The sequence below is a fragment of the Glycine soja genome, chromosome 10 (assembly GCF_004193775.1).
Source record: "Glycine soja cultivar W05 chromosome 10, ASM419377v2, whole genome shotgun sequence".
Taxonomy (NCBI): domain Eukaryota; kingdom Viridiplantae; phylum Streptophyta; class Magnoliopsida; order Fabales; family Fabaceae; genus Glycine; species Glycine soja.
In genome coordinates, this window is record NC_041011.1 from 4,766,074 (window position 1) to 4,910,252 (window position 144,179).

General features: G+C 33.2%; 9 protein-coding genes and 1 long non-coding RNA gene across 60 annotated transcripts in view; 3 read left to right on the forward strand and 7 right to left on the reverse strand.

Moving 5' to 3' along the window:
• The window catches only part of LOC114372324 (dystrophia myotonica WD repeat-containing protein-like), a 6,457-nt gene extending 2,711 nt beyond the window's left edge, over positions 1-3,746 (forward strand). The window contains exons 5-12 of the mRNA XM_028329822.1: positions 76-163; positions 254-337; positions 1,272-1,368; positions 1,469-1,556; positions 1,765-1,870; positions 2,127-2,219; positions 2,810-3,173; positions 3,317-3,746. Coding sequence (XP_028185623.1) covers positions 76-163; positions 254-337; positions 1,272-1,368; positions 1,469-1,556; positions 1,765-1,870; positions 2,127-2,219; positions 2,810-3,173; positions 3,317-3,420 — 1,024 coding nt within the window. The 3' untranslated portion in view covers positions 3,421-3,746. The remainder of the gene's footprint in view (positions 1-75; positions 164-253; positions 338-1,271; positions 1,369-1,468; positions 1,557-1,764; positions 1,871-2,126; positions 2,220-2,809; positions 3,174-3,316) is intronic.
• A 7,038-nt stretch (positions 3,747-10,784) lies between these two features.
• Positions 10,785-18,652, reverse strand: LOC114369638 (probable E3 ubiquitin-protein ligase MARCH10). Of its 6 annotated transcripts, XM_028326869.1 has the most exons (10): positions 18,526-18,652; positions 18,256-18,422; positions 16,894-17,101; positions 15,061-15,173; positions 13,995-14,160; positions 12,824-13,136; positions 12,382-12,442; positions 12,224-12,314; positions 12,049-12,128; positions 10,785-11,529 (listed from the first exon to the last, which is right to left on the reverse strand). In XM_028326869.1, exons 2-10 carry the CDS (start codon positions 18,343-18,345, stop codon positions 11,287-11,289), a joined length of 1,365 nt encoding a protein of 454 aa, XP_028182670.1. In that variant the 5' UTR covers positions 18,346-18,422; positions 18,526-18,652; the 3' UTR covers positions 10,785-11,286. The 6 variants fall into 6 exon arrangements, 5 of the variants coding, with proteins under 5 accessions (XP_028182670.1, XP_028182671.1, XP_028182669.1 ...); XM_028326870.1 differs by lacking the exon at positions 18,526-18,652 and having other exon boundaries at positions 15,061-15,101; positions 18,256-18,519; XM_028326868.1 differs by lacking the exon at positions 18,526-18,652 and having other exon boundaries at positions 18,256-18,519.
• Positions 18,653-22,443: 3,791 nt separating this feature from the next.
• On the reverse strand, positions 22,444-23,004 carry LOC114370287. Its single transcript, XM_028327590.1, has one exon. The coding sequence runs from the start codon at positions 23,002-23,004 to the stop codon at positions 22,444-22,446; it is 561 nt and encodes a 186-aa protein (XP_028183391.1).
• Positions 23,005-28,186: 5,182 nt separating this feature from the next.
• Positions 28,187-30,436, forward strand: LOC114372447. Its single transcript, XM_028330005.1, has one exon. The coding sequence runs from the start codon at positions 28,786-28,788 to the stop codon at positions 30,217-30,219; it is 1,434 nt and encodes a 477-aa protein (XP_028185806.1). The 5' UTR covers positions 28,187-28,785; the 3' UTR covers positions 30,220-30,436.
• Positions 30,437-31,757: 1,321 nt separating this feature from the next.
• Positions 31,758-36,215, reverse strand: LOC114371954 (probable E3 ubiquitin-protein ligase LOG2). Its single transcript, XM_028329294.1, has 3 exons — positions 35,439-36,215; positions 32,563-33,064; positions 31,758-32,139 (listed from the first exon to the last, which is right to left on the reverse strand). The coding sequence occupies exons 1-3, from the start codon at positions 35,867-35,869 to the stop codon at positions 32,023-32,025; spliced, it is 1,050 nt and encodes a 349-aa protein (XP_028185095.1). The 5' UTR covers positions 35,870-36,215; the 3' UTR covers positions 31,758-32,022.
• Positions 36,216-41,753: 5,538 nt separating this feature from the next.
• Positions 41,754-82,849, reverse strand: LOC114372076. 44 transcript variants are annotated; one of them, XR_003658140.1, is made up of 6 exons: positions 80,916-82,849; positions 70,617-80,273; positions 52,479-52,859; positions 47,765-52,393; positions 47,576-47,635; positions 41,754-42,199 (listed from the first exon to the last, which is right to left on the reverse strand). It is a non-coding gene; the product is annotated as an uncharacterized LOC114372076 (long non-coding RNA). The 44 variants fall into 44 exon arrangements; XR_003658149.1 differs by lacking the exon at positions 41,754-42,199 and having other exon boundaries at positions 45,257-52,393; positions 80,916-81,192; positions 81,500-81,579; positions 82,417-82,849; XR_003658123.1 differs by lacking the exon at positions 41,754-42,199 and having other exon boundaries at positions 45,257-52,393; positions 80,916-81,579; positions 81,688-81,747; positions 82,417-82,849.
• A 12,621-nt stretch (positions 82,850-95,470) lies between these two features.
• LOC114369990 (putative serine/threonine-protein kinase) lies at positions 95,471-97,993 on the forward strand. Its single transcript, XM_028327272.1, has 6 exons — positions 95,471-95,795; positions 95,884-96,011; positions 96,167-96,383; positions 96,498-96,735; positions 96,836-96,983; positions 97,211-97,993. The coding sequence occupies exons 1-6, from the start codon at positions 95,735-95,737 to the stop codon at positions 97,553-97,555; spliced, it is 1,137 nt and encodes a 378-aa protein (XP_028183073.1). The 5' UTR covers positions 95,471-95,734; the 3' UTR covers positions 97,556-97,993.
• A 22,435-nt stretch (positions 97,994-120,428) lies between these two features.
• Positions 120,429-123,422, reverse strand: LOC114372442 (serine/threonine-protein kinase-like protein CCR1). The gene has a single exon (XM_028329996.1). The coding sequence runs from the start codon at positions 123,189-123,191 to the stop codon at positions 120,888-120,890; it is 2,304 nt and encodes a 767-aa protein (XP_028185797.1). The 5' UTR covers positions 123,192-123,422; the 3' UTR covers positions 120,429-120,887.
• A 9,187-nt stretch (positions 123,423-132,609) lies between these two features.
• On the reverse strand, positions 132,610-134,943 carry LOC114369279 (V-type proton ATPase subunit G1-like). Of its 2 annotated transcripts, none has more exons than XM_028326474.1 (4): positions 134,784-134,943; positions 133,624-133,712; positions 133,103-133,203; positions 132,610-132,989 (listed from the first exon to the last, which is right to left on the reverse strand). In XM_028326474.1, exons 2-4 carry the CDS (start codon positions 133,709-133,711, stop codon positions 132,846-132,848), a joined length of 333 nt encoding a protein of 110 aa, XP_028182275.1. In that variant the 5' UTR covers position 133,712; positions 134,784-134,943; the 3' UTR covers positions 132,610-132,845. The 2 variants fall into 2 exon arrangements, with proteins under 2 accessions (XP_028182275.1, XP_028182276.1); XM_028326475.1 differs by lacking the exon at positions 134,784-134,943 and adding an exon at positions 134,084-134,324.
• Positions 134,944-140,913: 5,970 nt separating this feature from the next.
• LOC114370023 (putative nuclease HARBI1) overlaps positions 140,914-144,179 on the reverse strand; it is a 6,159-nt gene continuing 2,893 nt past the window's right edge. Inside the window, exons 2-4 of one of the 2 annotated variants that reach the window (XM_028327313.1) lie at positions 142,872-143,230; positions 142,084-142,777; positions 140,914-141,165 (exon numbers count right to left, since the gene is read on the reverse strand). In XM_028327313.1, the coding sequence (XP_028183114.1) occupies positions 141,089-141,165; positions 142,084-142,777; positions 142,872-143,222 (1,122 nt within the window). In that variant the 5' untranslated portion in view covers positions 143,223-143,230 and the 3' untranslated portion in view covers positions 140,914-141,088. Of the gene's footprint in view, positions 141,166-142,083; positions 142,778-142,871; positions 143,231-143,478; positions 143,958-144,055 lie in introns of those variants that run through there. The other variant, XM_028327314.1, reaches the window with a different exon arrangement.

Below are 144,179 nucleotides of genomic sequence, written 5' to 3' on the forward strand. Positions count from 1 at the left end.
TTTATGCATTCCATTATTGTGTCAAGGACACTGCATGGAAACTAGCTCTGATTCATGCTTTTTTGCTTTTAGCAGTCGTTGTACTTGTATTGCTTGGGTGCCTGGAGGTGATGCTGCCTTTGTTGTAGCTCATGCTGATGGGAATTTGTATGTATATGAAAAGGCAAGACTCAATAATCAAGAGATGTGCTTATTTGGTTCAATTACTACTATGGTGACTTGAGCATATATTATATTTCCTTTCCACTTTCAGAACAAAGATAGTGCTGGTGATTCTTCATTTGCGGTTGTCAAAGATCAAACACAATTTTCTGTTTCCCATGCACGTAACAGTAAGGTATCGAGTTTGGCATTTGGTTTCTTAACAAAATATGAATATTTGTGTTATAAATTTCCACTTTTGAATATTTTTCAAAATTAATGACAATTTGCTTTGTTTGGTTCATGTGTATTTGTTTGTTTGCTTGTGTGTATCAATGTTAAAAACTAGGATTAAATGCAATTCTGGGGCCCCTATTTTTTAAAATCGGTAATTTTGGTCCCTCTATTTTAAAATAGAGACATTTTCCCATATTTTTCAAAATCCTGAATTTTGGCTCCCCTATTTTAAAATAGAGACATTTAGTTCCCCGGTTTTGTAAAATATGTGATTTTGGTCATTCCATCCAACTGAAAGTCTTGCTTGTTTATGACATGGATTAAACAAATAATCTCATGCCAATTGCTAAAATTGGGTCACATCAGGTTAATCTCTTACCAGTCAATGCTTCGAATTTGATGGAAGTATCAAAATTGCGGATTTTACAAAACGGGAGGACTAAATGTTTCTATTTTACAATAGGAGGACTAAAATTGCGGATTTTGAAAAATATGGGGACTAAATGTCTCTATTTTAAAATAGGGGACCAAAATTACGGATTTTAAAAAATAGAGGGACTAAAATTGGATTTAAGCCTAAAAACTATGTACTTTACCATTTACAGTGTTCTTTAATATATGTGGTGTCGCAGCTCAAACTATGAAAGGAGTTGACAATATGCAACTATTTTACATTTATTAGTATTATTTTTTAGCCTTGTGAAATTATGAATACTTAGTTCTCCTAGAATGTTGTAAATTGCAATTTGATTGCTTAACATTTGATTAGCCATGCGCTTATTTAATACATTTATGGCTTAATTTGTATAGGATGGTCCCAGGTTTTTCTGTTTTGGAGAATTTCTTGTGTTCTCTCTTCATCTTTGTTCCCCTTTTAATATTGGCTTTTGCAGAGTAATCCAATAGCCAGATGGCATATATGCCAGGGTTCAATCAACAGTATTTCTTTCTCAACCGATGGGACTTACATAGCAACTGTTGGACGGGATGGTATATTTTTTTTATCCAACTGCATCACATTGTTGTAGTTCTTTTTTTATTTAATTTTCGTTACAAAATTATCTTCATGAATTTATTTTACTTCATTCAGGTTATTTACGAGTGTTTGATTACTTAAAAGAACAACTTATATGTGGTGGGAAAAGTTATTATGGTGCTTTGTTATGTTGTGCTTGGAGGTGAGGCATATTTGGTTTTAAGTCAACCAATTAATGGATTGCCATCTTTCGATTAATCTCCTATTTCCTCAGTTCATTCCTTTCACTAGACTCTAGAGCTTCTAAAATAATAGTGCTTGACTTACTCTATTGTTACTATGGTTCTTTGTCTTTTCTTTAATTCATACTTAAAAAATTCAATGCCATAATGAAAAGTCTGCTGTACCAGCATGGATGGAAAATATATTTTGACGGGAGGAGAGGATGATTTAGTTCAAGTTTGGAGTATGGAAGATCGCAAGGTTGTGGCATGGGGTGAGGGACACAACTCATGGGTAAGTTGCATGGTAATCTTGACTAGACAAAAATTTTAATTTTTTATACCATAAGTAATAAATTAGTATGAGGTGAGATTTGGCACAACAGTAAGGTTTTGGTGTCTTGTGATTTGGTGGCCATGGATTCTAGACTTGTAGTCATAGAAGCCTCTTCTGAACTTGTGTTCATAAAGGTTGTCTACAACCAACCTTCCCCATACCATGCACTAGACTGTTGTTAATACTTAATTTTGATGCTTTGATGTTTGATCAGGTCAGCGGAGTGGCTTTTGATTCATATTGGTCATCACCTAATTCAAATGATGATGAAGAGACCATTAGATATCGATTTGGTTCTGTTGGTCAGGTACCCAGACAAACAGATGTTTTCATTATACATTTTTCTGTTTCCTATTGTAGCTTTGGCTCTACTTCCTGTATGCCTACTTAAATTAAAGCTAACTTGAATTTTCCTTACCAAAAAAAAAGAAAGAAAAAAGCTATCTTGAAAGGCAAAAAACAATTAATGAGGAAGGCCTTATATACATAGTTTATGTAGATATATCTTTTCTAGTGTAGTGATTTGAGTACTGGGATTTAGCAGATTTCATGTTTCTTCATACGATGCTCTGACATGTGAAGAGAGTGTAAAGACATTAAATGTGGAAACCTTTCAAAATTTGTGACACTCTATTTTAGGTCTCTATATCTCTCTTTACATAACATGCTTGTCGTGTGAAAATTTCACAAGAGGATCCATTATGTATATATGTAAAGTATGTCATGTTCGGTGTATGATGTTAGACTTTTAAAAAAAATGGCCTTTGATCCTTATGATCATTAGCTGAGGATCAGAGTATATTCATTCCTGAAATTTCCCAACCTTTTGTTTATGTGCGTTGCATTTTTTAAATTGTTACATATAATACAAATGCACTAAAGATATTTGGTGGTTAGGACACACAATTGCTTCTATGGGACCTGGAAATGGATGAGATTGTGGTACCCTTGCGACGTCCTTCTGGTGGATCCCCAACTTACAGTGCTGGAAGCCAGTCATCCCAATGGGACAGTGTTGTCCCGTTGGGTACCTTGCAACCTGCTCCTAGCATGCTGGATGTTCCGAAAATCTCTCCACTCGTTACCCACCGTGTTCATACCGAACCACTCTCAGGCTTGATATTTACCCAGGAATCTGTACTTACTGCTTGTCGGGAGGGGCACATAAAAATCTGGATTAGACCTGCAGCTGCTGAGAGCCAATCAAGCAACTCTGAAACTCTGTTATCCACCGGCCTTAAGGAGAAGCCTTTAATTTTGAGTAAGATTGGCAATTCTAGCCACAGACAATGACTAAAATCTTGCTAATACTTGAAATATATGACAGGGTTTTCACTTTGAAAACCCTTTTAATAATTTCTTCAATGTCCTTCTTAGTCTCCCTCTATTCCTTCCTTTTCACAGGACTAAAAGCCATGCGATTTACTTCTCATTGGTGCCTTGAGTGGCCTCTGGTTTTTAATCGAGCCCAACGGCACCGTGTGATCAATGTAGTTGATCTCACCTAGTGGGTTAAAAGCTATTATTATTGTTCTTAATATGGTTTATCTTTTTATCCGGTTGATTACCTGATTAATTTTTTTTATTCTAGTAAAGGTAAACCAAACTGGTTCTATTCTATATACTGGGATGAGCGAGTACTTTTTCGGGCCTCCAACTGTAAGTAAAAAACGGCTGTCATTACTCATTAGTATATGCCTCATAACAGGAATAATTGTGTGCACATCGATACATAGTTGGGGTGGGGAGGGAGCGATTTGTGTAATGGGAACATTCTTAAAAATGTCTCGGAGAATTCAAGGGTGGATGTTACTGGAAACGATGTTTGGTTTCACATCATGTCTCCCCTGAATCCTGATAACGTTATTTTACGTGTATCCATCCAAATATCAACTGGCAATTGATAACGATAAGGCTAAGCACCCAACATTTTAATTTGAGGCACTTGTGAAGCCCCCCTGGCTTATTAATTAATCCTTTTATTTTTCTTGCCTTAAATTGTAAGGATAATATTGATTGACATTATGGGTTAATACAATTTAAAGTAGTTTAAACAAATAGTTATTTTTTAAAGAAAAAACAGTTTAAAGAAACTAAAAAACAGAAAAATTACTTATTTTATTTTAAAAAAAAGAGAGTATTTCTTGGCCAAAAGTCGAGAACTAAATACTAATGTCTCAAAGTATTAAGATTTATTTAAGGGATGGATTCATCTCGAAAATATATTTTTTTATATGCACATATTAAGAAGTGAATAATTGATCATATGCTTAAGAAATAAAATTATCTAACAATTATGTCACATTGTGTTGGTAAAAAAAAAAAGTACTTTTGATTATAAGATTCAAAATTAATGTTTTTGGAAGGGTTAAAATTAAAATTCATTAAATTTGCATAAACTGTAACATATGTGAAACTTAATTTTTTCATACAAATAGATCCTTTTTTTAAAGCTATACAAATACAAATAGATCCTATGACTTTGTTTAGATACTTGATGCTAAAGCAAAAAATGTGGATCATATAATAGCCAACAACTTTAGACGTCCGTTAAGAAAAAAAAAATGACATACATAAGTTAGTTTACTTATTTAAATCATTTTTATCATAAGAGATATAAGATTGGTTGAATCCTTAAAAAGGAGAAAAAATAGAGAAGCATCATGGATTCGACTCTTTCTGTTAAACAAAAATTAAGAAACTAGATAAAAAAAAAACTTTACTTATTTTGCTTAATAGTTGGCTTTCAGACTTTGACAGTATTGGCATATTTAGTTGCACTTGCTGTGGCTGATTGACAAGATTTTTTTTCCATTTTCGAACCTGGAAGTTGAAGGTTGACATGCGCTGTGGCAACAAGTCACTCGGGAAACCGTGATGACATATTAGCTATGTTCAACTATATTGTAATTGTATTTACACTATAATTATTGCAAGTGAGTTCAACCCTATTGTAATTGTTTTCACACCCATGTTCAACTATACATTTTAATCACTCATAAAAAATCTATATTATTTTAATTATATTCACACTCCTTAAAATTATCACAAGTGGTTTTAACTATATTGTAATTATATTTACACCAGTGTTTAACTATGTCGTAATTTATTCACACTCCTTAAAATTACCGTAAGTGAACGTTTAGCAATGTTTTTTATCCAAAAATATTAGTTGTTAATTGTTAATTTTTTTATTAGCGACAAAAAATTGAACTCACGATCTTTTCATCGTTTTCTTCTCCTTTTATCATCAAACTCATCATCATGAACATTTACCAATGTAAAATTGTTTAATGCAAAAGTAGATAATTATTTTTGGATCAGCCAAAACGATATCATTAATAGGAAATGGTACAAGAAATACCACTCCAAATATACATGGAATAGAAATGCATGAATAAATTAAGATCATAGACCTGTATGGTTATTTAGATGATACTACGCAACCTAAATATACTATAACCAGAAAGTAAGAATTCCTTAATATTAATAACCCAAAGTAGATTGTAAACATGTACCCCATCTACATATACACTGCTGCAAGTATCAACATCATCAAGAATAACCGAAGACCTGGTTTTTATATTCCATAACCAGCCTAATCCAAGTCGTGCGTAAAACTAGATAAATTATTAAGCAATGAAATAATAGTGTAAGCTGAATGATTTTTTATTTCCCCCCTCCTTTTATCATGAAATCTATCATGGCTGATGTTGCCGAAACACGGCTTTCCCGTGGTTTTTAATAAAATTTTCTCTCTTAGGGTTCCCTAGCACCGTGTTTGCCACAAAAAAAAAAAAGTTGAATGATTTTGCAACGAAGCTTAAATGAATACGGTCATCATTGCCTTGGCAAAAACCATCTTAGGAAAACAAAATGATTTAGATCATAAAGCATCACTTTAAATTCTCATAAATCACTTGGCGCACCGATTAGACTTTGACGATTTCCTCCTTATCTGAATACATTTTTTTACAAGTAAAAAAATTCATTCACAATTGCGTAGCGAATTTAGGTCCCTGCAAAGAGACATTATATCATTCGTCACATAATATGATATCAAATAACGAATAGACATTATATTAAATTATATGTCAAACCAACGAATCCAACTCATCATTATGTATATTATATGTGAAACCAACAAAACCTAGTTCATCGAATAGACATTATGTTATATTAATATGTAAATTCAGCGAAACCCAGCTCAACGAATAGAAAAATTATTTCATATTATATGTGAAACTAGGGCAATACCAACCCGTCAAATGGACATTATATTATATGAACCCATCGACTCCCTTTCAAAAAAATGTAGACATTATATTATATGTACAAATAGCACATCTCAACTAACTACCTACTCTTTTTTTTTTTTCTTTTTCTTTTTACAAACAGATTACCTACTCACTCCTGGACCTGGCAAATATTTTCTTGTGAACAATTTAGCCAACGATAGTAAAAACTAACTGCGTTAGTTTGTAGAGTTTCAAATTTTGAAAAATATTTTGGAATTAATACTATTATAATTTAGTTTACAACACATTAAATTTATTTGTTTGTGAAGAAAATTTGAATTTGATTCATTCATACTAAATACACTCTTAAGAAAGTACACAAGAAGTTAAGTGTGACTAAATTCCATATTGAGAGGATAAATTAGTCTTATAATTAACCCAAATAATCAAAGCTTGTGAAGATAACTCAAATACAATCGAAAAAGGTCCTAATTATATAGTGATTGAAAAAATCCTATATAGTTCTTCGACTCTTGGTTGACTTAGACTTTGTATAAATACCATAATGATATACCGAAATGATTCACAGAAATCAAAACCATACTATTCCAACGAGTTCTCATTGCATTTCTTTCCCCAAAAATCATGGCTGAGTCACTTCTTTTCAGCTTTGCAGAATCATATTAATAGGGAAGCTCGCTTCTCCTGCTGTTGAAGAAGCTTCTCTAGCGTGGGGTGTGTATGATGATCTACAACAGATGAAAGATACTATGGCACTGATCGAAGCTGTGCTATTAGATGCTGAGCAAAAAAGATCGCAGAACAATGCGTTGAAGGAATGGCTGAGATATACAAAGCATGTGTTCAGCGATGCCGAAGACATAGTCGACGATTTTGAGTGTGAAGCATTGCAGAAGCGCGTTGTCGACACTCACGGTAGCATTTCAGAGAAGGTGCCGTTTCTTGACTAATAACACTATCATTTATCGCCTTAGAATGACGCATGAGATAAAAGACATCAACATGAGGTTGAGGAAGGTTGCATATGATAGATTCGCATTTGTTGGCCTTGAAATCATTGGTGGGGATACACGTGTGGTGCATGTGATCAGGGAAACGACTCATTCCCATGTTATTGAGACAAGATGATAAAGAGAAAATAATAGAGTTTTTGCTACAAGATGATTGTGACAAAAGTCTCTCTGTTATTCCCATTGGGAAAGACCACACTTGCAAAGTTGGTGTTCAATGACACCAAAATTGTCAAATCTTTCCCATTGAAGACGTAGGTGTGTCTCTAATGATTTTGATCTTAAGAATGTGCTTATTAAAATCCTCATTTCTGCTTGCAGCTCGACCACAAATTTTTTTGGAATGGTTGAGACTGAGCAACTTCAAAATCGTTTGAGAAATATCTGTCCTCCCTATACAAGAATGATCCCATCTTGGAGTGCTATGCTTCTTTAGAATTTAGTATCAACCCTCAAATTCTATTCTTCCGTACTTTATTTATATCTGAAGTGATTTTTTTATTTATTAGAATGCAGATGCAAATAATGATTTTAATCACCTACGAGGCAAGTCATTTCCTTATTGGAAGTGATTTTAGTAATGCTCCTGTAGACGTTCGAGGTTTTCATAATGAATTTGGAACTAGCAGAATCCTACTGCTCCTCGAAGTTTTTACAATAATCAGACTATTTAAATACTTTTTGTCATTGTAATTTAATATTTTTTTATTTTTATTCTCGTAAAAAAATCATTTTAATCCTTATAACATATATGTTTTTATTTTTTGTTTTTAAAATATGATAAATAATATTTTAAACAGTAAAAAATTGTGTTTTAAACAGTAAAACAAATATTATTTAAAATATTTTAAGGACGAAAAAAAACATATTTGACAAAAACTAAAACTAACAAACAAAGAATTTTTATCAGAACCAAAAAAAAAAAAAAACTAAAACTGAGGGGGAACAAGTATTTAATCACAAGATTTTCAAATTTAAGATTTGTAGACAGTTTAACAACTTTAGACTATAAGGGAAATGGAGTAGTCTTTTTCCATGAACGTGAGTGACAGGAACCGGTAAAACATTTATCAATTCTTTTATGCTTAAATATATTTTAAGGTCTTTAAATGATCGAATTTTGTTATATATTTTTAATAAATTTTTACATTGTTTAGACACCTTTAACATATTTAAGTCATTCTTTTAATGTGAATTGATATATTTAAGTCATTCTTTTATTTTAGGTCCCTAATAATTTTATTTTCTAGTTCTAGTAGCATCTCCTAAAATCAAGGAGATCTTGCAATTCTAAAATACATTCTTATATTGTCTTTTCTACTACTTTCTTCTTTTACATTTTCTTTCTCCTAAAACAAAAACCAACAATTGGTATCTAGAACCTTTTTCTTATGGAATCTATAGAATGGAAGGTGGATATCAAGTTTCTCCCAATTTGCTCTTCGAGTCTTTGATGGTGAAGGTTATGACCTATGGCCAGTAAGAATGGAATCTTACATAGAAGGATTGGATTTATGGGAAGCTGTAGAAGAGGATTATAAATATTGTTCATTCCTTGCTTGAAAATCTCACCTTAGCCTAAATTAAAAATCATAAGGAAAGAAAAATGAAGAAGACATAGGTGATGTCATGTTTGTTTGCTAGTGTTTTGCAAGTGACTCTCACTAGAATCATGACTCTCAAGACATCCAAAGAAATTTGGGACTATTTGAAGGAAGGATATGAAGGAGACGAGAGGATTTGAGGCATGCAAGTGCTAAACTTGATGATGGAATTTGAGCAGCAAAAAATGATAGAGTTTGAGACAATTAAGGGTTACTCAAACAAATTGTTTGACATCGCTAACAAGGTTAGATTGTTGAACACTACATTTGCAAATTCCAGAATTGTTGAAAAAATTGTGTTTACAATGCCTAAGAGATATGAAACATCAATAATCATTTTGGAGAATACAAAGGATCTATCAAAGATCTCTTGGCGGAGGTGATACAGGCCTTGCAAGGCCAAGAACAAAGAAGATTGATGAGGGAGGAATCAACAGTCAAAGGAGCTTTAGTAGCCAAGTAGAAAAATGTGACCAAATACAAGAACTTTGATGGATCAAGATGAAGTTCAAAATCAACCAATGCAAAAAGAAATTAAAAGAAATCTTATTCGCCTTGCCAACATTGCGAAAAGAAAGGTCATCCTCCATTTAGATGCTGGAAAAAACCTGATGCTAAGTGCAATGAGTGCAATCAAATGGGATATGAAGCTATTATTTGTGGAAACAAGAATCAACCACATGGTGAAGTTACAAGGACTACTGATCAAGAGGAAGAGGAGTACTTGTTTTCTGCTATGTTTCTCTAGCATTGAATCAAGTTAGAATTGACTTATTGACAATGGTTGTACTAACCACATGACAAAAAATAAGGATCTATTCAAGGAACTAAGCAATTCATGCACATTGAAGGTTCGAGTTGAAGATGGCAAGTACATAACTGTGAATGGAAAATGAATTGTAGCAATATCAACCGATAGAGGTACAAAGTTAATTTCTAACGTGTTGTATGTTCTTGAAATTGATCAAAATTTGTTTAGTGTTGGACAACTAGTTAAAAAAGGTTATACTTCGAGAACAAAAGCTGTTTGATTAAAGACACTGGTGACAAAGATATTCTCAAAGTAAAAACGAAAGGAAATATATAACTTTGCTTTAAATCAATTGGAGGAGGAGAAAATTGCTATTCTAGTAAAAGAGAATAACACTAAATTATGGCACAAAAAACAAAAGGTTGATGAAGATCAAGCTAGTTCTAAAATTACAGCTCTCACATCTTGTAATGGTGTTGTTGACAGCAACAAAGGGACAAGAAAAATCTACTTTGGAGATAGCAGGAGCATACAAACAAGAAGATACAATTGAGAGAGAAAAATGCAAAAATTGAACACAACGAGAAATATTTAAAGTTTCCGACTAAAAACTTGAAAAGACTCAGTCACATGAGAAGGAAGCAATTTCAGCACTATAATTCAGCATGCTGATGCTACCAAAGTATTTTTAATTTGAATAAGTCAAATTTGTTATTTTATTGTTATGGACAAGTTAATTTATGGTTTTATTTTCTAGTTATCAATAACATCTCCTAAAATCAAGGAACATTATCTTTTATTTAATTATCTCAATATATTTAAATATGAGTTTCATTAAATAAAAATATAAGCTCCTTTAATTCTAAAATATACTCTTACCTTACGCTGTCTCTTCTACTACTTTCTCCTCCAACAAAAACCAATGGTAACTATTCCCACTTGATAAGCAATTCTTCTCAAAATCCAAATAGATCCTTTAGTGTCTAAGAGTTAGTTGAGTAGTCACAACTAAGGTAAAATTAATATGGGAGAGTGTCTTTTCATCCTGTCACTTTTACTAATAAAAATATCACAAACTACATTGTAACAGAAGAATAGCTTTGAATGCAGCAAAAGAAGTGAGTATCTTTTCCGTTTTATGAAAAATCTAAAATATATACTAAATAAGTAAATATATATGGAACGAAAAGGACAACTAACAGAATTGCATTACCAACAAAAGATTATCAATCACATGACTGGAATAAATTGGAATGTGAAGATTCATCACTTCAACCATTATTGTAGTATAAAAAAACCTTTCTTAAACTATACACCAAGCAACAGAGCCAAAGCAATTCTCTACAAGTATTGGTGTCTTTTTTTCTAATGAGAGTGAACAATGGATGCCATACATGATACATGTCTATTCCTTTATGTATCATGGCATCAAAAAGGAGAACAAGAGTCTAATGTGCCCAAACCTGTCTATACAATATTTACATTATGTACAGCCAGATAACTTTATGATGCCAGCATTCACTCAATAGCTTAAATATATTTTTATCCCTAAAAATACAACTTTTTTTGTTTCAAAATTAATCTCTATTTTATTTTCTTAAGAATCATATTTTTTTTTATACTTGATGTGAGGGACTTAAAGAAGTATGATTTTTTTTTATTAAATATAGGAACTAAAACTGATTAAAATTAAAAAAGAGGAAAAAAGTCATATTTTAGAGATCAAAACATATTTGAGTATCACATTCTGTCAACTCCTCTGTGCATGAGACTCTCCCAAATTACTTTCAGTTTGTTCAGAACCAATCTGAGCTTGATGAGGGATTGTAGATGATTGATCAGGTGGCGGTACTGCTTCTTGGGAACCTTGTTGTTGATTCGACTGAGCCAGTGATCTTCCCCTCCACTTCAAAATCTCCGTAAGAATAAAATTTCCACACATTACAACTGCCATCCCAGTACATGTAACAGCATCGATATTTGACCTATGAAACTTGCCATCCCAAATAAATGTATAAAAATACATGATTTAAGAAATATTTTGAATATGTAAATTTTGGCTAGTGCTCTATGATTAGAACTGAAGGCAAAGTGGCAAAGTGATCAGCATTTTGCTCACTGAGCATGGCTCTACACGCCTGTAACAAAATTTTGCTAACTACAATTCTTTTTTATAATCTGATTTTAGTTTGAATGCAAATAGGCCTGGATAATTTTCCCAGAGGCGTGGAGTTGAGAAAGGAATGGTGTGAAATAGGGTACTTAGCTGCATGTTATGACTTGCTTACATAAGAAAGCCTTGTGACATAAGTAATGTTGTACATTAACACTAAAAGACTAGTCTATTTGGGGAGATAATCTTCTTATGGTTTAAGAACTATATTGAGCTTTCTATTCTACTCAACATGGGACTCATAAAACTTGTCCTCGGAGTGATCAGTTTCTTATTTCCCAAAAATTAACAAAAAGCACAAAATGTCCTGTAACTATGGTTGCAAAAATAATTTCTTACCAGTGAGAAGAAAAGATGTTCAATGAGAAACACTAGACAAAACTGAACAGTTGCATAAATCCATACATGATTTCTCCTCACTAAGAAAATTTTGGAGGAATTAGTTATATATTGCAGAATAACAAAGGACGAATTCAAGTACACAGAGTTATCTAAAAGTAGAAAAAAGCCTTACCCATTACTGTAGCTGTAAAGCTTGCAAGAGAACCCAATACACATGAAAATGCGAGACAATGGACTATAGTACCAGATCCCATATTAGACACCTGTCCATCGATAACAACAGGAATTCACATGGGCTAAAGGAAATATTATCTAAGTAGTTAAACTTACATGAAACCAAAAGTAAGCCAGCATGTTGATAACAACAAGAATGGCAAAATCCGGCCAAAACCTGCAAAAAAATTGCAAATGTTCTGTTGTACCATGTTGGAAATAATACTGAAAGATATTCAGGTCAGAGAAAGGGCTAAAAAAAGTTAGGCTTCCTTAAAATCCCAAAAGGATTCTGATACCACTAAAATTGACATGAAGTTATACGTGTCACTTGCAAGTCAAGGCAAACTAGAGACCTTTTCTCAAATCAAATTGATGTATAGTCTATCAGTGTAACTAAAAATCACTGATTGAAGCTTGTCAATAAAACAAGGCCTACATTGCTGAGCCATCAAATCAATATTAAAAGTCTAGAAAGTTACATGCCCCCTCTCAACTCCCTCAAAAAAATAAAAACAATCCAAAAACATTCAAGCACAGCAATTTAGTTTGGCCTTACCTGTATCGAGAAGCATCAGCCCCTAGCATGTTATGTGCCAGACCATTTTGTGCCAGACCATTTTGTGCCAGACCATTTTGAACTCGTAAAAGAGTGACAGTTAGATTCTGAACTTCTTGCTTGCACACATCGCATGTTCTATTACCTTTAATGGTAAACCATTTGACTGCACATCCTCTGTGTGCCAATGAAAGGTCACCTTTGCAGCCACACTCCAATTTGAAAGTATTACCACCTTCTCCAAGTTCAACCATACAAATTCTACAGACAGCTTCTTCTTCAGGAATATCTTCACCAACATCCTCATTTTTAACTGAACCAAAATACTTAGATGCATAAATTAGTTATTGAAGTAACTTAATCTAGAGGTCCAAGCTAATAACCGATATCTTAAGATTTGTAAAATAGCAATACTATCAAAGCCACTAGTTAACCCTGAAAAATAAGTTTGCATAGCCAAAGAGAATATATTTCAACTCAAATATGAGATAGAACCCAATATATTTTACTTCTAGTCCTGTACACAGATTAAATATAATAATTGAAAAGGTTAACAGCTGAAGCCGGACATTGAATAGAAGGAGAAAGGAAAAGAATGATAATAAAAAAAAATTAATAAAGAAGGAAAGGATATGATAAATGAGCAGGAGAGAAATGAACATGGTGAAGATGAATCAGGCTTAGTTGGATTCACTGAAATTTTAGGCAAGTAAACACATAACAGTTGAGCCAGTAAAATAACTTCAGTTTAGGAATCTATTTTGTAGAATAATCAAACATAAAAAATTGTTATTAGTGTTATATTTTAATCAGTGATACAAGCATACTAAAATCCTTAAAGAGCAATGCTAGCAATAGACTCAATTATTGGGGGAATTTTCTGAGTCCCACTGAACACATAGGCCCACTCACTTTTTAGCACACGAAATTCACCCAATTATATAGTTTGTAAATGATGTGTTATTGTTAGCCTTTCTCCTCTTTGAATTAATTGGAATGAGCATTACAGTCATTTGAAGTTATCAGTTGATAGTCATAATGAATATAAACAACAAAATTAAGTCCATCTCCGCGTAGCATATAGTTTAGTTTAGTCAAGATAAATAAGACATTTTTGAAGATTCTGAGGTTAACGTATCTTCATAGAACAATTCTGAAAAAGAAATATTACCAGTATCATGAATTGGAGATGTCATAGGTGGTGTTGTGGCAATTTTCTCATCTAATCGTAGTGTGGTCGGAACTATACGAAACATGCCACGTACAGGCGAGTTACCTTCTTTGTTAAGCATAGGTGCTGAACGGGACCGACGAATTGGAAAATTCAGTTCTTTCTTCTGTAAAAATGAGGTATAAATTAGACATAATCATATAAATCAGTACCAAATTATCTTAGAGATAACAAATGTCTAATGATGATTTGGAGCATAATAATGTGAAAATTTTATTTTATAGCTTTAACATATCAAACTGAAATGTTGCAGACTTCAGAATAACTTGAAGAAAGGGATACGTAGTAATGATAAAGCAGAAACTGAAGAGATGCATCTTTTGAAGAAAGCCACTTAGTGCATTGGACTATATGAACTTGGTGTATGTAAAACCCATACTAATATTGAATGTGTTGATACCATGCTTACTCAATCATGGTTTCTTCACTAGATGACTAGAGGAAGAAAAACAAATCAGCTGAATCAACTCCACCACATGCAAAATGAAAATATCATTGAAAATGTTAATTAAAAGGGAAGCAGGTGTTACTGCTCATTGCTATGTGCGTGAAATCTGTGAAGTGTACAAGTAGGTTTTAATGAATACTAAAGAATAATTTTTTATGATGATGCCAAGATATAACTGACAGATTCAAACATAAGGGTCAATTGCATAAATCTGAAATACCATGTGAGGAAAATTTTAAAATTGATAATGTGAATTAAAACCATTACTGAAAGAACAATCTCTTGAATGATGCCATGCCACACTACATCTGTTTGGCGTTTTCAAGTTTAGTCTATTCAACAACCAAAAAGAGAACTGACAGTTTTAGAGAACAACACACCAATACAATCACATCAGAAAACCTGGTTTCATGAATATAAAGCATCACCAGAAACATTCCAAGGAAGAAACAGTTTTTTTCCACAATGATTTTAACCATTTCTATTGTCAAAAAATGTTAAATAACTAAATATAATAATTATAATTTAACATATTGCATTAGTTGTCAAGCTACTCACAGCTGTTTCTGCAAAAGCCAAGTTCCCTCCATGTACAGACCCTGGATTTGAATAAGCAATTGCGGTTACCGGTAAGGATGATGTTTTCTTCCCTCTGGGTGTGACAAGTAGCACTATGCAAAAAAATCCAAATATATAACACCAATCTTTATCCAATCCAATCTAATACACTTTAAATCCATTTAAATGGTGTAATTTTATATCCAAATCCAATTTTTCGGATTTTAAATACAATCCAATTAATTGGATATGGATTGGATATTTGCTTGGATTTTTAAATCCAGTATAATTTTTTGGACGATGACGGCTAGGTTTTTTTGGCAAACTTCGGCAGGAGTTATTTTTTAGTTGATGCCATCTACAGTTGTTTTGGCCAACTGATGATATTTTTAAGCTGTCATCAGTTGAGACTGTTTTTTGGTTAATGTTGGTAAGAGTTTTTTTTTACCAAAGTTGGTCAGGACAATTTTTTGATTGCTGTCATCTAAAGTTTTTTTGGCCGACATTAGTCGAGGTTATTTTTTTATTGATGTCACCTACGGTTTTTTTTCAATATCTATCGAAATTATTTTTTGGTCGACGTCAGGTAGGTTTTCCAGTCGATATTGACTAGGGATTTTTTGGTTAACGTCAGATAATTTTTTTGGCCAATGTCAGGTAGGATTTTTTGGTCGACGTCAATCGAAACTATTTTTTTGCTGATGTCGGTTGGGATTTTTTTGTCAACATCGGTCGAAAACATCATCAACCGGCATTGAACAAAAAAACTAACTAACATCGACCAAAATATTCCCCCATTTGACGTCGATAAAAAAAACCCTAGTTGATGTCAACAAAAAAATCCCTAGCCGACACCGATCAAAAGAAATAGTCATGGCTGATGTTAGCCAACAAACCCTAGCTGACACCAACAAAAAAAAATAGTTTCAACCAGAGTCAACAAAAAAACCTAGTCAATGTCAACCAAACAATAGTCTCAACTGATGTAGGCCAAAAAATATCAACGATCGACATCGGCAAAAAAAAACTTTTCGTTGTCGGTCGCAAAAATCCTAACCAACGTCAGCCGAAAAATAGTCATGGTTGACGCTGATCGAAAAACCCTTAGTCGATGTCGACAAAAAAATATCACTGACCGACATTAACTAAAAATCCTAGCCAACCTCTACAAAAAAAAAAAAAACTCTACCTAAGATTGACCAAAAACATCCTTGACCGATGTCGACCGAAAATATACTGACCTATATTAGTAAAAAAAAATAGTCCTGGTTGATATTGGTTTAAAAATACAGGCCAATATTAGTCGAAATTGCCCTGATTGAGGTAGGCTAAAAATACCCTAACCAAGATCGATTGAAAATATTTTTGACCAAAGTCTGTTGAAAATAACCCTTTAATGGACAAGTGCTACGTTTTCACTTTTTAGCGTTTAATTACTAAAATTTGTAAAAAAAAAATAAAAATCCTTATATCATTTAAGTGGATATAGATTGGATATGCCAAATTCATATCCACTTAAATGGATTGGATCTTGAATCCAAATTATTTTTTTAAAAATGTGAATATAAATATAAGATTCAATTTATTTAAGTAGATATGGATTGAATTCTTAAAAATCCAATCCATGTCCACCCCTGGTGACGAGATAATGTCCCTTAAGAAGGCTTTTCAAGATCCAATCCATTTAAGTAGATATGAATTTGGTTAGAATTGTTGATCCTTCAAGTGCTAGGAAGGTAGCCTTTTCAATCTCCAAACTTGTGTTGCGAAATTTCAAACTGAGTTTGGGAAGAAAGGTTTTAATTTTTTATCTACTTTTTGATGAGGAGGGACCTGGGTATTTTTTGCTTCTTGGGAAAACAGGACTTAGACCGGGAGGAAAAATCAGTCTTCTTGGAGGAGAAGTTAGAGGCATGTTTATCCTCGCATAATCTTTTCTTGCTTCCTCCTGAGATATTGCAGGAATATCCAAGATAAGGTTTTGCCTTGTCCCATGTTGTTCTCTTGGGAATTCCTCGGTTATTTCAGATGATGCTGGACCCTATGTATAAAGAAGCAGAAGAAAACTTTCTTAAGAGTAGAAAAGGAAAATATTTACTCATTGAGCTGCAAAGTAATAAATCCTATAGTTAATACACAAATATATCAGAAACGTGTAGATAGTTGGAGGGTACTAAAGTAAAGGTTGATTTTCAATTGAACTAATTTTCAAGGAATATCTAAATTGTTGATAGTTTTCCCCTTCATAGAAGAAAGTGCTTATAAATATGGTGCATTTGCCAGCATAGGGGAGACACAGAGTAGGATGGCATGAAAGTAATCTGAATTCTGATAATCTTTAATACTTGTGTAATCTCAAAAGAGGGCTGTGTATGTAAGGCAGAACCATACAATTCATCAAACAATTGGTATCATTAAAAATGTAGAAGCTTTCGCAAATGGAATGGGAACAAATCATAGTAGTCACATCTCACAAGCACTATACTATTTGAAAATCCTTAGAAGATATTCGGTACGCTCTGCTGATAAGCGTGATTGAAGATTTGATTCTTGACAACTACTATACCTTGGTGAGAACCACCAATTTTTCTAAACATGCTTTCAGAACAAATGAAACTCAATAATACATAAATTCGAAGAGAAAGGACTCATGGAATGATAATTCGAGGATCATACAACTTTTAGTGTCAAATATATTTCCCAAATTTGTAAGAAGTATCTAATTTTGATATGGAAAATACAATTTACACAATTGAGAGCTAGAAACATCTGAGCATGGTAAAACAAATTATGAACCAGGGCAACATAGCTTACACCATCTTCTTGTCTGCTTGTTCAAATTCAAAACTCAGAAATTTAAACCTCTACAATTTAAATTTCTGCTTGGGAAATTTGCAAAACCAAATTCCCAACCTTTACCAGAACCCAAATTCCTATCTCTTCTATAAATTCAATTCAAGTGACCAATATTTCATGTTTATGCATATAACACATACAAGATGAAAAGACCAATTAGTCATGCATGAACACCTGACACAGAAAGGTTATGACCAATGACAGATTAAAAAGAAAAAGGGAAAGAAAATAAAGGCAGAAACAGAACACCTACAACCACAGCCTTCAAGTCATGAAAACAAAAACACAGAAAACTGTTTGTACAAAGCAAGAGAAAAATAGAGACAGCAATTGAAAGACCTTTTGAATTGGGGTATCAGCCCTATTTTCAGTAGTGCCATGGCCTTGGTTAATGTTGTCCTTGGAAGATCCTGCAGCTTCAGTTGCCATGTTCAGTGGGGGACCCACCAAACCAAAGAGAAAAAACAACTGACGTTTGAGCTGAACAATGGAAACAAATGTTTATTCTGCAAGAAAGATAGATGAAACCTTCCTAGGATCATGCAAGATGGAAATTGCCTGAAAAGAAGCGCAGAGAGAATAATATAGTAAGAGGGAGAGGAGAAGCACCATGGAGACAAGTTGTGGTGTAAGCTTGAAGCAGACATGTTTCATATTTTTCCCAATTTAATACAAAATACATTTCATACATGTATTATCATACACAAATTATAATCTTCCTCGTTCATCATCTTTTCATCTTTTTTTATTTTTAAGGTAAATGACCATGTTGATTAATGAGTAAATTCTTAACAATTTAGTTCCTAAAAATTAAAAACTTGAATACTTAAATAATGTATAAAAAGTATGATAATTATATCTTATGATATGATTTAATGTCAAATTAATTGGTAAATTTTATGAAATAAATTGTTTCCTTCAATAATTCATTAAGCACTATTCGTTTATATACAAGATTACAAGCTAAAGATATATAAGCAAAAGATATGACTAAAGATAAATCTAATAGAATGACTAAAGATAAATTCAATAGATATAACAACTATAAAACTGAAGATAAGCCTAATAGTTAAAAATATAATTAAAGATAAATCTAATAAATATAACAACTATATAAAATCATAATATATTATCATATCTTCTAACACACCCCCGCAGTCGAAGCGGGAGGTCGATGGACACTGAGACTGTCTTGGAAATCCTCAAATAACACCAAATGAAGTCCTTTGGTAAATATGTCTGTAATCTGATAACGAGACGGGACATGTAAAACTCGAATTTGACCACGAGCAACCTTTTCACGAACAAAATGTATATCCATCTCAATGTGTTTAGTGTGTTGATGTTGAACCGGATTGCCCGCAAGATATATCACACTCACATTATCACAATAAACCAATGTAGCCTTCTGGATCGGACAATGAAGCTCCAAAAGCAGATTTCGCAACCAACATGACTCTGAAACTACATTGACAACCCCTTGGTATTCCGCCTCTGCACTAGATCTGGACGAAGTAGCCTGTCGTTTAGCTGACCAAGAGATCAAATTATCACCAAGAAATACACAATGCCCAGAAGTAGACCGTCTCGTATCCGGGCATCCACCCCAATCAGCATCCGTATAAGAAACAAGAGTGGATGTAGATGATGGATAAAGATGAAGACCATGGTCTATAGTACCCTAAATGTAGTGCAATATGCACTTGAGAGCGTGTATGTGCTCATCCTTTGGGTCATGCATGAATAAGCACACATGTTGCACTGCATATGTAATGTCAGGTCTGGTAAAAGTAAGGTATTGTAGAGTCCCGGCAAGGCTCCTGTATAGAGTCGGATCCTCAAATGGAGTGCTTGATGTATCACTAAGCTTTGGTTTAGTATCAACAGGGGTAGGTGATGACTTACAAGAAGATATGCCAGCACGATCAATAATCTCCATGGCATATTTCTTTTGAGATAAAAACAAACCACCTGCATGATGAGTTACAACAATGCCCAAAAAATAGCTCAACTATCCCAAGTCCTTCTTAGCAAATTCTGAGCTAAGAAGGGTAATAATGAACTTACGAAGCTCATCAGAGGAAGCAGTCAAAATAATGCCATCCACATATAACAAAATATAAACCATAGAAGTACCTTGTTGATAAATGAAAAGAGAATGATCCGAAGTGCTATGAGAGAACCCGAGTGTATGAACAAAATCAGCAAATCTCTTATACCAAGCCCACGATGCCTGTTTAAGCCCGTATAAAGACTTCTTTAACAGACAAACATGATTAGGTTTTCGCGGGTCCCTAAAACCCATAGGCTGATGCATGTAGACAGTCTCATTAAGTTCACCATGTAAGAAAACATTTTTGACATCAAGTTGATGAATGGGCCATGCCTTAGACAAAGCCAGACTCAGAACTGTGCGAATAGTTGCTGGTTTGACCATCGGACTAAATATGTCACTATAATCTACGTCAACCTGTTGAGTTTTGCCATCGCCTACAAGACGGGCTTTATGTCTCTCAAAAGAACCATCAGATTTTTCTTTATGGGCAAAAATCCATAATGACCGAATTACATTAACATCAGGTGGACGGGGCACCAACTCCCACGTCTTATTTTTAATAAGAGCATCAAATTCATCATCCATAGCCTTTTTCCAATTTGGGTCCTGAAGGGCCGACACGGGGTTACGTGGCAGATGGGATTTAGCAACAGTGGTATGAAGATTAAAGATCTTCTTTGGCTTAACTATCCCATGTTGGTTGTGTGTAACAGCCCGAGGAGGTGGGCTGGGACGTGAAGAAGGGGCTGGACTAGGAGGAAGGGAAGCAGTCGCTGGACAATTTGTACAATTAACAATATTCTTCTTTGGCTGAATGGTTGGGCTAGTTGCAATATTAGGGGAGTTGGGACCAAATGGAAATAGACCAGGAGTTTGAGCATTAGGAGTAGTGGATTAAGACACTAAATGGTGGACCACGTATGGGTTTGGGCCATCATCTAAGAAATCATAAGTATGGATATGAGGAGTATGTAATTTAGCAAATGGAAATTGTGTCTCATCGAAAATGACATGACGACTTATAATTATTTTCCCACAAGATAAGTCATAGCATTTATAACCACGGTGATTCGAAGGATATCCCAAAAAAAACACATGGAGTAGAGCAGGGTTGAAATTTATTTATGGTAGTGGAAGGAAATAGAGGATAACATAAACACCCAAAAACCCAAAGATGAGAATAGGTCGGATCCTTATGATAAAGAACCCTAAGAGGAGATTTATAGTTTAATAACTTATGAGGAAGAATATTGAAAAGGTAAGTTACCATTTGCAAGGCATGATGCCAAAAGGAAGGAGGTAATGACACGTGGGCAAGTGAAGTATGAACAATATTGTTAATTGTATGAATTGTCCTTTCGGCTTTCCCATTTTGAGGAGAAGTATGAGGACAAGACAATCGAAAAGAAATGCCATTCACTTTACAAAAATCCCAAAAAGGCTTATTATCAAACTCTTTACCATTATCACATTGTATATTCTTTACTTCTCGTTCGGATGAAAGTTCTAAAATTTATGAATGTGGAATAAGCATTTGATTTGTTTGACAAAGGAAAAGTCCACAAAAATTTAGAATAATCATCTAACAACAAGATATAATATCGGTGCCCTGAGGAACTCAAAACAGGTGATGTCCAAAGATCAATGTGAACAATATCAAATGGCATAAGAGTATGAGAATGTGATAAAACAAAAGGTAACTTAATATGTTTTCCAAGAGAACATGAATGACAAATACAAGAATCTCTAATTTGATTACATTCAATAAATTTATTCTTCCTAAGAGAATGCAAGATAGATACTCCCGGGTGTCCCAACCGCTCATGCCAAAGAGAAGGAGCTAAGGCAACAAAAGTAGAGGAAGAAGTGGCTGGAGTGGAGGACTCGGTGATAGGATAAAGCGCGCCCCGACTCTCACACCTTATTAGAGGCATCTCTGTCTGAAAATCCTTCATAGAAAACCCAAAGGGATCAAATTCAACAGTCACAAAGTTATCAATGGTAAATTTTCTAACCGACACTAAGTTTTTGATTAGTTTAGGAGCATGAAGGACATTTTTCAAGGCTAAAGGATGATGTGGGGAAGGCAAGTTAGTTTGACCATAACCACGAATAGGAATTGATTGACCATTACCAACAGTGATACCACGATGATTGCTCATATTAAAATAAGACGTGAGATTACCTGAGGTGGATGTCATATGAGAGGTGGCACCGGTGTCCATATACCAATTCGGATCCGGAGAAGTAATATCGAGGGTGTGCATTGCAGCCTCGATGTTTGTTGGAGTAGGAGTTGTGATTGTGTATGCCTGTTGAGGTCTAGACCCAAGAATACCAGGTTGTTGGTGCGGAGGTTGTTGATAATTGGGTCTTGCCCATGGAGCAGCTGAGTACGGACAAGAAGGAATGGCCCACTGCATCCATGGCCAAGGCCATTGCTGACTTGCAGGCCAGGGGTTGTTCTGGGGCTACTGTTGTCCACCCCCGCGATTGTTGCCACCGCCACCTATACCCCCGCCATCAAAGCCTCCCTTGCCAGCGCCTGAGTTATCACGACCACCAGTGTTGTTGCGATTCTTTCTAGAATTGCCACGGTTTGGATACCGTTTTCCACCATTATTTGTGCAGCGTGCTGATGAATGATCAGACATCTCTTGAGATTCATCCGAGTCACGAACCACCATGGCGGAGGAAGAGGTCTGAGCCGCCTTCTTGATGTCGGATTCTTCAAGAACAAGCATCAACCGTGCTTGATAAAATTGAGGCAAGGGATCACTTTGACGGATGAGTGTGGTCACTCCCTTGTAGGGTTCAGTGAGACTAGACACCAATTGCAGAACCAACCTACTGTTATCGATTGGAAAGCCGACGTTCTTGAGTTGATCCGACAATGACTTAAGATGTTGACAGTAAGCAGAGACACTTGAAAAGGCCTCCATGGTTGTGTGGGTGAAATCATACTCAAGTGTAACGACACAAGAGTGTTTGTTATCTTGGAATATATCATGTAACCTATTCCAAGCCTCCATTGCCGTGGTGCCGGTTCAAGAATAGTATGTAAAAGATCATGAGAAATGGTGGCATAAATCCATTGTAGAAAAGTGACGTCTAGTGTCAACCAGAGTTTTGTTTCCTCCTCCATTGGTGGTGCCTTCTGCTTGCCATCCTGCAGAGAAATTATATGATCAATTACCCTATGGGTTCGTGCGTGAATTTTAAAAAGTTCAGCCCATGTCGCGTATTGGACATTTTCCATCTCAAGAATGATTGGGACATGATTCTTGATGTTGGATATAGAGCAGAATGAAAGGTAGATTTTGAGTCAGGCATAGTGATGGAGAAGAAGGGGAGAAGAAGAAGAAAGGGGCTGAACGGCGCTAGGGCCTGTGTGCGGAAGGCTGAGGAAGGTTCAAAAATCTTTTCCTAAGCAATCTGATACCATGAAAGGAATTTTTTCCTTCAATGATTCATTAAACACCATTCGCTTATATACAAGATTACAAGCAAAAGATATATAGGATAAAGATATGACTAAAGATAAATCTAATAGAATGGTTAAAGATAAATCTAATAGATATAACAACTATATAAAATCAGAATATATTATCATATCTTCTAATATTTTATAATTTTTTATCATTAAATATCACATCTTAATTGTTATATTTTTTACACATTTATCATTTAGTTATTAAATTAAAAAAATTGTCTTTCAAACATTAAATTATTGATAATTTATATATTTGGAGACTAAAATAATTATTTATTTTTTATTTGTCTCTTTCTTTTTTGTCACGTTACTTATTACATTTATTATTTTTTTATTTTTATCTTTTTTTTTTCTTTTCATCCTATATAATGAATCTATCCTATATTAAGGTATACGTTTATCATCAGTCATTATCAAAAATATCTGTTGGCAGGCTAAAACATTATTCTCATTGTTTCCGATATTTGGAGTTCGAAGTCATGCAAGTAGGTAATAATATGATATTTTGTTAGAACAAATAGGTAATAGATTAATACTAATTAGAGTGTACTCGCTTATTATGTAATTATTAATTAACATTAAATATTTATTAAATTTAACAAACAAGCCTACCTCAACAAAAAAATTTCATTTGTTGGTCACTGTCTCTTTTATTTTGTCTTTATTTATATTTATCCAACTATGCTCCAATGATACGCTAACCTCCCAACCTTCTTTTAAAAAAATGGAGACTAATGACAATGGCATGATAAAGATTTTTTTATCATTCAGAAAAATGGCATGATATAGATTTGTATATATCTGAAGAGTTACTAAAACATTTTTTATTCTCTTTTTCAAGATATGTTTTATTATTATGGGAATTATGTGTAAGTTTTTTTAAATAACCTTCATCCATATTTTGTATAATAAACCTCGCATATAATTTATCCAATAATTTAAGAGTGGTGTTAAGAAAATTGATACTAATAATTGTGTGCCACGAAATTTAAATTATTAATTTCTATAGGCTGTATTTAGATTTTAAAAGTGAATTTTTGGTGTGTTTTTTTCCCTTACTTTAACAACCGTAGGAAATCAAATTCTAATAATAATAATTAATGTCCTTGAGAGGTTTTAAATTATCATATCTTCGACATTCTCGTTTTTAATAAGTGTGTTTCGAGTGCAAAGTGGAAAATCTAAAGTCAATGTGTTCATTGTGCTCTGTATTATCTGTGGACGAAGACAGACATTCATCTATCCTTTAAGATTTTTACATAAAAATTAGAAATGCTTTAATCTCATTTTTTTATGCTCTTATTTTTTTTTCTTTCATTTTTTTAAAATTATTCTTGTAACCTAAGTTACTTATCATTTTAATATATACATTTAAATTAATTAAACACGTTTTCTTATAATTTCAATTTTTTTTATAAAAAACTTACTTATATTTTCAATTTTTTTAGTTTTAATTATACTTGTAGAATACACGAAATATTTATTAAATACATATCGAAATTAATTTCATTTCTTATAACTTTAGTATTATACTATTTTTATTAAAAAAACACTTTTATTTCATTATCTGATAGGTATTATCTCGGCAATTCAATTTAGAACATGTAAAAGTTAGCATGTGTTTCATAAATAAACAAAATGTAAAAACTTATATATTTGCCCACAGATTTTGTCCCCCAGATTTTGCGTGAGTCTACATCAAATATGCCATGAATATACGCATTTAATAACTTTTTCACCCTTTTATGGTCAACCATAAAAGTTATTTTTTATAAAATTTAGGGATAAAATTAAACTTTGATGTTTATTTTATTTTTTGTGTGTAGGGATAAACTGAACTCTCATGTCATTTTTTTTTTAGAAAACTCTCGTGTCATTTTGTGAACATAAATATTGAGATTTTTTTCCCCCAAAAGAATCCTCTTAGTACATGAAAGGCTAACTTTCTAATACGGTTAGAAAATGTTTCTAACATATATTTTCTACCCACGTTATCTTTTTTTTTTTAATTGTAATTTTAGTTTCTTAGTTTCTCAAATTTATAATTTTAGTCACTTAAATTTTAATTATAACAATTGATCCCTCTAGTCTTATGAATCGATGATTTTGATTCTCTTAATAAATTATTAACAAATAATTCTAATTAATTAAATTATTAAGTTAATTATAAATTAATCAAAAATTAATAATTATTAAGAATTCAAATAAAAAAATTATTAATTCTAATTTTTCATAACACTCTATTTTTTTTTTCAACAAACACCTCTTTTATCTCTATTTAATTTTTGCATGCACTCTATCAACAATAACATCATATTAGGATTAATAGTCTTTTATTAAAAAAAATTTAATGATTAATAATATTTATTTAATTTTTAATATTTCTAATAATCACATTTATTAGTAAATAATCTATGATTAAAATCATAAAATTATAAAACTAAAAGAATTAAATGTTACAATTAAAAAAGGATGAAAATCATAAATTTAAAAAATTAAGATATCTAAATTACAATTAAAATTTTTTTTTGGACGTAACTCAATATCACTTCACATGTTTGATTAACTTCAATCTCCCGCTCAAATCAACACGAAGTAAACATTTATTAGAATCTATCATGTTTGGGCAAGTGGTAAAAGCTGAAGTAATGTGCCTGAAAGGCTGAAATCACAAATTTTAACCTAAGGGCGATTATTGTGCACAATAAAAAAATATTTATTATTATTTTCCTTTATAAAAATATACTTCATGTATTTTAAAATAATTTTCACTTAAGATGTTGCCAAAAAAAAAATGTCATTAAGTTTCCAAACCAAACCTCAGTGCTGGAAAGCTAAACATAACTAAACTCTATTACCAAAAGCCAAAAAAAAATGACTAATTACTTTTTCGCTCTATTGGTGTTTTCTCTTATTTTACTTGTTAAAAACATTAAGAGATGATGATTAAATTAAAAAGATCATCAATATTTTTAATTTTATATAAACAATTAATTTTTTAAAATAACAATTATTTTAAATACAAGTATATCTTTAAACAAAACGATTAAATAAATACTTTTTAACTAATGGTGACGAAACACTAATTAACAAGACCAAAATTTTATAGAAAAATAAATTAAGAATTCAAAAATAAATAAATAAAGTATTAAATCAGAATAAAAACTTTCAAGATTTTAATATATGAAATACTTGATAGTAAAAACTTTCAAGATTCTTTTATCATAATAAAACCAAAGCAGTTGAGGGCATTATGGGTTTGCTAATGGGTTCAATCATGCAATTAAGCAATAAACACCTCATTTATTAAATTAGTCCAATGGTCAATTTTTCATTATCAGCCGTTTGAGTTTGGAATAAAGATCCTTGAAGAGCATATTGCATCGGGTGTAGTGGTCCTTTATTTTCTCCCTTTCTTTAATCCTATAAACTACTCCAGTGTACAGGGTGTCCTTGCATTTCTCCCCAATAATATAGTTTGCCAAATTTCATATTACATTTACTGCATACGGTGTTAATCAATCATGAAGTAATTAGGTGCTGTATATATGACTGGTTTTTTGTTGTTTTTGGGCTATATATGACTGAATTACTTCCTCTAACTCGGTATTATATTTTAACGCATCGTATGATATTAAGTTGCATTAATAAAACCAGTTTAATAAGTAACAGTTTAAAGATCACGGTACACAAAAATAAAGGTTTAAAGATCAAAATTTCATCATAGAAATATATTTGGAATTTCTTATACAGATTCAACTATATATGTGTGTAAAGGCGATCGATTTAACATTGATACTGAATTTTATACTAGAAATTACATAGCATATATGTGCAATTAGCATCAATTAGTGTGTGCGCCCGCTGAGCCAAATAATCTGATACTAATAGGACCACAATAAATATAGAATCATTTGTGTTTGAAGAAACCAAACAATGTTGTGCTTTAAAACAGACTTAAAACATTTCCAATTGATCAGTCGATACTTAATTACGGTAATCTTCTTAAAGTTAGAATAATTCTATTTTCTTAAAAGTAAATCTCTTAAAGAATCTTTAAGCCGCATCTTTTAAAAAAAAAGTCATTATTAAAACAAAAATTGTTAATGTATCTTAAAGCAAAAGTTAAAGGATAAAAGAATCATTTATTATGATATAGAATAATTATTAAAATTTCAAAATAGTAAATGTTTATGTTTTTTATTTATCATCTTCCATGCCGCAACACAATAAAACTCTTAACAATATTTTTTTAGTGGACTTAAATTTGTTAAGATTTTGTAATTTTTTTTAATAGAGAAAATGTGACTAAAAAAAGATCTTTTATCAATTGATAAAAATTAATCATTAATAAAAGGAGTAAATACTTTAGGTAAAGTAGAAAAGAAAAAAAGACCCATCAAATATTTTTAGAGAAGTAAAATGAAATTTAAATATAATTAAATTTTAAATTAAAGATTAATCTCATAATCAATTTAAAGAATAAAAAATTTATACGAATATGAATATTTCATAATCTAAGTCTGGGAGTTAAAAAAAAATCTTAATTGCAATAATTATAAATAATTTGACAATTAAATCAATTTGGATACAAATCAAAAATATTTTAAAGAATTAGTTTACTTGAAAATATAAAACTTTTTGGGTAAAGAAGTCACAAAAAGTTGTGAAAATAGGGCCAAATAAGGGAGTTGTATATGTGTGATATGATGCCACGTAAACCTAGGATAGAAGGATTCCCCACATCACATTACACAAGATCCCACTGCGCTTCCCAAAGTGTGAGTGCCACTTTTGTGTCCTACCTTATATGTTCCCCACCCTAGGTCCCCTCTTCACCACACTTCACAACCCCACAAGGTTCCTTAAAATCCTTCTTCATATTCTTACCCCCCTCAAAATCCTTATTTCAATCATCTCCTTCAGATATAGCAATGACTTTTCAGAAGCAGCAAAAAGTTCCTTGATTCATTACCAGGTTCAAGCTCTCATTTTCCTGAGATGAACTTATCTCCTCTCACAAACGAAGGGATTCACTCCACCCAACATGAGTGGTGGGGGCTGCTACAAACCGACACCAAACAAGAAGGTTCCAACAACACTCTTGCCATGCCTCAAAACCTCAACCAATCAGAATCACCCTTTCTTCAAGGTTTACACTTTCTCTTCCCTTCTCTCACAACCTAGTTTCTCATCAAACACTCTTTCACTTTCTTAAACTCCATATCTCTAGCTCAGTTGGTTGAGATTGGTGAGTTATTAAAAAGAAAAAAACCCTCTCTTCTCACACTTAGTTCTTCCTTAAACAAGAACACTTTCCATGGATTCTAAGAGCTCCAAACTCCACGGGCTGAGCGGCTCCATAGCTCAACGCGTTTTCTTCCGCGCGTTATTCCTCGCCTCCGCTGTTTCCCTCGTTGCCCTGATTCGCTTCCTCCCCGCCGTCGATTTGGAATCTTTGACTCCCAAGACCAACGTTGACTGCGTCATCGACGACTCAGATTCGCTCTCCGAAAACACCACCTTAACCGCCGGCTCCTACTTGTTCCAGAGCCGCATCCTCAACACCTTCTGGGGCTCCTTCGACTCCATGAACTGCAAAAACGACACGAGTTTAGCTTCCACCATCATCACCATTCTAAAGGGTAAACGACTCTTGAACTTCGGAGCTAAAAGCCTCTGCGTTGGAGAAGGGTCTAATGTAATTGTCTCCGCAATGCAAAGGTTGGGATTCTCCAGTGTTATTGGTCTCCACAAGCACCCTTTTTTCTCCCTCAACAAAAAGAAAATCGCGTGCCGCTTTGAGTACGATGATTCCACATTCGACTTCGTGTTCTCCAAGGATGTTGTTGACAAGGTTTCTGTTCCTGCGTTGCTGGTTCTTGAGGTCGAGCGTATTCTCAAGCCTGGTGGAATCGGTGCCTTGCTTGTTGGCTCTTCTTCTTCTTCTTCTTCCTCAGTGTCTTCATTGTTGAGATCTTCCAACGTGGTGCATGTTGGTCATGTCAATGAGCTTAGCCTTGTGGTTTTCAAGAAAAGATCTATTTTTTATAACCATGTGCTTCCAGAAGATTGTGCAAGTGTTCAATTCACCAAGCCTTTGGTGAAACTAATGGAGCCTCTTGTGGAGGAAAGAGTAAGAAAAGATGTCAAGTATGAGAAAAAAAGTGTCTCCTATTTGCCTAAGTTTGTGGATGTTTCTAATAAGAAGAGGTTGGTGTATATTGATATTGGGGTGAAAGAGTTGGTGAATGCAAATGTTAACGTTAACGTTACTGATTGGTTCCCACCATCTTATCCCATTGATCAGAAGGCTTTCAGTGTTTATTTTGTTCATTACAACGCTTCTGTGTTGTTGTCCTATGTGAAACGGCCTCGTGTCACGTTTATTTATCATCCGGGTTTGGCTGGGAATATTGCACACAAGAGTGGTGTGGATGGAGAAATGGAACCTTTTTTGGGTGAGGAAGAGTTTGATTTCCTAGTGTGGTTCATGGAAACTGTGCAGCATGCTGATTTTGTGGTTCTGAAGATGAATGCTGGGGAAGCTGAAATAAAATTCCTATCGGATATATTTGAGAATGGAGCTATATGCTCTGTTGATGAGTTGTTTCTTAGTTGCTCGGAGAGTGGAAATGGTGAAAGCGAAACTATGAGCAGCAGGGAACGATGCATGGATATTTACAAAGGTCTCAGAAGCAATGGTGTGTATGTTCATCAATGGTGGAAAGCAAAATTGCATCAAGGGGCTTAAGTGTCATATGTACAGTGAGTGTTGCTTGAGAAATTATATCTGTTTTGTGTGTTTGATGTCTTGCTGTCTTGAATTACAGAACAACTATCTAGTGGTATTGTTTTTGTTGTCTATCAAGGAAAGAGGATGCTAATGCTAATGCTAATGCTAATGTTAATGTTAATGCTAAGGCTATGAACATCCGCATGCTTTATAAATTAATAAGCTCCCTTTGTCATTCTCCTCTGCAAATAAAATCAGTGTGCTCATTGGTTTTTCTTTTCTTTTTCTTTCTTTATAATGTTTTGGGGGTTTAATAATAAGTTAAAATTGTCTGGACCAAAAACTATAACCAAGAATTTGGAGATGAATGAACCAATTTTAATGATGGAACCTGAACCATTGTCATACTTGATCCATCAGACATTGTGAACATCCTGGGTATCGGTATTTAATGATGGAACTTGAACCAATTTTAATTTGTAATTCTTTTGTTTTATTTGGCTTTTAGTGTCTACCTTATCGGTATCGGTATTTAACAAAATAATGTTATATTATATCCTCTTCCAGATTCGCTTTAATATTTTATAAAGAAAAAATAGTGCATAAAAATAGATATATTTAATGTATTAAAAACATAAGAAATAGTATTATTTTCTATTTAACAAATAAGATCAGTAAGAAAAAGTTACAGCAAGATTTAAAATGATTAATCTAACATGTGATGTGCATATGCTTATGGTCTAGTCGTACATGGTGGAGTAATTTTTATTTGAGAACCGTGGATCCTCTGCGTGCTTTGAAGATCAATTATTGGACAGAGGGCAACGCATGCGAAGTAGTAATTTAAGAAATGCTTAACCAATTGTTAACGAAACATGTGCAGGCTTACCCTCATATATCCTTTAAAGAACTTAAAAAATTGGTGTGCAAACGTGTTATCCAACAATACTTTGCATAAAATGTATGTGAGGTGGGTGGTGGGTTTCTGAAGATAAAAGCTACTTACTATTCAATAATCATTTCCCTAACCAAGGGTATTGACATAAAATGGTTCATAAAACCTTTATCCGAAACTAAAAAAACCCCACCAGAAAGAAAGAAAGTGGTTGAGAAAGTTAAATAAAGTTTCCAATATTATGTCAACCTAAATGCATTCACGTAGTCACAAATCTGAACCGTTAAATGAAGATAGGATGGTTCATATTTTAGTTTTTATTTTAAGTTTGACCTATGAGTTAAAATATGATCCGTCTGATCATCATCAGACCGTCACCATTAGCTGACTGTGAAACTGTGAATGCATCAAAATTTTGCCTGCAGGGACCGAAACTGAAATGAACCACCACCCTTCAATTATTGGCCAAATGGTAAATTGCACAAATGCAGTATTCAAAATACAGCAACTCACTTGATAAGATTAAATTGACACTAATTGATAAATTTAGGAATTGTGAACTATAAGAAATTTTCTGCAACTGGCCTAAAGTTGGATTGAGTTACGTGCAATTTACTGATTTAGACCAAAAAAAAAGATGTCATCTGAAGAGAAGGTGACAAGTGAGAAACATATAAATATGATTCAGAAGGGAAAGCCACTTAAAAATTAGAAGTAAAACCAAACAAGCATGGCGGAGGCATTGGCTTATACAATAATACAAGTCAGGTGCAATGCCAGCCTGCTGTACATGTCAAACATAATGTCATACATAAATTCCAATTTCTATTTTTTGGGATTATTGGAAAAACCTGATAAAGTAAGTGAATAGTATTAGCTATAACAGTTGGATTGTACAGGAAGCTTGTGTCACTAACAATGTATCTTCACTCCTCAAGCTCGGGTCCAACTTTGATCTCCAAAAGCCTCTCGACTGGTTGTCTGCAGATTGGACATCTATTTGTCTGGAACCTCAAAACCTTCGCACAACCGCTACACATACACTACAAGAAGGAAACAAATCCAGCCAAAGTATATCAACAATTTAATGTTGAGAAAAAATAATAATCAGTTTGCTAAGACTAATTACGGATTAGTGACAGAGTAACTTGAGTGTTAAACATGTTTGGTATGTTTGGTATAAACTATTTTTGAGGAAATAATCACTTATTTTTTGGAAGCTCTTTCATGAAGTTGACTAAAATAAGTGATTGTTCCTCAACAAATTAAGTGGAAGCAAACACACATGAAATAAAAAATAAAAAATAAATAATGACAACAAATTCTGATTGTTGATGAAATTCTGATTTAACACTCTTTCTGGTAAACTAATACTCATAGTATTAATGACTACCATCAGAGCATCATTCAGTCAACCAATTAAAAGAAATTAATGTAAGAAAAAAAGGAAACCAGTAATTAAATACCATGTGGCGACATGGAAGGACAGTTGTGTCCCGAGGCTCTGACAAGCATATAACACACTCTTTTCCCGGGTCATTCCCATCCACATCACTCTCCACTGAATTTCCAATACCATATATCTCCTGAAGTTCATACCTCATTCCATTTACCCATAAGATCTGCTTAACAACCTTCACCTGGAACTCTCCTTTCTCCTTCTCAAACACTGCTTGAGTTATCTGAGAGTTTGAGCTACCGGATGCAGGAGTTTCATTTGATTTTGATTCATCATGGTCGCCGGAGGATGCGTCTGCTTTAATTGCAACAGGATAGACATCCATGTCCCCTGCTTTCAATAACTCAGACTCCTCAAATGTTGAAAAATCAATACCGGTTCCAGCTGGCTGTTTAAACTTCTGGCCAAGACCTTGCTGGAAATTTACAGTCACAGGTGGAAGAACATTTTCCTTCATTGGGGTTAGGGTGCAACCTTCCCCTTCTTTTGCAAAGAAAAGTATGGTGATGCTGTTATGGAGATAAAAGGAAACAAAAACCTTTAGATCAAACAATTTAAAGAACCATCTTACAAAATATTCATATTCATAGTTTTTAACATCCACACACACACACTATTGCCGATCAAAAAAAAAAAAAAATCCATACACACACAAATGGCAACTTAACCTTTAATATTGAATGCATAATTAAACATTTAAACTGGAAGTGCATTAAGTCAACTCAAGGTAGTTGAAGGTGAGAGGCATACTTTAGGTGCTAGTGGGTTTTAATGCCTTGAGACAAGAAACACCAAAAAGCACAAGTCTGACCAAAGAAAGGCATTGGCTTTTCATGTGAATACTAGAAAAAGAAAAAAGAAAAATATTTGACTATACTGAGTCAACCACATCTCGTGTATTGGCACCACTTACATAATGATCCTTAATATAGGAACTAGGAAAGTAACAAGTACTTATAATACTGAGTACTGTAGTTTATTTCCTTCAAATGTGCTAAAATTTGCATTTTGTCATTTTGTTATGCAGCTTTGGCAAAAATTGAAATTGGTCAAGTAAAACATGCATTGAACCAACCATTCAAACCCTTGGCATTGGCAGTGAAAAAGTAGGAATTGTATCCATGTATCTTGCTATAGAAATAATTTTCATTTCTTTTAATTGCTACTAACTTGACCATGATGTAGGCAGAAATAGCAACAAATTCCAGTTTCAACTATTCTATTTCCCAATATGGCATCTAAAAATAATATTAGGAGCATATAAGGTTGGTTATCTTTTAATCAGAGTAGATAATAATAATATAGATTAATTCTACTTAAAAGACGTTGACTTTCCTACATGAGAAGGTCAAGCACATAAGGAGAATAACTAGTGATGATGCAGAAAATGGCTTTGGATAATATATGTGAACATGTGAAGTTCTTCAAAGTTATATGTCATTTTGCTAGTAATTTAACCGCCCCCCACAAACACACAATAAAATAAATACATAAATAAAGGGACCACAAGGTCCAACAATTTAATTGAAATAGCAACCTCAGAGTGTCCTATCACTACACATATAACCAACAAAAAAACCCGAAACAGTCAAACTACTACAAAGTTATCACTTTCTCCTCTAATATGGCCTCCTTCCATTCTTAGCCAATCAATTACTGTAAATAAAACTACAGTTAAACTGACACAAATAAAAGTCACTCCAAGAATGGTGATTTGACAGTAATAACAGCTATTAGCACAAGTATATCAGGAAACTAAATGATCTATAAGCGATTGTTCAGGCACAAATAACCTCATCTTTCAAACCGACTAATGTGTACTGAGCTAACCAGTAACGACCTCATTTGCCATTAAAGTGCACTGATCAACTTCACTTTCAATCTCTAAAAGGTAACAAAACCCCATGCAAAATAGAATAAGCAATTTCTTCACCTCCCTAAAAAAGGAATATTCAATAAAAACAACACTCTTGAAAACCTCAATAGATATTCCCAACCAAATAGATGCAAACTTAGTGTGTGATCAGATCAAAATCTAGAACATGTCAAATGGGGAAAAAGTAGATAAATGTTTATAAGCAATCTTTAGCAGTAATTGACTTTGCTTCTCACTCAGGCTCTCCAGATTGTCAAATATTTTTGTATAATACTAATGGATAGGGCCTCATTGGTAAGTGCTACAAGATCTCACATTTGAACCCATTGTTGTGGACCCGAATCCATTAGTATGGGACATTTTCTTCTCTAAGTGAAATCCCCTAGTATATGAAAGAGTGAAAAAGTGTTTTCGTTGTGTGAAATAAGAAATTCAACCCTAGCAACACATAGATATGCCTATTCAGAAGTAAACAAAATGCACACAAAACAAAAACGATAGCTACTCTGGCACCAGTAAAGCCAAGGAGATATCTAAGCGATAAATGATCAACTCAAGGGGTCTAGGAGGGTGAGTGACCCTAACACTGTCTTCAATTCCCACATATAAAAAAGAAACTTATTTCACACATACACCTGCTTATACCTATACTTCTCATTTGCAAAATATTATTTACTTGCAGCTTTGCACACCCCTTTACTTATCAGAATCCAAATAAGCAAATTGAGCAAAGCAATTAAATCCTGCATGCACTCAAAAACAAGCTTAGTAACACTAACAGCACCCCATCAAGTAAAGCCAGCACAGGATCACAACAACAACATCTCCAAAACATTGCATCTGACAAATAATACCATTCACACCACAGAACACATTAATTTTTTTTTCTGACCATGAAATAGTTCCTGCCGAAAGCAGTAACTAATTAATTTTCGTCCAAGACCGCGAGTACACCTAAGGAAAACATAATTACCTTGTTACACCATCATTACAAAAAAGGAAAATACCTTCCCGAAACGGTGGCATCAAACGTAAACGACACGAGAAAACAGCCAGGATTCTCGTCATCAGGCTCAATCCTAAGCGTCTCCTTCTTGATGTTGACATCGTTCTTAATCGTAACCGCCTTCTGGTGCTCCACGTACGGCGCCGGTGCCGGCGGTGCCGCCGGCGGATACCTCACCCACATCGGGTCCACCGCCGGACGGTGGTGGTGGTCGTATGGCGCCGGCAACGGCGCCGGCATGGTGGTCGGCGGCGGGTAGTACCCGGGGTAGTTGTGATACGGCGTGGCGGCCGGAGGGTACACGAATCGGTTCGCCGTTACCTCCGGCGGCGACATCACCGGCGGAGGCGGCGGGTGAATCCGCCTCCCGCTGCCACCGCCTCCGCCGTGTCTCCAGCGGCTGTTGGAGCCGCTGCTTCCTATGTTACCCATGAAAAAAACCAAATTACCAAATTAACCCAGAAAAGGCTTTCTTCTATTTTTATCTGGGGTGTTGATCTTTTTCCGAAAAGATGAGAAAATTCGAAACTTGGAAGCTTTGGCTAGAAGAAAAGTGGGGTTGTTATTTTAGTTGCGGTGGTTCAAAGAGTGTTATGAGACAGTGACAGAGACAAACGGGAATGAAGGGGTAGATAATAGAATAGAGATTAGAGAATGCAATGAAAAAAATTAAAAATAAAATAGGAAATAGTATAAATATAATAATAGAGAATAGAAGGAGATTGAGAGAAAGAGAGAGTAATGGGATTGCGTAAAGCTCCACCCAGCAATTGGAACACTATTGATGAGAGATGGGATGTGAAGGTTCTGTTGCTAAAATGACCCACTTTATTTTTTTTTATGCTTTTGTTTGGTTTGTCATTTTTCCAATATAATAATATTAATGGAATATGGTGTAGGAGTTTTGAGGATTTTCTTCTAGATTTGGAAATTGATGATTATGTTGGCTTTAACAGAAATCATGTTCAAGATTCCAGAATGGCATTGCCATTTTCGACACGCTATTAATCTATTACTAGTAGTTTTAGGGCCTAACTAAATCATTGTATAGAATATGAAGGTTTTCTCAAATTTGAACTGAGTAGGTCCACAAAAAAATTCAAACAAGTTTATGTTTAGTTTTTCAAAAGAATATTGTTTATTTTCAAATTTTATTTGTGAAAATATGTTATATATAGTTCTTATTTCTAAATAAAGCATCAAAAGAAAATGATTTGTTTGTAAAAGACAAATACAATGTTGGATAATTTTTATAAGATATAATATGTTATTCGTCTTTTTAAAATATAGTTTTAATCTTTAAAAAAAGTGTTCTATTTTTGTCAATTTCATTTTAAAATACTCCATTTAAAGTCTTTAAAATAGTTCTAATTAACTTTTAATGAAAGTTATAAATAGTCAAAAGCTATATGTTGAGGATCGAAAGTAGAGTATCTTTAAATTAGAAGATTGAAAATAAGACAATTCTTTTTTAAAATATTAAAATTGAATTTGAAAAATTTTAGAAGACGAAAAACATATTTAATTTTCAATAAACAAGAAATTAAAAAGAGATTTAATTTTAGGGACTAAAAATGAATATTATTTTATTTACAATGACTAATTCTTTTATCTCATTGATAAATTGGATTGTTTTTTTATTATATTTATGGTATTTTATTTTTAAAAATACAAAAAGGAACTTTAATCTTTAGAATTGACAATTCTTGAATATTTTAATTTTTAGTATTAAAGATTTCTCGATGTTATCTCTATTGATTTTGATTTGATTTTTGTTTACTTTAATAGCATGAATTAGGTGTAGAATCATTTGACATTTTGAGGACTTCACGTGGAGATCAACTACGGCAAGGCAAACAAGTTCAATGGTGTAGAATCATTTGCTATCCTTCCGGGTCCAATCAACGAACCCAATGCTGACTTTGATACATTACGTAACGAAGAAAAAATAATAACAGAAGAGAATACATGTTTTATTTGGTGTCTGCTTTACCTATTTTGTCCCATGATATATATATATATATAAAGACAAAGAACTCAAGAGAATAACTGTGTCTTTATTTGAGATTTTCCTCGTTCAATAACACCCGGTTTGAAACAGAGTCAAGGTTTGTGATTACTTTGAGTACAGATTCCAAATCCGTTAGATGGAACACATTTTCCGGCACTACGTGTTTGTACTATGAGACAGTTAAGTGCGTCTGTTTTTTTTTTCCTAAGACATCCCATTCATAAAACAAAATAAAATTGACTAATTCAGAATTCGGAGATAAATTTGGAGGTAAGTTAAGCGTGTGTTTATTTAACTTTCAGACCAACGTGATATACGAGCAAGGTATAAGAAATAAGAAATTAAAATTATTTACAGTTGAGATTTAAATCTTGTATGAATCCCAAATACCACAGTAAAAAATTTATCTTTCACTCAATGGGCAATGGCCTTAGCAGAAAGTTAAAACCAATAATCTCTAAAATAAATATGCCGTAAGAAATCAAATGAAAACAATCCAAAATATTACATTAAGCTCGTTTATAATTCTTCTAAAAAACGGAAGTTTATAATTTAAGCTTTCTCTTGCTACTTTATATTATCGACTTTTATATATTAGCATGTATCCTAAAGATAGGCTGAAAATCTCATACTTCAGCACCAATTGGTATTGATAAGCTTCCAAGGGAGAAATTAAAAAAGGACAAAAAAATAGTTATGTAGAGCTATGAATACCTTGAAAATTGAACTTTGCTTAAATTAATTTGTCAAAATCAATCTTTTGAGAGAATTTTAAAAATTTTCAAATAATATTACTCAAAGTACGAATGAGTGTATTTGAATTGTTTTTGTTTTTGTTCAAAGCTATTTATTTTTAGATTTTATTAAAATATACTGACAATGTGAATATTTTTTATATGACATTCAATCATAAATTCTTATAGATAATGAAATTTTTATCTTTTACAATAATTATTTAAAAAAAATTATATTTAAATAGTTTTTAATAAATTAACATTATAAAAACATACTTTTATACTAATGATATATCAAAATTAAACTCATAAAAAAATCAAATATTAAAATGTGAAAAACCAAAACATGCACTTGAATTGTAAATGGGTAAGCGCAAATTAAACTTGTTTGATTAAAATATTGTGAATAAATTGATTATAATTTCGAATATAACACCAAACTCCCTTTATATTCACTTGATGATGTAGACAGCACTCTCTCCGCTTTTTCCTCCAAAACACATACATCGTGCACAAACGTCGTCACAAGTGAAAAATATTATTATAATTAAGGGCGTGGCGTAACATTCAAAATTTGAGATAATACTTTTATAAATTTACAAATCTCAATGAATGTCTTAGTAAATTATTCTAGCAACTTATAATAAATCATATACATACATATAAATTTGAGTTACATAAAAAGTTATACAGTAATTATTTTACCACCACACATAATGATAGTGCAGATTAAAAACAAAATATCGCTGTGTTTTACCAATTTGAATTATATTATACTTATTACTAGTTTGAATTATTGGTAAAAGATTATGTAAATCAGATTGTGGTGTCCTTTATTGTTCAATTTACATTACTTTTTGTTTGTTTATTATCAAAATGTGAGGAGGAGAAGGAATGGGGGCAGTGCCGTACACGTGTATTCCCACTACAAAGAAAAACATACATAGAGACAACTAACTTTGCTGCATAGCTAAGCACCAAATGTTAGAATAATTTTAGTGGTAGATTTTAAATTAGAATCTTAATTTTTGTTTGATGGATTCTATATTGTCACATATGATTGAAGATCTCTTGAGATTTTTTTTTTCATCTTTTGTAGTAGTAGATCTTATTTTAAAATTTTAGATTATTTTTTTAGATCCCACGTAAATCTTACTTTTAAATATTTTATTTAATTATTTATTAAATTTTACTTAATTTTAATGAAACATTAAAAAAAGAATTTATAAATATTAAGAAATAAGAAAATGAGTATCTATTTTTTTTTTCGACTGATATACTATGCATTTTTTTTACCATAACTATTGTATACAGAGTGACTACTTTCACCTTTCTTCTCTCCCAACATTCACTCTCAGCTTTAGTGTACCCTTCTTCTTCTTTCTCTTGCCTCTCCCCTTCCCTCTCCCCCTTCTTCCTTCTACCCCTCCCCCTCCCCCTCCCCATCCGTGACCCCCCTTTCTTACTCCCTCCCCTTCTGCGGCCTCCAAGTAAGTCCTTTTTTTTCTTTCTCTTCTGTTGGTTTTTTTTTTCGTTCTTCCATTTTTTTTTTCTTCTTCCTATGGATTGCAGTTGGTTAGTTTTTGTTTTTAAGTATTGCTTTTGTTTTTTTAAGCTTATGCAGAGATCTTCAAGGTTCTTGTACAATAACTCATTTTTCACCTTATAGATCTCTGCTACACCTTTATTGTAAGATCCACACAGGACCAGATCTTGAGTTCAAGATCCTTGCTCAAGATCTGACACTAAAATTGCTCTTGGGTTCTTGAAGATTGTCTTGTTCATATTATTTTATTTGATTAAAGGAAATGGTATAACGCATTTTCTAACATTTTTTATAAAGTATATATACTTTTTTATTAGTTAAAATTTATTTTAAATAATTAAATTTATGTGATTTTTATATTATATTTAAAGATTTTTTTTCTGATTTTATAATTTTTAATAAATTTTAATTAATTATAAAGAAAATATTTAAAGAGACTAATATTAATACTCATTTTTTTATTCATTTCCTTCAAAATATTGATTTTTGAAGTGATAGCAACACATTTATAATCAAGGAGGAAATCAAATTGATAGGGAACTTAATTATATAAAATACAATGTTTATCCACAAACAAAGCATATCATGAATTTGAATCCTGCATGCCCATATGAGTATCCTACACCCCTCATTTTAGTTTGAAAATATTAAACTATCCTTAACGAGTTAGTATCTCCTTCCTCAACCCTAACACCTCTCTTATTCAAAAACCATTCAATCTGCGACAGTAGCTCCTGCCATGGGTCCTCTCCCTCCCATGACAACTCATGTTCTTCCTATGACGACTTTGTTCACTCTTTGACAAATGCGAAGCATCATTACATTATCCAAATGACCTGCAACATACACAAGTGCCTAGATAGGCTTTGGGATGCTTTAGTTTTTAAAGAGAATGTAGCATTGCCATATGTCTCCTCCCCCTCCCCGCCCCCCCTCCCCCAAAATGGTTTTAAATTCTTAAGCTTGTATATATGATTTACTATTTATTTTCGATTGTAACATGTTCAGGTAGTTTGCGCAGGTTCAATTTTCCTGTATCTCCTTTAATTCTTTCATGAGACTTGTTCAAATTCAGAAAGGTAGTTTTTGTTTTGTAAAAAGCATAAAAAGTTTCTTAGATTCTATTCTAGCAAGTTGTGGCTAAGTTTCAATGAGTTGTGATCGAGTTCCTGGTCTTCATAGAATCTTTGATCTCCTACTCCAGTGTCGGGGGAGGTACTTACAAAAAGGACTCTAACGATCAAGTCAGTTGAGCCCAAGGTGTTCGTGTATTTGTGTATGGGGTGATAAAAAATGTATCTTGTTGTGTTTTCTTTGGGTCTATATGTACACGTTCAACCTTGAGAAGATTACATTGACTAATTGATTCTTTAGGCGTCGTGCGTGATCGTGGAGAACTAGTGGTCGTCACTAGTTGTTAACTCCTTGGCAAGTGTATCAATTTATCATAGTAATACTAAATAGTAAGATCGAGTATTGAGTTCACATGAATTTTGATTGTGCTCAAAGTTTGTATATACCGAATTCTAAGCAAAGGAATGACTAAAAACAAGTATATTCAAAGTAATAGTGCAAAAATGTAAAATTCAACAATAATAAAGGACGAGAAAAACAAACACTTAGGGTGTGAAAAATGGTACTTGGTGTAGATTTTTGTAGAATTGCTGGGTGCTTAACACACCAAAAGTACTTTTGATGTAATGTCAGATTTTTTAAGGCTATTATAACTATTACCTTCACCAACTAAACTATTCTAATCATGATCTTTGATGTGAAAGAGTTTAAATCACTTGATTTCACTCCTAATCCATTAGAAAACTAAATCAAGTAACTTGCTTTAAGAATAAAGATGTATAGATAAGGCTAAATAATACCATTCCATTCCTAAACATGGGTTACCTATAAGTTCCTTCCCTAGAGTAAAAACATTTTCAAATGATTAAAATCCTATAACATACATGTAAATGGGTGATCAAACTATAAACAAAGCAATAAATGTAGAAAGGACGCAATAATATTGAAATAACATTAAATTGATAGTAAAGATCATTACATCAAAGAGTTTTTGGTATTCAAGCCTCAACAATGGGTAAGTTAGCCTCTCATAGTCATTAGAAACTCAAAACAAGAGATGAAACAAAGGAAATGAAAGAAGAAGATCCCTCAAAGTGGATGTTTTGCTTCAGAATGTGTCTCCATTGTTGGCTCCCTTCAAAAAGCACAATGCCTCCTTTTTCCTTCAAAATGTGTTGCATTGTCATGCTTTTTGAAAAATCATTGTATGCTAAGCTTGCATGTGCGTCCTGAGCACACATGTATAGTATAGTTGATTGAAGTGACCATGCGCTAAGCCTCCAAACGTGCGCTTAGTGCCCATGTATGATATAGCCGACTGCCAGCTTGGTTTCTCGCACATTGTGCTGCTCCAATTCTTCAAACAACTTCTAGTCATTTGTTGATGTATCAAAACTCTACAAAATAGAACAAAACATTGTAAATTTACTAACTTTAGCATTCTTAAGATAAAAACTCAAAAGAATTTAAATTCTTATCTTTTTAAGTCAAAAGAAGCATTAAAAGAGAATAAATTAGATAATTGTTATGTAATTTAAGTGTACAAACTAAGTATGTATAACAATTATCACTAGTCGAGTAATTGTCGAGTTCATGGATTGTACGTACATCACCACTAGTCGAGTAACTGTCAAGTTCATGGGTTGTATGGTATGGATTTTACACAGCTTAACACAATTGAGTCTGCACGATCAAAACTATTCGAGCAACATACAAACTCGGTTTGACGAACATGTCAAAAACCTACATTGAAAGGTCTACCTAAATGAGTTATAATTCAAGTATCCAGTATTACGTTTCAAGGTGGCAATCATATAGTTGTTTGAAGAGTTATGAACATAGGAAATAGAAGAATTATGTAAATATAAACATTTTACACAAGTTTTTCCATTGAGAGAGAAAGGAAAAACATAGAGTATGATGTACTTTGCTGGTACACGATTTTGTCTCACTGTGTAGGTCAACTTGATGAACTTCCTCAGGTGCTATATAGAATCTTCATGGGTAGGGCCATTGAACGGGTTGTTCTCCAACATCTATATGAACCCATGTTTGAAGTCAAATGTGACTCCCTCAGGTAGATTAGGAAGTTGAATGGTATTGGCTTTCCCCAAAGTAGGAGTGAGGTAATCCATAAGGGTCTGAGTTGGATCAGTTGTCATTGCTTTTTCTTGATACAGAAACAGCGAGAAGAAAATTTGACATTACCAACTTATGTATAATTTTCATACGGAATAAAAATACAATTGCACAACAAATTTCAAAATAATTTTAAAAAATACATAAATGGTAGCTTGTTTGTTGTTTAATATTATTTAACATTTTAATACCAACCATATTCGTATGAAAATATTCACTTAAAGATCTCCGATGTAAATATAAGAAGCAATAAATACTGAGATGAGAATTACGTGGTTCGATCATATAGACCTACATCCACGGGCATAGTAACGAACACATTTCACCATGACAAAAATTTGAGTACATGACAATGTTGTTCCTTCAAGATCGACATTTGGACACAACCTGATGAATGATCTTTCAGTGTAAGCTGTTTTGGGAACTCATTTTGGCCTACTAAATTAAAAAAGGCAAGGCAATACATTGCACATGAATACATTTCACACCTAATAAATTAGTTAATCCGAACTTTGTCTTATCGACCCTTCTTACCTGTAAATTTAAATTGTATAATCTAATAAAATTAACTCTACTTACAACTCAAATTATAATATTATTCCTCAAATCATTAGTGAATAAGAGGTTTTTAATAAATAGGAAGTCTTTTTTAACGGTTTGTTAGTTTTATTAAATTATTTTCATGTACAAAATTACCAAGAAATTATCTTTACATTCAAGTATAAGTTTAAATTTAATAACAATACAAAATTTCAAGAAATGCTCAATTAGATTAAAGACCAATTCATTTTAACACATCACCAAAAAATTTCTAAAAAACCCACAAATAATATCTTACCAACATGACTTAAATTAGACATGACAACGAGGCGAGGACGGGTATTGCATCCCCAATCCCCAACCCCGACTCCCCAACACCCGTAGCCGTTCCCAATACCCGATAGATTAAAATTTGTTATCCCATCCTCGTACCCTCGAGTATCGGGTATCCTTGTCCCCGATTTAGACTTGTAAAAAAATTATATTGAAAATCTGATTTAAAAAAAATGATTATTACACATTTATTTTTTAACTATTTGTATTTACAGCGCATTTGTCTACAAAAATTATCAAGAAAAGAATCTTAAATTATGTAAAAATTATAAAAAAAAAATTAACAAGTAATTATTAAAATTTTAATAATTTCATCATCAGAACAGGTACGAGAATGGGTATGGGATAGGTAGTGACACCCCTATCCCCAATTAAAAAAGTTGGTTAATCCCTGAACCCGATCAACTTGGGTATTTCCTGTCAAGATCGGGACGAGTTTGGACGAATATCCACGAGTAAGGGTTCCATTGCCATGCCTAACTTAAATGAAGTTTCAGCATTATTGCCCATTACAAATTACATTATCAGCATTCTAATAAATGTATCCCAAAAATATAATTTCTACCATAATAATTACAAAAATCAACAACCCATCGACATGACTTGAATCTAAGTATTGGTAATTCAGCATTGTTATCAATAATTTTAACATAACATTCTGATGAAAGGTCTTAAACATTTCAATGTCAAACATTTTTAAGGAATATCCATTACTTTAGTCCAAGATCCTTCAAATAAAAGCTATATTCCTAGAAAATATATGACAAACTCATATAGATGTAAATTCACATTGGTTCAAACTTCTACATGTCTTTATCCACATAATGAGGAATTTTACTAAAAAGACACTATCATGAAATATCAATTATTTTAGTACAAGATCCTTCAAATAAAAGCTATATTCTTATAGAAAATATATGACAAACTCACATAGATGTCAATTCACATTTGGTTCAAACTTCTAGATGACTTTATCCACGTAATGAGGTCGGTGGAACAACACCTAGATCAACAATGTGAAACCTACTTCTAAATTTTCACTGTTCCTCAATGTACTGTTCTGTCACGACCCACCCTTGGACCATGATCGGCGCACATATTAAATAACATGTAAAAGAACATATAATATATCTAGACAAATACACACACACACACACACACACACACACACACGCGCGCGCGCGCGCACACACACACACACACACACACACATATATATATATATATATCATTCTAACAATTAAATAATATCAATGTCTCAAGAAGGAGAACACAACATAGCATGAGTCTTTACATCCAAAGAAATTTAAATAACCTTAAATAAATAAAATGCAACTTGCTTTTAGAAATCATTGTATACTCAAAAAAAAAAAAATTCAAAACTACTCATAAACTGATATTTAAGAATAATAACTTTATAATTAAACTTTCATACCATTATGTGCACATAGACCACATTATCTTTTCGTTATGGTGAACGGTAATTATATAACTACAACATTTAGCTCATAGCCTGCATTATCTCTACATTGCAGCGAACGAAAAATATAAATATACTATGAGTAATTGACTCAGGCTACATTATCTCTTCGTTGTTGCAAACGACAAATATAAATATATTATGAGTAATTGACTCATATGCTACATTATCTCTTCGTTGTAACAAACGATAAAATTAAATATACTATGAGAAATTGACTCATATGCTACATTATCTCTTCGTTGTAGCAAACAACAATTATAAATATACTATGAGAAATTGACTCAGTATCTCTTCGTTGTAGCAAACGGCAACTATGAAGCACCGACACTGACACGAACACCGGACACGGACACGTGAACACCCGTCAAACACATCAAACTCAACCCAGACACGGGCGTCGGTGTCGTGTCAAACACCAAACAAGGCAAGGGACTGGAGTGTCCGTGCTTCAAAGAATAACAATCACTCATGAACTCACAATAAATAGAATAAACAAATAATCCAACATTCATTCTTATATAATATATATATTTTGAAGTTTACTTGCTTCTCCTAAAAGAACTTTAAAAAAATGTCGTTAAGTAGATTAACTACTCACACAAAAGAACGCAATCAATGTCTTCCAATGCTGTTGGGAGGATCAACCACCGTATTTCCCACATGATCTTCTAAGCATTTAAAATAAGAGAACAAGAGATTAGGCAAAATCCCCAATACTTAGTTTCTAACCCTCTTCACACAACCCATAACTAAACAATGCTATAAATACTCATCTAACACAATGGGTTATAAATTTTTACCTTGAAGAGATCAAATAGAAAAAATTTTAAGGAAATGAGCAGCATTATTCTACATACCACCAAAGATCCCTAATACTTATAAATTTTTACATTGAAGAGATCCCTAAATTTTCCGTTCCCTTTTTTTTAAGTGAAACAGTGCGTTTCATGTTCTGAACTGACAAACGACATCCAATTTAAGGGGATATACTTAAAGATCATATAAAAGAACAACATAATTCTACATACCAAAAATTGACCTGACTGTTCAATATACTCTTTCCAATATACTAGTAGTCCATTGAGAAGACACAGTAACAAAGATCAATTCTTTAGAAACATGTGAACAGCGCCCAGTACTCATGACACAAGCACAAACACACAAACACAATATAAATTCATTGTTCATCTTCCTAGTAAAGCCACATAAAATTCTTGAATAAACCTCACACATACTTGAAATAACAAATATGATCAAACTAGTAACCAAGTCGCACTATTCTTGATACAAAAACAACGAGAAGAAAATTTGACATTACCAACTTACCAAATACCGTTGTTAGAAACAACCAATCCATAACCCTATAGAAGCAGATAACTTAGTCAAGAATGAAGTCAACCCCCCACAGCATCCACGGCCTCTACACATTCATTACTCGTAAAATCACTAGAAGTATATAACTTATCCACTTAGAAATCCAACAATTCAAAATCTAGTGAAAGATCAAACCAGTAACCTTAAAGTCGCCCTTATTCTTGATACAGAAATCCAACAATTCAAAATCTAGTGAAAGATCAAACCAGTAACCTTAAAGTCGTCCTATTCTTGATACAGAAACAGCGAGAGGAAAATTTGGCATTACCAACTTACCCAATACCGTTGTTAGAAACAACCAATCCAAAACCCCATAGATCCAGATAACTTAGTCAAGAATGAAAACAACCCCCCACAGCATCCACAGCCTCCACACATTCATTAGTCGTAAAAACACTGAGAAGTATAACTATCCACTTAGAAATCTCACAATTCAAAATCTAGTGAAAGATCACCGAAACATAAGAGGCCATGCTATAAAGAACCAGCTAACCCTCCCCCTCGTACATTTCCCAAAAGAAAAATCAAGTCTAACACTAACAGAACACTGCACTGTCAAAAACAAGTCCAAAACCAACAAAAAAGGATAGTCAGTCCACAATGAAAGGCATAATATTTTATTAATTCAATCCAGAAAATGAAAAATATAAACAAAGCCATACAAGACATTTAGGTTTATCTGCAGCCAGGTCTAGTTCACGTTTGCCAGAAAGGCATAATATTTTATTAATTCAATCTTCAATCAGCAACACCATGGAAATAAAACATCTGGAATCTAGAAAGGCATAACAATGATAGATGAACAGGGGTACAACAAGTAATAGATGAGGAACCCAGCAAACACACTAACAACAAGGTGCAAATAGGAAACAGAGCAAAGAGGGCAATTGCTAGGCCTGCGTACCTGCGAGACTATGTGTGAGGATGCTGAGTGGGCTTAAGGGATCATTTGCAGGGTTGTTGTCTTCGAGTAGGGGGCCACAATAACCAACAATTGGCATAGAATATTCCATTAGATATTTCCATTTTCTATTCTTATCTTTTCTAGTAACAGAATTGTAATAAACCTGCAGATCAATGAAAATACAATTACCTCTAGCTTCTCCTTCTTCTTCTTCATAGGAGGTTATGGTCCTCGAAACCAGAGTAGCTTGCCCCTAACATTTGGTGCTCTCGTCGCCATGCCTGATCCTCCCCCCAACCCCCTTGAAGTTGCCCTCCTCAAACTTACTAACCTCCATGCTTCCTTGGGTGAAACCGTTCAAAGCATGGCTCAGAAGTTTGATGCCCTCTTGCTGCGCTCTCCATCTTCCCCTTCGTCCTCATCCCCAAACCCGAGCACACCTTATTTTCCCTTTGTCCCTGCATCACAACACAAAATGAAACTCGACATTTCCAAGTTTGATGGCACTGACCCTTACGGGTGGGTGTTTAAAATCAATCAATATTTTCAATACCACGCGACTCCCGAGCACGATCGACTTACCATTGTTTCCTTCTATATGGATGGCCGTGCTCTTGCATGGTTCCAGTGGATGGCTAACAATGGCCAATTCACGTCGTGCCCTGCATTCGTCCAAGCCCTTCAGACTCGCTTTGCCCCTTCTCACTACGACGACCCCACAGGCTCCCTTTTCAAATTGCAGCAGACCGGCACGGTGGCCCAATATCTTTCGAACTTTGAGGATTTAGCTAACCGAATTGTTGGGCTTCCCCCTCAATTCCTCCTCAGCTGCTTCATATCAGGATTATCGCCCGATGTTCGCCGTGAAGTGCAGGCTCGCCTCTAAGAAGAGAAGCTTCTTGATGCGCGACCCTCCCTTCGCACTCGTGCTCCATCGGTTGTGCCTCTCTCGCTGCGTCCGACGGCCACCCCTGCCTTGCTTCCTCTTCCCACTTCACGCCCACCGCCACCACGTTTACCCGCCACATTGAAGAGACTCTCATCGGAGGAAATTAGCTCCCGCAGAGAACGGGGCCTCTGTTTTAATTGCGACGAGAAGTACCATAGAGGCCACCGTTGTACCTCTAGGGTTTTCTTCTTGGTCGCGGAGGAAGATGAAGTTGTTGACTCTCATATAGGGGAAATTGACCCGAGCCCCGACCCACCCGAGATCCACGACCCGGGCCCGACCCAAATTAGTTTTAATTCCCTTGCGGGCCAGCTCGCCCTGGAAACGCTGCGTTTGATTGGCACGGTTGCCGGCACCACCGTAGTCGTCCTGGTGGACGGTGGGAGCACCCACTATTTCATTCAGGAGTCCCTCGTCACTCAACTTGGCCTCCAAACTCAGCCCACAACCCCACTTCGTGTAATGATTGGTAACGACCAACATTTGGCTTGTGATCGTCTCTGCCCTGACCTCTCCCTCACCATGCAACAATTCCATTGTGTGGTGGACCTGTTTGTGCTTCCAATTGCAGGTGGGAATGTCGTTTTAGGTGTGCAATGGTTGAAGATGCTCGGCCCAGTCCTCACCGATTATAACACTATGAGCATGAAGTTCTTTTCAGGAGTCCACCTTGACGATGCTGACACCACATCAATTTCGCCGGTTATCTCGCAACTCCGACACTAGCTCCTTCTTCCATATTGCAGTCCTCGCTGAGACACCGTTACCTGACTCCAGTTCACCCCTGCACCCCGCAATTCAGGACTTGGTGGACCATTTTGCTATTCTGTTTCAACCCCCCACCGCGCTTCCACCGAAGAGAATCACTGACCATCACATTCACTTAATTCCACAAGCTACCCCAGTGAAGGTGCGTCCCTATCGGTACCCTCACTTTCAGAAACGTGAGATTGAGCTCCAGGTCGAGTCCATGCTTCAGAAGGGCCTCATCCGTCCCAGTACGAGCCCTTTCTCCTTCCCTGTGCTCCTCACGAAGAAGCAATCATGGTGGTTTTGCGTGGATTATCGCGCCCTGAACGTCGTGACTGTCCGTGACCGCTTTCCAATTCCCACCATCGACGAGCTCCTGGATGAACTGGGTAAGGCTTGTTGTTTTTCGAAATTAGACTTGTTGCAGGGCTATCATCAAATCAGGATGCATTCCTCCAATATTGCCAAGACAGCATTTCGCACTCACCATGGGCATTACGAATTCAAGGTAATGCCTTTTGGTTTATGCAATGCTCCCTCATCATTTCAGGCAACCATGAATATGATCTTCAGACCATTCCTTCGTCGATTCCTGATCGTCTTCTTCGACGATATACTTATATACAGCGCTACACTTAAGGAACATGTCACACATGTGCAACAAGCTTTTCAGGTCCTTTTGGATAATCATTTTGTCCTTAAATTATCTAAATGTTCATTCGCACAGCAACAGGTGGAATATCTCGGGCACATGGTCTCGGAGAGGGGAGTGGAACCAGTAGCAGCCAAGGTAGAAGCAGTCCGGCAATGGCCAGTTCCCCACTCCATTAAAGCTTTACGAAGCTTTCTGGGCCTTGCGGGCTTCTGTAGGAGATTTATTAAGGGGTATGCTTCGATAGCTGCCCCGTTGGTGGCAGCAACCACGGTGGAGCCTTTTCAGTGGACCGCGGCGGCTCAGCTCGCATTTGAACTTTTAAAGAAAGCCTTGTCTGCTCTGGTACTTGCCTTGCCGGATTTCCAATTGCCATTTATGGTCGAGACCGATGCTTCCGGGGTGGGCATGGGTGTCATCCTCTCCCAGCAGGGGCACCCAATTGCATACTTTAGCAAGCCAGTCCCACCTAAGCTCCAACACTCGTCCACTTATGTCCGAGAATTATTCGCTGTGACGGCAACAGTCAAGAAATGGAGGCAATACCTCCTCGGAAACCGTTTCATCATCCTTATTGATCATCGCAGCTTAGGAACTCCTTACGCAAGTTATTCAGACCCCAGAGCAACATATGTACCTTGCTCGGTTGATGGGGTACGATTACCAAATTCAATTTCGTTCCGGCGCTTCCAATCAAGCTGCAGACGCCCTATCTCGATTACTTGAACACTCCACCTCTCTGTTGCTTACTCTGTCGGTGCCCTGCTTAACGTTTATGGAGGAATTGCGAGCACAATTAGCTCAGAACCAGCTTTACCAAGATAGACTTCAGGCGATTAGATCCTTTCCAACCAAGTACCCCGAGCTCACTATAACCAATGGCTTGATACTTAAACGAGACCGTATTTGGTTACCATTGATCCCCACTCTTCTTCGAGAGTATCATGCCACGCTGACAGGCGGCCACTTGGGCATCGCGAAGACCATTGCTCGCGTAATGGATAACTTCAATTGGGAAGGGTTACGTGAAGATGTTTCCCAATTTGTTCAAAGTTGCGTGGATTGCCAATATGCTAAATAGAGACAAAGAGAGTGGCGGGCTTGCTGTGTCCTCTTCCGGTGCCACATCGGCCGTGGGAGGACCTCTCATTGGACTTCATTATGGGGCTACCTTCATTTCAGGGAAATACGGTTACTCTCGTTGTGGTTGACCGTTTCTCAAAGGGTATCCACCTAGGGATGCTGCCGACATCACACACGGCCCACGCGGTAGCCTGTTTGTTCATGAACATCGTCGAAAAAATCCACGGCCTTCCACGCAGTCTGGTTTCTGACCGAGACCCGCTCTTCATCAGCAGGTTTTGGCAAGAATTATTTCGCCTAAGTGGAACACAGCTTCGTCTCAGCTCTGTGTATCACCCACAGAGCGATGGACAAACTGAAGTTCTTAATCGAGTGATTGAGCAATATCTTCGCTCCTTCGTGCATCGCCGGTCGGGATCATGGGGCAAGCTATTACTGTGGGTGGAATGGTCCCACAATACAACGTGGAACGCGGCCACGGGGTCTACACCCTATGAAGTCACCTTTGGGAGGAAGCCTTTCAATTTTCCGGAGTATCTCACGGGTACTTCCAAGGTGGACGCAGTGGATGAAATGTTGACCAACCGCGAAGAAACCTTCTTGCTCATCCGCAAGAAGCTGCTAAAAGCTCAAGAGCTTATGAAGAAGTACGTTGATCACAAGCGCCGGGAGGTGGTCTATCAACCAGGGGAGTGGGTGATGATCAAATTGAGGCCACGAAGGCAAATTTCGGCTAAACCGCAATTGGGCTCTTCCGGGAAATTGTCGAAGCGCTATTATGGCCCATTTCAGGTGGTGAATCGCGTGGGGCCCGTAGCTTATCGTTTGAAACTCCCCGAAGGCACCAACATTCATCCAATATTCCATTGTTCCATTTTGAAGCCCTTTAAGGGATCACCGGAAGTAGCGAACTCAGCCCCATTACCTGATCAAGTTGTGAATAACCAACCTTTGATAACCCCCCTTTAGCAATTCGGGATTACCGCAAGGCGTCAGAGGGAGAAGAGACTTACTGGGAAGTTTTCGTGCAGTGGACAGGACTACCCCCGGAGGAGACTTCATGGGAACGCTAGACTCAATTAGCTGAGGAATATCACCTTGAGGACAAGGTGCATTTGCATGGGCCGTGGAATGATAGACGAACAGGGGTACAACAAGTAATAGATGAGGAACCCAGCAAACACACTAACAACAAGGTGCAATTAGGAAACGGAGCAAAGAGGGCAATTGCTAGGCCTGCGTACCTGCGAGACTATGTGTGAGGATGCTGAGTGGGCTTAAGGGATCATCTACAGGGTTGTTGTCTTCGAGTAGGGGGCAGCAATAACCAACAATTGGCATAGAATATTCCATTAGATATTTCCATTTTCTATTCTTGTCGTTTCTAGTAACAGAATTACAATTCTGTTAGAAGCATACTATAAATATCATATTGTAATAAACCTGCAGATCAATGAAAATACAATTACCTCTAGCTTCTCCTTCTTCTTCTTCATAGGAGGTTCTGGTCCTCGAAACCAGAGAAGTTTGCCCCTAACAACAATTTATTGATTCAATCTGCAATCAGCAACACCGCAGAAATAAAACTCATCGGGAATCTAGCATGCGGCAAATGAATAAATACAGTAGATGATTAAACCAAGTGGTTATAATAACCAGCAATAAGATAGCCACTGCTTCAAGCCTTCAACAGCCACTGTTGTGACCCAAACACAAAAAAAGGAGAAGTAATTTGAGATATGAAGCAAAAGACAAATTCCAAGAATTCTAAATCCAGGGTAGTGATCACCAAATCATGTAATAAGATAGCCACTGCTTTCACAACACCACATTTCCACTACTTGACTTCCCTGTGAGACCAAAAGCAGAAATCATAGAGTAAGTCAAGAAACACCCATAGTAGACCCAAGAAAATTGTGAAGACAAATTTGAGTTTGATCTGGGGTAGACATCACCAAATCATGCGGAGACTGGATGCTATGCAGAATGCAAAACAAAACTACTCTATAATGCAAGAAAAAAAGGTTTAAAACTCAATCCATATGCCTCAGGATCAAATTCAGAAACTAACATTACTGAAGATCCCATTGAAGAAAAATCAAATTCATCTAGACTTATTAGCCATTCTAATTTGCTGCATGGACGGCAAATTGATACACACCGAAATCTCATGAACATAATAAATCAGCACATGCTGCAAATGAATGAACTTGAGCAGAAAAAAGCCAATATCCACGGATCAACAGAAGATAACATTTAAATGATATTTACATAATTGAATAGAAATAGAAAATCATAAAATTAAGAAAAACAAGCTTGGAAATTGGAAAAGCAAAACCATACAAATACTGATCCTAAAATAAGAACAGCAAAAGCCAAAAATCATGAAATTCAAATCATCAACTCAAATAGAAATGAGACCTCCAAACATAGGAACTAAATAATGAAATGCTAAAAATTCATTATTGTTCTTCTCTATAAATGAGACATCAAGTGCCTGAATGCAATATAAAAAATAACTGGAAATGCTGAATTGAAGGTAAGTTGAATTTATATGTATATATATATATAGCAATTTTTTCAAAGTAGATTAAATTTTTTTTTAAAAAATTAAACAATAATTCAACAAAGAAGAAAGGTATCACGATATAAAACAAAACTTATATTAATATGACCCATTTAAAAGATAACCATTACAATACTCTTAGGAATACATGGCAACTAACTTTCTATATGCCTTTGGATTTCAACTTAACAAGAACATAAGCAAACAATCAGTATGAAGAATAAAGAAAATCCAAGGGAGAGAAAAATTGGGGACTCAATATTTGGTGACTTCAGTCCTGATAGAAAAACACAGAAAATCCAACGTTCCAGATGACATAAAAATCTAATCCACATAGCAATGACAAATCCAAACCCAGCACAATTGATTGTACACTTGTCAAAAGTTAACACTTTTCTTTAAGTCCAAAAATGAAAAGATAAACCGAAGACTTCACAGTGAGTAAGCCAATAATCTCCACCACAACTGCTACCACATCCTACCAACTTCCATTGTCGTTCTTCCCTGCAAGGCCCCAAGTGGAAGTCACGGAGAATAAAATCGAAAAACTAATGGCTTATAATGATAAACAAAGAACGACAGAAACGAAAAGAAAATCCTAGAATTCAAAACAGTGAGAGATATCACCAAATTACGCATGAGGCTCGATGAGTAGAAAAACACTACACAAGGCAATGCAGAAAACAGGCTAACAATTCAATTCAATGTATTGCGATCAAATCCAAAGAAAAAAATAATGCAGAAAAAGAAATCATCAAAGAAATCAATTCATCAAGAGCTGTTATCTGTTCTAAATTCTTCAATCGGCAACAAATATCTCATATCAAGACTCAGCATGCTGCATATGAATAAACACAAGTGAGAAAGTCAAAGAGTTCTCCAAACCCAAATATGAAACAAATAAATTCTCTGTAAATTCTCCAATGCCTTGAAAACTCTTACTATTATTTTTTTTTGGGTGAAATTGTTGAATACTAATTCCTGTTAGAATCACACACAACTACTCTGACACTACCAGGTTACCGTACAGCATCAAAACACAGAAGAAAATAAAGAATGTGAGGGTAGTAAAACCCCTTCTCACAGGAAGTCCATCAATAATCTCCAACCACTGCCTTCCACAGCCAGCAAACATCCATTTGCTTATCTTCCCTGTAACCCCCCCCCCCCCCCCACGGGGAAGTCACACAGAATATAAAAACGCTCATGATAAACATCAAAAGAAACGAAAAGAAAATATAAGAATTCAAAAACCAAGAGAGACACGCCAAACCATGCATGAGCCTCAATGCAACACAAAACCATTTCAAACATTACATTGCAGAAAGCAAAGGTATTCATTGCTTATGTTTCGCAATCATGTCCAGATGAAAAATAATACAGAGAAATTAATTTATCTATAGCTGTTGGCCATTCTAATTCGTTGTATCAAGAATCACAGAATACTCTTATGATTTAATCTTCAATCGAAAACAGAAATACCATACGAAGACAAACTCAAAACAAAGTCAGATGAGGAGCAGGCTTCCCTGAAAGTTGCTTTGGCTGACTTGCCCGTTCCGCTTCTCAAGCCGTTCAACACTTGGGATATATCTTTCGCATAAAAAATTATCTAGAAAACAGCGGAAGAGCCACAGAGTTCTCCAAACCCCCCAAATGCAACAAACAAATGCTCCACAAAAACTTCAGTGCCTCAAATACTATTATGTTCCTGTTAGAAAAATAAACAATAACTCTCCACCACTGCTTCCCCAGCCGACTAAACATCCATTGACTATCTTCCCTGTAAGGCCCAAGTGGAAGTCACAGAATAAAATTGAAAAAACTATAAACACTAAAAAAAATGAAGGATAGAAACAAAAAAGTTCAAGAATGAAAAAATCCAGACAACACCATATCATTTGCACGAGGCTCGATGAAATGCAGGACGTCACACAAAACAATTCCAAATACTACACTGCAAAGGAAATAGGATCGCAATTCAATCCATATATTCTGATGAGAACAAGTCCATAGAAATACAATAATACAAATGAAACTCATAAAATAAATTAGTATCCAGAGCTGTTAGCCATTCTACTTTACTGTATCAAGAATCGCACAATATCTTTCATTATTTAATCTTCAATCCAAAAGAGAAATCGCATGACTCCCTGCTGCAAACAAATAAGCGCAAGTAGTTCAACACCTAGATATATCTAATCTTCCATATAAAAGTTATCAAGAAAACTATGAAAGAAGAGTTGCGTAGTTCTTCAAACCCAAATGCAGATTCTTGAAACAAAAGTGAAAACCCATCCCTTATTGCTCCTGTTGAGAAGATAAATCATAAACAGCATTTCTTATCTTCCCTAGGGACTCAACAATCATGAAGCACTATTGTAAAATGCCCATAATTGAACACAGGTGGATCAACACAAAATCGCACTGAAATAAATAAAGTTCTCGGTAACCAATGAAAAGTTTATAAATCAAATACGAGATTCATAATCCAGAGTAGAGATCACCAAATCACGTAATAAGACAGCCACTGTTTCCACAACACACCACACATTCACCGATCTTCTGTGAGAGATCAAAGCAAAAATCATGGAGAAGTAAATCAAGGAAAGCTCATACTAGGCCAATGAAAAGTAGAAACTATCGGCAAAATCTGAGAAATCAGAATCCAGGGAGTAGAGATCACCAAATCATGTAATAAGAGACAGCCACTGTTTCCACAATACACCACACATTCACCGATCTTCTGTGAGAGATCAAAGCAAAAATCATGGAGAAGTAAATCAAGGAAAGCTCATACTAGGCCAATGAAAAGTAGAAACTATAGGCAAAATCTGAGAAATCAGAATCCAGGGAGTAGAGATCACCAAGGCTGTTGAGAAATCAGAATCCAGGGAGTAGAGATCACCAAGGCTGTTACCCAAAACTACTCAAAATACTACACAAAAGAGGTAGGTTAACGACTCAATCAATATACCCCATGATCAAATTCAGAACCTAACAACAGAGATCCCATCGAAGAAAAAATAAATTTACCAATACTTGTTATCCATTCTACTGTGTAAAGAATGAATGCAAAATTGATATACTCCAGCATACTGCAATATGAACGCCATTTCAACAGAAAAGATCTCCAGGTGAAGAATAATATTAATATGATTGAGGAGAAAGACAAATATCAGTTTCTTCAGATTATCAGTCATTATTCGAAAAGGAAACTTTAAGAAAAGCGCATAAATAAAATTGGGAAAAGAAAAGGTTTAATATTGGAAAAGCAAAATTAGGGGAATAAATCCTAGAACTAAAATAGCAAAACCAAGAACCATGGAATTGAAGAAGGCTTTACTTTAAACGTTTTCAAGGAAACATATGAAGCAATCTTTTCAGGATAGAATCAAATTTCAAAAAAGCAATAATTCTATGAAGAAGAATAAAATGCATATGTATGTGTACACACACACACACAAACTCTTGGAAATTACATGGCAAGTCCTGCAAGAGATGCCTTTGGATTTTGATACAAAATATAGAAAATAGGACAAGAGATGTTTTTATTTTAACCTTACTCCATTTCCAAAAAAGGAAATCTTCAGCAGTAACATGAAAGATCTGTTTTTGACTGTAAATCATAAAAGCACTTGAACATGGATTCAAAAAAAAATGTTAAATTAACAAAATTACAAGAGATCCACATCGAAGAAGAAAATAATCAGTACAAAGAAAGTGAAGTAAGGAAAATATTTGGGTCCAGATTAATAATACAGAAGTACCATTTGTGGGGGAGCCGGGGTCTCAAAAGGTGATTTTAGCCCTGATATAGAAAAAGAAAGGAAATTCAAAAATTCCGTATAAAAAATCTAAAGGGAAGTTAGGAAATGGAAGTGATACCAAAAACCCAGCAACATTTCATCGATTAATCTGTACAATTTAAATTGTCATCATAAAGGAGTCTAGTCTAAAAATGAAAAGATAAAACCAAGAATTCTAACTCCAGGTGATCACTTAAATTATGCAAGAACTTCAGTGTTTTGTGGGAAGAACCAACACAACATCGTTCCAAACACAAACTGCACAAAAACAAGTTCAAAATTCAATGTGTGCTGCAGTCGATGCAGAAAGAAATTAAATCAGTCCTCTGCTCTTTCTGATTATCATTTGGTAAAATCTAGATAGCTATTAAGATCCTGTCTTCAATTTTGCCACTCCTAAGAAAATAAAAAATTAATTCAGATAATCTCAACTAAGAAAAACTAGATAAAAGAAACTAATCATATAACCCTGAGCTCTTGCTGATATATTCTGGTAAAATCCTGAGCTCTTTTCAAAGATCCTATCATCAACTTAAACCTAAGAACACTGTGCACAAAAACAGAAGCTACCTAAACCTAGATCAACAACGCTTCATCTAAGAAGAAAGGAAACAAACTAATCTTAAAAAAAAATCATATAATATGGTAGCTTAAACAGTTCCAGACAACTCAGTGTCTAATCTAAGAGTTCAGAGAAATCAATAACTTCAGCAGCATCTCAAGACTTGTTATAGTTGTAACCCTGATACAACAGCTGCCAATCTCACCACATGTTGATTGGTCAATACAATAACAATAAAAATAAATTAATATTAATTTATGAATAAAACTTACAAAAATGAATCAAATTAGACAAAACTATTTACTTGTTTTTGAAGGATATTTAAATGTTCAAATAGACATATATAGCCAGAAACTCGTATTGTTAGAAGACTAAAAAGAAACCACCGAGTTATTTTATGCATTAGCATGATACTTCACAAATATGTTGCACAACATAATCCAAAATACTAAGCTGCACAATAACAAGATCAAAAGTTCAATACATTTGATGATTTTACATGATCAATCAGACAAACAAGACAAATTAAACCCATCTGCTAAAATGGACATCCTTTGATCCACCCATCTTCAATTTAGCTACGACTAATCACAATAAAAAATTCATTTCAAAGACCCTGTGCTGCAAAACACAAGTTGCCTAGATATTAACAATCCTCATCTAAAAAATAAAATAAAATAATCCAAAAAAAAAAAACCTCTTATCGGAATCAAAAGATAAGTTCCTGTAATAAGAAGTTACCTGGACCAAAAATCCCCCAAAACCATGCTTGTAAATACAAATCTCATTGGTAGAAAAACTTAGTAGAGTGAGTGTACAACATAACACCACACAAGACTAAATAATTTAGATGATCATATTAGCTAAATTTTATCATAATAACACTATTGAACCAGTATTTCCATGCTCCTGCAGATTTCAGCGGAAAAAATCACTCCTATAGAAAATGGGAGGTCTCGTGCCACTGTGACGAACAGGATATTCAATTAGAAGATGAGACTACTAAAGACATTATCAAGAAAACAGTAAAATGAGCAGAGTAGAGTTTCTCCAAACCAATCAAAGAGTAACCCACCCAATCACACAGTCCCAAATTCTTCCTGTGACATTGTAACAATCCCCAAATGCATAATACTTTGATTGTTCCTGTTACAAACCCACACAAAAACTCCCACACTAACAGGGGTTATTATACTTACACCGACAAACAACTACCATCAAATTCCAAAATAAACTGGATAGGCATAGCCAGTCCAAAACAAACAAACAATAAAATGATGAATGCAAGGGTAATAAAACCTAAGGCTTCACACAGAAATCTTCCGCCAGACAGCTTTTCCACAGCCTCCCATGCCAGTCACATCCGTTGCTTATCTTCCCTGTAAGACCCAAGCGCAAGTCACAGCAAATTAAACCTAGAAAACTAAGTGAAACATTGAAACAAAGAGACAAATCCAAGAATATTCAACTAGTAGACACCACCAAACCATTTTCGAGGCGGCTTCACACTACGCAGAACATTACACGAAACTATTCCGAACACTACGCTGCAGAAAACAGATTCACAATTCAATCCGTGTGTTTCGTGATCAAGTCCAGGGAAATTGAACAATAGAGGAAAATCAAAGAAGAAATTAGGTTTATCGAGAACAGTTAGCTGTTTAAATCCACCGTATCAGGCATAATATCTTTTTATATTTTAATCTTCAATCTGACACAGTAATCTTAACGTGCTGCAAACCGATGAAACACAAACAGTTCAACTCCATCAACTATTAGATAAATGATTATCCATGACAAAATGAAGAAAAATGCTCTATAATTCAAATAATTGATGTAAAAAGTCACTAGACTATCAATTTCTTAAGATCTTCAATTCCAATAAAAGGGTACCAATCGGAAAAACACAAACTCGATTAAGATTGGAACAAGCAAGAAGCATAACAATCCACTTAATGGAAAAAGAAAAATAGAACCGAGAGAAACAATTTCCAAAGATGAAAGAACACATTGACCCATAATTGCAGAGATAAATAAAGCTCTCAGTAACCATTGAAATCAAAAATCAAATCCAAGATTCAGAATCCGGAGTAGAGAACACCAAATCATCTAATAAGACAACCACTGCTTCCACAACCCACACCACACATTCACTGATCTTCCCAGAGAGATCAGAGCAAAAATCATGGAGAAGTAAATCAAGAAAAGCTCGTACCAGGCCAATGAAAAGTAGAAACGAACGGCAAAATCTGATAAATCAGAATACAGGGAGAAGGGATCACCAAATCAAGCATGAGGCTGGAAACGCAAAACTACTCTGTGTTCCCATTATTGGCAGCCATATTGTGTTGATTGAATGAATAGCAATAGAGTTGCAGAAAGAAAGAAGGAGAAGAAGGAAAACAGTGATCTGAATCTGAATCTTCCTTCTTGCAAAGAGGGGTTGTGTTGGTGAATAAATGAGAGGAGAAAAGGTGTGGCTTAAAAAAGGTTGTACTAGCCGTTGCGGAAATCACCAAACCCTATTTGCGTAAATTGTTCAAATAATTTGAACGTTGCAACAAAAGATCACAACGCAACCGCTAATAGCCACAAATACAAGACGCCCGGTCCCCCAAACGGGTTGTGTAACCCTACTTTGCTTTCCTTTCGGCCAGCATTCAATCTTTTTTATGACACAAATTTTGTATATATATTTTTTCAAGTGATTATAAATTTATTATATTGATTGATATGTGCCAAAAAAAATTATTATTAATCAAGGTGTGTCGGTTCGAAGGAAATGATTTTGAAAAATTCTAAATTTTAAAAATTTTAAATACTTTAATTCAAATTTTTTTATTTTCAAAATATTGTATTTGGATAAAAAATAAAAATTAACGGGATGGAAGGAAATGAATGAAAAGATAATAAAATATATGGTTGGTATGTTTCTAAAAAGAAGAATATTGGTGCGAAATAGAGAGTCGTTGGGGACCGAGACCCACACCCGATTGCTCCGCTAAGACGATGTTTCATGAATAAAGAGATCTTTGAGGAAAGAGTCATGAGTTTGAGAATAGAATTTCAAAAAACTTTCGGGTGAAATAGAGGATGAAGGTTATAAAGAAAATACATGAATATTTTGAAAAGATTTTCTATCAAGAAGAGAATTTCAATTTCTTACCCCTTAGAAGAAAATTAAAATTTCACATTTTTAGTTATTCTAGAAGGTTTTTGTTTCTATTATGAATGCTAATTAGTGTTCCAAGGATAGGTATTATGTATTAGTGCAAAAGGCTTAGGTATTATGTATTAGTACAAAAGACTTCTGGATTACTTGTTTTGGAAATATATTTAAAAAAACGACCCACGATACTCATTACAGAAAGTATACAGATTATTTTAAGGAATATGTTTAAATGTGAGGTTTTCCATATTACAAGATGCCATGATTCTTAGCCTCACGATCACAATTAAGATGTTGTTGCCTTATTCAATCTCATAGAGAGTTCAGATACGAAATAAAAATGGTTGGTTGGGAAGAAGACCATGGAAGGGACTACTGTGGCAGAGCAACAACCAAAGAGCGCGATGGCAACGATATTGACGTCAATGTGGTTTGGGATGGTTGACGTTGTCTTCCACATGTCGCCATTGGAGAACGACTACATTAACTTTGGTACATGTCATCGTTGGTTCAAAGAGCACGACTGTTACTAAAAAGGGAGGTGCAGGAAGTAAAAACCTTTCTTCTTTTAGCTTGTCAAGTCTGGCCTTAAATTTTCTGAGTCCAATTTGTTTTTTTATGTTTTGAGTCCAATTTACCGTATGTTTTTTATTTTCTTTTAAAAATAACCATAGCTAAACTAATTATTATTATTATTTTTAAATAATAATAGTTATAAAAATGAATAATTTATTTAAAGCATATATTGGTCATATTTGCGAAGACTAAAAACGGATTAAACCCTAGAAAAAATATATATCATACCATGAAGGAATAATTTTAAGATATTTGTTTACCTTATGATGGGAAAGACTTCCTCCAATTCCAACAATGCTTACCAAATGATGACTCTTTCACCCCAAGTAACAACAACAAGCTATATCATAAATCATGAATGAAATAAGAAAGCTCTTACACTACTAGTGTTAGGACTTGAATCTGCTTAAGCATTCCACTTTTGTGTCAAATATAAACAATTAAAACGCCTTAATTCAAAGATAAAGCTTACTTAAATACCTAAATTTTAACTGCAGAGTGTGCAGTATACAGTTGTTACAAATTTATTATCACAAATTTCTTACTTAATACTTAAGTTTGATTCTATTATGCAATAATGTAATTCTAATTTTGTCTGTGTTTTGCATTTCTCCTCGCAACCGACAATGTTAATTTCTAAACTTTATGAATTGTTTTGAATCGTTTTAAAAGTTATAAAAGCATTTCGTATTCATTAAGAAAGATTCACTTTTGTAAGTTTTTACTTTCTCTTGAAAATTACAGCAACTCGTTAGCCATTTATGTATAATTTTCATACTGAATAAAAATACAGTTGCACAATAAATTTTAAAATAATTTTAAAAAAATACATAAATGGTAGCTTGTTTGCTGTTTAATATTATTTAACATTTTAATATCAACCATATTCGTATGGAAATATTCACTCAAAGATCTCAGATGTAAATATAAGAAGCAATAAAAACAGAGACGAGAATTATGTAGTTCCATTATATAGACCTACATCCACGGGCATAGTAACGAACAAATTTCACCATGACAAAAATTTGAGTACATGACAATGTTGTTCCTTCGAGATCGACATTTGGACACAACCTGATGAATGATCTTTCAATGTAAGCTGTTTTCGGAACTTATGTTTGGCCTACTAAATCCAAAAAAGCACAACAATATATACATTGTACATGAATACATTTCACACCTAAAAAATTGGTTAATCCAAACTTTGTCTTAACGACCCTTTTACCTATAAATTTAAACTGTATAATCTAATAAAATTAACTCTACTTGCAACTCAAATTATAATATTATTCCTCAAATCATTAGTGAATAAAAGGTTTTTAATAAATAGGAAGTCTTTTTTAACGGTTTGTTAGTTTTATTAAATTATTTTCATGTACAAAATTACCTAGAAATTACCTTTACATTCAAGTATAAGTTTAAATTTAATAACAATACAAAATTACAAGAAATGCTCAATTAGATTAAAGAACAATTCATTTTAACACATCACCAAAAAATTTCTAAAAAACCCACAAATAATATCTTACCAACATGACTTAAATTAGACATGACAACGGGGTGAGGACGGGTATTGCATCCCCAGTCCCCGACCCCCCAACACCCGTAGCGGTTCCCGATACCCAATAGGTTAAAATTTGTTACCCCATCCTCATACCCTCGGGTATCAGGTATCCTTGTCCTCGGTTTAAAAAAAATTGATTGTTACACATTTATTTTTAACTATTTGTATTTGCAGCGCATTTGTCTACAAAAATTATCAATAAAATAATCTTAAACTATGTAATAATTATAAAAAAAATTAACAAGTAATTAATAAAATTTTAATAATTTCATCATCAGGACGGATACGAGAATGGGCATGAAACGGGTAGTGACATCCCTGTCCCTGATTAAAAAAGTTGGTTAATCCCTTAACCCGATCAACTCGAGTATTTCTCGTCAAAATCGGGACGAGTTTGGACGAATATCCACGGGTAAAGGTTTCATTGCCATGCCTTACTTAAATGAAGTTTCAGCATTATTGTCAATTACAAATTACATTATCAGCATTCTAATAAATGTATCCCAAAAATATAATTTTTACAATAATAATTACAAAAATTAATAACCCATCGACATGACTTGAATCTAAGTATCAGTAATTCAACATTGTTATCAATAATTTTAACATTATCAACATTATGATGAAATGTCGTAAACATTTCAATGTCAAACATTTTTAAGGAGTATCCATTACTTTAGTCCAAGATCCTTCAAATAAAAGCTATATTCCTAGAAAATATATGACAAACTCACATAGATGTAAATTCACATTAGTTCAAACTTCTACATGTCTTTATCCACATAATGAGGAATTTTACTAAAAAGACATTATCATAAAATATCAATTATTTTAGTACAAGATCCTTCAAATATATTCCTATAGAAAATATATGACAAACTCACATAGATGTCAATTCACATTTGGATCAAACTTCTACATGTCTTTATCCACATAATGAGAAATTTTACTAACAAGACACTATTAAGAAATATTCATTATTTTAGTACAAGGTCCTTCAAATAAAAGCTATATTCCTAGGAAATATATGAGACACTCACATAATCAATTCACATTTGGTTCAAACTTGCTTCTAAATTTTCACTGTTCCTCAATGTAAAAGAACATGTTAAATAACATGTAAAAGAACATATAATATATCTAGACAAATACATACACACACACACACACACACACACACATACATACGTACATCCACTTAGCGTTTATGAAGGTTTCTTCTTGTGGGTAGTCTATCTTGAAGCAATCTCCATGCAAAAGCTAGAATTTTATTTTGTACTTTTATCTTCCACAGTTCGTCAAAAGCTGCATCCGCTGTCCCTTCTGATATACCCTTCCTCATCACATAATAAGCACTTTTGATTGTGAAGTGGTCGCTAGGATCTGCCACCCATACCCACTCATCACGTCTTTGTGGCTGAATTAGCTTGCTTTCCACTTCATTAAGGAATGAGACAGCCTCGTCCATTTCATTATCAAATAGTGCTCTCCTCCAAGTAAATTCTCATTCCCCCCCTGAATCCTTGTGACTCCCCATCTGCTGGATATTTTGATTTTGCTGATTAGAAATAATGTACAGCCTAGGGTATTTTGCTAATAATGCTTTATCTCCTCCAACCCAGTTATCCTCCCAAAACTTAATTCTGTCACCACATCCAACCCTCCACTCTATGCTCTTCTGCAATGCCTCACCATGTCCTGAATGATGAAAGACCATCTTTAAATCCCTCCACCATATGGACTCGCTGTTGCTTCTGGGTGCCTCATTCAGACCCTTCCATCCGCCATATTGGAACTCCAATACCCTGGCCCACAGTTGCCCATGATGGTGAAATAAATCCCACTTCCATTTTGCGAGCAATGCAAGATTGAAAGTATTACATCTTTGATCCCCAACCCACCGCTTTCTTTTGGAAGGCAAATAGTGTCCCATTTGACCCAGGCTGTTTTGATCTGCAGCTCCTCCCTATAGAAATTTTCTCTGTAAACGTACCATCTTGTCCACCACCTTCTCTTAGGAACCCTGAAAAATGAAAAGAGATATATAGGAATGGATGTTAGTACTGACTGTATGAGTGTCGCTCTCCCCCCAAAAGAAAGGTGTCTTTGCTTCCATCTCGCTAATTTTCTCTCACACTTGTTGAGTACAGGATCCCATATTTGACACCTTCTTGGATTTGCTCCAATGGGTATGCCTAAGTAGATGAAAGGAATGGTCAACAAGCTACAATTGAGATACTTTGCTGCTTCACTTTTCCATTGTTCCGACATGCCAATTGCTCCAAAACTACTTTTTGTAAAGTTGATTTTGAGACCTGAGACAAGTTCAAAGGTCCTCAGTATTGCTTTGATTGCTTTTACATTCATCATGGATGCCTCCCCAATGAATATTGTATCATCCGCATACTGAAGGATGTTGATGTCCACTTTGTTTACTCCCACTTGGAATCCCCTACATAGGTTTTTCCCCATAGCCTCTCTTACTAGTCCATTTAGAGCTTCAGCCACAATATTATATAGGAAGGGCGCTAATGGGTCCTCCTGCCTTAGTCCTCTCTGTGGGATGAACTCATGCGAAGGGCATGAAATTCACCAATATTGAGATAGATGCGGATTTTATACATCCCTCAATCCATTGAATCCACTTGGTGCAAAAACCCATCCTTCTCAGTATGTAAAATAGGAAATCCCATGATACTGAGTCATATGTCTTCTCATAATCAACCTTAAATACAATGCAAGGCTTCTGACCTCTCTTAGCTTCTTCAACCACCTCATTGGCTATTATTGTGCTATGTAGCAAATGTCTTCCTTCTATGAAAGCAGATTGCCTTTCATCTATGATGAATGGCATGACCTTCTTCAATCTGTTGGCCAGTAGCTTGGCCACTATCTTGTAAATGCACCCTATCAATGATATAGGCCTGTAATCATTCAAAACTTGTGGCTCCGCCACCTTGGGAAGAAGGGCTATAAAAGATGCATTACCGCCCCTAGGGAATCTTCCATTGACATAAAATTCATCTAAAAATCGAAGGACATCCGATTTTATTAGATGCCAATTTGAAATTGAGACCGTCTGGACCTGGACTTTTCTCACTTCCGCATTCCCACACGGCACTTTTCACCTCATCTTCCTTGAACCGCTCCGTTAGTGTCATTTTGCTTATTGTCTATGGCCTGGAAAACTATACCATCCAACCATGGTCTGACTTGATCGTACTGCCTCTTTGACTTTGACCGGGTCTTCACTCCAAGATCCATCAATCATCACTCCTTTCAAACAGTTATTTCTATGGTTGGCATTCATCAGCAAATGGAAATACCTTGAATTGCAGTCTCCTTCTCTTATCCATCTAGATCTCGTCTTCTGCCTGAGTAGAGACTCATGTGATTGAGCCGCTATCCACAGATCTTCCTGAAGTTGTTTCCTTGTCAGCATTTCTTGAGGGGTTAAGTGTCTATCACTTGTGTCGGTCTCCAATTTGTTTAGCTCCTCCTCAATTTTCTTGAATTTCTTAAAGGTGTCACCGAACTGTTCTCTATTCCACTGCTTCAGCCTTTGTTTCAACCTTTTGATTTTTTCTTTAAGCACGTATCCTCCCCAACCACTTTTGTTGATTAGAACTCCACGACTCCTGAACAATTTTCTTGAATGAATTGTCCGAGAGCCAACAGTCCAGAATCCTAAACGGTTTAGGGCCCCAATCAACATAGTTGGATCTAAGCATAATTGGACAATGATCAGAGAAGTTTCTATCCAATGTATGTTGAGTGCTTCCTGGCCATTTTGCAAGCCATTCTGGAGAAACCAAGCATCTATCTAACTTACTCCTCGCTATACTGTTCGATCTGTACCATGACACTTCCTCGACCTCCATGTCTTCTATCCATCTGTTGAACTCATTGTTGTGGCTTTCCCCCATCCCTCTTTGGCAGACTCCCAATCATTCTGAAGATAATCTGATGCTATTGAAATCGCCCAAAATGCACCACAAACCCCCTTGGCTTTGGTTTTTCAGCTGTTTAACATTATCCCATAAAACTCTTTTGCTCAGGATGTCACATGGTGTGGATTTGTTGTGTCTCCTGATGCCACTTCCCTACCAGCATTATGAACCCAGGTCCGACAACCTTCGCTTCCAGCTTAAAAGTTCTTTCGCTCCAAATACATAAAAGTCCGCCTGCTGAATTTGAAGCAGGTTGTGCCTCCCAACTGACTTCAGAATCCCCCCACAAAGCTTGGCACACATAGCTTTGTCAATGACCTCCTTTTTTGTCTCCTATATACATATCATGTCAATATGTTGTGAGTTGACCAATCTTCTTATTTCTGGCCATTTCACCCCCCTCCCGAGCCCTCTGACATTGTATGTGATAATGTTCATTGTAAACCTTTCTTGCTTCCCAATCTCCGTGCCTCTTTTTTATCCCTCTCCTCCATTTCCATTAGTTTGTTCACAAAATTCTGTTGCGATGACCCGTCGGTGACTCCCAAAGCCTTTGCCACGGTCCATAAAGCTTCTGCTTCCTGCTTCTGATTATTGGCATTTTCTGTCTCCTCTTGGTCTTGCTGGGCTTGCCTAATATCTATTATTTGTCCTTGTGCAGATTCACATTTATCATGGAACTCATGTTGTTGGTTGGTTGGGCTTGGGTTGATAGACTTTGTATCCTTATTTATGATTGTATTTGAGTCATCTGTGCAGCCCAGCTGCAATTTCTGTTTGTGATACCTTTTTCGGGAGAAAACCTGGAGTTTACTTGCTTGTGGGTTGGAGAGCTGTTGTTTGATAGAATCAAGGGGGGTGTGGGCAGCAAAGCCCAAACCATTTTCCATTGTGCCTTCAAAGTCACGTGACTCCCTTGGATTTAAAATTTCTGTTCTGGTGACATCATCAGCCTTCTCCTTTTGTTTATTTCCTATTTCGCACCCTCTGTCCTCCCTTACGGACTGGATTATTTTCCCTATGCACTGCCTTTCACCAATTTTGTGAAAATTATCTTCACTTTCTGCCAGATCATCTCCTATGGCACGCTGGAGTCTCCGTAGTGCTCCCCTGTGAACAACTTCCTCTGACCTGTGAATGGGTAAAAGCCGTTGAACTTATTACCCACTGTGCAATGGTTTTCTCCTTCTGCTTACTGTTTGCCCTTTGTCCCGCGGGTAAAGCCGCGTTCTCGGGAAGCAGTGTTCCGGACGGTGGTGTTGTTGCTTCACACTCCAACGCGCCGTCTTTAGGAGAGGTTGCCGACATGCGCCCATCTTTTACCTTCGTGGTTGCCGAGATAGTTACCCCCGCCGGCGATGCCGCTTCGAATATTGCCTGCACACCACTATTTCCGAACGCCGCCGCATCAGATATTGCCTTCGCCTCGTTATTTCCAAGCGACGCCGTGAACCCTGAAACATCACTATATTCTGTTTCTATCTCCTCCGATGACCTGTCCTCGCTCCGGCGCCAGCAATGGCACCTTTCAGGATTGCTTCCACTATATGCACATTGTACACCTCCCCTTGGATGTGTACATTGACTATGTGCTGTATGTATGGCTTCCACGGTGTCTTTAGGAGGACCCGAGCTCTGTCCATCCTGCGAACCAGCTCTACGTCGTCATCAACGTCTACCATGTCCCCGACGACAGCGACTATCTTACTAATTTGTTTACTGTCCCAGGCCATTAAAGGTATCCCCCAACAACTGACCCACGTGAGTCTATACCTGATGCGGAGCTTCAGACTCCATTTTTCTAGGGAATGAAAAGGTGTAGTGTGTAGTCCCTCCTTCTTTTTCTTCCTCCTCCATCTGCTTTGCTTTTTCGTCGGTGAGGCCTAACAGTAACACCATGTCATCCCCCATATACTTAGGGGATATTTCATCATCAATATCCCAATACATATCATCTTCGACTCTGTCAAATATGGCCAGGTTTTTTAGTCTCCCTACCCAAGCCCCGTTGAATCACTTGTTCCTTATATCCGATAGTTCGAGATGCACCGATGACCATGACCATTCATACCTGCGTTTTTCACTACCTGCTTCTCTCATTGGACCTGCTCCTTTGTTTTTTCCCACCAAGACCTCCGCGTACGACCCTTGACTTGGCCTAGGGTCTAAATGCCTTTGCCTAGTTGCCTCCTCTCCCTTTGGTGCTGCATATTCCATTCTTTTTGCCTCTGGATTTGTCTTCTGAGAACTGTTTCTCCCAAATTTTGGGGTGTTGACATACATCTTGAGGCCACCGAAGACAATGTTATCTAGCTCCTGCCGTTCTTGTTCCTGTTCTTCGGTGGCCTAGGGTCTAAATGCCTTTGCCTAGTTGCCTCCTCTCCCTTTGGTGCTGCATATTCCATTCTTTTTGCCTCTGGATTTGTCTTCTGAGAACTGTTTCTCCCAAATTTTGGGGTGTTGACATACATCTTGAGGCCACCGAAGACAATGTTATCTAGCTCCTGCCGTTCTTGTTCCTGTTCTTCGGTGGCCTAGGGTCTAAATGCCTTTGCCTAGTTGCCTCCTCTCCCTTTGGTGCTGCATATTCCATTCTTTTTGCCTCTGGATTTGTCTTCTGAGAACTGTTTCTCCCAAATTTTGGGGTGTTGACATACATCTTGAGGCCACCGAAGACAATGTTATCTAGCTCCTGCCGTTCTTGTTCCTGTTCTTGGAGATGATGACCTCCCTTACATCACCGAACTTTTTGAAATGATGCCATAAGTCTTTCTCAGTCGCGTCCTCCGGGAAGCGAGTAAAGTAAAATGATGCGATGTCTTTCCGCCCTCTCCAAGTAGCTCGATTGTCGCTCGATTGTTGACCAATCCTATTTTCGGCATGAATCCGATAGGGATCCTCCCTCAAGCTCTTTCTGTCACTCACTATTTTCTCTCTCCTGGACCTCACTCTCTCCCACCCAATCTCTCTCTCTCTCTCTACTCATTCTCTCCTTATCAAATCCAGAAAATGAAAAATATAAACAAAGTCATACAAGACATTTAGGTTTATTTGCAGCCAGATCTAGTTCACGTTTGCCAAAAAGGCATAATATTTTATTAATTCAATCTTCAATCAGCAACACCATGGAAATAAAACATCTGGAATCCAGAAAGGCATAACAATTTATTGATTCAATCTGCAATCAGCAACACCGCAGAAATAAAACTCATCGGGAATCTAGCATGCGGCAAATGAATAAATACAAGTAGATGATTAAATCAAGTGGTTACCAGCAATAAGATAGCCACTGCTTCAAGCCTTCAACAGCCAACCCCCACCATGTGACCCAAACACAAAAAAAGGAGAAGTAATTTGAGATATGAAGCAAAAGACAAATTCCAAGAATTCTAAATCCAGGGTAGTGATCACCAAATCATGTAATAAGATAGCCACTGCTTTCACAACACCACATTACCACTACTTGACTTCCCTGTGAGACCAAAAGCAGAAACCATAGAGTAAGTCAAGAAACACCCATAGTAGACCCAAGAAAATTGTGAAGACAAATTTGAGTTTGATCTGGGGTAGACATCACCAAATCATGCGGAGACTGGATGCTATGCAGAATGCAAAACAAAACTACTCTATAATGCAAGAAAAAAAGGTTTAAAACTCAATCCATATGCCTCAGGATCAAATTCAGAAACTAACATTACTGAAGATCCCATTGAAGAAAAATCAAATTCATCTAGACTTATTAGCCATTCTAATTTGCTGCACGGATGGCAAATTGATACACACCGAAATCTCATGAACATAATAAATCAGCACATGCTTCAAATGAATGAACTTGAGCAGAAAAAAGCCAATATCCACGATCAACAGAAGATAACATTTAAATGATATTTACATAATTGAATAGAAATAGAAAATCATAAAATTAAGAAAAACAAGCTTGGAAATTGGAAAAGCAAAACCATACAAATACTGATGGATCCTAAAATAAGAACAGCAAAAGCCAAAAATCATGAAATTCAAATCATCAACTCAAATAGAAATGAGACCTCCAAACATAGGAACTAATTAATGAAATGCTAAAAATTCATTATTGTTCTTCTCTATAAATGAGACATCAAGTGCCTGAATGCAATATAAAAAATAACTGGAAATGCTGAATTGAAGGTAAGCTGAATTTATATGTATATATATATATATATATATATAGCAATTTTTTCAAAGTAGATTCAAAAATTTTTAAAAAAAAATTAAACAATAATTCAACAAAGAAGAAAGGTATCACGATATAAAACAAAACTTATATTAATATGACCCATTTAAAAGATAACCATTACAATACTCTTAGGAATACATGGCAACTAACTTTCTATATGCCTTTGGATTTCAACTTAACAAGAACATAAGCAAACAATCAGTATGAAGAATAAAGAAAATCCAAGGGAGAGAAAAATTGGGGACTCAATATTTGGTGACTTCAGTCCTGATAGAAAAACACAGAAAATCCAACGTTCCAAATGACATAAAAATCTAATCCACATAGCAATGACAAATGAAAGTGATACCAAACCCAGCACAATTGATTGTACACTTGTCAAAAGTTAACACTTTTCTTTAAGTCCAAAAATGAAAAGATAAACCAAAGACTTCACAGTGAGTAAGCCAAAAATCTCCACCACAACTGCTACCACATCCTACCAACTTCCATCGTCGTTCTTCCCTGCAAGGCCCCAAGTGGAGGTCACGGAGAATAAAATCGAAAAACTAATGGCTTATAATGATAAACAAAGAACGACAGAAACGAAAAGAAAATCCTAGAATTCAAAACAGTGAGAGATATCACCAAATTACGCATGAGGCTCGATGAGTAGAAAAACACTACACAAAGCAATGCAGAAAACAGGCTAACAATTCAATTCAATGTATTGCGATCAAATCCAAAGAAAAAAATAATGCAGAAAGAAGAAATCATCAAAGAAATCAATTCATCAAGAGCTGTTATCTGTTCTAAATTCTTCAATCGGCAACAAATATCTCATATCAAGACTCAGCATGCTGCATATGAATAAACAAAAGTGAGAAAGTCAAAGAGTTCTCCAAACCCAAATATGAAACAAACAAATTTCTCTGTAAATTCTCCAATGCCTTGAAAACTCTTACTATTATTTTTTTTTGGGTGAAATTGTTGAATACTAATTCCTGTTAGAATCACACACAACGACTCTGACACTACCAGGTTACCGTACAGCATCAAAACACAGAAGAAAATAAAGAATGTGAGGGTAGTAAAACCCTTTCTCACAGGAAGTCCATCAATAATCTCCAACCACTGCCTTCCACAGCCAGCAAACATCCATTTGCTTATCTTCCCTTTAACCCCCCCACGGGGAAGTCACACAGAATATAAAAAACGCTCATGATAAACATCAAAAGAAACGAAAAGAAAATATAAGAATTCAAAAACCAAGAGAGACACGCCAAACCATGCATGAGCCTCAATGCAACACAAAACCATTTCAAACATTACATTGCAGAAAGCAAAGGTATTCATTGCTTATGTTTCGCAATCATGTCCAGATGAAAAATAATACAGAGAAATTAATTTATCTATAGCTGTTGGCCATTCTAATTCGCTGTATCAAGAATCACAGAATACTCTTGTGATTTAATCTTCAATCGAAAACAGAAATACCATACGAAGACAAACTCAAAACAAAGTCAGATGAGGAGCAGGCTTCCCTGAAAGTTGCTTTGGCTGACTTGCCCGTTCCGCTTCTCAAGCCGTTCAACACTTGGGATATATCTTTCGCATAAAAAATTATCTAGAAAACAGCGGAAGAGCCACAGAGTTCTCCAAACCCCCCATATGCAACAAACAAATGCTCCACAAAAACTTCAGTGCCTCAAATACTATTATGTTCCTGTTAGAAAAATAAACAATAACTCTCCACCACTGCTTCCCCAGCCGACTAAACATCCATTGACTATTATGTTCCTGTTAGAAAAATAAACAATAACTCTCCACCACTGCTTCCCCAGCCGACTAAACATCCATTGACTATCTTCCCTGTAAGGCCCAAGTGGAAGTCACAGAATAAAATTGAAAAAACTATAAACACTAAAAAAAGTGAAGGATAGAAACAAAAAAGTTCAAGAATGAAAAAATCCAGACAACACCATATCATTTGCACGAGGCTCGATGAAATGCAGGACGCCACACAAAACAATTCCAAATACTACACCGCAAAGGAAATAGGATCGCAATTCAATCCATATATTCTGATGAGAACAAGTCCATAGAAATACAATAATACAAATGAAACTCATAAAATAAATTAGTATCCAGAGCTGTTAGCCATTCTACTTTACTGTATCAAGAATCGCACAATATCTTTCATTATTTAATCTTCAATCCAAAAGAGAAATCTCATGACTCCCTGCTGCAAACAAATAAGCGCAAGTAGTTCAACACCTAGATATATCTAATCTTCCATATAAAAGTTATCAAGAAAACTATGAAAGAAGAGTTGCGTAGTTCTTCAAACCCAAATGCAGATTCTCGAAACAAAAGTGAAAACCCATCCCTTATTGCTCCTGTTGAGAAGATAAATCATAAACAACATTTCTTATCTTCCCTAGGGACTCAACAATCATGAAGCACTATTGTAAAATGCCCATAATTGAACACAGGTGGATCAACACAAAATCGCACTGAAATAAATAAAGTTCTCGGTAACCAATGAAAAGTTTATAAATCAAATACGAGATTCATAATCCAGAGTAGAGATCACCAAATCACGTAATAAGACAGCCACTGTTTCCACAACACACCACACATTCACCGATCTTCTGTGAGAGATCAAAGCAAAAACCATGGAGATGTAAATCAAGGAAAGCTCATACTAGGCCAATGAAAAGTAGAAACTATAGGCAAAATCTGAGAAATCAGAATCCAGGGAGTAGAGATCACCAAATCATGTAATAAGACAGCCACTGTTTCCACAATACACCACACATTCACCGATCTTCTGTGAGAGATCAACGCAAAAATCATGGAGAAGTAAATCAAGGAAAGCTCATACTAGGCCAATTGAAAAGTAGAAACTATAGGCAAAATCTGAGAAATCAGAATCCAGGGAGTAGAGATCACCAAGGCTGTTGAGAAATCAGAATCCAGGGAGTAGAGATCACCAAGGTTGTTACCCAAAACTACTAAAAATACTACACAAGAGAGGTAGGTTAACGACTCAATCAATATACCCCATGATCAAATTCAGAACCTAACAACAGAGATCCCATCGAAGAAAAAGTAAATTTACCAATACTTGTTATCCATTCTACTGTGTAAAGAATGAATGCAAAATTGATATACTACAGCATACTGCAATATGAACACCATTTTCAACAGAAAAGATCTCCAGGTGAAGAATAATATTAATATGATTGAGGAGAAAGACAAATATCAGTTTCTTCAGATTATCAGTCATTATTCGAAAAGGAAACTTTAAGAAAAGCGCATGAATAAAATTGAGAAAAGAAAAGGTTTAATATTGGAAAAGCAAAATTAGGGGAATAAATCCTAGAACTAAAATAGCAAAACCAAGAACCATGGAATTGAAGAAGGCTTTACTTTAAACATTTTCAAGGAAACATATGAAGCAATCTTTTCAGGATAGAATCAAATTTCAAAAAAGCAATAATTCTATGAAGAAGAATAAAATGCATATGTATGTGTACACACACACACACACAAACTCTTAGAAATTACATGGCAAGTCCTGCAAGAGATGCCTTTGGATTTTGATACAAAATATAGAAAATAGGACAAGAGATGTTTTTATTTTAACCTTACTCCATTTCCAAAAAAGGAAATCTTCAGCAGTAACATGAAAGATCTGTTTTTGACTGTAAATCATAAAAGCACTTGAATATGGATTCAAAAAAAAATGTTAAATTAAGAAAATTACAAGAGATCCACATCGAAGAAGAAAATAATCAGTACAAAGAAAGTGAAGTAAGGAAAATATTTGGGTCCAGATTAATAATACAGAAGTACCATTTGTGGGGGAGCCGGGGTCTCAAAAGGTGATTTTAGCCCTGATATAGAAAAAGAAAGGAAATTCAAAAATTCCCTATAAAAAATCTAAAGGGAAGTTAGGAAATGGAAGTGATACCAAAAACCCAGCAACATTTCATCGATTAATCTGTACAATTTAAATTGTCATCATAAAGGAGTCTAGTCTAAAAATGAAAAGATAAAACCAAGAATTCTAACTCCAGGTGATCACTTAAATTAAGCAAGAACTTCAGTGTTTTGTGGGAAGAACCAACACAACATCGTTCCAAACACAAACTGCACAAAAACAAGTTCAAAATTCAATGTGTGCTGCAGTCGATGCAGAAAGAAATTAAATCAGTCCTCTGCTCTTTCTGATTATCATTTGGTAAAATCTAGATAGCTATTAAGATCCTGTCTTCAATTTTGCCACTCCTAAGAAAATAAAAAATTAATTCAGATAATCTCAACTAAGAAAAACTAGATAAAAGAAACTAATCATATAACCCTGAGCTCTTGCTTATATAAGATCCTGCAGATTTCAGCGGAAAAAATCACTCCTATAGAAAATGGGAGGTCTCGTGCCACTGTGACGAACAGGATATTCAATTAGAAGATGAGACTACTAAAGACATTATCAAGAAAACAGCAAAATGAGCAGTAGAGTTTCTCCAAACCAATCAAAGAGTCAACCACCCAATCACACAGTCCCAAATTCTTCCTGTGACATTGTAGCAATCCCCAAATGCATAATACTTTGATTGTTCCTGTTACAAACCCACACAAAAACTCCCACACTAACAGGGGTTATTATACTTACACCGACAAACAACTACATCAAATTCCAAAATAAACTGGATAGGCATGGCCAGTCCAAAACAAACAAACAATAAAATGATGAATGCCAGGGTAATAAAACCTAAGGCTTCACACAGAAATCTTCCGCCACACAGCTTTTCCACAGCCTCCCCCTGCCGGTCACATCCGTTGCTTATCTTCCCTGTAAGACCCAAGCCTCACAGGAAATTAAACCTAGCATACTAAGTGAAACATTGAAACAAAGAGACAAATCCACGAATATTCAACTAGTAGACACCACCAAACCACTGACGACGCTTCACACTACGCAGAACATTACACGAAACTATTCCGAACACTACACTGCAGTAAACAGGTTTACAATTCAATCCGTGTGTTTCGTGATCAAGTCCAGGGAAATTGAACAATAGAGGAAAATCAAAGAAGAAATTAGGTTTATCGAGAACGGTTATCCGTTTAAATCCAATGTATCAGGCATGATATCTTTTTTATATTTTAATCTTCAATGTGACACAGTAATCTTAAGGTGCTGCAAACCGATGAAACTAAAACAGTTCAAACTCCATCAACTATTAGATAGATGATTATCCATGACGAAATGAAGAATGATGCTCTATAATTCAAATAATTGACGTAAAAAGTCACTAGACTATCAATTTCTTAAGATCTTCAATTCCAATAAAAGTGTATCAATCGGAAAAACACAAACTCGATTAAGATGGGAACAAGCAAGAAGCATAACAATCCACTTAATGGAAAAAGAAAAATAGAACCGAGAGAAATAATTTCCAAAGATGAAAGAACACATTGACCCATAATTGCAGAGATAAATAAAGCTCTCAGTAACCATTGAAAAGCAAAAATCAAATCCAAGATTCAGAATCCGTAGAGATCACCAAATCAGGTAATAAGACAGCCACTGCTTCCACAACCCACACCACACATTCACTGATCTTCCCAGAGAGATCAAAGAAAAAATAATGGAGAAGTAAATCAAGAAAAGCTCATACCAAAATTACAAACGAAAGGCAGAATCTGAGAAATCAGAATCCAGGGAGTAGAGACCACCAAATCAAGCATGAGGCTGTAAACGCAAAACCATTCAAAACACTACACCAGGAAAAAAGAGGTTAACAACTCAATCCATATGCCCCCATGATCAAATTCAGACAGAACCTAGAAACAAAACAAAGGTATTCCATCGAAGAAAAATTACATTATCTATACTTGTTAGCAGTTCTAATCTTCTGTATGAAGAATGAATGCAAAATTGATACTCCAGCATACTGCAATATGAACATCACCATTATCAAGAAAACAGTAAAAGGAGCAGTAGAATTTCTCCAAACCAATCAAAGAGTCAACCATACCTTCGCATAGCGAAGAGCCTCTGAGCAATGGGGTACGAAGTTTTTTTAATCAAAGAGTCAACCACCCAATCACACTGTCCCAAATTCTTCCTGTGACATTGTAACAATCCCCAAATGCATAATACTTTGATTGTTCCTGTTACAAACCCACACAAGAACTCCCACACTAACAGAGGGGTTATTATACTTACACCGACAAACAACTAGATCAAATTCCAAAATAAACTGGATAGGCATAGCCAGTCCAAAACAAACAAACAATAAAATGATGAATGCAAGGGTAATAAAACCTAAGGCTTCACACAGAAATCTTCCGCCACACAGCTTTTCCACAGCCTCCCATGCCAGTCACATCCGTTGCTTATCTTCCCTGTAAGACCCAAGCGCAAGTCACAGCAAATTAAACCTAGAAAACTAAGTGAAACATTGAAACAAAGAGACAAATCCAAGAATATTCAACAAGTCGACACCACCAAACCATTGACGAGGCGGCTTCACACTACGCAGAACATTACACGAAACTATTCCAAACACTACACTGCAGAAAACAGGTTCACAATTCAATCCGTGTGTTTCGTGATCAATTCCAGGGAAATTGAACAATAGTGGAAAATCAAAGAAGAAATTAGGTTTATCGAGAACAGTTAGCATTTTAAATCCACCGTATCAGGCATGATATCTTTTTATATTTTAATCTTCAATCTGACACAGTAATCTTAACGTGCTGCAAACCGATGAAACACAAACAGTTCAACTCCATCAACTATTAGATAGATGATTATCCATGACAAAATGAAGAATGATGCTCTATAATTGAAATAATTGACGTAAAAAGTCACAAGACGTATCAATTTCTTAAGATCTTCAATTCCAATAAAAGTGCATCAATCGGAAAAACACAAACTCGATTAAGATGGGAACAAGCAAGAAGCATAACAATCCACTTAATAGAAAATGAAAAATAGAACCAAGAGAAATAATTTCCAAAGATGAAAGAACACATTGACCCATAATTGCAGAGATAAATACAGCTCTCAGTAACCATTGGAAAAGCAAAAATCAAATCCAAGATTCAGAATCCGGAGTAGAGATCACCAAATCATGTGATAAGACAGCCACTACAACCCACACCACACATTCACTGATCTTCCCAGAGAGAGATCTAAGAAAAAATAATGGAGAAGTAAATCTAGAAAAGCTCATACCAAAAGTAGAAACGAAAGGCAGAATCTGATAAATCAGAATCCAGGGAGTAGAGACCACCAAATCAAGAATGAGGCTGTAAACGCAAAACCATTCAAAACACTACACCAGGAAAAAAGAGGTTAACAACTCAATCCATATGCCCCCATGTTCAAATTCAGACAGAACCTAGAAAAAAAACAAAGGGATTCCATCGAAGAAAAATGATGAATGCAAGGGTCATAAAACCTAAGGCTTCACACAGAAATCTTCCGCCACACAGCTTTTCCACAGCCTCCCATGCCGGTCATATCCATTGCTTATCTTCCCTGTAAGACCCAAGCACAAGTCACAGAAAATTAAACCTAGAAAACTAATTGAAACATTGAAACAAAGAGACAAATCCAAGAATATTCAACTAGTAGACACCACCAAACCATTGACGAGGCAGTTTCACACTACGCAGAACATTACACGAAACTATTCAGAACACTACACTGCAGAAAACAGGTTCACAATTCAATCCGTGTGTTTCGTGATCAAGTCCAGGGAAATTGAACAATAGAAGAAAATCAAAGAAGAAATTTGGTTTATCGAGAACAGTTAGCCGTTTAAATCCACCGTATCAGGCATGATTTCTTTTTATATTTTAATCTTCAATCTTACACAGTAATCTTAACGTGCTGCAAACCAATGAAACACAAACAGTTCAACTTCATCAACTATTAGATAGATGATTATCCATGACGAAATGAAGAATGATGCTCTATAATTCAAATAATTGACGTAAAAAGTCACTAGACTTGTCAATTTCTTAAGATCTTCAATTCCAATAAAAGTGTATCAATCGGAAAAACACAAACTCGATTAAGATGGGAACAAGCAAGAAGCATAACAATCCACTTAATGGAAAAAGAAAAATAGAACCGAGAGAAATAATTTCCAAAGATGAAAGAACACATTGACCCATAATTGCAGAGATAAATAAAGCTCTCAGTAACCATTGGAAAAGCAAAAATCAAATCCAAGATTCAGAATCCGGAGTTGAGATCACCAAATCATGTAAATAAGACAGCCACTGCTTCCACAACCCACACCACACATTCACTGATCTTCCCAGAGAGAGATCTAAGAAAAAATAATGGAGAAGTAAATCTAGAAAAGCTCATACCAAAAGTAGAAACGAAAGGCAGAATCTGATAAATCAGAATCCAGGGAGTAGAGACCACCAAATCAAGCATGAGGCTGTAAACGCAAAACCATTCAAAACACTACACCAGGAAAAAAGAGGTTAACAACTCAATCCATATGCCCCCATGATCAAATTCAGACAGAACCTAGAAACAAAACAAAGGGATTCCATCGAAGAAAAATGATGAATGCAAGGGTCATAAAACCTAAGGCTTCACACAGAAATCTTCCGCCACACAGCTTTTCCACAGCCTCCCTGCCGGTCACATCCGTTGCTTATCTTCCCTGTAAGACCCAAGCGCAAGTCACAGCAAATTAAACCTAGAAAACTAAGTGAAACATTGAAACAAAGAGACAAATCCAAGAATGTTCAACTAGTAGACACCACCAAACCATTGACGAGGCGGCTTCACACTATGCAGAACATTACACGAAACTATTCCGAACACTACGCTGCAGAAAACAGGTTCACAATTCAATCCGTGTGTTTCGTGATCAAGTCCAGGGAAATTAAATAGAGGAAAATCAAAGAAGAAATTAGGTTAATCGAGAACAGTTAGCCGTTTAAATCCACCGTATCAGGCATGATATCTTTTTTATATTTTAATCTTCATTCTGACACAGTAATCTTAACATGCTGCAAACCGATGAAACACAAACAGTTCAACTCCATCAACTATTAGATAGATGATTATCCATGACAAAATGAAGAATGATGCTCTATAATTCAAATAATTGACTTAAAAAGTCACTAGACTATCAATTTCTTAAGATCTTCAATTCCAATAAAAGTGTATCAATCGGAAAAACACAAACTCGATTAAGATGGGAACAAGCAAGAAGCATTACAATCCACTTAATGGAAAAAGAAAAATAGAACCCAGAGAAATAATTTCCAAAGATGAAAGAACACATTGACCCATAATTGCAGAGATAAATAAAGCTCGCAGTAACCATTGAAAAGCAAAAATCAAATCCAAGATTCAGAATCCGGAGTAGAGATCACCAAATCATGTAATAAGACAGCCGTTCACTGATCTTCCCAGAGAAATCAAAGAAAAAATAATGGAGAAGTAAATCAAGAAAAGCTCATACCAAAAGTACAAACGAAAGGCAGAATCTGATAAATCAGAATCCAGGGAGTAGAGACCACCAAATCAAGCATGAGGCTGTAAACGCAAAACCATTCAAAACACTACACCAGGAAAAAAGAGGTTAACAACTCAATCCATATGCCCCCATGATCAAATTCAGACCGAACCTAGAAACAAAACAAAGGGATTCCATCGAAGAAAAATTACATTATCTATACTTTGTTAGCAGTTCTAATCTTCTGTATGAAGAATGAATGCAAAATTGATACTCCAGCATACTGCAATATGAACATCACCATTATCAAGAAAACAGTAAAAGGAGCAGTAGAATTTCTCCAAACCAATCAAAGAGTCAACCACCCAATCACACTGTCCCAAATTCTTCCTGTGACATTGTAACAATCCCCAAATGCATAATACTTTGATTGTTCCTGTTACAAACCCACACAAGAACTCCCACACTAACAGAGGGGTTATTATACTTACACCGACAAACAACTAGATCAAATTCCAAAATAAACTGGATAGGCATAGCCAGTCCAAAACAAACAAACAATAAAATGATGAATGCAAGGGTAATAAAACCTAAGGCTTCACACAGAAATCTTCCGCCACACAGCTTTTCCACAGCCTCCCATGCCAGTCACATCCGTTGCTTATCTTCCCTGTAAGACCCAAGCGCAAGTCACAGCAAATTAAACCTAGAAAACTAAGTGAAACATAGAAACAAAGAGACAAATCCAAGAATATTCAACTAGTAGACACCACCAAACCATTTTCGAGGCGGCTTCACACTATGCAGAACATTACACGAAACTATTCCGAACACTACGCTGCAGAAAACAGATTCACAATTCAATCCGTGTGTTTCGTGATCAAGTCCAGGGAAATTGAACAATAGAGGAAAATCAAAGAAGAAATTAGGTTTATCGAGAACAGTTAGCTGTTTAAATCCACCGTATCAGGCATAATATCTTTTTATATTTTAATCTTCAATCTGACACAGTAATCTTAACGTGCTGCAAACCGATGAAACACAAACAGTTCAACTCCATCAACTATTAGATAAATGATTATCCATGACAAAATGAAGAAAAATGCTCTATAATTCAAATAATTGATGTAAAAAGTCACTAGACTATCAATTTCTTAAGATCTTCAATTCCAATAAAAGGGTATCAATCGGAAAAACACAAACTCGATTAAGATTGGAACAAGCAAGAAGCATAACAATCCACTTAATGGAAAAAGAAAAATAGAACCGAGAGAAACAATTTCCAAAGATGAAAGAACACATTGACCCATAATTGCAGAGATAAATAAAGCTCTCAGTAACCATTGAAAAGCAAAAATCAAATCCAAGATTCAGAATCCGGAGTAGAGAACACCAAATCATCTAATAAGACAACCACTGCTTCCACAACCCACACCACACATTCACTGATCTTCCCAGAGAGATCAGAGCAAAAATCATGGAGAAGTAAATCAAGAAAAGCTCGTACCAGGCCAATGAAAAGTAGAAACGAACGGCAAAATCTGATAAATCAGAATACAGGGAGAAGGGATCACCAAATCAAGCATGAGGCTGGAAACGCAAAACTACTCTGTGTTCCCATTATTGGCAGCCATATTGTGTTGATTGAATGAATAGCAATAGAGTTGCAGAAAGAAAGAAGGAGAAGAAGGAAAACAGTGATCTGAATCTGAATCTTCCTTCTTGCAAAGAGGGGTTGTGTTGGTGAATAAATGAGAGGAGAAAAGGTGTGGCTTAAAAAAGGTTGTACTAGCCGTTGCGGAAATCACCAAACCCTATTTGCGTAAATTGTTCAAATAATTTGAACGTTGCAACAAAAGATCACAACGCAACCGCTAATAGCCAAGAATACAAGAGGCCCCGTCCCCCAAACGGGTTGTGTAACCCTACTTTGCTTTCCTTTCGGCCAGCTTTCAATCTTTTTTATGACACAAATTTTGTATATATATATTTTCAAGTGATTATAAATTTATTATATTGATTGATATGTGCAAAAAAAATTATTATTAATCAAGGTGTGTCGGTTCGAAGGAAATGATTTTGAAAAATTTTAAATTTTAAAAATTTTAAATACTTTAATTCAAATTTTTTTATTTTCAAAATATTGTATTTGGATAAAAAAATAAAAATTAACGAGATGGAAGGAAATGAATGAAAAGATAATAAAATATATGGTTGGTATGTTTCTAAAAAGAAGAATATTGATGCGAAATAGAGAGTCGTTGGGGACCGAGACCCACCCCCGATTGCTCCGCTAAGACGATGTTTCATGAATAAAGAGATCTTTGAGGAAAGAGTCATGAGTTTGAGAATAGAATTTCAAAAAACTTTCGGGTGGAATAGAGGATGAAGGTTATAAAGAAAATACATGAATATTTTGAAAAGATTTTTTATCAAGAAGAGAATTTTAATTTCTTACCCCTTAGAAGAAAATTAAAATTTCACATTTTTAGTTATTCTAGAAGGTTTTTGTTTCTATTATGAATGCTAATTAGTGTTCCAAGGATAGGTATTATGTATTAGTGCAAAAGACTTAGGTATTATGTATTAGTACAAAAGACTTCTGGATTACTTGTTTTGGAAATATATTTAAAAAAACGACCCATGATACTCATTACAGAAAGTATACAGATTATTTTAAGGAATATGTTTAAATGTGAGGTTTTCCATATTACAAGATGCCATGATTCTTAGCCTCACGATCACAATTAAGATGTTGTTGCCTTATTCAATCTCATAGAGAGTTCAGATACGAAATAAAAATGGTTGGTTGGGAAGAAGACCATGGAAGGGACTACTGTGGCAGAGCAACAACCAAAGAGCGTGATGGCAACGATATTGACGTCAATGTGGTTTGGGATGGTTGACGTTGTCTTCCACATGTCGCCATTGGAGAACGACCACATTAACTTTGGTACATGTCATCGTTGGTTCAAAGAGCACGATTGTTACTAAAAAGGGAGGTGCAAGAAGTAAAAACCTTTCTTCTTTTAGCTTGTCAAGTTTGGCCTTAAATTTTTTGAGTCCAATTGGTTTTTTTATGTTTTGAGTCCAATTTACCGTATGTTTTTTATTTTCTTTTAAAAATAACCATAGCTAAACTAATTATTATTATTATTTTTAAATAATAATAGTTATAAAAATGAATAATTTATTTAAAGCATATATTGGTCATATTTGCGAAGACTAAAAACGGATTAAACCCTAGAAAAAATATATATCATACCATGAAGGAATAATTTTAAGATATTTGTTTACCTTATGATGGGAAAGACTTCCTCCAATTCCAACAATGCTTACCAAATGATGACTCTTTCACCCCAAGTAACAACAACAAGCTATATCATAAATCATGAATGAAATAAGAAAGCTCTTACACTACTAGTGCTAGGACTTGAATCTGCTTAAGCATTCCACTTTTGTGTCAAATATAAACAATTAAAACGCCTTAATTCAAAGATAAAGCTTACTTAGATACCTAAATTTTAACTGCAGAGTGTGTAGTATACAGTTGTTACAAATTTATTATCACAAATTTCTTACTTAATACTTAAGTTTGATTCTATTATGCAATAATGTAATTCTAATTTTGTCTGTGTTTTGCATTTCTCCTCGCAACCGACAATGTTAATTTCTAAACTTTATGAATTGTTTTGAATCGTTTTAAAAGTTATAAAAGCATTTCCTATTCATCAAGAAAGATTCACTTTTGTAAGTTTTTACTTTCTCTTGAAAATTACAGCAACCCGTTAGCCATTTATGTATAATTTTCATACTGAATAAAAATACAATTGCACAATAAATTTTAAAATAATTTAAAAAAAATACATAAATGGTAGCTTGTTTGCTGTTTAATATTATTTAACATTTTAATATCAACCATATTCGTATGGAAATATTCACTCAAAGATCTCAGATGTAAATATAAGAAGCAATAAAAACAGAGACAAGAATTATGTGGTTCGATTATATAGACCTACATCCACGGGCATAGTAACGAACAAATTTCACCATGACAAAAATTTGAGTACATGACAATGTTGTTCCTTCGAGATCGACATTTGGACACAACCTGATGAATGATCTTTCAATGTAAGCTGTTTTCGGAACTTATGTTTGGCCTACTAAATCCAAAAAAGCACGGCAATATATACATTGTACATGAATACATTTCACACCTAAAAAATTGGTTAATCCGAACTTTGTCTTAACGACCCTCTTACCTATACATTTAAATTGTATAATCTAATAAAATTAACTATACTTGCGACTCAAATTATAATATTATTCCTCAAATCATTAGTGAATAAGAGGTTTTTAATAAATAGCAAGTCTTTTTTAACAGTTTGTTAGTTTTATTAAATTATTTTTATCTACAACATTTGTAACTCCCTATTCATTTTACATTTCAAACCTTAAATTGTACATATTTAATATTTTTAAAATTTACAATTATTCCAAATCCCAAAATATGCCTCTATGTATACATCAAAATTACTCTACCATAATACAACACTAAACAAAATTAAAATGTTATTAACGGACCATTAATCATTTTCTTCGAATTACAAACACTGGCCCAAATATAGCATACTACTTCAATATTGCTGAGATGGGTCTTCAACAGAAAATCATATACAACGGGCAAAAAAATCATAACTAGATGGATCTTCAACAAAAAATCTTCAACAAAGTCTCTGATGGGGTGTGAGCAAGCATCAAAAGCTCTCTGTTTTAGATGGACTAAGCTGGACATGGCTTCTCTGCTGTCCTTTTTCATGTTGTCCCATTAAAATAACAATGCATAAGAGTTGTGTTAATATTTAATGATGATATTTAATTTTAAAAATCATGAAAATTGTATAATTTTAAAAGACACAGGAAAGGACAATAGAGAAACCAAATTCGACTAAACTAGCTTTTTGCGCACATTCAAAGTCTATACAACATACATATCGCGATGGCTAACTAATGCATTGAGGCTACATTCAACAAACCTCTCCCTCCCATGACAACTCATGTTCTTCCCATGACGACTCTATTCACTCTTTGACAAATGCGAAATCTATCAGTAAGTGTACTGAGTCACAAGTAATATAAAAGGTAAGAACTTAATGTCAAATCATAGGTAGTTTGTTTCATTCGGAAAAGCATTCATTCAATATGTAGACATTTGTATAAAATCATGAAATAGAAATAAACACAAGATATAGTTGCAATTCTAAAGATACCTACAAAATTAATTATGTAAATGCGAGAGATAAACATATGATTAAAACGTTGGGTCATTCTACTGAGTAACTTGATGCAATTAAAGGTTTTTCTCTATTTAAGGTTGTTTCTGTGTTCTATGCTGAGGGCAAATACACCAAACACCGATTCCTCGCGTGAATGGACTAATTCTATTTAAACCTCGTTCTAGGATGTCTCATCGAACTTAGCCTAAACGAATTGCATTACAAATACAACATATTAAAAACTAAATCCTTGCACTTCGTGTCCAGACACAATTATCTAGCCCTGCTCTATCCCGTTCTAAGGATTCAAAACATTTTCCAATGCTAAAGATCCCTAACTTTACACACAAATGGGTGATTAGTCCACAAGCATGCAATAATGAAATGCAGATAGAAGCAATGAACACATCAAAACAACATTAAATAGATAGTAAAGAGTTTTTACATCAAGGCTCAGCAGAAATTCCCAACAAAAGCTTTAGCCTTTCATGGCAAGTTATCACTTTTCAGCTACAATAGGGATTTTTGGAAGCAAAATTCAGATTACACAGTGGTGAGGATGTCTCCTCCACCTCTAGGAACCTAGAAATCACTCTAAAACCTAGAATCCTCTTGAAAGTTGAGGTTTTTGGTGCTCCCCTTGCCCTACTGCGTCTCTCACGTATATCTCTATTCTTCCAAAAGCTAAAGAGTCCCTCTTTTTTTTTTACGCCAACTTCAGCTTTTAAGGACTTTCTGTCCTCAAAGGCTCACTTAGCGCCATTTTCGCGCTAAGCGCGAGTTAGTGATTTTTGGCTTAGCGAGTCAGGCGCGTTGGGCGCCAGAAGAGACAAATGACTCTCTGGGCAAGCTGATGGCGCGCTGAGTGCATGCATGCGTGGCAGATTCTCCTCACTCACTAAGCCAGCTGATGTCTCGCTTAGCGGATGTTGCTCGCTAAGTGCATATACCTCGCTTAGCGAGACACCAGCTATTGCAACCTTCTTATTCTTCATCTTTTCACATGAAACTGAAGTTGAAAACACATTAATTCACAATGAAGGGAATATCTACTGCATAAAAATTAAACTAAACATAAAAATATGTACAAAACTACAAAAAGAACTATAAATTAGGGGATGACATAAATTTCATAATGTTTTTCAATACAAAAGTTAGTCGTAAATGACGACTAACAGACTCCTCCTTGTCTCGCACCACCTTCTTCCCTCGGCATCGTTCATATTGTCATGGCTCTTGTTCTTTCGCCTTTTGGAATAGGTGTTCCATAACAGTAAAAAATTAGCTTTCGGAATAGATGTTCCATAAGAGAAAAATAAATCTTCCAAAATGTGTTCCATTATAGTAAAAATAGCTTCCAAAATAGGTGCTCCATATAATAGTAAAAAAATAGTTTTCTTCTTTTAGAATAGGTGTTACATAATAGTAAAAAATAGCTTCCAAAATAGGAGTTTCATAACATTAAAAAATAATTTCCGAAATAGGTGTTCCCTAATAGTAAAAAAATAACTCCTGGAATGCATATTCCATAACAGTAAGAAATAGCTTCTAGAATGTTTGTTCCATAACAGTAAAAAATAATGGTTAAAAATTAAAAAAAAACATTTTATGCATTTTAGAAAGCCTATTCTGAAACTCAATCTATATTCCAAAATGGTGATTCCTTAAGACTACTATATAGCTTCCAGAATCGTGTCTCTAAAATAATGGTTGAAAATAAAAAATAATATGATAGGAAGTGTAGAAGGATAATTTGATATTTTCAAAGAGAAATAGGAAGTGTAGAATACACACATGGGAGTGCAAATTCAAATCCCAGCATATCAATCACAATTAACATCATGCCTCGTTTTTTTGGGGTCAACGCACACCATGCCTGAATGAGCCCAATCCAAATCAAAATTTACCTTTAGGCTGAGGCCTCATTTTATTGAGCCTAAAATTTTGAAACCCATAAGGAGCCCAAACATAAGAGTTCAAAGACCATCGATAAACAGTAAAACTGGGCACCGCCCCAAAAATTCAATAACCTAAACATAGATAAACAAAATTACAAAATAGAAGCAAAAAAAAAAAAAAAAGAATAAATAATGACTCAGTTTAGTTTTTTTTTTTTTGAGAGAGAACTCAGTTAAGCTAAGGTTTACTAGTTTAGACTAACATTTGTCTTACACTAAATGGGTTTGGAATAATTTTTAGAAATAATAGTTTTAACAAAATTTTAATTATATAATTATTTAAAATAAAAAATCAATCTCAACATATACGTGTATGTAAACAATGATTTTTAATTAAAAATTATCATCTTCATATCCTTTTACTTTTGAAATTTGCTTAAGTACTTGAGGAAATAGCCATGGAATGGAAGGCCATCCTCAAGAATTTAACTTATATGGATAATTCACTTCAATTATTATTATTTTTGTTTGCTAATTATTGGATACTAAAAAGAAGATGAATCAACAAAACTAAAACTAAAAGTATGCATAACATTTTGTAAACCTCCAACTTTTCTAGTTCAGAACTCGTTTAGCTTAAAATGTTTTCTATTTTTATTTTCTAAAAATATTTTTCATTTGCATATTTTCAAAACTTAATAACATGCTTATTTTGTCGCTCAAATCACTATTTTCAAAAAATGAAAACAATGAAAATGCATTTAATTTATCTATTTTTAAAAAATAATTTATATGATTTTTTTTTTAAAAAAACTAATGCAAATATATCTACATTTCTATTAATGAATAAAATTTTGATACGTATTTTAAGTGTTAAATGTTTTACACTAACATCCGGTTAAAAATTTCTACACTGTCATTTTTCATGAAATTTTGAAGTCGTCATATCAATAGTTTATAACAGTCTTTAGCCATCAATAATGATTTACTGTGTATTTGGATTTCCGTTTAAAAAATTGAGTTTGGTTTAACTTAACTTTTTGTAAAAAAAAAAAAAAACTGTATAAACTTAACTTTAGTTAAAAATAAAAATATATTTGGATAACTATTTACAGATTATTTCCTAGAGATACTTGTATAGTTGTATCCCATCTTTAATGTGAGCATTGAGGAGGAATTCTTTACTCGGGCACAAATAAATGTGTCAATTAATTATTATTAATTGTCAAATTAAAATAACTAAATAAAAGTTATACAGGAAATAAAATGCAAATAATATCGATATGTTTATGAAACATTTTAAATAATATGAAAACAATAAAAATAAATAAGCTAATGGAAAATTAATTTATTTATTTAATTTAATTCAAATAAATTAGAGTTTTTAAATTAAATCATAATTTATTTCTAAATTTAGATTATATCACTTTTATCTAAAAATCGCTTTAAAATAAACTGCAATCCCACTTCTAGTGAGAACTGAGGAAAAAAAAAAAGTCGACCCCGACCACTGTAAGCCATCCTTGTGGACATCATGGGAAAAAAAAAAAACATTACCATATATGGTAAAAAAATAGAACACGCTCGGTCAGATTTCAGGTACATGATCAATTAAATTATGTTCAACTACTTGTTTAAATTATGCGAATATTCTGTACGAGGAAAACGATTTGACACATTATAATTAAAGATTCCATCATATATAAATCTTTTTAAAAAGACAAAAGAATAATATTAAAAGAAGAAAAAATTATGCCATAAAAAAATTATACAAAAATTATAATCTGCACCATGTATAATAAATTTATTAATTTTTAAAATAATTTGAACAGTAATTCATAATTATATAATAGTATAAAATTATTTTATACTTTTAATATATAGATATTAAACTCATATTAAAAAAAAATCCAGTTTTGAACCCAGGATGGGCCGAAAGCCGATAATAATAAATAAAAAAAAGCACAAGCACAGAAGGATATAACAAAAAACAAATACATCTTGTGCCCAATGAAGTCATTTTAAAAAATCATTTAATTAAATTCTAATGTGTGCCCAATAGACTTAACAATGTGGTAATACTTTCTTTTTACATAATGTTAACAACAAAAATCTATTACGCAGATGCAATTCCACCTCCTTCCATTGGAACCTCCTTCTACGCCATTGTAACTCTCGATTCCACTCATTCACTAACCAACCTCCCACCTCTACAACCATACATTCCTTTTATTCTTGGCCCACCCATATTGAAGACCAAAAGCTCACATCACTTCCATCTTCCAACACTCTAAATATTCCCTTTGAAACCACCCTTCACCACCCCCTACAAAGTCACACACATTGACCAAATCACTCCACCATTGGGAGCCATTCAAAGAATTATGACCCTACACAAACTTATCTAGACTTGTGATACCATATTTATCCAACAAAACCTCCCTTCAAAGTCTATCTTTCTCACTCACCAACCTCCACATCCATTTCCCCACCAAAGCCCTATTGAACACTTCTAGATTTTTAATTCCTAAGTCACCTCTCTCAATAGGAGAACACACCACATCCCACTTTATCCAAATACTTTTTTTCGCATCTCTCTTTGCTCCCCATAAAAACTCAGATTGTATCCTATTGAACACAACATACACTTTCATGGGAACTTGAAAAAGACAAGAAATAAAGAGGTAGAGAAGATAATACCGACTTAACGAGACAAATTCTCCCTCCAAAGGATAAATGCCTCTTCCACCAAGGTGCTAACTTCCTCTTCATCTTCTCAAAGATAGGTTGCCATGTTGTCATCTTCCTTGCATCTACACCCACTGACATTCCAAAGTAGGTAAAAGGCAAGTTCATGGTTATGCAATTCAATAGGCTAGCACAAGTTAGGACACCCATTTGATCCATATTAAGGCCCATCAAGCTACTCTTTGAGAAATTAACCTTCAAATCAAATACCAATTCAAAGCATCTAAGAATAGTTTTTAAGGAAATAAAGCACTTGACCTTATTTTTGAAGAAAAAAAATTGTATCATCTGTATATTGAAGGAGTGATATCTTGAAGTTGTCATTCCCCACACTAATACCTTCCACCAATTGCTTTTCTTACCAACCCACTTAACCCCTCCGCCACCACCATAAAAGAGAAAAGGTGTCAAGGGGTCCCCTTAACACACTAAATTCCTGTGTAGGACTCTCATTAACAAGAATGGACATAACTGAGAATTGTAGGTATCCCTATATCCATTGGATCCAAAGCAAAGTTTGCATAAATTCCCTTGTATCTTGAGATTCAATTAGGACAAATTTCTCTAGGTCTTGAGAAGCAATTAAGAAGGAAATGTAATTTATTCAACCTCTTTTCATACAATTTATTTATTTTCAATTCTCATATTTAAGGTTGAACTACATAAGATTAAATTGATAACACTTATTATGTTTGGAGTAATCTAAATAACATATATGCTAGAAAATCCCACCTTATCAAGTCATTAGAAGCCTTTTCAAAGTCGACTTTAAATATCAAACATGGTTTTTTGTTTGCTTTTACCTCATGAACCACCTCATTAGCTATCATCACACCATCCAAAAAATTCCCCCTCCTATAAAGGACGATTGTCTTATATCCACCACATTGCCCAAAACCTTGCTTATCCTCCTAGCCAAGATTTTTGCAATGATCTTGTAAAAGCAACCTATTAGTGATATAAGTCTATACTCCCCCAAACTAAGTGAGTTTTCTTTTTTAGGAATGATTATCAAGAAAGAAGCATTGGAGCCTTTAGGCAATCTTCCATGTGTATGAAATTCTTGAATAGCCCTATGGATATCATGCTTGATGACCTCCCATCACTTGTTGATGAACTTGAAGCTTAGTCCATCCAGAATGGGCCTCTTATTCCATCACATTCTCACACAACCTTTTTTTTTATCTCTTTCTCGATAAATATGTCCACAAGTAAGATTCTATCCTCCTCATTCCTAACTAAGAAATTTTGGAGTGAGATTCATGTTGTTGATAATTACTTTGAGGAGCTATGCAAACTAATGATGCAATTTGCTAATGTACTCATACTAAAAACTAAGTGTGTGTTCACTACAAGAAATTTTCCAAACACCTACCGACACTTTTAGGGGCGGTCATTAAAAATGTGGGTTATCATTCTATACCTACAAACATTTGATAAACTATGGGTATAGGTACTAGCATATTACTACAAATGTTTGATTTAATCACTATTTTTTTAGTGATGGATGTGAAATTATGGGTATAAATAGCATATAGCTACAAATGTTTGATTTCATCACTATTTGTTTTAGTGATGGGTGTGAAACTATAGGTATAAATAACATATAGCTAGAAACTAGGGAGATCATGAAGAGCTTGTTGAATCCTAGCCTTGGGTGTTATTTAGTGTGAAATCTCCTTTAAGATCATGTTGATTCTATAAGATGAAGTATTTGGATAATCCTGACGTCTTGCTTTTGCTTTTGCTTGTGATGTCATCCTAGTTAAGAGTGTTAACGTCAGATGTCCATGGTGTAGCTATTCATCAACTACATGTACTCCTAGGCTACCTTCACAAAAAAGTTTTAAATGATACCACATGCATATAAGATAAGAAATATTTGATACATTGGATTACGGGTGGGTAAGCGGGTCGGGTCCATGGATTGACCTGCGGGACCCACAGTCCGCGCGGGTAACAGTGTGGTATGTGAGATGATACCACGCATTGGAAATATTATTCTTGATCATGCTGGGAGATTAAGAACTAAAAAACTTGATCAAAGTGTGGTATGTGAGATGATACCTATGATGATTATTGAACATGATATTCCATTCTCTTTTGTTGAACATATGAGGTTTAAAGAGTTATTACAATATTTGCATCTTGATGTTAAGGTACCCTCTAGGCGTGTTGCCACCATGAATGTGAACAATTTGTATGATTTTTGAAAAGAAAAAAAGAAGATGAAGATGTGGAGATGGAAAAGGCTCAAGCTACTTCAAGTATGGAATCATTTGTTGTTGGAGATGTTTAAGTTTCATATTTTATATTTAATGTTTGGATTTTCTTTTGTTAAGACATTATTTATTTTGTTGATGTAATTGACTAATTGATGAGATTTTATTTACATTTGTGTTAAACTTAATTTGGTTGTGTAACATTTTTGTTGAAATTGTATTTTTTTAAAAACTATGTCCGTAGACCAGTCCATTTGGTCCATGGGAGGGCGAACCAATTTATTAGATCCGTTTAAGAGTGAGGGGGGGGGGGGTGGGCCCAGTCCACTGCCTATGTGGGCTAACACAGACAGGCCTTACGCGAGATGGATTGACTTGCTTTTCCACCCCTACATTGGATTACATGAATACCTCAATGCGTATGTGTTTGATTAATGTCAAATGTCATGTTTGTTACATGTCTCCAATTTCATACGACGAGCATGTAATGAGATGTATCTCACTCGTTTTGTTTTGTGTGTTTTTGTTATATGTGTTGGCGATAGGTGATGTCTAGTAGGACCAAGAGGATGCCGCTAGATAAAGCATAAGCCTGTATTTATGTATTTTTATTTTACATTTAATTTGGAATTGTAAAATTTAATGGGTTATGAAATGGAGATTGGATTAATGTTATTATTTCTTAAGTTGGTTTTATTTTTTTATACAACCTTATTGTATCACCTTCGGAGTGCTAAGATAGTTTTGAGTTAAATTAGTATTTGTGGTATTTAATCATGTGTGGTTTGAGGATGTGATATTCTATACTTATTAAAAGTTTTTTTTTTTAAATTTTTTTTGGTAATATAATCTTTTGTAATTTTATGCTATCGAGGTAAAGAGTGTCACAACCCTCTTAATATTTTTTTATTAAATTATTCTTTGAAAAATTAATTTTTATTACTATTGTTTTAAAATTTTATTATTAAATTATTTTAAAATATTAAACTACTAAATTCTTCCTTATAATATCACTTTAATATTTTTTTATCAACTAAAGTAATTATCGTGTCTTTTATAAGAATAATTTAAGAGAAAGAAAGGTTATACACTAACATGTTAGTATAAAATTTTTTTACATGTCATCCAATCATAACTTATTATTTATGGTCATTTTGTTGATTTATTAAATAATTATTTTAAAATAACTTAAATGGTAATTTGTGATTAAATGACCATGTAAAATAATTTTACACTCTCAGACATTAAACTCATAATTTAATCACTATATTTTTTTAAAAAAAATTGATGTAATTAACATATATTATTTGTTTTCTTTACATGACATATATTATTTGTTTTAATTTAAAGCTCTCAAATTAACAATTATTCCCTGTCCCCTTTTTAATTGTCAATTTTTTCAAATATTTTTATTTATCTTTCATTTGCAAAATTTAACATCGCATTTTTTTTATCAATTATACATTTTCTTGTCACCTAATATTTAATTAATTTACACATGCATTTATTGTGGAGGAAAGAAATAAAATAAGAATTTATACAACTATTTTATTGAAATAATATTATACTTTTTAGTTTTTACATGAAAACTTTAAAAGACATGAAAAGGAACGCAGGGAGTGTTTTTAAACTCTTACACGTTAAATTTTTATACTGATGTTTTTATGATTATTAGAAGATAAAAAATATTTATTCAAACTGAATAATCTTAATTAATTAACTTTAATTAAGATTGGATACTAACAAAATATCATACATGATATTAATACATTTTTAATTTCTTTATTGCAATATTTATTAGTTACACTTATTAATATATAATATAACCTAGATCTAGTTTTGGCTATTAGATACGTACGTACTTAAATGGATAAAAATTAGAAAGATTATTTTTATTAAAGAATGTTTAATATATATTAGCAAGTTTTGTATATTCTTATAAATGAGTTTTTTTTAATATATTTGATTTAAAAGATGAAAATAAAAAACTAATGAAATAATTATTTTAATAAAAAAATTATCTAAATCAAACCATTAAAAAATTAATTTAATTTAATTCAAATCAAATCAAACTGACTTTATCAATAAAATAAAATAAAACCAAATTTTATCGCAAATTTCTCTAAATTGTTTGAATTGAATTTAAGATAAGGCAAAAGTACTTTTAATTTAGAAGCAACTATTAATTTCTTCTTTATTTATTACACAAAAATTTGTTATTGTGTATTAAAATTCAGAAAAAAAATACTTTACATACTTTGATTCAAACATTAAAAATGTGGATAGAAATGGATTATTCATGCATGAAAGTGTGGATAGAAAAGCAAAGGTCACCTCATCAGCAAAGTTCCATTCTATTGTTCATACTTCATATTACAATCAATGATTTGTTCCGGTCACTTGTTAACGTCAGAAACCTCCAACTTGCAATGGGAATGAATGGGTCGTCACTCTAGACTTGTGAGAAAAAAAAAAAATTCCAAAATGGGAAAAGAAGAAAAAGAAAGTGTCAAAGGCATAATGAATTTCATTACCGTGTATTCTCTGTTCTCTGTTTACTGAAACATGGTCTTTCTCATTTTCTCCACACGCTCTCCCTGTCCAAAACCTTCATATATTACCCCGAAGCACCAACATCCAAGAGAGTGTTCAGTGTTGTTACGTTAAGCTTATCTCAAAACATGAAGATTCCTTGTTTCTCTTGTTTCTCGCCATCGACCACTGAAAAAAACAACAACAACGGTACACACACATTAATTATTATTGAACATTTTTTGTCTTTTGAATGTTTTTATTCATTATCTTTGGTCTCTCTTGGCTTGCACTGCAGATTACCCAGATGAAGAGATCAACGATGGGAGCTTTCGTTTATTCACTCACAAGCAATTGAAATTAGCCACGCGCAATTTTCATTCCTCGGAGAAGGTTGGAGAAGGTGGCTTTGGATCTGTCTTTAAGGTAATATATACATTCTCTATTCTCATTCTCTTAATGAGTTTATTGCTTGATTGGCATTGATATGCAATGCAATTTGATATATTGTAAGTTTGTAACCAAAATTAACTAAGAGGGTATGTTATGTGAGACTGATTTGGGATTTTGGCTTGTAAAAGGGGAAGCTTGTGGATGGATCTTTTGTGGCGGTGAAAGTGCTTTCGGTTGAGGTGGAATCCATGCGTGGAGAGAGGGAATTTGTGGCGGAATTGGCCACACTTGCAAACATCAAGCACCAAAATCTTGTAAGCCTAAAAGGGTGTTGTGTGGAAGGTGCTTATAGATATTTGGTCTATGATTATATGGAGAACAATAGCCTCTACAACACTTTCTTAGGTAATTAGTCTAAGGATAATTAGTTTCTGTGTTATGCTTTTGAATTTCCAATTAAGTGTTAGCAATTGAGGGCAGAAATTAATGATTTTTCTTGTTGTGGCTTTTGATTGATAGGTTCGGAAGAGAGAAGGATGAGATTCAATTGGGAAATAAGGAAGGACGTATCCATAGGTGTGGCTCGGGGGCTTGACTTTCTCCATGAGGAGCTTAAGCCTCATATCGTACATAGAGACATCAAAGCCAAAAACATACTTCTTGATAGAAATTTCATACCAAAGGTTTCAGATTTTGGTCTGGCAAAATTGCTGAGAGACGAAACATCTTACATCAGCACTCGGGTAGCAGGGACATTGTGAGTTAGAACATTAAAGATTTTTTAAATTACCTTGGCTAAAAAATTTGAATCCTTTTCATTCCATGACTAATGGGGTTTCTTGTTTTTTAACCAACAGGGGTTATCTAGCTCCAGAATATGCAAATTCCGGCCAGGTTTCGCGAAAATCAGATGTTTATAGCTTCGGAGTGTTGCTTTTACAAATTGTGAGTGGCCTAGCAGTGGTGGATGCCTATCAAGACATTGAACGTTTCATAGTGGAGAAGGTATGAAATTGAAGTCAAACATTATAATTAATGTAGCTATCTAGCTAGTAGATTCAGCCTCACTTGCTGGGGATACAATTAAAATCAATTAGAAAACGAGATAAAGGGTTTAACCCAAACGGGGAATAATTAAAATTGCTTTTTTGTCTGTTGTGATTTGGTCAAATTGAAGAAACGTGTGTTTGTGTGTTAGAAGTTTGAGCATGAACATGATTTTTCAATTTCAGGCGTGGGCAGCGTATCAATCTAATGATCTATTAAAATTGGTGGATCCCATGCTTAATATGAATTTTCCAGAGGAAGAGGCATTGAAATTCCTCAAGGTGGGGCTGCTTTGCGTGCAAGAAACTGCCAAGCTTAGGCCACGAATGTCAGAAGTTGTAGAGAAGTTGACCAAGGACATTGATATGAGAGATGTTCACATTTCGAAGCCAGGGTTCGTTGCTGATCTCAGGAACATCAGAATCAAACAACAAAACCTAAACTCGTCCGAGGAATCAAGTTCTGCTGGAGCAACCTTTACAAGCTCCATTTCGAGTTCGGCCAATCTTGCTCGTTATTTATTAGATTGAGCACGTTTTATCGGCATCATCCTCGATCCGTATCGTAATTGTTTTACAATTAGTTTATAACCGACCCGATAAAACAACATACACCAAGATTGAACATGTTTTTAGGATTAGGATCATGACAAAATTGGTCACCCTGTATAGCGGTGAGGAGGATTGATCAGTGTTTATAGTCATTTTTTGTTCTTTGGTTGCATAGGTTGATTTTTTAAGATTTTTTGTTCTTCCGGAGAAAGAAAAAAATATATTCTTTTTTGACTAGGCTGCGGAGTCACATTGGGCGTGCTTTGTGCACACTGCACAGGGTAAGTAAGTACAAAGTGTAGACCATGTCCTCATGTCAATAATTTTTTCATCAACTTTCCAAATCAATTGGATGATGTTAATTTGTTACGAAGAAAGAAAGAGATTGATCAGAGCAAATGCTAATATGTGGTACTGAACTCTTTCTTTGAAAATTGCCTCTTCTTTCCTAGTTGCTTCAGTCTCGATTTGTACTAAAATGCAGACTAATTTTCGCATGTTCAATTTTACTATTTTGGTTAATGGCCTGTTAGAAGATAATCAATATTAGACACAAATTGAGAATTGTAAAAAGAAAAAGGAAAAAAAAAGAGACACAAAATGAAAACATCTATGTCGTTGGCAACTAAGATAAGTGGCGGCGCCGCGGCGTTTTATTTCTTTATATACATGACAATATAGTGTTTTTCTTTAGGGAAAAAAATATTTTGACACCGAAAAGAGGGTGTGTTGTGTACACATTCTTTGTATAAGAGAAAGCTGAGAAGAAAAGACAAAATAAAATAAAATATAGATAAAGATGTATGCGTAATATGATGAAAAGTAAAAAGAGAAATAAAAAATAGTGTAAGAGGGGAATAAAAAATGAGTTTAGGGAGATTACTTACGCCTGTTTCCTAATATATACTAAATCCTACCTTTTCTTCCAAGATTTGATAAAATGACAGTTATTATTATTTGATTTAAAAAGTGTGCTAAATCATTTTAATTAAAAAAAAAAAGAGGTCATCATTTCATTTTTTTAAGGAGTGAATGAATTCATTTTATCGAGTAGCAGAATTGGCAAAGGTAATCGATTTAAGATAACTTTTTTTGTCGTTGTTGTGAATAAGTCATCAAAAATTTAAGATAACTACAATAAGCTAAAGTTGACTTTAAAATAGTCTAACACTAACAAAATAATTCCTTTCGTAAGGCAATCGGTTACATACCCAACAAAAAAGAAAAACATCACTATTGACAACTCCAACAGAATAAATTCCAAGTCAACCAGATAGCAATCGATGTATATATATCTAAGAGTAAAAGAGGTTTTTTTTTTGTTGAAAAGAGGTTAAATAAACGAGTAATGCTTTATTTTTTTACAACAAAATAAACCAACAATGCTATATTTATTTATGAACACATTATAAATCAGCATCAAGTAAAAGATAAATATATTTAATATTTTGAAAATATAAAAAATATTCTAAATTGTTCATGACTGATAAAGTAATAAAAATACTGTAGAAATAATTTAGAGCCATTCTAAATGATTTATGAATTTATTTTAAAAAAATTATAGTATAAATATTTTTATACAATTATTATTTAACTACAATAAAAATTTTAATTTTATTGTAATTATTTTAAAAATTATATCTAAAATAATTTAGTGTGAATTTTTATATAGGAACAATACATAAAAATTAAATTCCTATTTTAATTGTTGGTTTCACTTATCTTAGTTTTTCCACCTTTGTGATGCTTTCTCTTTTTCAAAATGATTAGTGATCTAAATAATATCTAGTGAAAGAGAAAGAGAAATCAAAGATACCTATAAACAATAGGTGTATATGTATAAGGATAGATAAGTAATCTTTTTTTCAATTTAGCTCTTCTTTAAGATTTTTTCTTTAAGTATTTGGTATCTGATGGTCCAACAAAAGGAGGGGAGATACTTGTAAAAGGTATTTCGACATTATTTTCAACTTAGAACAATAAATGTATTTTTAATATTAATAAATAGTGTTTACCTTAATATTTTTACAGCTATCTATACATCTTTTAATGGGTTCATGAACCTTTGGGCCTTGGCGTTATTAGTAATATGCTTATAATTACTCTTAAAATATTTATTATTGTTTTTAATATATTTTATGCAAAGTAATTGCATTTTTATGATTCTTAATTATGGTTTTATGATTCCGAGTACCGAACACTAGATCGAATTTCTCGTGGGGACTAGATGTAGGATTAGATGCATTTAGGTACTCTGCTTCATGGTTATCAAATTCTTGAGTTAATATTGCTAACTCTTATGAGTTTATGAATCTATTTATTCTCTTGGAGTTGACTCATGTGCAAAATTTTTTTAGTTGACTCTAGATAAACTTAGTAGACTTTCGAGTTTATGATTGAGTTATCGAATCAACAAATTTAAAAATTAGACCAAATCACATGTTATTTTGGGTTATTTTCTATATATTTAGGTTTCAACATACTTTTATTTAGTGTACTGTTCCTGAATCAAAGAACTCACATCTCTAACAACATTAAATCTTTAATAAGAATGTTTTATTACTATAATAAGTTCCGCAAATTATTATCTAGTGGTGACGTATTACTAGACTTAATTATTTAAATATTAAATTTATTATTTACTATTTTACTTTATTATATTATAAAAATATTTAATTAATGTATTATTTATAAGTATTTTATTATTATTTTTATATAAAATATACTCTTGTGAGTTTAAGAGTCGAGTTTTTAAAATTGCATTCCCAATCCACGTAGACCCTGAAATTTGATAACGATGCTCGACTTCACCGAATAACTGAGTACATTAGGCGTAAACCACATAAGGGTGTTGATATGTACCCAGGCAGGCGTTCAATTACATTAACTACTTGAATACTATAGGAAATGAAATGCATATGTATTCGAGTAGCTGGTTGTGCCAAAAACCGAAATACTTGAAGATTTCATATACTCTATTGTTTGTTATTTAGGTATTTGACAGAACTGATTACTTAAGTACTCTCTTGAAATAATTATGCTTCAATATGTTTAAGACTTTAGGGGTATATCCGAATTGTTTGTAAAGTATAATAGATAATATAATAATATAATATTAAAAGAAAAGAGAAATAAAAAAGGGTAAATAATTATAAATATTAATGAAATCTTTATAATAAAAATGTATCCACCAATTATTGCTTTTTTTTTAATTTCCTATGCGGTGCTTTATTATCTTTCTATTAAGCATTTTGTCAAAAGAAGCCGCCAATGCTTTACCGACATGTTTCGGTGGGTCTAAGGCGGTCCTTTTCATTTTCTTTGTTGATTTTGTTAGCTTAGTTTAAATTTTATCATATAAATAATAAATAATTGCCTTATACTCTATTATAGTAGATTAATTTGATAGTTGAAGTTTTTGTTTTCTCGTATCGATATCATCGTTTGACTTTAGGAAATAATATAATTTCAAATTTATTCAGCTAAACTCCAAATCATATAAGTAAGGCGTAGAAAGCAACGCAATAATGGAAGGGAAAAACTTTATTTGAAGCCACATACCAACAGCTGAAATTCCTGATGTAACTCTCTTTGGTTTGACTATATAGATTTGAGTTTAACTATAATATATTGTATAAAAATTCTATACTGTAAATTGATTATAAATAATTTAAATGTAATTTTATTATGAAAATTAATAATTTTATCTCACATGATAATATATAATTAAATGATTTGTAAAAAAAATAACAATTTAATGACAATATATATATTTTAATTAAATTTGACAGATTTTATGGGATTTATTATAATATTTTCTTTTCGTGATAAGGTGCTTTAACTTTTAAGTATGTAATCCGAATTTTATATTCTTTGTTCATTCTTCATTCTTCATTATTTACTTATTGAAATTTAATAATTGTTCGTATGTGATTTTCTTATAAAAAAATTAAGTATAAAGGATAATTTTGGTAAGAGCACTTGAAGCAATATCTCCTTCTTCTCAACTCTTAAAAATACATCTCCTATTTTTGGTACAATTAAACACATCTAGTCTAAGAAAAAGTTATATTTAACGTAAAATAATGAAACATGTGTATTGGTTGGTGTAAATATCTTGGTACTTATCTTTGACTTTTATGGATAAAAAAATATGTACAAAATTTTATATATAATTAAAAATTATTTTATATTTTATTAACTAATTTTATTTTAACGTAAAATATACTTGTCAAAATAAAAATAAATGGTTGTTATAAAATTATATATCAATGAATGTTCAATTTATACATGATTTGACCTGCTTGGATATCGCATGATTTATTGATTAGATTTTTGAATTTTCCACTTTATAAAAATTTATTAAAGAGTGAGAGACTTTAGGAGCAAGTGAAGATTAGTAATTCATTAGTTTAAACCAACTAGAAGGTTGCTAACAATGTAACTATCAAAATATTAAATGGTTGGATTAATATATAATTAAGTAATTCTACCAAAAATTATTCTTAAAATAATTTGATTCTCATTTTATATATATATCTTCGCTCGGTACGTGTTTGATTTGCTATCCTATGTGAAGGTCAATAATTTATTTGTTTGTATAAACTTTTGGCTAACAACCTGATGACGATCATTGCAAGAATGATTGAAGGCACTACAATTGCATTTATAACAATGTGTTTGACAAAAGGTACATTATTTGAATTTTATAAATTTCAAATTCAACTTTATAAAGTATGTGTTGATTGAGTTTCTGTTTTCTCTTAAACATACAAACACGATGATTTATGTATCAAAGTATCCATACATGTAATTACCATCACCATTTTATGGACAGTAACGAATCATCAACAATTTATGAGTACATCAGAAGGTCCCCTTCTAGCTTGTATCTATGACCAAAGTTAGAGTTGAATATATGAATTAGCCCGATTTGAATAAACCTGAAAATAAAGCGAGTAGAACTATATTGACCTATGAAATAAAGCGAGTAGAACTATATTGACCTATGAATTAGCCCGATTTCTCTAAAATTAAGCATCATGAATATAACATGTAATACCCTCATAAAAATTGCAACTCAGACGAACAAAAAAAAAATTCTATATTGTGTCATTTATATGTGTATGTAGTTAATTACAATGATTATATATTTTTAATTCTCATTTCGTGATTATTATGTGTGTGATTAGTTTAGTGAAACTTGATAGAAAAATAGAGATTATCTGAATCAAATTTTCATATGTGCAAGAATTATATTGTGCATTGAGTCACACAATGTAATATTTCTCTGTGTGAGGTTTAATCTAAGTACACCTATCCCTAGGGAGATTAACACAATAATTTATGAAGTTAGCACATCAATCTAGACGTTTAAGATAGGATTTATCAATTTTGGAAAAAAACAATTTTTACCATTTTTGCCTAAGTCTACTTTAGCCATTTTTGGTTAAAATTTCAAAAGCAATAACACCTATAAGAAGCATGAATTGACACGTTAAACATGAGTAGTCATTCATGTTGTCAATTAGGCTTAATCAAAATTCTTTTGGACAAAAGCTTTAGACCTTATCTTCATAAGTCTTTAAAAACAAGTTTTTGGGACCTTCTTCCTCATTTCTCACAAGCTCAAACAAGGGAGAGAGAAGTCTATTTTCCTCTTCTTCCAAGCTTTATACTAGTGTTCTTGAGGTTTCTTCCATCAAAGCTTTGGTAAGGAGCTCTTAATCTTCTTTCTCTTTTTGTTTTTCTTACCAAATTCGTGCAAGCTTCTCATTCATTGTTCCAAAATTTCATTTTTATTCTTAGAAGTTTGAGACATCAAGGACTTGAGCCCCTTGTTCATCTAAGTCATTTCATGTAACATCATTCAAGGTAGAGGGAGGGGTGGTCTTTCCACTTCTTGAACCTTAAACTTGTTGTCTTTGGAAGCTAGGCTTCATTGCATGTTGTTTTGATGTTCAAATATTCGTTGCTACTGCCTTGGCTAAAACTAGAGGATATGTTGTTTTTTTGGAAATTTTAAGGTTAAAAATTATTTCTTTGGGTGTTAAAGCTTAGGGTTAGCCTTAAATTGGAATTTTCTAGCAAAATTTATGAATAAAACAAGTTTAATGGCATTTTGTAAAATATGAATCAGTCATGAAATTGAACTGATTGTTATAGCTGTATGGATTATTTTACTTAAAGTTTTGACCTCAAAAATGAGTTTATTAAGTGTGGAAATGTAGGGTAACATATAAGATTCATGAAAAATTGATTCTCGGAACACCTAGAACACTGAAAATAAGTTAGGAGCAAAACTTTGTAAGAATGAGTGGAAGAGTAATTCTAGACAGTAAACAACTTAACATTGAGATCCATGCCTCTGGATAAGTTAACTTAGAATTATTTATTTTCTGAAACTATTGATTTAACTGCTGTATTTTGCTGAAATAAATTGCAAGATCTGATAACTAAAGCATGTTCTGGAATTGTGATGATTCTCTGCTGATAAAAATTACATTGATGCATGCATGTATAATTACTACTATTATTGGTGAATGATAAAACCAACAGAGTGTGAACTCTGGCAAATAATATCTCTGGCGTGCGAGCTTATATTCAACTATATATCTGTATATTGTTATTTTATCTATATGCGTTGTGGTTTAGGTTCGGGGGTGTTCGACCCTTGGCAGATTGTTTGTTATGATTGTTAGATGGTTGTAATCATAGTTGTTATGTTGTCCGATTGTTTTGTTTGACAAGTGGTTTCTATCACTTAAGGGACCACAATTGGTACCCTAAGAGTAATACATAGGCTTAAGCCTCATCTCTCTTTCTTATTTGTTTGTTTGTACGTATTTGTTGATGCACGTGACACGAGGGCTACACACGCGATGCAGTGGCAGAAGTAAAAAGGATTGGATGAAGAGTAAGGAACTAATAATTTTATTTTCTTCTGTGAGAAAGTGAGATTATATTAAGAAAATGGATGATAGACAAAGATACACTAGGATGCAGTGGGTAAAGAGGTTCAAAGAACTTGGGGGAAATTAGTGAGTGGTGACTATTTGACATTTAGTGGGGGAATTAGTAACTCACATGCCTCACTTTGTTAATTACTCCTGACAGACTTCGAGACTATGCTTTTTAAGTTAGGAGCTTGGGGATTAGTGTACGATGTATCTGTATGTGATGATTACTCTTGAATGTCATCCACATGATTATGTATAAGACCATTAATACCTGGGAGGATTGGTGGCAAAGGTTGGGCCCTAATAGGTGAGAAGTGTGTTAGTAACACGCTTAGTATCTCGAGAGTGTTGTTTGCTTAGAGAACCCACACATAGTGGTTAATTAGGTTGCATGTTATCTTTGTTCAACTACTATGTGTTTGTGGGGTTTGAGGAATGAAGGCACCCCTACAACCAACAACTTTCAAGTTCAGGAGATGTCGAGGGAGATGCTCCCTCTGTGAACTTGGTGTAGTAGGCAGACATAAAAAGTGTGGTTGTGTCACGATACATATACGTCATTTTACATGTGTCACACTCTGGTGCACATGGTGCCAATAAATAGAACATATGTTATGCCCATCACCATCAATTACTTTTGGTATTGCTACATTCCTTAGGGACTCGTTGACAACTAGAGTGGTTTAAAGATATAAGTTTTTATCTAGGCATAGAAGTGTTTTACGATGCTGAAGAATTCATAGTGACCACAATGAGATTTGATGCGAAAGGTAATGTCTTGAGTTGGAGATTTGAGTTAGTACGTCCCGTGTAAATCCTGAGGATCAAGGAGATCTCACCGATATGACGCCCAAGGAGGAAGAAGGGTAACACAAGCTTCTATGAGACTTAGAGCCTTCATCTGAGGAGGAGGAGGATTGATTACCTTCCTTTGTCTATACCTTAGGTGTAGTTTAGTACTTTTAGTCGGGTGACGATTGATAATTTCCAAAAATACTTAACTGAGACATGTGGATTTAGACAATTATCTTATCTTTTCTCTTATTTAGGACTTTGTTTATGCTTTTTTGATGTAAATTGTTAATTTGCAGTTTGTTCTATTTAACTTGTTATTTTGTCAGATTTCACATGCTTATTGATGGACCGTTTAGTAGAATTTTTGAATTGGATCGAATAACAATTTTTTGGAGCAAGGTTCAATGAAAGCTTGAAGTGAAAATTCCAGCTTAAATGTGCTTAAGTTGGGGTTGAGAGTCCATATTAAAGTTTATTTTTGGAGAAGATGAAAAAGAAAGTTGTAGAGAAAAATTGACTTCAGCAAAACAACTTTTGACTTAAGTTGAATTTGGACAGAGGTGAAAAATTGCAGTATTTGTTTAAGCCCGAAGTTTTTGGCTTGAGCAGACACTCACTTAAGCGCAAATTTTTTGGATCTATATAAATAGATTCTCTCATTCATTTTAGGGCACACTTCTTCATTTTGTAAAACACCTTCTTTACTAAAGTTCTTCTTCCCCAACTCTTTTCTTCCATTGTTCCTCCATTTTCCTTGCTTTTGGAAGTTATTCATGGAGATGGGTAGCTAAACCTTCCATTGTTGAGGCTAGATTCTTTCCCAACCTTATGCTCTCATGTATTTCTTTTAAAATAGTATTATATATTCATCTTGTTCTTAAATATTAGCTTTTTACTTCTATGCTTCATGCTTGTTATAATTTGGCCACTCGTAGCTTGGTTTTTGAATGAGATTGTTATTGGAAAATACTTTCTTTATCTTGAACTATGGTAAAATGCCCATTAAACCTCAAAGCTAGGAATAGGATGAAGGATAATGGCTATCTTTGGGTCATTGAGCTTAAAGCAAGTTCATTTGTTAAATGTGCAAGGGATTGACATTTAATGGACGAACTTTGGTCTTTTCACCTAAGGAATTAGGGATTAGAATATCATTTTTGAACTATGACTAATATTAATATTGGATTACAAGTAGAATATCATATTTTAGCCTAAAGAAAGTTTTGTTCAGAGAAATCTAACCCCAACAACCTTTATCACCTAAAATTTATATCATTTTATTGTGTGTTTATAAAAAATTCCAAAAATATCATAACTTGTATCTTTGTTTTTGCTTTTTCTTTATTGTTGAATGTTATGTTCAAATCATCCTTGTTTATTTGTTAGTTTAGATAATAAAAACCTATGATATTTATTAAGTATTGCGCAAGTCTTCGTGGGACGATAACTCTTATTTATCAAATACTACTTGAAGACTTGGTATGCTTGCCAATGACTCAATAGTTATCTGCATTGATCCTAGGATCCTTTTTGAGATTTTGATGTATTTTGAGGGGTAGGATCTTCACTGTAAGTGTATTTTTTGATGTAACAAGTTTATATCGATCGTTTCACTACTTTTACACTTTGGATTGTATCCAAATTTCTTCTACCATGACACTATTTATTTGCTTTATTTATGTACAAAGATTTTGCATTATAAATCTATGTTCCTTTATTTACAAATTTAATTGCGACGTGAAAGCTTAACGCTTTCCACGCAATGTGCTTATTTTTTTTCTTTATTTGATTTTATCCTATTTACAAAAAAAAATGATGAGATATTTTGTCAACTCAAAAATAAAAATTAAAAGTTAATGATACATATTCCACAATATTTATTATTAAAATAGTTTTGAAGAAAAATTTCAAAAAAAAAGAATTTAAGGTGTTACATAACAAGTCTGTGAAAAACAAGTATTCAATGAACTGTAGTTGGAGAATCAACAAATTGATTAACAATATGCACAACATAAGGAACATTAGGTCTAATAATCATAAGATACACTAAGATGTCAACAAGAATATGATTATATTCAAATTGGGATTTGACAAAGGAACACCATGAAAAGAGGTATACATAATTACACATTATGCTAAAGAAGTCTTTTTGGATAAGCTTGATCAAAGATGTTGGTGATGTGTTTATAATGAGAAAATATATAACTTCTAAGAGACTAGGTAATGGTGCGTAAAATAATGATTGAACAAAAACAAGTGTATCCTACGCAATAATAACAATGAATTAAAAGTCTCGATATCGAACCCAAAGAACCATTCTCAAATAATCAATTTTATTAACTTAGTAATTAAGGAAAAATTTAAAATAAAGAAAGATTTGTTTTGATCAATTATCCTATGCAAGATAGAAATAAAATAAGGAAGATAAGTGTGAATAAATAAGATAGATATCCACAAATTATAATTCATGCATACAAATATCCCTCAATTCTTAATTCTAACAAGATTCAATTGTCGGTTTCCCAAAGTCAATTTCTAGCCATTGATCGTGGTCTAATAATGCTCCTTGCCTTAAAAAATACTCAATTGATCATTGACATATTAATTTAAACCAAAGGATTAAGTTTGGTGACAAGGGTAATTAATCAATTTCTCAATTAATCTATCGTAGATTATCCAATCAATTTGACTATGTAGTTTGATATAAAACACTTCCTTCCTAGATCCACTAATTACATATAGATGATCACTACTATGCAATTATGTATTAAAATGATCTTTTCCAAATAAGAGTTAAAGAGTAAGGAAGAAAATCAAATGACTCAAAAAACATCTCAAGAAAGGGTTCAAGTTACGATTACATCATAATCCCTGTACTAGGGAGACTGGCCACTTATGGTTATGAATACACTAGAAATCCCTAAGAGATATGCAAACATACCAAAAGACTTGAAATTTGACCGAGGAACCTTCTCAATTGTGATCTCTAAGCTTCGTTGGAGCTAAGGACTCTCACTCAACACTCTTGCCTTTCAAAACTCTCCAAATCACAAAAAAAAAAAAGACTTGAAACCAAGTGTCTAAAAGATACTATTTTTAACAAAAGATTTAAGTACAACCAGTATATCCTGATCACGACCTTGATGAATTGATCAAAGCCGTGATGATTTTTCGGATTCAGATCTGCATCAAGCCATGATCAATCCATCAAAACCTTGATGAATTGATCAATGCCATGATGACTTTTCAACATTGATCCATGACAAAAACAACACAACTTTGATGATGTCCAAGTTCATCATGGCCATGATGGTTGATCAAGATCGTGATGAATGGTCAAATTCTAGCTTATAAGAGATTTTGGCCAATTTTTCAGTCCTTTTTTTCTAAATGCTCCTTGACCACTTATTTAACAAAACTAGCTGCAAAAACCGTGAGCTTTGTCATAAATGCATGTAATAAACCTAGAACTACACATAAAAAAGTAATCAAAATTCAATTTATAAGACAATTTCAATGGTCCAAAAGTAACAAAAGGTATACAAATCTTTCCTCTTAAATTATTGGGCTTATTGCATTTTTAACTCTTATATCTCATCAACATCATCCCTGGTGTTAGTCATGACATCAACTTACGGAGAGCAATACACGTCCATGGGAAATACACTACACAAACAAAGCAAAATCATGAGGACTAGAGTGGAAGTTAAGGGATTCAATAACAATGGAAAACAAAATTTTCAATCACAAAGGAAAATAATATTATTTTTAACCAAAATCCTTATAATTATAAATTGAATTAAAATATATTGGTAGTAGTTTTATTCAATTACAAATTATTAGAGCATTTTTAACGCAGTTATCTTTATAAATATCATATTTTGAGATATAATATCTTAATTTTTATTCCACTTGGAGCAAGTCTACATGTCATCGATGCTTTCTTAGAAATAAGCTTCATATCTTCTATAGAATATACTTGTTTATAGATAAAAAAAATCATTTTATTATGTCAAACAAAACCAGCAAAGTAATTTTTTAATTTGAAATAAAATTAAGTACAAATAAAAATTATAAAAATATGATTTACTTAACTTTTTTTACAATTAAAAAAATTATATGTGAATTTTATAAATATTACGTGATATTATGGATCACTGAAATTGCATTAATATAAGACAAAATATCCAAATGAACATCTTAAATTGATAGCATTAGAGATGCTCCCATGTATGATGAATTTATTATTTTTAATAATAATTATTTTTAAAAATTAATACAATTATTTTAAAAGTTATAATAATGAGTCTAATAAGTATACACTATCAATATACATTTATACATTGCCTACCAATTAAAAAAATATATGTTTAATATAATTTTAAAATAGTTGTCATCAAATACAATAAATTTATCATATATAATTATTTATGATTGAAAGAGGACGTAAAATTATTTTTACACAGATTATAAATATCTTATTTTCTTGGTAATATTTTTTAATCAATTAACAATGTAATAATATTTACATTTAAATTAAACTTTATGATTATACCCATAAATCCAAGTTTGAAGGCGAAGGATCCCACGAATCCAATATACTTATTTTACACAGATGATAACTATCTTATTTTCTCCGTAATAATTTTTAATTAATTAACAATGTAATAATAATATATACATTTAAATTACACTTTACAATTATATCCATAAATCCAAGTTTGAAGGCGAAGGACCCCACCCACGAATCCAATATACGGTTCCACAGCTTCCACTGTTTTCTTCAATTAAAATTCAGCACTCCCAAATTTGACCAACGTGTTACTATTTAAGTATTTATGGTTTGAGGCAAGCGAGTTCTTTCGTTGTTTTGGGATATACGAAGTTCAAAATATATTATTAATGGATGATGGGCCAGTTGAAAATAAAATATGAAATTTTAAAATAAACGTTTTTTAAAGAAAAATTTATTCAATAAATAGATAGAAATTTCTTATTAAAATGAGTATTATAATATTTTTAAAAGAAAAATAATTTAGACAAACACACTAAAAAATTACTTATTTTTATTACAATTTTTTTAACAAAGTTTAAACAAATTGGTCCAATAAGATCTTCTTAATGTGAATTTATTTGTGAAATATACAAATGAGAATATATCTTTAAATAAAGTGTAAATGAAAATATATTTATTTTAAAATTTAAAGAGTTAAATTACAATATACTTTTAAACGAATCAAGAGTAAATATATTCTGAATATATGTAAAATATGTTTGACAATCTAAAGATATTTTAATATATAATAAGATAATATCAATTACATGAATTGTAATGTTTTTCACCCTTTTATTCAGTCATTGAAAGAGTAAATATACTCATACATCCAGTCTTTAATGGAGGTTTGGGTAGTTTATAAAAGTCATAAATTTAAATTTATCATCGTTATTGTAAAAAAAAATATTTTCTTCATATCTATATTTCATTACATTATTTATTATTATCTATTTCTCTCAATACGAAGGAGCATGTGCTAAAAAGTAAGAATTAACATACCTAACGAGTTTTAAAGGTTGAAGTTAAAGCCTCCATTTGTACTGCATGTGTACTGGTCCAACTTATATACCCTACTTGAGGTGTTCATGAAATGACTCCTTAAGAAATTTGGATTGACAAGAAGCTCAGTGTTTCTCATTTGTGAGTCTTGGAAGTATAGCATGCATATGCTCATATAGTTAGTAAGTTAGATGACAAAAGTGAAAATGTACGTCTTCATTGGCTATATTACACAAATTCTAAGAGCTATAAGTTGTTTAATCATACCATTAAGAAAATTGTAATTATTAGTGGACATGTTGATTTTGATGAAGAAATTAAAGCTGGTGTGGATTACTCCCAATATACGCTTGGAGAATTTGACCATAATAGACATGAAGTTATCCACACTCCTCCTCAACCACACATTCCTAACTAGAAGAAATAGTGAAAAGCCCTCAAACAAAATATTGATATCATGGCAAATGAAATGCAACAACATACAGATTCCAAAAGCTACAAATTGATATATCTTGCCATGAAAATCTTTTGGCAAGATGGATATATATGAGATTTAGTATGCACATGCTTAGTGGTGTTTACAGTTCAATAAGCATGGTTTTAGCAGATAAACAATTTCCTACATTTCTTATAGTAAGTAATTAATTTACACCCATTAAGTGAAAAATAAATTACTATTTAAGCAGTACTGCGATACACATGAATTAAACTAACTTTTACTTTGTGTAGGGAGTTCATATAAAATTATTGTGTTTAGACTATTTTATTTTATATTTAAGGTACGTAGCTTATAAATTTCACTAAGGTTTTGAAAAACAAAAATAAAAATTTAACAAATCCTAACATACTAGTATATATTAAGCAGAGCCATATATTGCCGTTGTTAAATTTTTTAACATGTTTAGATTCGACTGCGAAAAGCTAATGTACTAAGTAGAAGAGACATTAGTCCAATAGACCTAAGTTCCAGCTGTATGAATCCAAAGGGGGCGAGGGAATAACAAAAGCCTGGAAAAGACAATCACTAGTGCTAAACATATCTAAGCAACAAAATAAAAAGAAAGAAATAATATAAAGGTCATTATTTATATCGTTGGCTAATAACATTCAAGTCTCGGTTAATTAGGTTTTGTACGTACATTATTAATAAGTTATATAGTATTAATATCATTTATATAACGAGAGGTTTAACAACACACTTTCTAATTTCTAACACATTCCTTCTAACACACTCTATATTTAAAATTTATTAAAAATTATAAAATCATGAAATAAAGTCATTAAATAACAAATAAAATTTATAAAATAATTTCATCTCTAATAAATTTCAATCACCATAAAAAATATCTTAAAGAGTGTCTTGCTAGCATTTATCATTACATAACATACTGTTTTTTTTCTACGATTATATAACATCCTTATAGTCTAGATATTATGCTAGTATTTTTTTTTTTAATGAATCCAAACAGTGTATAATTAAAAGTCTGGCGGCGATTTTAAATTAATTTGTGGTGAATATAAATAAATGCGAGGGACGCCAAGACGTTAACCACTCAGTTACAACAAAAATGACAACACAACAACGAAAACGATTGGTGACTACGTCCACTCGAAGGTAATAATAATGAACCTTACTCGTTGGAGAAGGACTGCATAACCTAAGTCAATTAGCTGCTAAACAGATAAGAAATGAAGGAAAATAATAAAATACCAAAACCAAAAGACAAAATATTTATTTCTACTTCCTAATCATTTGCTATAGTTTTGTTAATAATTTTTTTTTAAAAATACCTCTTTTTATAATTCGTTTCTTATCTTTAAAGATTTATTCAGCAAACGATGTAAAGACCTTGTCTAAAATAGTAAAAACAACATTAATATTTTCATTATTTCCTATGAGTTTTGAAAATAAGTACTATATTTTAATTGATAATAACTAATTAACTAATAAATATAAATAAAAAACATTTTCTCACCAACTCTCCTAAATTTCTTTGCTTCATGTACCTAATAAAACCTACCTATATACTATCTACTATCTAACCAAGTCAATGCCATATGCATTTTGGACCAGGAATCTCAATTAGACAAACTAATATTACTTTAACATAATTAACGGATTATTAATTATTAATTAATTAATTAATTACATACCATAAGATGAAAAGGAGATCCGAAGACCTATTGAAAACCCAGTTCCCCAACCCCTTCCCAGATGTGATAAATAAACAAACAATAAAGTGAAATCAGGGAATGGACCAAATAAGGTAGAAAGTTAATTAAGAAAACATGCTGAACATGATTTTGTAGAAGACAGAAATTCTAACCCTTTAGCTTAATTTAATTCCCTTGGTGAGCAAAACACAGCATGCATGACTCCTCATACGCCATTTGATAAGGCCATCACCATTGTGATGGGGTCTACAAATGGCATACAGGGAGCCAGGCACACAATGTATGCTAATACAAAAAACAAAACCAAAAATGTAACAAAAGTGCTACTTCCTAGACCAACAAGCACAACAACATGGAAGAAGATGATGAGATATACGTACTAAGATGTAAGAGCTAACCAAATCTGTGCCGTTCTTCTTCAATCAATGACGTTTCTGCTTGAACTTGGAAGTGATCTGAAAGTGATCCAAGCTAGGTTAAGAGGAGGAACTGATGCAGCATATAAGAAAAAGGAGAGAATTAAGTTAAGTCCCTTCCAAAATCTCAAGTTTCTCTTCCACAAAAAGGACAAAGAAGGGGTCCCTCTCTTAGTTCCATAGGGCACTGTTTTCTACTTGGAAACCAACCAAGCAGCTTTTAAGTTGGCAATTTGGCATGAAGTGAAGAAGCAATAGCTTCGAAAATACTCTACCATGCAGGTCTTTTTCCAACCTTTTTAAACTCTCTTAGCTTATTAGGATATGACTTTGGAGAGATTATTAGGGGGGGTCACATATATGAGACTTTAAATAAAAGAGAGGGTAAAGACTAAAGAGGGAGATGAATTGGTGGATAACAACGAGACCCTTTTTCTCCTGTTTGCTGGACGTACGCTATGATGACTCTAGGGGATGATATGATGCTGCTTTCAGAGTTCAATTTCTTTTTCCATTCCCACATAAAGGGCAATATTCTTTTTTTAAAATCAATTAATTCTGAATCAGATTTGTCTGCAAGTGCTTGGATCACCTTAGATTCCTACCACTCCCACAATGGAACATCTTCAAAGAACGAGATCTTTCCCCTACCCCTTGTCCTTTTCCATTTATATTTTGTATTGCTTCTGTTTTTTTTTTCTTTTTCCTTTTTTTCTCATTTTGGTACACGTCATGTATGAATACATTGTTGTCTTAAACATTAAGGGAGGTCCATTGGAGAGAACTTAGGTACTTGTTCCCTCTTTCTTTGTTTGTGTTCCTTCACCATTCTCTCTTATAATTTGAACAAATTTCTGCAATTTCAAAACTATGCCGTATGTTTATATCCTATGTATATAAACACATCAAAATGAAAAAAATTCTCTTAAAACAATCATTTCTCTCTTGACCATATATTCACTTTACCCGTGATTGATTGAAAATACTTTTGCTATCTACGAGGTACACTTATTAGATAAGATATATGAATACAATATAATACGGGGGCGATAAAATTAATATAATATACACAACTAATATAAAATTGACGACGTGAAATAAAAAATTTAAAATATAAAGGGTCATTCATGTTTGAAAAAAGTGAGACTCACTCACTCACATAATAAAAATATTAAAACTTGTCTAAGCATTATGATATACCTCACATAATAAATATAAAGGATCATTCATGTTTCAAAAAAGTGAGACTCAATCAGTGAGATCCGATCGAAAGTTTAACATTGTTGATATAATTTAATGTGATCTAACATTGATGAATCATGAAATTATTAATTTTTAAAATTTAATTATATATATATATATATATATAATATGATTTACGTGAGAGTACGATTTTATGTAAGAACATGATAACAACTAATAACAATAATCAAATTAAAATAAAAATTAATAAATGATTGAGATTAAAAAATATTGAAAATTTTAAGATTTAATATATTATTAAATTTCTAAAAGATTAACCAAAGAACAACAAACAAAATTATAAAGATTTTAACTATCTCACTCCTTAAAATATCTCAAGTAAAAAGTTACTATCATGATGGTGTTGTCGTAACCATGAGCACAATTACAACCTATCACCATAACTATTGCCATCATCATCAACCGCTACTATCATCGGCGTTAACCACCACCACCTCTGTCGTCATGACCTTCATCGTTATCGCTGTCATCACCATAATCATTGATCCAACCACCACCATAATTGTCATCGCTATCATCACCATCAACTATCACTACTATCGTCACTATAATCATTGTTGTCGTCATTGTCACCACGACGGTGGTGGTGACAGCATCAACGGCGACAACGGTCATGATGACAAAGGGGGTGACAACAATGATGACTACGCCGATGGAGGCGGTGACCGTCACGGTGATGGTGATAGGTTAACTACAATTGAGATACTTTAGAACATGATTTATTTGATGAATTTTTTTAAAGATTTAATGATCGTATTGTATTTTAATTTAAATATTTTAATTTCAACCATCAAATATTTTTAATCATAATTTAACTTCACACCATAACCGTTGGTTTAATTCAATTATGTAACCTCCATTTTAATATTTTTGAGTCATCAAATCAAAACTTTAACGTTAATGTTGATATGATTTAATGTGATATAACATTAATAGAATATTATTATTTTTTAAAACTTAATCTTTTAGATATATTTTTTATAAAAGATAATACGATTGATTGAATGTATTTTGAATTACTATTTTTATTAAATAAAAATAGAGAAAACTAATAAAAAAAAGATAATGTAACTACTTAAAAATAATATTCTTTCTCACTTCTGCATTGATACTGTTCTAATGCTACCACTTTTCTAATAATAATAATAATAATAATAATAATAATAATAATAATAATATAATTTTAATTTTACTAATTGTGAGTGTTCATTTATGATGTGATGAAATTAATCAATTCAAATATTTAATAATATCACATAATTAAAAGAAGTATCTTTAAAATTATTAAAATATTATTTTTAAATAATTAACAACTATGTATATTTAATAAAAAAATCTATTTCAAAAAATTTAAAATAAATTTTAATTTTGATAAAATAAGTATCTTTAAAATCATTAAAATATTATTTTAAATAATTAACAACTATGTCTATTTAATAAAAAATAATATTTCAAAAATTTAAAAATAAATTTTAATTTTGATAATAAATATATTTAAAATTACTACATATTAATATTATATCAACAATAAATAAAATTAACAGAAACATTTTAATAATTATATAGTATTATATATTCATATTTATTGTTTTAGATTTTTTTTTAATTTATTCTTTTTATATATAAAAAATAAACTTGAAAATGAAAAATAAATAGACTTTGCACGAATTGCACGAAAAAAAAAATACTTGTAATCTTTTAAAACGAGCAACAACTCATTGACGGAAATCAAGGATAGTTATATCTTAAAATTTGATCAATCAAAACAATTCGATCCTCTGTTTTTGTATTGCTACTTTTCGTAAACTTTAGCATTTTCCTTCAAGTAAAGAACATGTAAAAGATAGAACTGCAATGAGGCAACATTTATTCATATAAATAGAGACCATATATTGTGTAAATGAAAGTCTAGCTAGAAAGGAAACTGTATTTGTTAAAAAAAGGAAAATGTAAAATGTTTATAATATAATATTTATATTTATCTGTCCATTTCTATATATGAAATTTGTTTGCCGAAATGCTTGAAATAGAATTCTTATAATAATATCAAGGGAGTTTAGTCGAATTCAACTCCTACGGATAAAAAATAAAGCATTTAATGTCTTAAAAAAATTAAATTATTCTTATACAAAGAAAATACAAGAATTAATAAGAAGATATATTCTAGGAGGATTTAGAATTAGTCTTAAAAAATTACATTGGTTTGATAAATTTAAAAGCAAATTAATTATCTGAGTTTAGTGAAAAAAACTGTAAAAAGTGATGGGCTCTATAATGCCATAAAATTTAAAAATGGAATCAAATACTATACAACTTTATATATCAACCTAAAAGAAAAAAGATAATCACAAACCTGAAGCCATAAAAGTACTCAAAGATCATCGGATTTAATTTAATTGATTGAGTACGATGTAGGTTATAAATCTCTTCATATTATATTTAATTTCTACAAATAAAAAAAGTATTCAAAGATCACAAAAACTACTGGATTAATAACATATATATGTACCAAGTAAAATTAATTAATAAAAGGGTACGGATGGTCATTGGTATACCGGTTTGCACAATGACAAGAAATTCCAATTTATCATCAATAACGACTGACCTTGTTAACCTTCTATGATTCTATGCTCCTGTTCACATACATTCTACCGAGGTAATTAAAAGACCAAGGTGCTTTATCCTTAATCGATTTCACTACTCAAAAGAAAGAAGGTCAAGGATTCAAAGGGTGCATAGTAATGTCTCCTAAACAAACTTATTAAACTCGGTACCCTCACTGATAAGTTGAGATAGTAGATCAATCGTTTAATCAATGGGTCAGTAAATGATTTGACTTAATATATATTAAAAAAATTAAAATTATATATATATTTATTATATATAAATATATAAATAATATTTGATTTAGAAAAATTCATTCATACTCCAAAATTTAAAATAATAATTGAATTATTAAAGTTAATAATACAAATCCACAAATAATAATTCAACAAAAAATTTTTGAAGCATTCTTTTTTACATAAAATAAGTTTTAAAAATCGGTCTAGATTACCGGATTTACTCCAAATAGACCGGGTTTCACTGGATCATTTCGGATCAAAAATATAATCAGTCCAATAATTAAATCGGTTCAATTATGTCATCAAATTCCAATTGAATGGATCCGACCGATTGGGTCGGATTAAATTTTTGAACTATGCTCTTAAACCTCTAAAAGAAAATATACTTTTTTAATTTGTGTCTTGGAATTCGAACACCTTTATAATGTGAACTCAACAATGATCACCCCAAAATTTTCCCACGTGCAGAAAGTTGAAATCAGCTGAATTGGTAGGTGGTCAAAGCCTCTTTTATGTGCATAGATTCAGTTGCCCAATTCTTTCGTTGAATGGAGAAATTACTCCATAGAATGACATGTGAATACACATAAGACAATAAAATAAATTTGGAAAATATCTTAATTACCATTTTTCAAATATGGAATATTATATATCTTGTTATATATATCAAAAGGTTCAATGCTTATAATCCTATTAATTAATGAATAATTCTAAATATTTATGTAATATTCTTTCATTTTAATTTCTGAATACCAATTAAGTAAATTATTAAATATTTTTATTTAAGGGTTTGTCTAACTAACCCCAACTAAAATCCCATTCTATGTGGTCCAATAAAATTACACCCATTTGTTTAGATTTTTTTATGCACAAAAATTTATATAATTTTATTGGTTCACATAGAATGAGTTATTTAATCTCATTTACTTAGCTACATTTAGATCACCCCTTTATTTAATATTTTCTTTATAGATAGTATATTACTTATCCGTATATTATACAGCTGAATCAGTTGAAAAATTAAACTTAGTCATAAAAAATACTAAAATTGATAGTTTTACGTGTTAATTCTCTCATATTATAAATACAAGTCTTAATTATTGAATATAATTAATGAATGTACATACTCTCCTTCTCAAATACTCATCATGTCAAATCAATTTTATCTTTTTAATTAGCTATTTTCTCAAACAAAACTTTGACTTTTCTTAATTCCATTAATTAATGTTTGAATTTGTTCAATTGATATTAAATATAATGAAAATTGAAAATCATCAATGAAGGAAATCTTTTACAGTATGAATTAAATCGATTTTCCACATTCAGTACAAAAAAATCAATTTTCCAAAACTAAAAGTTTAATGCATATATTTTATATTTTAATTAAAAAAATTGGTGGCTGTTTTTTAGAAATACTTTACCTGCATTTAAAAGTATCCGTGCAATTCACACAATACAATACGTACTCATTAGCAACAAATTAAACTCAGTTTTGTTGAGAGCTATTATACATCACTATAAAATGAACCAAAGTAATCGTATCATACAATAACTTGTAACGATGTAAAGACTAGCGGGTTGGTTCTCTTTCAATTTCATGAAAGCTGAAGTAACATGGTGGTGATTGATAGTCTAAAAATTCAAAAACAAGACAGACATTGTTTTTGTCAGCTAAAAATTGTAATTTATCCTCTGCATGCTTGCAAACAAAAAGAGTGTGTAACAAGAATTCATCAACACTTCTACAAAAAGGGCAGAGAAATTCACAACCACTGATTTCCACATTCCTTCTTTTCAAGCTATCTCCAGAAGGTAAGTAGGTAACCTTATTTCTAAGGAGCCTCCAATCCAAAAGAAGAGTAATTCTCTGACATTTGTTTCCTGTACTGCCACTATTGAATGTTGCACCTCCCATTCTATTCTAAAAAGTTCATTTCAAAATGAATATCCGAAAGCAATGAAAGGTGCATAATTTAAATAAGGTGGTGTAAGATTGAAATGCCTAATTCTCCCTACATAGGCCCAACTTGTCCAAAGGACCAAAATTTATCCAAATTTTAACCACAGTTAACTTAAAAGACTATTATTGCCTTATCCACTTTTGCTTTTTACTAAGTACACTCTCCATCCCTTTTTCTAAAATCAAATTACCCATCCCAAGATACCCACACATTACCACAGTGACCAAGTATAAATATTTATAAATGAATATTATCACATCCTAATAATTAAAATTGTACTAAATTAGCACTAATAATATAAAAAGAGTTTTACGAAATAATAATTACAACTTTTTTGTAATAACTTGTTTATATATTTATTAAATTTTATATGTTATTACAACTTATACAATTTATTAAATAGTTGCCTAAATTATAACATTGAAAGTTTGAAAATTGAAACTATACTAATATTCCCTCACGCACGGAAGCAAACATGAGAGAGGAAGAGCTTTCTAACTAACTATATTTCCATCTCAAAATTGATACATCTGATACAATTTGGAAGCATGGTATGCCGTATACCGTGACTTCATAATAAAATATTTAAATTTAATGAATAAACACACACTTAATAACTAAGGAAAGTATTGAATTAGCCAATCATATTCATATAACTCCGTGCTGTTATATATTTCAGCAGCGATCAAATTGCAGATGGGCTCTTCAATTGGATGCAGTGTGGCATAGTAACGGGATAGGCGCCAAAAATATATCAAATAAGTGAAATAAAATTCGGTGGATTTGCAAGTGTTACTTACTTCAAAGCACATTCCTAATTAAGCATTCTTCAATCGGTATATAGCTCCATAAGCTTCATTCATTTTTTTAATTCACCAACAAAATATACCAAGGTAATAATAAAAGTTTTACTGCTGGAAGTGTGACAAAATTACTATTCTCAATTGCTAAATGACCAGAGTGGTGGTTTCCAGCAAGAACAAGGTTGCACATTTATTGAATCACTAATGCCTGACCAAAAAAATTCATGTTGACTACCATTTTAAGTCACTGTTGTACATGTAAATTGATTCTATCTGTATGCTGGAAATGGTCTTAGGCTTATATGAGAGGAAAAAAAATTCACAGCATGTGTGTATGTTGCAATAATGCCATGTCCTTCACTTCGTGAAGATTAGGAAAAGTAAACCCAAAGAACTACTACAAAGGAGATAAGCAATCTACAACAAACTCAAAACAATTTACAATCGCAGAAGAGAGCATTACTCACAGAAATTTATGAAAAAGAAGATATTGTGGATGGATCAAAATTCGAAACAAGTTTCTCACAGGGCAATGATTAATGCTATAAGATCAATCCGTCCTTCACAATTTGCTCCAACCAAGATGCTATATCTGACATAGGTGGACGCTCACTTGGACGCTCTCTCACAGCAAGCTCTGCTATATCAGCAAGCTTTAGCAAAGGTTCAACATTTCTTGGAAGAGCCACGTACCTATCAATTATAGCAGCACCTTTCCCTTGTTTGATCAAAGGCACTGCCCACTCAACCATGTTGGAAGGGGTGTAATCCCTATCATAAGCCTTTCTTCCACTCAGAACCTCAAGCAACACAATCCCAAAATTGTAAACATCACTTTCTAGGTCCCCATTGAGATCCTTGTCACTCGAAGCAAGAAGTCCAAAGTCCGAAATCCTTGCCCCCCACTCCGAATCCAAAAGAATGTTGGAACTTTTAAGATCGTTGTGCACAATTGGAGGCACAGGTTCCTTGTGAAGATACTCAAGTCCTTTTGCGGCCTGCATCGCAATCTTCAACCTGAGGCTCCAAGTCAGCGGAGAAAGACCACCGTGGAGGTGATCATAGAGCGTCCCGTGAGGCATATACTCGTAGACAAGCAACCTCTCCCCCATCTCCGCGCAATACCCCAACAAGTTGACAACATTACAGTGGCGAATTTTGCATAGAATCTCCAGCTCCGTTTCAAAATCACGGTTATTAGTGTGGATAATGGTAGCAGCATTTGCTCTTTTAACAGCAACCACTCTCCCATCAGCTAATGCAGCCTTATACACAAACCCATAACTCCCCCTCCCAAGTTCATTAAACTCCTTGAACCCATTAGTAGCATCCTTCAGCTCAGAAAGCCTGAAAACCTGAGGCACACCGGGGCAAGAATTAACCGAAGGTGTAGAGTTAAGAGCAACATTCACATGATCATCCTCCTGATCCGGTTTTCCCATGCAAGACTTGGATTGCTTCTTAGACCTCTTTCTAACCATAAGAAGACACCCACAAAGCAAAATAACCAAAAACCCCAAAACTGGACACCCAACTATCACCACCCATTTACGTAAATCATGCCAATGCCAATGCAAATGAAGCCCCGATGAAGAGTGAAGTCCACAAACATTAAAACAAGAGCTGTTCTGACAAAGAGAACAAGCAGTGCAAACTCTATCAGCATTCCTAGTACATTCACTAGACAAGAAGTATCCTTTGGAACAATTTGACCCACAAGGAGAACAAATCCTCAAATCTTCTCTAACACACAAGCTTGTCAAAGCTAGCTCGTTAAGAACACTAACATTGAAAGCAAACTCATCAACCCCACACTCACTAGCCCTGCAGAGTCCAGGGCTTGAAAGCTCCAAAGGAGGATCAAAATCGGGTTTTGAAGCGTTGACCAACCAACAATCCAGAAGAAGATCATCTTCCCTGATCCCGCACGTGGTGAAATCCGAAGAAGCAATAGCCATAAAGCCATTACCTTTTGGAACAACCGAGGAATTCAAATCACCCCAGCATTCAACTTCGTGATTATCCATTCTCACGCCACAGAAATGGTTAGCCCCTGCTGATAGAGAGACTAACCGAACCGAATCCAACGGAGGATCCGAATACGAAACCGGGTCGCCCCAGCATTTTAACTCGCCGGAAACGTTGAAAACGCCGCAAACGGCGCTCCGGCCAGCCACCAGAACCGCAAAACTGTCGGTAACATTGGAAATGTTAATGTTTCCCAAATTTTCCGAAGTGGGTCCCCAGCAGATTAGTCCACCGTCGTTTACCTCGCCGCAGGTGAACCCTTCACCGGAAACAACCCTCTTCACCTCCAGATTCGACATTAATTGGTCGTTGAACTTATCGCTCTGTTTCGCCGTCAAAGTTTTGTTCGCGGTTTTCGTGATTTCCCAGCAGTCAACGGTGCCGGAATCGCGATCGGCGAAGTAGGATCCCTTGACGGCGCATACGTGATTCTGGCCGGCGGCGATGTGGGAATAAGCGGTGTTCCGGTACGCCGGAGGCACGAGGATTAGATCTGCGCTCGGTTTCGTTACAGCGCTCCAGCAAAACGCTTGCGATGTGTTCGCTAAAATGCCGCAGAGAAAGCCCTCCCCGCCGGAGAGTGCTGACATAGCAGGGATGGCGTTTGCGACGGCGGAGAGCGACGGTGACGTGGCGTTGTTCCCCCAACAAATAACGTCCTGTTTTCCACTAGCATCGATGGAGCAAAAAACCTCGTCTCTTCCGAACGACGCGGAGATTGGTCCCATTGAGCCGAACCCGTGTGCGTTACCGAATAGGAAAAGGAATAAGAGAAGAAGAAAGAAGGAAGAGAAAGAGAGGGCGGTGAGAATTTGCATGGTTGGGTTGGGTACTTGGGAACAGTGTCATTCATGAATTTGATGAAGAAGATGGTTCTGTTTGTGTTTTCTCTTCTTCACGAAGTGAGAACCGTGTGAGTGAGTGAGTGAGTGGTGATGACGATGAAACCACGTGGGTGTCGCCATTTTTACAGCTTCCATTTCGACCGTTACAACCTCAATGTACCGAACTTGGTTGAGTTACTTTCGTCTTTCTTTTACTGTTAGCTTCTGCTATTGATGTTTTTTCTTTAATCTGATATTATTAAATAGTATTAATGACCATTTTCTTTATTTGTTTATTGTTTGGGGGAATCTAATGACCAATTTTATAAGAACAAGAATTAACTACCATTCCTGATCTGCAAACTACTTGCTTTATTTTACTATTTTATTTTGTTGATTCCCAAAAATTAAATTAAGCTTATTCTTAAAAAATACGGTTGACTTGAAAGTGAAAAACTGTAAATTTCGTGTTGACTTAGGTTTTATGTTAAATTTTAGATTTAATTAGTCCTGAATTTTAAATACGTGTTTTTTATAATTCCTGAAATTTAAAAATATTTTTTTCCCTAAAATTTTAAAAATTGTATTTTTTTTTCCTAACATAATAAATTGATATTTTATGACAATTTTTTATTATTTTAAATTAATTTTTGTCTTTTAATCACTTAAATTCTCCTTTTAAAACTACTATAAAATGCTAAAAAAATTAGCCACAACGTGTCAATTTATTATATAAAAGACTAAAAAAATTATTTTTAAAATTTAAGGATTAAAAAAATAATTTTAAATTTTAGAGATTAAAAAAAATATACTTCTAAATTCAGGGGCTAAAAACAGTAGTTAACACTAAAATTTATTCCAACTTTGTTAGTAATTGTTTGAATTGCGTGTTGATTGTAATTGTTTTATTTCCAAATATAATTAGTTTATAAAATAATATAATATAAAATTAAATTGGAAAAAAATTCACCCAAGTATACTAATTAGTATATTTTGTTCCTCAGTTTTGTTTTGACTCTTTCCTTGAATTTTATAATTTGGTGCACACTAGCTTGTTCCTTAAATGACTGTCATTGATTTTTTTTTTCAGAACACACAAATCATTAAAATAAATGGGTTGGCAGGGCATTTTCAATCGAAAACAAAATACTAATATTTTAAATAGTTAATATTTGTCAATAGATATCATTTCATATATACACTTTTGAGTTCAAACTCCTGACTATACAAATTGTTAAAATAAATCTCACCCTTTTAAACAAAATATCAGTTATACCCACACTAAAGAAGAATCTCATTTTATAGTCAAGAAACCAATTATGTACTAATTATGGCGAATCTTGTTGGTGGCATGGGTTTACAGCTGGAAAGTACGTGTATATTTAAATATGGGTCTCGTTAAGTAGTGTGACATTAGTTAATGAATTAAAATTAAAAATTTGTATTAAAAAATACTAATAAATATTAGCATTTGGCTTTAAACATTAGGCTTCCCGAAAAGGTGAAAGATCATAAAAGTTAAAAGATTGTTTATTTGTGTGTTTGTCTGAATGAAGTGGGTGTTGTGTTGGAGTGGGATCGATGGAGTATCTAAAAGAGATTTTATCTGTAGCAGGAGATGGGGCCCACCCAGTGGACAGTAACAAAGAAAAGAGGCTATGAAAGTGGCGTGGCTGAGTGTGAATGTCCAAATCCATGGAGATAGATTGGTGATCGAAGATGGTGGGCTCTGTAAACTTTCCATAAGGACAAAGGGATCCCATCTGTAACTTCTTACCACCACTTTTCACGTAATTCTGCACTTCAATGTGTTTAGGGCAATCAACATGCAAGATTACGTACCAACACTTCAACAACTTGAATTAAAGGAGTATAATCAAATGTCAATTAATTAACCAAAATTGTTAGCCTTGACATTTAAGTTTTTTTTTTATTTTTCCATCGGGATATAGAGTTGTAATTAAATTGAGGTATTATTTCATTTCAAAATGGACTAGACAAGAGAAAAATCATTAATTTATATGCTAAGTAAGAAGTTTCAAATACCTTTTTATTAAACAAAAAATGTCAATTACTTTTTTTTTATTCTTTATTAAATTACTCAAAATGGGGTGTTTTTTTTTCTAATTCCACTTTTGCACCCTGCTTTTTTAAATTTAGGTGTGATTTTAGTTTTTTCTTTAATTTTTAATTGCTCATATTTATTTATTTATTTTTTGTATTTTTTATTATTCAAATTAAGTTTTTATTATAAATTTCATTCAATAATTAATAAAAATACAATAGAAGTATAATCTATCATTGATTTATATAATTAAATAAAATAAAAATTACTTTTGTTACATCTTATATATACTTCAATTTTATTTAAATAGTTCATGTATTTTATTTTGTTAATATATAAAGATCAATGAACTTTATCTCTCATCTTACTCAAGCAGAATTATTTTCAATAAAGAATTCTTATGGTCTCTATAAAAAAAAATCAATGATACCTTACATCTTCATTATATTCTATGAATTATTTGATAGAAATTTGATATGAACATATTTAAACAATTGAAAAACTAAGAAGCTGAATGTTAAAAAATTAAAATTAGACACAAAGGTTAAATTATGAAAACCAAAGTTAAAATTAAATACATATTTTTAGAATAAATATTTAATTATTAATTTTAAGTTTTGCATATTATGTTTATGTACCGAAAATTTTAATTATGGGTAAATTTATCACTCAAAGTTCAAACAATTTAATAACACCAGAAATCAAAATAAATTGTTTATTATAATAATAACCAACAAATAAATAGAGCAGTACAAAAAAAAACCAAATAAATAAAAGGATCGATTAAAATATCTAAAACGTTGAAAGGAAGATTCCTAAATCTTAATGTTTACCCCTCCTTTTCAAACTTGCGTGTAAAGTTAAACCAGTGGCATCGTGCAGGCTTATTTCATTTGGTTTTAGCGAATTGTGATCAGATGAAAAGCACCATGCATCATATCCCCCAGGTTTTTCAATTTGACTTCTTTCTTCATTTGTTTTTTTTTTTTTTTGCTATCTCATGTGAATTTGTAAAGTATTTTGTCATTTACCAAATTAGATTGATAAACCATTGTTTGATAAATTTTCTTATAAAAGAATCATTGTTTACTTTAAGCGAAAGTGAAACTTTTATACCGAAATATCTGATTAACACTACGAGGGAGGAGACACAAGCTCAACTAGTAATTAATTGGTTTAGGAAGATTTTGCGAAAAAAATATATTCTCGCATGGGATGATGGTTGATGATGAGAACACATGATTATCAATTTTGCTGAGTCAATTAATTCAATATTCAAGAAAAAAAATATGAAATCTGTCAATATGTATACCGGTAAAATCAACCTATATAAGATGTAATATATTGTTCAACTAAAAAGGGAGAGAAGTTATAACAATCTAGTCAAGTTTATACACAAGTATTAAACAAGGCTATGGAAGACAACAAAGAAAGATAATCTTTCACATTATTTTTGAGTTTGATCGATGCGACACACGATTCTTAGTCCATGAGACAATTAACACAAGAAAGGTTCAGCCTACTGAAAATTTTCCAATTAGACTAAATGAAAGGTAGTATGATAGTGACAAATTTCAAAAAGTGTATATATCTTGTTTTCATGTTGTTGCTACTTATAAGCACGTTCACCATGAGTATAGGAACTACAAACATCATGTGTATACATTGGAAAGTGTATCCAACATGTAAAGAGGATTATTTGACGAATTGCGCAAAGAAGCGTATTGATCATTGTGTCACAAGTCAAGAATTTGTCATGACCCAAAGATGAAAAGAAATTTTAAAGGTTGTCGTGTCCCCTCTCCTATACACATCAAAATGGATATCCGAGAATCAAGTTAACCAAAATGATGTTTTATGTGTCGCATCCCAGACCATTCAAAAAATAATGCTCCCACCGTGTAGGCTCAAACCAATAATGTTAAGTTTATGTCATATTGTTTGTATTTTAAAAATTTTGTTGTATTATTTCGAATTTAAATATTTTGTTATATTGTTTATAATTTTCTATTTATTTTGTAATTTAAATATTTTAGTTCAATTCAACTTGTTGATTAAATATTTTTTTTTTAAATTTCAATTAAGTTGTTGATTGATTATGTATTTTAATAATCAAATAAAATGAAAAATACAAAATATTTTTAACTCTTCAAAAATGATAAACCATAAAATATGCAAAAAAAATATTAACAACAACATATGCAAAATAATAATATTTTTTTAAAACAAAATATAAATATAGACAATTAATAACACAGAAAATAAATTAAAATACAAAAACAATTTAAAAACAAGAAGAAGAAAAAACACAGTTATTCTTAACATGTACAATAATATATATCATTCACATAAATAATAATGTGGGTGTATTATTTATGTAAATATTTAATTTATTTGTATTTTTTTACGTAAATAACGATAAAATATTTTACAAAACTTCATTTACAATCGAATAACTCTATGTATATATTATTGTTTTCATCTTTTTAAATAGTATTAACCTATAGTTTTCGTAATCTTTTTACGAAAGATCTAATTAAACACATTTAATATAATCTTTTAATCAGAATTTTTCATTTAGCATATGTTTGGATACACGATACAGTATAGTGAAATCAATTTTTTTTTCTCGGTCACACTGAAGCAACAGTTGCTTCTAATTTTTCACACAGTCACATCACAATTTTGACTGCCATAATCAATTTGAAAGAAAATCCAAACATGCACTTATAAGATTAAACTCAAGATTTTATATAAAATATTTAAATTTAATTTTACTGGAACTAATTTAATATTAATGTTTAGAGTTTTCATAATCATAAAAATGACATTTAAAAAGATATCAAATCTATCATTTCGTATTATATTTTCCTTGCATTCATATAGATCTAGAGCAAGAAATCTCTCGGTGAGATGTAGGTGCTGGTGCAGCTGTTAGAATGACCTAGAACTTCTAAACCGCTGATTGCATCACGTGGATGCCCTATCTGAGCTGTCTGGCCTCCTCTAATTGTTCCTTCAAAAATAATATATATATAAAAGAATTAGTGAAACAATATAATAATATATTATGTTTATATAAGTGAGAATAATTTATTTAATGGAATTAATGTGTTTGATTTTTATTGTGTATAAATTTTTTTTGACTAGTAACGATTACAAATTGTAGGAGTGTAATTAGTCTTTTAACTCAATAGATTGAAAGATATCTATCATATCTGACATGAGAAACAAAATATACCAAGAAAAAAAGCAATGAAAATTAATAATGGCATGAGGTCAAATAGACATGCATGTTTTAACTTGAAAGTTGAATGGTCCATTTGGTGCTTGTAGGGTACAGCCACCCTCCCCAATTGGGGTGCTGGCCTGCTACTGCATGTGCACTATACCAATTCACTTTTATGCTCCACATAAGAAGATTCCCTGTCCCTTATGTGCCTAGAAAATGAGTCCAATGGTAGTACATATTTTTTGTGGACCCCGTACGAAGATTTTCAACAGCAGCCAGCCAGCAGGACTATTAGCAATAATCTCGGGTATACGCACGAACCTCATTTGCCTTGCCATGCCATGATTAAGATTAATTTCATAACTTTTTTAGTGATTTAAAAGATTTTACAAGATGGTGCACTTTATAAGGGTCTTTAATTGGTTTATATTAATTTTTAAATCGAGCGATCATTCATGCGTTGTAAAATTGTTTTATATCTTGATTTGACGTCCAACTTAATATTCTTTAGTTCGATCTGTACTCAAATCATCATGTGTTATATATTGATATTTTGTAGAAGAAAGTTTGAGGTTTCTTTTTGTAGCTAGAGTCCGCAAAAAGGTTGCAAAATGTGGTGGAGATGGTAATGGGATAAGGATATATGGAACGCATCCCATCGCTATATTTTTGTTTCTTGTCTCTAGCTTATAGTAGCCATGGCGAAATGAGATCACCATGCATGCACTGCCACCGACCTGCATCTTATTCATGTCATGCTATGAGTCACTTCTCAACTACTCTAATATAATTAATCATCATGGGTATAATCTAATTCAAGTAGGGAAAGGAGGTTGAGTTGGTGAGGAGAAAGAAGGGTCCATTTTTTAAAAAAATAAAAAATAGGTGAATTGGATTTGATAAGTTCATTATAATAGATACCAAAATTAAAAAAAAAAAGTATAAAAACACTTATAAATTATTTATTAATAAAATTTTTACTATCAACATCAAAATTTGAATTCACGTTATGATAAAATACGAATTTGATTTTTATTGACTAGACAGACATTTATTAGGAGGACCCATTTTTGCTATTTGTTAATTCGTGGGAAATGATGTAGGAATGGAAAGTTAGAAAGTGAGGCAGCACATGTGTTGTCTATGGGGTAAGAGGCTAAATTGAAGTTGCCTTAGATTTCCCTCTCAATTATTCTCTTTCGTATTATCTGTCATTCTATTGTTTTTTTAAGACTATGGTCTACAGTGTGGTGGCTAAGTAAGCAAGCGTTGGGGACAGGAGACAGGGGACATGTAGGGTAGGAGTGAACTGCAAAAGAGAGTGCCTCATCAGAAACAAAACCACATTTCTTTCTACATTAAAACCCTAAGGAAAATTCCCTTAGTCATTGCTTCAATATCATCACTGCGGACATCAATCACATAGGTCGTAGTACTAATAAGACTCTTCCTTAGAATTTAATTTGTTTTCCTTCTCTTTTGCATACATTCAATTTCAGTCATATATATATAAGTATAAAGATAAAGGACTATTGCATCTTGAGAATGATTTTTTTGCAGTAACACATTACAATTTTATGAGATTTTAGCTCTTCAATAAATTTTATCAACATAATATATTATTATTAGAAAAATGTTATAGTAAAATTTTTTATGTAAGCAATCACAATTAATTATTTATAATAAATTTACTGAATTTTAAAGTAATTCAAATGAAAATTTATGATTGGATGTGGTCAGTGCATAATGATTAAACTCTATTAATATTATTATTTTAAAATTTGATTTTGAAAGAATAAATTGTAAGATTATAATATAATACTACTTCAGATAGTCAAGTTTTTTTTCACTAAAGAGAATTCATTCCCCTACATTTTTCCCTTACCCCCCTCCCATAAATCGTGAAAAGAAACCCTAAGGCCTCAAGTTATCTGTTTTTTTCTTCCTCCTCCTTTATTATAATTTTCATTTTACTTTCTGAATTAGTACGTAGGACTTTCATCCTTCTTCTCTCTGGGAATCATATAGAAATGCACTTCTTCCCTTTAAGCTTGATAAATGTTATTTGTATTGGTAATTTTCTTTTCACGATACTTTTTAGACAATAAAATTATACTATAATTTTTTTTTGCGAGTATTTACCCCCAAATTTTAATGGAAGTGAGAGTGGGTACGAGTACTATCCTATTTATCCGGCCTGCTAGCTCTTATTATATTTATAGATTTAATTAAAATATTTTACATATGTAAACAATTTTACACTACTTTACCATTAAATTCTTTCACATAAATAGTCACGAAAATATAAGTGAAACAATCTTGAGTCATAACTACGTTTTTATTCCTTACATTCATACGTAGAAAAAGAGTAGCATCACAACACCGAATTGAATGTAGGGTCTGAGAAATGAAAACACACATGATATACACAAAGAGCCAAGTCTTATATCAACTAGTTCAACACGTTCTCTTAGTTGTTCACTGTCATATACCTTAATTGCCAAGGCAATAGCTAGTCAGAGAGCTAGCTAGCATGTTTGTGATGATGCCTTGGTGATTTTTTTTACTTTCCTCTTTTCGGCCATGGTTGGTGGGTGGAGGATTTCGAACAACCGAAAAACACACTTGTTGCTAAAATCTTTTATGTGCTATCAAGTCTTACATACATTACGAATGTACTTCGATGTTGAAATGTCGAGCAAAAACTTGAGGGGGAATTTTTAACATTTAATATATAAATGAGCTTGATTGCCTAAATTTTTTTAATAGAGTAATGCTATAAACACATTTTTCTAACATGTTCTTTAGTATTTGTTGAAAATTATTGAAGCTTACAAAAATAATTTGTTTATCAGCGTCACAACAATCCAAATCTAAGATTCTCAAAAATCAAAATTGCCATCCTAGGAACTCAGAAAACTCGGTATTTCTTTTATTCCTCCACTTAAATTCCAATCATTTGGTGAGCGTAACGTTTCTTTCTCCTGCTACAACCTAGGGTGAATTTGGTTGTATGAAAGAGGAAAAAATGAAAGAAAATTGAAAAGAAATATTTGAATTAAAGTAGAAACAAATAAACGTGAGACCCAGACATAATTTTTAAAATTTTCTCTCATTTATTCACAACCAAACACACACTTAATGTCATTCCATATTGCGCAACTTGATCTGATGAAAACTTTATTGATCCTGGAATAATATCTTACACCAAGGTGAGTAATGCTTTGTTCGCCAAGTTTTTGTCTGAAGGAGGAAGAAGGGGTGAGGGTGAAGGGTGCATAAATTTGAAGAAAACTATTTCTTGTTGTATGTCTAGATAGATACACGACAAAAACTAGTTTAATCATACACAACAAAAACAAGTTTCTGTGAAGAATATTTGTCAAAAAATTACAAAAACGCAAACAGGATGTGTAAATAGCAGTTCCCTGGTTTTTCTTCCCTCTGTTCAGCACTAAGCCTAAAAAACTCAGCCTTATCCATATTGCTTATTATTTTATTTTATTTGTTATATTTTGCTTTAGTTGTTTTTAACGGAAAGCCCAATCCTGAAGCCACTAAAGCAAGCAGCAGACCCACTTGTCCCTGTTCCGTGATCCTGCAACTGAAGACCTCTGTCTGCAGGCAACTTGTAAAGGGATTGCAATTAAAAAAAAAAGATTCACGACTAATAAGGGATCAGAACCTTGTTTAGGATCAATATACAGATTCAAATTTTTTGTGAGATCTTGAGAAAAAAGTGAATGGAAAATTGGGAGATTGCTGGTCAGAGAAAACAGAAGAGGATAATAGAGATAATAGGAGATTTAAACAGAACTGGTATTATGCTTCATAGAATTCTAGCAGACCTCAATAGGAGTAGCTTGTGAACTGGGTTATGGCTATGGGTCTGTTTAGATACAAGCCAAGTACTTTTCAGAGCTTCTCAATTGGAAATATAAAACTTTTCTCCTTGGAGAAACTCTCAAGAGCATTTCTAGCCTTGTATCCAAACATGCTCTATTTCACAAATGGATTGGATCAAAACGAAGGTCAATGGAGCGTCCAAAGGGATCAACAGCCGTAGTATTATATGCCATGCATTTCGACTTTACATTCATATGCAGGGGCGGAACTAGTCCTCAAACACTTGTTAAAATAGCAACACAAAATACACTTGTCTTTTAATTCCGAAATGTTTATTTTAACAAATTTGAAGTCATTTCTGACTGAGTACAGTGCAGCAAGGTATTAAGCATTGTAACCAAAACAAGGATCTCACCCGCACCAGAATATCTAGAGTAAAAAATAAACTCGGAATAATAATCATCATAATTTAGAAGTCCTCAGCACCAATATATATCAAAGGGTCCTAATTTTTCACACTTGTTACATGCTTGAGAAGCATGGCAACAACATCATCCGATATTCTTGCAGCCTCCGTTTTCAGGTGCTGGATTTTTTCATCAGTCTCTTGCTCAAGCCGCTTGACATTAGCTCCAGAATCTCCAGTACTCTGCAGTAATAATAAGAAAGCACACACACAAGTTGGAGTAGGAGAATACATCATAAATTAGAATAATGTAAAAGGATGGTCTTAACAGCATCAAAATATAATCATAGACTTACGTCTGACACTTTCTTTTGAAACTCAGCCTCTAGTTGAGCTCGGTATTGAGCAATCTCCTTTTCAGCCTCTTCCTTGGCTTGCTTCAACCTAGCCAATTTTTCTTACAATAGACGTGAAGAGGACAGCATTGATCAGTGTACAAAAAAGATTTAGTTGCGGTAATATATGCAAGTAACAATAATAACAAAAATCAAAATAAAAGGTGGGGTAGCTGAAAGTTGGCTGTTTCAGTTTGGCACTAGTATATCATAACAATAATTCTCAAACTGAGAATTTGTTCTATCACATATAATTATATGAGGAGGCAAACAAACCCATGCCTATCATGAAACGAAGAATTCATCCTTCCAGATAAATATGAAAAGACCAATATAAAATGAATAAACAGGAGAAAGACCTCTTTGGACATAAATAACTTGGTAACACATAAATTTTAAGCAGAGACACATAATTAGACCAAAAGTTTGATGAAATAAGGGGAAAAAAACATGGGAAGATAAGAAAATTAAGATAAAAATACCATTTTTCGCAGCATTCACAATCCGTTGTGCCTCTTGTTCAGCAGCCAACAGCTGCTGAATTCCACCTTGACCCCTGTTGGATGCCATTCTGTGATGAATACAATCAGTAACTATTAACAAATGGTTAACTGGTTACATGAAACTACAAGAAAGTAGTCATAAAGCAAGTCCTTCAGCTAGATATATCAATAATTAGGCAAACAAACCACCTTGAAATGCAGAAAAGTGCAAGGAATGCAACAGTAACAAGAACTATTGTCATCACATAAAATTGAAATTTTGAACTAAACAAATTATATAACCAACCAAATTTGCTTCACCCTCCAAACAAAGGGCAAGAAAATTCATTAGACGAATTACTTATAGCAACAACATACAGAATGGAAGCAAGCAATTATATACAGATCATAATTAGCTTGATTTACAAAGACAAAAACAGTTTCAAATTGTGTCTGCAACCATTAATATTGAGGTTTCAGATGTGTCAAGTTATATATTGCAGTAGCCGTTGCAGTTTCACAGGTTTCAAGCTTTATATTGTAGTTGTGGTGGCGATCTGGTTGCAATTGACGATCTTGCAAACAAATACCAGTAAGAAGGGACAGTAAACTTAAAAATGAAATTGAAGGCAAGCAGGAATCATCATCCAATTACAGAATCACAAATTTTACATGGACAAATTTGGATCCAACTCCTCTAAAGTGAACAAATTTCACTCTCTAGACTAAAAGCAAGTAATCAAAATCGTTTGATTACAAAATAAACCATTTATTTTCTTATATAACCACCGTGATTAGTTAATTACTTTACTCAAACTTCTCTGAAATCGTTATTATTATTATTATGTTTGGTAGATCAAAAACCTAGAAGAGCTAACCAGCATAGCATGGAGTCGAAAAATTCAGTTGATACAATGAATTTCTATCGGATGGCGATAAGATAATTAATTCGGTTGAGATCCAAATCTAGTCAAGGTGTGGATCACTGGTTTCATTTTATTTTTTCAGGTTAACGAAAGAGGGGAAAAGCAATTTGCTAGATTATTAATGGGAATAATAAAAAGCAGAGAAATGAGTGAAAAGGAACGCAAGAAACGGCGTGGAATTGGAATGGAATAGCATGCATAATAGATCTGAAAGAGAAGAAGAGAAATGCGCACCTTGTTGTTAATGTTAGATTCAGAAAAAATAGGAGAGACGCAGAGAAATTTCCGAGTGGTGTCAAACAAAAACTGTCCCAGCGATAGCGAACTGTTTTGCTTCTTAATCCAATACACTCTGGCCACCTACTACGGAATTTTCATTTTTACTCATGCATAATGATCACTGTTTTTTTGCTTAATCACACTAATAATTTTGGTAAAACTTTTCAGTAGTATGCCCCTTTAGCGAAGTTTTATTTTTGGTACAATAATTATTTTCAAAGAATATTTTTTTAAAAAAACTGGATGGAAAAATTAATTTTAAAATAAGTTAATTCAAACATCAACAATTATCTTGCATAAAAGTATATGATTTAGTTGCAGGGGAGCTCCTATTGGGTGGATTTTCATGTTATTCCAAAATTGCCCTTCTACAGAAATACTATTTACTTGAATAATGAGATCGTGCTTTTGTTTCCCTTGTGGGGGTGAAAAAAAATAAACAATGAAAATATGATTTAGTTGTACAATGTTTAAGAAAATTGTATTTTAGTGGTTGATTGGAGGGGTGAAAAAAAGAATATGATCCTATTGTATAATGTACAATGAAATCATATTCATATTTGGATGTCAACACTAGTGGATGCTTGACATGGGAGGGTGATGACATAGGTGCTAGTGGATGCTCGGATCTGAATGGGAGAGGGTGGCATAGCGTCGTAATGCTTAGACGACTAGGAAAGTGGCCTGCGTGACAGTGGAGCTCTTTGGGTGAGAAAATGAAAGTGAAAAGTTGGGGTGGAGAGAGAGTCTCTTAACTAAGAGAGGGGAAGGGAAGAGGGTGGAGGGATAAACAGACAGGGGTGTGAATGTCTTTTTCAACAATGCTGGTAGTTAAAAATAGCAAAAGTAGTAGCGAAAATAGTAGCCTATGTTTTAGACCTCTCTTTGGAGAGTTCAAGCCCAGTTTGGCAAAATGAGTATGGCCCAACAATTAAGGTCCAGTAATTGGACTTTGCATGCACACTAAAACCATGGAGAACCTAGTTCATTGAGAAAATAGTCGAAGCATTTTTTTTTTCGTGGAACGTAGCATTTTTTCAGATAATTGCTATTTAGGGCGAAAAGATTCTCACAAAAAAAATATGAAGTAATTAAAGAAAGAATAAGGTAAAATTTTCATTGTTTATCATTTCTTTCATAAATGCCTTCAATTGTTGTTTTGTTGTTGTTGTTGCCTAACTACATTTTTTAGTTCAATATTAAACTATTTTTTTGCATGATAAACTCTTCTATTAGTAGTATTTCTCTTCATTTGATTTATTTCTGTTTTTTTTAGTACGTGTAATAATTATTTTAAAACAAGGAGAGTACCCTTGGGTCTTTAGCCTCCTTCAGGTTTCTGACTTTTAGAATTTGGATCTACTTTTTACTCTTTGGTTTGTGCCTTTGGGCCTACATATTTTGTATTTGTGAAAAAAAAATCTTTTTAAGTCTAAAATAAAACTTTAATTTTTTTTTAAGTTCAAATTGTCTTTTATTTATGAAGAAAAAAAGTTTGATAAGACAATTACATCATATTCAACAAGAGGGTAAATTCCTTCCTCTGCGTGTAAGAGCTTCACAGTCCCTCAGAAACTCCGCTTTATAGGATTGGTCATGGATGTTCTTCCTTTTCCAAGCTAAGTATAACAGTTGTCAATCAGTTTCGAACAACGCATTGGAGAAGCACATATCTGAATTTTTTTTCAGTTTGATTTTTTGAGTTTAAAAAGTTTTATTTGATCATTTGAAGTTCCTCTGTTAAACTAAATTGGTTATTCCAAAATTTATCTATCAACTTAGTTAATTTAGTAAAACATGAAAAACTGTGAGATGTTAGGTTAAATGAACTTTTATCACGTAAATTTGACATCGTTAGTGTAAAAAAATTAATGGAAGAACCAGCTTGTTCTAACCGATACATTTTAAAAGATTAAAGTCAAACGGTTTAAAGTTAAGGTTTAATTGTATTTTTTATTTCCAATTTTTTTTTTAATTTTTTGTGAATTTTATTTTTAATATTTTAATTTGGTGTATTTTACCGTTAACTTTTAAAAATCCTGAAAATTCTATCCTATGTCGTTTTACTATTAAGATAATTGTATTCTTTATTCCTAATTTTTTTTTGTTGTTGTCAAAGTTTATTCCTAATTTTTTTTTTTGTTGTTGTCAAAGTTTATTCCCAACTTTTCAATTTTTCAACGACTTTTATTCTTAACTTTTTTAAAAAAAATTTATCCTTAATTTTTATGTTTATTAATGGAGAAATGACGGAATAAAATTCACAAATCTTTTTAAAAGTTTAAAATAAAATACACCAAATTCAAAAGTTGGAATAAAATTTGCAAAAAAAATTAAAAAATTGAAAATAAAAAATACAATTAAGACTAAATTTAAAAGAATAAACTAAAAACAAAAGGAAAATATAAATAAGGTACCAAAATTCTCTCTGGGCATTCGGCTACGTCCTTTTGTGCTGTTAAAAAAAAGGATATACTTTTTAACTTTAAGTGTTCATTATTAATTAATTTATCTGCAGGTATCGCGCGTTTGAATTAATGAGTTGATTTTGACATGGTCTGATGAGATCCAATTAACAAAAATTAGTAAATTACATGATTAATAGTCATGCAATTATAGCTAGGCAAATCAACATACAAAAACTTCATTAATTACCACGAATCGACAACAAAAACTTTCAATCGATTGTGAAACTTCATGATTCTACACAACAAATTAAAGTGAACAACAACGATATATATGTAATATGTTCACCAACAATAGCTAGCTAGTGAGGACTAAACTCTTGGTCACATTCTTCAGCCTCTTCGGCAATGGTTTCTAACACAGGAACCTGTGAAACCTTTCTGACGCGAATCACTGGAGCGGGTGCAAACTCAATATGGAATGCCAAAAACTTGATTTCCTTAGCCATGTTGAGTTTCTATGTGTTAGAGATGAACTAATATTAGGAAAAGTGTTGGTTATGATTGGAGTTTATGTGTGTGGCTGAAACTCGAGTTCTTACTTCTCCTCTCCACTACGAAGGTGGTGTGCTATGAGATGGAAGCCACTGAGGTTGCTCTTTTATATTAGGGTTAAAGTAACCATGTTATTAGTCTATTAGATATGACCCACACTATCATTATCAAAGGGAAAGTAATAATGCACGGGGAAAATATGGTTTTGTTTATATGGCAGCCATTGCTTTGGACATAAGTAAGGTCACACAACCATTAATATTTTAAAAAGTTTCAAATGAATATTTTAATCAACTCAGCTAAAACTTTATACACACAAACAAAAAGAGTCTATTATTCATTTTTAAGTGCCGATAAAGGTTTTTGTCTTGAAAATAAGAAGTGTAAATACATTTTCTAGTTTCTATTAAAATAGCTTTTAAGTTTTCTTATTATACCCTTTATTAATGAATGAAATTTTAGGTAATAGAGTGACTGGCACTCCGTTTATTCTTTTTTTAAGTAAGTATTGTTTAAAGTTTTTATACTGTAAATAAAAAATGTAATATTTTTTCCTTTTTATAAAATATTTATCAAGTTTGTTACAACTTTTAATAATTAATGAGAGATTGGGTGAGAGATGACTGACAAGTGACAATGATTCACTCTCCTAATAAATGACTAAAATAATTAAAATTAGGTGGTGAGAAAAGATATAGTAATTGGAAAAAAAAATATCTTAAACTTTGAAAATAACAAATAAATAAAATTAATTGGGAAGTAAAAATATAATTGACAAAAAATTATAATAAATATTGAAAATGACAAATAAATAGAAATAAAAAAAAATAAAACTCATTGTTAAAAAGGATTAGAAGAAGTAGTCTTCACACAAAAAAATAGCTAAACTCACGGGGGAAAAGTTAAATGTATTTTTTTTAATTTTATAAGTATGATTAAATTTACTTTTTTGGTCTTTGAATTCATTTTAATTTCAATCTTCATAAATTTTGCAAATTCTATAGATGATTTTATAATTTAGTAAACTACGAAACTTCAATAATTATTTTAACATATAAGATATAATATATTTAAATATAGTATGTAACATCATTAGTAAGTATATATTCATAAAAAATATTTTGAGAAATTTTAAATTTTATAATGATTAAAATTAATTTAAAAAATTAATGGAAAATTAAATCTTATTATATTTATATTAACTAAAAATGTATTTTTTTTATAAAAAAAATATTACTACTATATTCTTTTGTTTGCGATGCGGCTGTTTCTTCGAAACGATGGTCAATCTAGACAATAACATCAATATCCACCGACACAGAGACACGGAAAGGAAGACGCTAGATCACAAATTTTGCAAATACGAAGTTGTCGTTTATGTAATAACAAAAATAAAATAAGTTGTCGTTTATGTAACTTAACCTTTCCTAATGCTAAACGTGCTTCTCGTGGTAGGTGGAGTTAATGAGCAAATCTATATATTCTACGGTGGAAACTGAAAGAAGTGTGCAAATGCACCAACTAATGGCTGCTTAAGATGTGAGCACAGTTGCCATCACAATTAGGGTAAGTGATGTGGTCCACCATTCATCTAATTAAGCAGCAGTACTACAATACCTAACCTAATATAATCTTTTCACTACCTTAAGTTGATATTAATAAATTACTAGTAACAAAGATAACAAGATTCGAAGAATCAAGTTAGGAGAGCCTTTAAAGTTTAAAATGAAAAACAAATATTATTTGAGAGAACTACGACAAATTAATGCTTCAATATATTCCAAGATTTCTGTGGTATCAATTTCACAAGGGCTATTAAATATATAGAATGATGCAAGTTGCCAAATTTCACAAAGTAACGGTGTCAAATATACTGTATTAACAAGGGATTGTCCACATTCACACACAAAAAAGGGACTGTCCAAAAAAAAAAAAAAGTCCGACAAACCCCTTTTGAGATTCCTACAAGCATGTTTGGTATCGAATACTTCCTGTGAAGGATTTTACAATTTCTTTTGTCCAATTTAGGTCGTCCTACGAGGTTTTACTCTGTTTTTTACTTTTTCTCTTTCGTTTTTAATTAATCTCCATTTTGCATTCTTCAAATATAACAAAGTGACAACCCATTGGATATGTCTCCGAACAGAAATTTAGGGATATTTATATTTCGATTGCATTCAGTTGACACAAGTTTTAAAGTATTATTTTGTAAGAAATAACAATTTGTTACTTTTGTGAGAACGGTCATTAGAGACCGTCTCATACCCCTCAAACATTAACACTATGTTTGGTTTGGAAAAGAAAGTGGTAGGAAAGAAAGTGGAAGGAAAGAAAGTTAAAGGAAAGAAAGATAGTAGAAAGTGGAAGGATTGTCTTAGTTGTTTGGTACAAGGGAAAGTGGAAAGAAAGAAAGTTAAAACTTTCTTTTCTCCTGTTTGTTTGGATGGAAAGTGATAAGGAAAGGAAGAGGTACATTTGTGAAATGACAAAACTAACCTTATATAAATATTAAAGAGGGTGAAGAGAATAAAATATATTTTAAATAATAAAGAAAAAAAATAAAAGTCAGACACAAGCTTAATATTGAAATTATATTTTTTTTATTCCTTTAAGATAAAATATGTCAACTTATCTTCAATAAAATAAAATTAGCAGTTTTTATAGCATTAATTTTTATTAAGTTAAATTAATAATGCTCAAAAATTTCATTTGTTCAGCTAGATATCAACATAGATATGCTGCAATTTGCAAATTTCTTATAGCAGGTGTGCACTAGAGTGTGAATAATAAGAATTATTTTGTTTGAGAATAACATTCAAAGATGCTCTCTTATTTTTTTTAGCTCTGATAAGGTGTGGTTCAAGCTGTGTTTTCAATTTTCTTTCATTCCTGTCAGCTCTGGTTTTTTTAGGAAAGGTGTCTCATTTCATTCTTTAATAAATTTGTACTTGGCTTCCTTGTATTTGTATCAAGGTGGTGCTAGTAGTTGGGTGGGATAAACCATGTTGTAATGTCTCTTGTAACTCAATTGTTGGTACCTCTCTGGTACCATAATTTTAATACATTATTTCTTTTGCCTTCTCAAAAAAAAAGATAATGCTCAAGCAATGTACCCCTCAATTGAACCAGTTGTTCAATTCCTCATAGATAAAATTGAAATCTTGGATGAGTTAGTGCTAAAGCAACATCATTCTATTTATATATAAATATTGAGTTTGAGTATTATGATGCATATATTGGCCAATTACACTACATGTTATAGTGCAAATTAAACATAAATGACAGTCTAGTTACACAATATTAGTATACACATCTTTGCACTATAGCTCCAGTTGCTTGCTGCACTTCTACTTGTATTGCACTAGAGGTGAAAGCACCTACATTCAAACCATATATTAGTTACTACTATTATAACACATTGAGATGATTAAACATCATGAGCATAAAAGTTCAGTGTTTTTAAATCAACAAGACTCTCAATTTATTCTTTCAAAGCCTCAACCAAATTTCTTTCAAATATCTAACTGCATCAAATTGAGTTTATGCAGAAAATTATGCAGTAAAAAAAGACTACGCCACTTTCACTTAGACCCCTTGCCAATATAAAATCTCCACAGTAGCTTCAAGGCATAAAAAGTCTAATATGAAATTACTATAAGACATAAATATGAGGTATAGATTATTAATGAACTCTAAAATATATTCAAGGCCTGTACCACTAGCTCATTGTTATTATCCTTTGCAAAATGCATATATAAAAACTGTGACTGCAGAACATATTGTGTCAAAGTGTGAAAAAATCTATAAATTTATTTAGTGTAATAATAAAATATAACATTGTGTATGTAAATATAGTATAATACAAAAACTTGTAAACAAAGGGAGATGACTCAAACCTTTCAGTTTCTATTGAATGCACACCTCTGAAGGATGGTATAAGGCTCCATCATCAAAATCATCAATATAGTACCAAAAGGGATAGCAGACTCCAAAGCATATTCAAAAGTAGCATAACAACAAAAGTCACAGGTTACCATGCATCTCCAGTCATAAAAACTAATAATTTCCATCTTAAGTCATATATATCCCAAAATGATAATTAATATAGACTAAGTCATAAATTAATAAGGTCTCATATGATGCCTTAAATATATACAATCCCAACAAAAGAGCATATCCACAACCACTCCAAAAAAGCAATACGTTATAGGCTGTCATTAGTAAAGGCATCACATGATGTCCTAAATATATAGGACCAAAAAAGGAGCACTACCAATGCTCTTAACAAAATATACCTGCATCAGTCATCATTTGAATGAGAGCTTCTCCTCTCATATGAGGTGGTACGCCAAAAAGCTTACGTTTTTTGTGCTCATTATCACATAAATGGTTATAAACCTTCATGCGAAATGGATCTGTGACTCTTAATTCCTCTAAAAGATCCCATACATCAGATTCTGAATAATGACGAGGACGAGTTTGTTGTATCACAGTAACTTGTTTTTCAGCAATTTCAACTTGTTTTTCAATGACTGCAACTTGTCTTTCAGCAACTTCAACTTGACGCTCTGCAACTTGGTGCAGCTCCTTAGAAACAGAATTTCCCTCTTTCAAAGCTTCAGCAATTGTCATGATACTTTCATTCATTCGCTCATATTGATCTTCAACTAACTCAACCACATTTCTCTTCCGTTTTGTACCCCTTGAAGTATTTAAGCCACTAGGATTTGTTTGACCATTTTGTGGACTAGCATCCTCAAAGTTGGGGGGTGAAAATTGGTTTTCATCAAACATACCAACATTTGGCACATACATTTCTGTATCTTCAAAATAGTTATTCAAGTCAATATTCTCCTTCTCCCATTGTTTCCTCCTTTCCTTAGCTGTTTTCGCAACATTTCCTTTTGCCCTATCAGTTGCAAATAACTCAGTCAAGATGTCATAATGCTTAATTTGCATTTTTCTCCATCTTGCAGCATGTGGCTTTCCCTACATAAAAGGTAAAAATGACAAGTGATCAATTTGGTACTTATAATTAACATAAAAGTCAAGTGATCAAATAAAGGATAAGAATGCTAATTACTTTAATCAGCTCTTCCCAGACGTCGTCCTCAGCATCAAATTTTCGAGTTATTGAATTCCAAGAGAATCCACTTAAGCTATGGAACAAGTCGTAAGCTTCAGCAAAATGATTTTTTAGTGTCTTCATTCTATTCTTTATATGATTCTTTGTGATATTTGGTCCAATTGTAGATCTTAAGGCTTCGACCATGTTGTTGTATGCTTGTGTTGTCCAAGCACCATCGTGCCTATTTCCCTTATTTGCCTCTTCACCCAAAGCATTCAACAACATTTGATCCATTTCATCATTCCATTGTAGGCTATCTCTACCAGGGTGATTAGAATCTGATGGAGTGGTTTTTCCCTTTGGCATTGTAGTAGCTGCATATAAATTTCAAAAGGACACAAGTTGATGTATCCATTTTCATATGAATATTAGCTTATGAGAAATTCATCCACAAAAATAACATGAGTAAACTAAGAAATATTAGTAATGCATACCACTGGATAATTCTACTACAACATAATCATGTTCATGTAATTTCCCAAAACCATACACAAATAGAACACAAGTTTTGTACTACATTCTACACATGTAGTCACATTACACAAAAAAAAAAAACAACACATTAGAAATACATATTACTTATATAGTGTTATCATATTGGATAAACATTCCACATTCTGATAGCAACATCGTCCCTTAAAATTGTTCCCAATCTATAGTCATCATCACGTTGTTGTTGTGGTTGGGATCTATCAATCTCTTGTTGAAGTAACTCACGATCTACTTCAGCAATTAAGGTCTCATCAACATCAACACCCATTAAGAAGTTATGCAATATACAACAAGCAAGTACAATGTCTGTCATGACTTCAAATGAGTAAAAGGGTTCGGTGCCAGTAGATAAAATTGGAAATCTTTTCTTTAGTACTCCAAAACATCTCTCAATAACATTTCGAAGTGAAGCATGGCGATGATTGAACAACTCCTTAGAATTTTGCGGGCTGCGAGTAGAATATTCCTTCAAGTGATAACGAACACCTCTATAAGGTGTAAGCACCCCACGTTTTAGCATAAAACCGGCATCCCCAAGATAATATTTTCCTACAAAAGTTGTGATATAATTTATTATTTGACGTGTTAACTATTATAATTCTAAATTGTGATACTTAATAGTCAAATCAAATTAATAGACTACTAACCTTCAGGAATTTTTAGAGAGTCTTCCCTACTTAAAGCATCTTTCAAAATCCTAGAGTCAGATGCTGTGCCTTCCCACCCCGGTAAAACATAAGTGAATTTCATATCAAAGTTACACGCAGCCAA

What these genes read in the sequence shown, in the direction of transcription:
- LOC114372447 (XM_028330005.1), top strand. Translation starts at nt 28,786, where the DNA reads ATGGATTCTAAGAGCTCCAAACTCCACGGGCTGAGCGGCTCCATAGCT.
- LOC114369638 (XM_028326869.1), bottom strand. Translation starts at nt 18,345, where the DNA reads ATGGCAACTGAAGCTGCAGGATCTTCCAAGGACAACATTAACCAAGGC. An exon ending in TGGCTTACTTTTGGTTTCAT is followed by an intron (nt 12,315 to 12,381) that starts GTAAGTTTAACT and finishes ATCGATGGACAG; the next exon opens with GTGTCTAATATGGGATCTGG. An exon ending in AACATCTTTTCTTCTCACTG is followed by an intron (nt 11,530 to 12,048) that starts GTAAGAAATTAT and finishes TGGGATGGCAAG; the next exon opens with TTTCATAGGTCAAATATCGA.
- LOC114371954 (XM_028329294.1), bottom strand. Translation starts at nt 35,869, where the DNA reads ATGGGTAACATAGGAAGCAGCGGCTCCAACAGCCGCTGGAGACACGGC. An exon ending in GATGCCACCGTTTCGGGAAG is followed by an intron (nt 33,065 to 35,438) that starts GTATTTTCCTTT and finishes TCTCCATAACAG; the next exon opens with CATCACCATACTTTTCTTTG. An exon ending in TCCTTCCATGTCGCCACATG is followed by an intron (nt 32,140 to 32,562) that starts GTATTTAATTAC and finishes TCCTTCTTGTAG; the next exon opens with TGTATGTGTAGCGGTTGTGC.
- LOC114369990 (XM_028327272.1), top strand. Translation starts at nt 95,735, where the DNA reads ATGAAGATTCCTTGTTTCTCTTGTTTCTCGCCATCGACCACTGAAAAA. An exon ending in GCTTTGGATCTGTCTTTAAG is followed by an intron (nt 96,012 to 96,166) that starts GTAATATATACA and finishes GGCTTGTAAAAG; the next exon opens with GGGAAGCTTGTGGATGGATC. An exon ending in AACGTTTCATAGTGGAGAAG is followed by an intron (nt 96,984 to 97,210) that starts GTATGAAATTGA and finishes TTTCAATTTCAG; the next exon opens with GCGTGGGCAGCGTATCAATC.
- LOC114370287 (XM_028327590.1), bottom strand. Translation starts at nt 23,004, where the DNA reads ATGGAGGCTTGGAATAGGTTACATGATATATTCCAAGATAACAAACAC.
- LOC114372442 (XM_028329996.1), bottom strand. Translation starts at nt 123,191, where the DNA reads ATGCAAATTCTCACCGCCCTCTCTTTCTCTTCCTTCTTTCTTCTTCTC.
- LOC114369279 (XM_028326474.1), bottom strand. Translation starts at nt 133,711, where the DNA reads ATGGCATCCAACAGGGGTCAAGGTGGAATTCAGCAGCTGTTGGCTGCT. An exon ending in TGTGAATGCTGCGAAAAATG is followed by an intron (nt 133,204 to 133,623) that starts GTATTTTTATCT and finishes GTCTATTGTAAG; the next exon opens with AAAAATTGGCTAGGTTGAAG. An exon ending in TTCAAAAGAAAGTGTCAGAC is followed by an intron (nt 132,990 to 133,102) that starts GTAAGTCTATGA and finishes TTATTACTGCAG; the next exon opens with AGTACTGGAGATTCTGGAGC.